The sequence below is a fragment of the Notolepis coatsorum genome, assembly GCF_963971535.1.
Source record: "Notolepis coatsorum genome assembly, chromosome: 2".
NCBI classification, from domain to species: domain Eukaryota; kingdom Metazoa; phylum Chordata; class Actinopteri; order Aulopiformes; family Paralepididae; genus Notolepis; species Notolepis coatsorum.
The window spans coordinates 132616100-132737995 of record NC_140166.1 but is presented as its reverse complement, the minus strand read 5'-3'; the positions used below and the strand labels follow the sequence as shown (position 1 = coordinate 132737995).

At 43.7% G+C, this 121896-nt stretch overlaps 1 protein-coding gene across 1 annotated transcript; it reads right to left on the bottom strand.

Annotated features, from left to right (window-relative positions):
- Window positions 1-8034: 8034 nt before the first annotated feature.
- Window positions 8035-88918, bottom strand: cyb5r4 (cytochrome b5 reductase 4). Its single transcript, XM_084308805.1, has 16 exons — window positions 88646-88918; window positions 85268-85421; window positions 81028-81128; window positions 79310-79394; window positions 78117-78155; window positions 77014-77242; window positions 76861-76918; window positions 73997-74090; window positions 63789-63821; window positions 63551-63673; window positions 58820-58960; window positions 42816-42962; window positions 17701-17851; window positions 14472-14558; window positions 13205-13366; window positions 8035-8095 (listed from the first exon to the last, which is right to left on the bottom strand). Exons 1-16 carry the CDS (start codon window positions 88727-88729, stop codon window positions 8041-8043), a joined length of 1743 nt encoding a protein of 580 aa, XP_084164931.1. The 5' UTR covers window positions 88730-88918; the 3' UTR covers window positions 8035-8040.
- Between the last annotated feature and the right edge of the window lie 32978 nt (window positions 88919-121896).

Here is a 121896-nt window from a genome sequence, read left to right as displayed (position 1 = left end):
TATGCTCAACATTTACTTGGTATAATTTCCAAAGAACTCTTACTGTGGAGCTTCCCTAGGAAGTAGTAGGAAGACATGCATAGAGAGAGAGAGAGAGCGAGAGAGAGATATAGAGAGAGGGGGCGAGAGAGATAGAGATAGAGGGGGCGAGAGAGAGGGGGGGAGAGAGATAGTGAGAGACAGAGAGATAGAGGGACGCGTCTATATTAATCCCAGCCGAAGAGTGCAAGAGCGCTTCCGCATTTTGCCCTGATTGGCCCCGGTAACGCCCTCCAAATGCGCATTTTCTTTTTCCCCGCTCAGACGCCGAAATGGAATACATGTATATTATCGCGACGCGGACGAGATTCACTCGCAACACCATAACGTTATTTCCCTGTACATTGCAACGTTAACACAACGCAGCTGTCAACTGTACTTTACATATTATCCAAACGAGGTCCACATAACGGCATAACACGCCATAACGTTATTTCCCTGTACATTGTAACGTTAACACAACGCAGCTGTCAACTGTACTTTACATATTATCCAAACGAGGACCACATAACGCCATAACGTTATTTCGCTGTACATTGTAACATTACATATTATCCAAACGAGGACCACATAACGCCATAACGTTATTTCGCTGTACACCTGTTCCACTCGACGGGGTCGGTACCGACCCCTTTTGACCTTATTAAATTATAGTCATATTTTTATGAAGATGCAAAATAATTTGTGATTTTAAAATCAACCGTTTTCAAGTATTATTATCACTACTATGTCACAAATACATGTAGAATGTAAAACGTTAGGTTGGCAATAGTTTAGCAATAGGTTAAAAGTGTACTTATATCATTTTAAGTTTTCTATTTGCAATCGCAAATTTGACCCGGAACCGGAAATGGAAATGTTGAACCATGGGAATTGAAGCTTCTCTACACTTCCGCCGATCTACACTTCCTGGCAAGTTCTATGGGGGTTCAAAGTTCAGTGTTCTGAATGAATTATGTCAATAATTGTTATGATTCGCGATAATAAGCTACAAAAGGTAAAGTTTTTGACAAATATTGAAACGCAGTCAGTTTCCCCACACTATTGTTACCATGTAGAAATAATTAGATCTGAAATTAGTTTCAAAATGGTTACACTGTGGGCGAAATAAAATAGTACAGTCGATTACAGTAAATATCAGTATCTGTTATTATGCACGCCTGGTGATACTATATCCAAATTGAACTCGGCCATTTGAAAGATACTATATGTATTTGTATATATATATAAATGTGCGAATTGGCTATAATAAGGTAATGTATAAGCATAATTCTATATTCTATAATAATATTTCAAATTGCATTGGTCCGGATGGGAGAATTCAGTACTGTATATACAGAACCTTCAGTTTGATCATCTTCCCTTTATTAATTTCCTTAGATCTTTTGTACACATGATCTCAAGAGGGTACTGAATAAACAGTTTTTTAAGTTTGATCATTATTATCATGGTTTTATTCACTGTCAAAGATGAAAAGAAAAATCATAATTCATATTTCCTTTGTTTCATCACAATTTAAGCAAGCCTAGTAATAGACACAATATTTCTGACACTGAGAATACATTCATTGAGGTCCATAGATGTTCATAGATACCAAGAATATGCAAATAGCCCTTGTAGAAGTGGAGCAATATTCCATTTACCTAGGTATACATTTTATGCAGATTTTCACCTGGGGTGGAACACAACACAGCTGTCAACTGTACTTTCATAACGCCATAACGTTATTTCGCTGTACATTAACACAACGCAGCTGTCAACTGTACTTTGTAACGTTATGTTATTTCGGGCATTCATAACGTTATTTCGCGCGACTGTACATTGTAGCCCAGCTGTCAACTGTACATTGTAACGTGCAACTGTACTTAGTTTATTAACAGATTGGAGAATGGGTACAGTACAGTACAGCTCAAAACATACAATTACCAAAGTAAACAAACCCTGGTCACACAATACAGCAATTACAATTAAAACTCATAGTTACATGTTGTCTAGTCAATGTAGTCCTTGTATCAAGAAGTCAATCAACCAGTCTCCTTACCAGGGTTTGTTTACTTTGGTAATTGTATGTTTTGAGCTGTACTGTACTGTACCCATTCTGCAATCTGTTAATAAACTAAGTACAGTTGCACATTACAATGTACAGTTGACAGCTGGGCTACAATGTACAGTTGCGCGAAATAACGTTATGAATGCCCGAAATAACATAACGTTACAAAGTACAGTTGACAGCTGCGTTGTGTTAATGTACAGCGAAATAACGTTATGGCGTTATGATCGCCTGCTGCGTCCATCGCGTATATATACCGTATTAGCGCTTTAATATGGCTTCTGTGATTAATGTGATTGACCAGCGTTAATGTGATTGACCAGCGTTGCTAATATGAACCAAAGGCTTTAATATGGCGCATTCTGGCAACTGTGATTAACCGTGTTGAATGGGGGTCTGAACCAAGCGAGGACCTCATGCGCATGCGCGGCGAGCACCTGGGCGAAGGAAAAGGAAATGCGCATTGCTTACCGGCGAATGGGAAAGAATGCGGAAGCGCTCTTGCACTCTTCGGCTGGGATTAATATAGACGCTAGAGGGACAGAGATGGAGGGAGAGATAGGAGATAGAGAAAGATGGAGAGAGAAAGGGAGATAGGGTGAGAGAGGGATGGAGATAGAGAGGGAGATGTAAAGAGAGGGAGGGAGAGATAGATGGAGAGAGATAGGATAGAGAAAGAGGGAGAAAGGATGAGAGAGAGGGAGAAATGGAGATAGAGAGGGAGATGTAAAGAGGGGGAGGGAGAGGGTGAGAGATGGAGATAGAGAGGGAAATGTAAAGAGAGGGAGGGAGAGAGAAACCTGAAGGGGCGAGAGATAGTGAGACAGGGAGATAGATAGAAAGAGAGGGAGAGATAGATGGAGAGATAGAGAAAGGGAGAGGGTGAGAGAGAGGGATGGAGATAGATAGATAGAGAAAGAGGGAGGGAGAGAAACGATGAGGGAGAGAGATGGAGATAGAGAGGGAGATGTAAAGAGAGGAAGGGAGAGATGGAGATAGAGAGGGAGATGTAAAGAGAGGAAGGGAGAGGGGGAGAGATGGAGATAGAGGGGGAAATGTAAAGAGAGAGAGAGAGAGAAAAACCTGGAGGGGCTTGTAGATTTGTTTGACTAAAACATCTAAATAAAAGGTCATTCTGGCCTGTTTACTTCCACATGAAGCAACAATATCTCAGCTTAAAAAAATACTAGAAATGCCAGCAGCCATTTTCATTTGGACACAATGACCTTCACTGTCAAACTGACCACTGTGTCCACTTGTAACTATCTTAGCTGATCTGGTTTTTTATAGTTTATTTTTATTTATTGTGCCTATATGTATGAAATTGGCATCAACCAAATAACCCCCACATGGACTTAAAGGGACCCTTCACCAATTTGTTTTGCTGATTTGTTGAAAAACTGTTTTGCACACATCAATTTCCTTGTTCCTCCAGTTCGCTCTGAACTAGGAAAAACTGCTTTTTCCTTTGATGCTTCCAACACCTGGAATTCCCTCCGACTGACTCTGAAGGTTCTTCCTTCTCTTGCTGCTTTTAAAAGTATGATCTCCGACCACCGTGTGTCGACTTGTAACTGTCTTAGCTGACTGTTTATTCTTATTTATCGTGCCTATATGTATGAAACTGCTGATAAACTGTGTCTTGTTTTATAAGCTCACCGTCACTGTAAATTAAGGTAGCCTCAGTGTCTCACGAGTTGAAATAAAGGTTTGAAATAAAATGAAATGCACAGTTTTAATCTGCTTTCAAAAGGACAGGTGATATGCATGTACAGGGATACATAATCAGGAGACATAAATAATCATCTCATCACATTCTCACAGGGTTATGAGCAAGAAGAAAAACAATAAAACAAACAAATCAAAACAACTTCATCTGGGAGGGTGTTCCATAGAGCAGCATATTACAAAAGATAGCAAGGCCTTATCAATTAATATATGTGAATATATATATATATATAATATATACACATATATATATATACATATCAATGAATTCCATGTGCAAGAAGGTGTGCTCCTAAAATTAGGACCATCAAGAACAACGATTGATTGGAGAAATTACATTTGGGAACAGTCTTGCTCCAAAACACTCCCCAGGTCCAGCATTATCAAGACCAAAACATACAGGATACATATTCCCCCATTCCACACACAAGCACGCACGCACACACACACGTACACATACGCACACTTTTAACCTGAAGAAGCATCACATAACATATTCAACTATTGCATCATATGGGTGATTGTCTCACAAAAAACGGAAATAAGTTCCGTTCCTTCCAATTGATAAAGGGAACAGAGACCTTCATGAATTGAGTTCTTCAGAAAGACTGATTCGGCGGAAGAGTGGGTGGTGTTGACATTGTAACAATGATGTCTGTAATATAGCGGTCGGAAGGAGCCGTTCCTGCCCTCAGATGGCAGAGACGGTAATAACAGTTCTTCTCATTATGGCAGAATAAATGGAACGGCGGTTAGGGAGGGACACCGGCCGACTAAAAAAGCTCTTTGGAGCCACTCTGCCTTGTTGGTTATTAAAAATAAAATAAAATTGAACATGACGATTCATCTGCTCACTGCGGGGGATGAGGAACATGTTGAATTCAACTGGAGTTCTCTTACGACGGCATGAACTGGTACAGAGTATCTGCGGGCTATTAGAAAGTATTACATTGATAATTCTCAATTTAAGAGCTTAAAAGATATTAAGAAGTCTTCCATTTCATTTGCACAGATATGACTGTTTTCGACCCGGCTGTCGAGAGATGAGATAATATTAAATATATGAAATGTTTTGTATTCAAGTCTACTGGGAGCTTGGTGCGTCCGGTGAGAGGTTGTATGTAACGAGCGAGGATTTAAATCGGTAAGCGAGTGCAGCCGCCAGTTCAGTGTCGCTATGTTTATTTATTTTTTTGGCTAGTATGGTCGTGAAATCGGTATTAAATGTCACTCTAAGTGACTGTATTCGTTAAAGAACCCAGAACGCCTATCGTAAAGAGTAGGGGGTTCCAAATCAGGTCTCCGACATCAAGGCTGACTGATATCAATACCCGTCTCCTGAGCCGTTCAGCCATTGTGTAGTGTGATGTGTGCCGGGTGCCAGTGTATGGCAGCCATTGAACCTGCGTAGCCCATGGTTGGGTGCTACCAGTGGTGGTGAAGGAGGCAATTTCCCTAACCCTACATTGTAAAGTGCTTTGAGTCTGAGAAAAGCGCTATATAAATGTAATGAATTATTATTATTATTATTAAGTGGTGTTAAAAAACGTCAGACTCATACGCTCCTCACGTCAGACTCATACGCTCCTCACATCAGAGTCATACGCTCCTCACGTCAGACTCATACGCTCCTCACGTCAGACTCATACGCTCCTCACGTCAGACTCATACGCTCCTCACGTCAGACTCATACGCTCCTCACGTCAGACTCATACGCTCCTCACGTCAGACTCATACGCTCCTCACGTCAGAGTCATACGCTCCTCACGTCAGACTCATACGCTCCTCACGTCAGACTCATACGCTCCTCACGTCAGACTCATACGCTCCTCACGTCAGACTCATACGCTCCTCACGTCAGAGTCATACGCTCGCATGTCTCCAACGTGTCAGACAATCTTGAGAATCTTGAGAATCTGGAGTGTCCAGTCAGAGAAAAAAGTTTTAATAAATAGTGGGTTTGTCAGCTCTCTCTCGCTCTCCTCTTGGCCTGGGATGACAGACGCACGACGTGTGAATGCAATGCTCAGGCCACGGCATCCAAGCTGTAAGGAGGGATCTCAGAGACAATTTTTTTTTATAAAATAATAATAATTACTTCTTAAAAAAAATAATAAAAAGATACTACTCATACCCTGTAGAGGCTGCATGAAATATGGACACAGAGTGAGGTACAGTACAGTATAGCGCACGTAACACAGAGACGACTACCGCCGTTTCCACCGCCAGTGCCCAGGGGAGGTCCGCTAGGCTAGAGCACCCCGATCTCACTTAAAATATGTACATAAAGTACTTATCAACCACAGGTACATAATGTACGTTATGATATAGCCATACATAATATATTTACTTAATATATTATTAACCCTAACCTTAACCACACTGTTACCTTTAACTAACCATAACCATAACCCTAACCACACTGTTACCTTAAACTAACCTGAACCCAAACCATAACTTTCTAATGTTAAAACAAACCATCATCATAGTATTGCTGTGTTTCCATCAGGGTGGGTGTCTTGGTCTAGTGGTGAGAGCTGTGTTAGTATCAGGGTGGGTGTCTTGGTCTAGTGGTGAGAGCTGTGTTAGTATCAGGGTGGGTGTCTTGGTCTAGTGGTGAGAGCTGTGTTAGTAACAGGGTGGGTGTCTTGGTCTAGTGGTGAGAGCTGTGTTAGTATCAGGGTGGGTGTCTTGGTCTAGTGGTGAGAGCTGTGTTAGTAACAGGGTGGGTGTCTTGGTCTAGTGGTGAGAGCTGTGTTAGTATCAGGATGGGTGTCTTGGTCTAGTGGTGAGAGCTGTGTTAGTATCAGGGTGGGTGTCTTGGTCTAGTGGTGAGAGCTGTGTTAGTATCAGGGTGGGTGTCTTGGTCTAGTGGTGAGAGCTGTGTTAGTATCAGGGTGGGTGTCTTGGTCTAGTGGTGAGAGCACCTGCCCTCCACCACAAGCATGGTTAATTCGACTCCTGTTTTGTGCAGTTTTTTGGGGACTTTCCTAAATACTGATATGAAACGTAAATAAAAAATATATTACACATGGCTATAACATAACGTACATCATGTCTCAGGCTACTGGCAGCTACTGGAAGCTACTGGCAGCTACTGGCAGCTACTGGAAGCTACTGGCAGCTACTGCAGGCTACTTGCAGGCTACTGGCAGCTAATGGCAGCTACTGCAAGCTAGTGGCAGCTACTGGCAGCTACTGGAAGCTACTGGAAGCTACTGGCAGCTACTGTCAGCTACTGGAAGCTACTGGCAGCTACTGGAAGCTACTGGCAGCTACTGCAGGCTACTTGCAGGCTACTGGCAGCTAATGGCAGCTACTGCAAGCTAGTGGCAGCTACTGGCAGCTACTGGAAGCTACTGGAAGCTACTGGCAGCTACTGTCAGCTACTGGAAGCTACTGGCAGCTACTGGCAGCTACTGGCAGCTACTGGCAGCTACTGGAAGCTACTGGAAGCTAATGGTAGCTACTGGCAGGCTACTGGCCTTCCATTGTGCGTGATTAGGCAGCTCCAGCAGGAGTCATATCTGTGTTTAGAAGCAGGGGAGGACATTGGAAGTCCATGCTTCAGTGGACCATGGACTCCTTCGAAAACAGAAAAACAACCCGGCTACTGTTGTCTGGCGTCGTTCAACCTCAGGTTTTGTAACACAGACGCGTGCCTCCCGCGGGGTGGAGACGGGGAGCGCCTGACGTCGTCGGGACGTGGAGCCTTCGAGCATGGCTTTTTGAACGTGTCCAGTGTCCTCAGAAAGTCACCGTCAAAACCAGCCACACCGTCACAAAGTCAGTCTCTCATCGTAGTCTCGCTCCTGCGCGTGTCTCGTGAGGACGTCAGAGTATTGCATTTCCTGTCTCCGACGTGTAGTTGTTTTTGTTGACAAATATAGACCAACCTTTTACAGGATCATATGAATGCAAAATCTGGTTTAGGGTGTATTCCCTTTTTTCATTTTCTTTTTTTTTATTCTAGCCCCTGTTGCCGGGGTTGTGTTCTTCCAGAAGATCAGACTGTGCCGTCATCATCATCATCAGTTCACTGTGCATAGAAAAACAATGAGCCTTTCATCCCCGACATGCTCTCTCTCTCTCTCTCTCTCTCTCCATCTCTCCATCTCTCTCTATCTCTCTCTCTCTCTCTCTCTCTCTCTCTCCATCTCTCCATCTCTCTCTCTCTCAGGCTGAGGTTGTGTCTGAGCTGGTGACTCGATGTTGTTCCTTGTTCAGCCCTGGAACGTGTGCGTCTCCTCTTCAGTGAACCCCTGCTGTCTCACCAACCTGGGGAGGCAGAGTGAAGGATGAGATGAACAGGACGTTCCCCGTCTGTGTCCTGGGAAAATCCTTTTACTGGAAAACACATTACATTCATCTAGAACAGGGGTGGCCAACCCGCGGCTCTTTGCCCGTCAATGTGCGGCTCTTCCATCCATAATTTTTTTTTTTTTTTTTTTTTTTATGTCACTCATTCCATAAGGACGTAGAATAAACATTTCCAATTTTTTTTTTAAATGGTCCATTTGCATGTTCTTGGTATCTGAATCTAGGGACATATATGGATCAGTGTCAGAAATAGTGTGTCTGTTACTAGGCTTGAGTAAATTGTAATGAACCAAAGGAGAATATCAATTCAATTTAAAAAAGATTTTATCTTTGACTGTGAATAACACCATGCTAAAATTGACCAGACCTGACAAATCTAAGCAAATTAATAAAGGGAAGATGATTAAACAGAAGGTTTTGTAGATACAGTACTGAATTCTGCCATCTTTTTTATAATGTACATTTCTCCACCATTTTTCATCATTATTGCAACACCGTTTTTTGCAGGACGTTCACAGAAAGGTAGAGAAACTAACTGCGTTCTGTTTTATGGCAATAATGTTCAGGTTTGTGGGAGATGTGGGAGATAATCCCAAAAAATAAGAGAAATAAAAAAGTAAATCCAGAAGTCAGATGATTGACAGGGGCTGGTGTGAGCTGGGTAGGGTAGTTTTTCGAAATTTGAAAGAGTCTCTTCCTTCAAAAGACTACACTCACTTTTGGATGTGCCACTTCCTCCTGTCAATATGCGCCGGTTTCCGACTCAATGCCCTGAGATTTCTATAATCTTATATTTCACTAATAACAGTTAAAATAATTGGTAAACAAACGTAATGCTGAAAATATACACTTTTACTGTATATCTCGGGCTTAAGAGGTTAACCCTGTGATGCCCAAATTAAAAAGACATTAGCAACTTCAGAGGCCAGAGGGTGGGACATATAAACACATTTACTATCAAATAGCATTGTGAGGCTGAACAACAGGACCAATTGACTATACATGTGCTTAAAGGGGAACTATTTTATAAATGGCCTTTTTCAGTGTTTACCATTGTTTCTTAGCTATGTGGACTTATATTAATATGATCTATGTCTCTAATTCTCATATTGGCGCATTCTTCCAATTCTCCTCTCACAATATTCACCCTCACTGAACTGAGTCATCTGAAAATATGCATATCTGTGATGTCAGAGATTTCTCAGCTGCATAATAATGTGGCAGTTGATGTGGCAGTTGGCACCAGGCCACACAGTGGTTGGAGCCCAGCTTCAAAACGGTTTAAGATCTTGAGGTAGAAAAATGTAGTTTTTGAGTACTTGATTAGAAATACAAAACAATGCATTTCTTTTTTTGAAAAAAACCTAGGTGTTCCATAGACTCACAGGAATTGTGTAAAAGTGCCCAAATAGTGAAAGAAATAGTAAAATAGTTCCCCTTTAACATTTTTTAAATAAACATTCTTTTTTTAAATGGCTAAAAATGATTTTGTAATTTTGCAACTGTGGGTCTCACAGGGTACTTTTAACCCTGTGAGGCCCAAATAAAAAAGACATTAGCAACTTCAGAGGGTGAGACCTATAAACACATGAAGGGTGCCGTGACTGAAAAAAAAGATTGAGAAACGCTGGTATATGGTGTGGCTCTTTGTGGTACCACAGTAATTTTTTTGGCTCTTAGTCTCTGACTGGTTGGCCACCCCTGATCTAGAACCAGGTCATGTCACAATTACATGGGTGCCAAATATGAAAATGAAGCCAAGGCTTGTACCTCAGACCTTTATACCTGTATCACTGTACACATGAATACTACAACTCTGTACATACATCTGATTGGCACTATTACTCATTTATATATTCTATACCCAGTTTAATCACCTGTACATTGTATATTACTATTGCACTTTACTGCTACATTTGATTGGATGCCAAACTTTGTTGTTGTTGTCCTGTGCTGTATGATGACAATACATTTTAATTTAATCTAATCAAATTTACAAAAGTATCTCAGAATAAGAGTTCAGATCTGAGAACAGGATACATGTGGGACGACAATGGCTCAGGAGGTAGAGCGCTTATCGGAATCTGAAGATTCCAGGTTAAATTACTGCTCCTCCCGGGCAGCGTGTCGAAGTGTACTTAACACACTTAATCCCTAACTGCTCTCGATGAGCAGGTTGGCATCTTGCATGGTCGCCGTCGGTGTGTAAATGTGTGAGTGAATGGAACAAAATTGTAAAGCGCTTTGGATAAAAGCTGTTATATAAATGCACCATCTACCATTTATTTACCATTTAAAGATCATATCTTATTCTTAGAAGCATAAAGACTGTCAGCAACAACCGCAAAAAAATATTCTAGATACATTGACAAGATTGACCTTGGACACTGTACATTGGATTATCGACGAAACCTTACTTGGTCCCAAGAAGAGGGTCTCGTGTATTATTGGGTTAGGACATTTACTGTACATTGGAGGGGGTTGGGTTAGGACATTTACAGGGGCCAGTTTCGAATTGCAGTCTACCGTAGATGCTCTTTGAGAGTGGTTTTGAAAGTGGGTAGTGATTTACATTCCTTTACAGCTGTGGGTATGGCATTCCACATTGATGTGGCATAATTGCGAAACGTGTTTAGTCCCTTGTTTGAGCCGAATCTGGGTTCAACATGATTTGTGGAACTCCCTCTGGTGTTGTGGTGGTGGTATTCACTGACCTTTGGGAAGTATTTTGACATGTATATGGGTACCTTAGTCGTGTAGTGTATCTTGTAGACCAGGCCCATTGCAAGTTGCTGTACTCTGTCATCTACTCTAAGCCATCCTAGGTTGTCAAAGTGGGCAGGGGTGAGGTGGGTTCTAGGAGTAAGGTCAAGCAGTAGGCTTTTTTGTTTTTAGCGGTTTGAGGTGCTTTGGTACCATGAGGTGCAAGCATAGTCGTAGTACCCTTGAATGAGTGCTCCTGCCAGAGTCTTCAGGGTATTCTTGTTTACCAGAGAGGAGATCTGGTACAAGAATCTAGTTCGTTGGTTGACTTTTTCTTATTACATTGGATGCCATTTTGTCACAGGAAAGATTTACCTCTAGGACGGAACCTAGGTATGTAATTTCATCTTTCCTTGTGACAATATTGTCACCCACTGTAACTGAGAAGTCGTCGGTCTTGCTGAGTTTGTTATTTGAACCGAAGAGAATGGACTCTGTTTTACCCAGGTGTAATGATAGTTTGTTATCAGCGAGCCAGGTGCAGATTCTGCCGAGTTCTGAGCTGAGGGTTTTTTCAACCTGTAACTTGTTCTTGTCAGAGACCAGCAGGGCTGAGTCGTCCGCGAACAGGAACAAGTTGCAGTCACAAGCTGACGACATGTCATTTGCATAAATTAGGAACAGTAGCGGTCCTAGTATGCTTCCTTGTGGAACACCACAGCTCACTGGGAGGGGGGGGGGGATAGGGTACCGTTTACCTCCACCATCTGTTCTCTCCCCTCCAGGTAGGATTGCATCCAGCTCACTGATAGACTATCAAAACCAATTGCTTTTAGCTTGTCAATCAGAATGGCGTGATTGACAGTGTCGAAGGCCTTTTGTAGGTCCAGCATGACCATGCCGCAGTATTTGCCCGGGTCCACATCTTGTTTGATGTGGTCGTTCAAATAGAGAAGGCATGTGTCAGTGGAGTGAAATGTTCTGAAGCCAGATTGGAATTCGTAGATTAGATTTTTTTCCGCGAGGTACTTTTCGACCTGTTCATATACTATTTTTTCCATGACTTTCGAGATGGAGGTAAGAATAGAAACAGGGCGGTAGTTGCCTGGGTCTAATTTGCTGCCCTTTTTGCGCAGGGGGGTTACTCGCGCAATTTTGAAGTCTTTGGGTACGTGTCCCTGTTTTATGGAGAGGTTTATTATGTGTGTGATGACGGCGGCTGCTGAGTCTCTGAGGAATTTGGAGGGGATGTTGTCATGGCCAGTGGCCTTGTTAGGTTGGAGGGCGCTCAGTTTTTTGAGTACCTCAGCTGTTGTTACCATTTCTAGTTTGAAATAGTCTTTGCGGACCCCTAGGTTATTGTAGTAGGCTATGATATGTTCTACCCCAAATGCCCTGAGTGGGAGGGTAGTTTATTAACCAGTGTTGTGGCTATGTTTGTGAAGAAAACGTTTAAGTAATTGGCCACATCCAGCTTGTCTGTGATGAGCGTGTTGTCCGTCTTTATGTTTATGTTTGAAAATCTGGTTTTATGTTTTTTACTGCAGCCTAGTTGATTATTGAGTAATTTCCAAAGTTCACAGGGTTTATTTTAGTTTTCCTCAGTTTTGTCATTGATGAAATTCTTTTTTGCAGTTTTGATCATGGAGTTTACGTCATTTCTTAGTCTGTTTCTTTGCAGTTTGAGTTCAGTCACGTGGGCTTGGAGTTCACTGCTCGAGCTTTTGGTAAGCTTTGACTGACTTTTACAAAACTCAGAGCATTTTTTGTCTCTGGTTTTCATAGTGGTCAATATTTCGGAGTGCATCCACGGCTCAGCGTGATTTTTTACTCTGGTGGTTCTTAGGGGGGCCATGTCGTTTAGTATTGTTGAGAATTTGGTTTTGAAACCAAGCCATGTTTCTTCAACTAGTGTACCATTGAGCTCATCTGACCAGTCCAGGCTCTCCAGTTCTAGGTTAAAGGCCTCGCTAGAGTAGGTTTTGAGGTCTCTAGATGTGACTGTTTTGTGACAGCCAGCCTTTTGTTTTAGCTTTTTGCGGGTACAGAATATCATATAATGATCGCTTAACCCGCATGCTATAACCCCTTTATTGGAGATCTTGGACTTGTCGGAGGTCAGAATGAGGTCAATGGTAGTCTGAGTTGATTCACATACACGTGTGGGTTGGGTGATTAGCTGGCTGAGGCCGTGCAGATCACAAAACCTAATGAATGACTTGAAGACGGGTGCATCTTTTCGTAATGTATTGTAGATTGTAATGTATTGTCATTATACAGCACAAGTACAGTACAACACCGTACAACACCATGTACTACACAATGTCATGTGTAGTATTGCAGTAATGTGAAACTGGAACGCACCCCTCCAGTAGCTCTGTGAAGCCGGTGGGGCCACACATGCAGACGTAACACTTGGACCCATCTGGCCTGTAGAGGACGTCCTTCAGCATGGACTGCTGCACCCGCCCCTTCCTGCCAGTCCACCTATCAGACGGCTCGGAGAGGACGTGCTCCACCTGGAACCTGCAACAGTTCAGCTCAGTTCAGGCTTCACTATAGTCTGCAGGGCAATGGGGTCTACCTCAAACCCTGCCCTCTTTTCTTGATCCTCCAATCACAACTGTCGCTTCCCTCGGACAAACTTTATTGACCCTGTGATTGGAGGATTAATTAAAAGAGGGCAGGGCTTGAGATAGGTCAATTGTTTTGCAGCAAATGAAAGCAAAACACGCAGTGAAACACCGCAAACACGGCAGTTTGTATAACCATGAAAATTATGGTCTATCTGTTTCACAGCTTGAAGAAATTAGGGCCTTTTTCTGGTTTTGAAAAACTATTTGTTGCGTATTCAATTCAATTCAAACCTTTATTATGCACACGTGCATGTGTGTGTTGCGTATGGGTGTGTGTTGTGTATGCACGCGTGTGTTCTGTATGCATGTGTGTGTGTTACGTATGCATGTGTGTGTGAGTCTTGCGTGTGTGTTGTGTATGCGTGTGTGATGTGTGTGTGGTGTATGCGTGTATGCGTGTGTGTGGTGTATGCGTGTGTGTGGTGTATGCGTGTGTGTGGTGTATGCGTGTGTGTGGTGTATGCGTGTGTGTTTCTTAGTTCACACTATATTGTGATATATATTGAGATATGACAGTTTGATATTGAAGATTGTGTCCATCATGTCACACAGCGACATGTAGATAATGATGCATCGTGAGTCAGACCTGAGATCAGCCGTGTGAGAAAGACACACAGAGAGAAACAGATGTGTTCGGAGTCAGGAGACACACACACACACACACACACACACACACACACACACACACACACACACACACACACACACACACACACACACACACACACACACACACACACACACACACACACACACACACACACACACACACACACACACACACACACACACACACACACACACACACACACACACACACACACACACACACACACACACACACACACACACACACACACACACACACACACACACACACACACACACACACACACACACACACACACACACACACACACACACACACACACACACACACACACACACACACACACACACACACACACACACACACACACACACACACACACAACCTGTCGTCCTTGGCAGCCAGCTCCTCCAGCTCAGAGCGCCACAGAATGTCTTCCTCTCGTCGGTTAAAGAAGAGAAGCTTGGTCTTTCTGAGGAAGCAGGGAGGAGGTTAGAGGTCACAGGTTATAGGTTATAGGTAAATGGTAAGTGTTCTGTTAGTAGTTGAATATAAAGTTGTGATTTATCTAGATACTATTAGAGTCTATCTGCTGATATCCACTTCACTCAGTGAAAGCGCGTCCTGTCGCTAGCTACTAGTCACATTGATTTTATTGACGGAAGTTACAACAGGGCTTTTGAGGTGATGCGTGAAATCACTGCGCCCATGCAGCAGTGGTTCGGCAAAAGATTGTTCTGAGTATGTTAGGGTGACCATATTTTGATTTCCAAAAAAGAGGACATGCTGGCCCAAGCCTCGAGATACTTAATGATACTTTGCACAATCGAAGCGGGCATGGCCACCTTCATTTCACTATATGTCTTGTGTATGTATGTGAATAAACCTCTTGAATCTTGAATCTCTACTCAAAGTTTACTCAAAGATGCCTTATTGTTTTAACCTCTTAATTAACATGCACCCAGAAAAGCGGCAATTTCTTTACTTGAACTTGAGGACTGCATACTTTTTTTGCAAAGCTTATCTTTATACGTTATGCTTATAGCACATGCATAAGCCTGGTCTCTTTTGAAAGATAACCTTCTGAAGTTACTAATGCAAAAAAGGAAAATCACGTTTAGTGCTCATGAAATAGAGTAGCATAGGTCTGAACTTGAGCTGAACTTGAAGTTGTGTACTCACATTTTTCTGTAGTGGTTGCAATATCCCAAACTTAACCACATAACATGCGCCCAGAAAAGCGGCCATTCTTTTACTTGAACTTGAGGACTGCATACTTTTTTTGCAAAGCTTATCTTTATACTTTATGCTTATAGCACATGCATAAGCCTGGTCTCTTTCAAAAGATAACATTCTTAAGTTTCTTACACAATAAAGACAAATCACTTTTAGTGCTAATGAGTAACTGTTAAGAGCTACAGGTGTCTATCTATCTCAACACCGATTTGAGATAAAACCCTGTGGCCGCTCGATATCCCTCAGCGAGGTGCTAAACTCGCCAAGTTCTCGAGTCAATTCCTAATCACGCTTATTTCATAGTCACTGGTTCGTTTTATCCATTTCATATGAAATATAAACGTATAACAGTTGTTAACCTCTTCATTGTTTGTAATAAACAGAATGTCTGCTTGGGAAAACTCCTTTCATTGAATAGTCCTATTCACAGCAATACTATTTAATAGGTAGTACTATTAATAATAGTGTAATATTAGCGTATAATATTAATAATCATTTCCATTAGACCAGGTCGAAAACACGCTCAACGCGGTCCAAGAGTTGAATAAAAGTATTTAACAATTAAATTATGGCGGCACACAATGTGATATTTCCCCTGCGCTGCCCCGGGACGTGCACAATTGCCCTTTGGCCAATTATATTACGACCCGTCGTCTTACATTTACATTTACATCTAGTCATTTAGCTGACGCTTTTATCCAAAGCGACTTACAAGTTCTGTACGACAAGTCATCAGGAAGGGCACAACTCTATCAGCTGAGTAACTAACAATGTTCATCAAAGTGTTGAGTGCTACAGTGTAGCACTCAATATATATGAGGCAATATCATATGAGGCACCTTGTATTATTATTGTAATTCAAAAGTGATATATAGGGTTGTTCATTGTACAATACAATTGATACAGTTGATGTTTCTTGTTGATTATTATTCTCTATGTTTTTTTAATAAAATTGTGTGATATTCTATTCCAGTTGTGTTTTTTTTCATTTTTTTAGTGATACACACAATGACCGGTCTGAGAATACTTCTGTGTGTGTGTAACCAAATGCATACCTACATGTATGACCTATATCTATCTACTACTTTTGGATATGAGCATTTTTTCAATAAGTATGGATGCCTGAACACAGAATGACACCACGGCAAGCCTATAGAAAATTATTCTATTTAATAATAATAATTATTATTATTATAAATGTCTCTCTCTCTGTCTATATCTCTGTATCTCTCTCTCTTTCTTTCTCTCTCTCTCTCTATATATATTATATTACTATACTATTATATCTAATGTGTTCAGGTAAACCTCGATCTTAGAACTCTCTGAGGTCTAAGGTAACTAGCTCCACCTCCTCAAATTATTCTATTTAATAATAATAATTATTATAAATCTCTCTCTCTCTCTCTCTCTCTCTCTCTCTCTCTCTCTCTCTCTCTCTCTCTCTCTCTCTCTCTCTAATCAAAGTGTGTGTCAATGTAGGCCTTCCTGGGCCCACATTGGAATAACAAAAGGAACAAAAGGCCTTTGTCCCAGGTGTGAATTAGTCTAGTGACATTGACATTGAAATCACATTGCATTCTGGGAAGGAGTGTAGTTCTCTTTTCATTTAGTTCAATTCACTGAATTCTTTTCAGACCTCCTGCTGCAAATTGGTATGGATTGTACCAGAATGTTTCATAGGACATTGATTAAAAATCGGCTAAAATTTTACAATTGATGGCTTATTTGGAAGGTATGAACATGTAGTTTTATATTATGTAACCCAAAAAAAGGGAAAATTCTGAGAAGGTGGAGCTAGTTACTTTATACCTCAGAGGGTTATTAAGCCTAAGCTTGAAACAGTCCACCTGGGTATAATGTATTTGTTATTGCTGTGTAATTGTCAGAGAATGTGCTGTGAGTGAGTAAGTGCTTTTCACCCTTTTTTCAGAACTTCTTCAGCTTTCAATGTCTGTTATTGTTTGAACTTCGGAAACAAAATCGGAATGGGATTTTTACAGGTTTTTTGTGAAGTAGACACTGCAATTGCCCATCAATTTAGCTTATCACATGTAAATGTTGAACATGGAACTATTATGCAACTGCAATACAATTTTTGAACCCTGGCCTTTTAGATTATGCTTTTTAGGAGGATTTTTTACCTTAGTGGTTGACCTTGAAGCAGGTAGAATTCTACTTGTGTTTACTTCCTCAATAACTCCCACAGTTCTTGGATTAATAAGCCATATATGTGAAGAAAGCTCAGCTCCTTGGCTTTCAGACGGCGCTGAGCTTTTTTCGATAGCGCAGATACTCAAAGAGTTGCGGTACAGAGAAGCAGAAGTGGTATTTGGGCCCTGGGAGGGGCCCCTAGTGCAAATGATTTAATACCCTCCCACCTGATCGTGTCCAGGTCCTGCAGGGCCAATCGGATGAGACGAGCCATAGGCGTGAACCCGGTGCCGGCCGCTAATAGGTAGAGGTGCGTGACCTCACGGAGGGGGCGGAGACTGAAGGGACCCTCTGGACCGCTGACGGACAGGTGGTCACCTGGGAAACCAAGAGAGGATGAGTAAAAAGACCAAAAGGAGGAGGGAGGGAGAGAGAGAGAGAGAGAGAGAGAGAGAGAGAGAGAGAGAGAGAGAGAGAGAGAGAGAGAGAGAGAGAGAGTTTAAGTTTGTTTATTTTTTTACCCAGGGACAGTGCACATTAATGAACATCTTCAGTTTCCACATCAATGTAAATGTGCCAGATGTGAGCTAATTAGCTAGTTTCCATCTGTAGTCCTGCCTACCATGCATGTCTTTATGGTGTGGGAGGCAACTGGAGTACCTGGAGGAAACCCACACGAACACAGGGAGGACATGCAAACTCCACACAGAAAGGCCCCCTGCTGGGGTTTGAACCTTCTTGCTTTGTTAAGGAAACTTTAACAAACTCCCTAGAGCACTCATGTAGATGTGTCTCCATGTGCTAACACCATGCTGCCACTATTGTTCTGTTGTCCGCCAGTTGTTGTTCAGTTCAGTTGTTGCTCTGTATGTATGTCCTGCCTTTTTAATAATGTTCCTTTGTGTTTTATTTTTATTTATTTTATTTTATCCCCCATCCCCTTTCCCCTAGGGGGCTTTTTACCCCCAAATAGGCCGTTATTGAAAATAAGAACTTGTTCTTAATTAACCTGCCTATTCAAATAAAGGTTTGATGATTACTGTGAGGCAGCAGTGCTAACCACCGTGCCCGAGAGAGAGAGAGAGAGAGAGAGAGAGAGAGAGAGAGAAAGAGAGAGAGAGAGAGAGAGACAGAGGAGAGGGAAGAAAGGAGAGAGAGAGAGAGAGAGAGAGAGAGAGAGAGAGAGAGAGAGAGAGGAGAGGGAAGAAAGGAGAGAGAGAGAGAGAGAGAAAGAGAGAGAGAGAGAGAGAGAGACAGAGGAGAGGGAAGAAAGGAGAGAGATAGAGAGAGGAGAGGGAAGAAAGGAGAGAGAGAGAGAGAGAGAGAGAGAGAGAGAGAGAGAGAGAGAGAGAGAGAGAGAGAGAGAGAGAGAAAGAGAGAGAGGAAGAGAGGAGAGAGAGAGAGAGAGAGAGAGAGAGAGAGAGAGAGAGAGATACAATTATGGGTAGAATAAACGAAAGCAGACTCTATTGAGGTCAGTATGTGCTGGGCACAAACCTACCAGGCAGTGACTCCGAGAAATGAGTGTTCCGATGTATAATCCAACATCGTAACAAGTAGGGATGAGCACAAGTAATGTTTTCCCAGATCGAGCAATTGCATGAATTACTCAAGTAGTGCTCAAGTAATTGTTTAGGGAAAATCTATTTTCTAGAGCGCATCTTAACTCATTCGGCGCCAGCTATTAGTTAGAGCCTGCTGTAGCTAGGCCCAGCTTTAAACCATAGGACTGAGTCACCGTGTTTGTAGAGCTATAACTATATTCTATATTATAGCTATTCCACTATAGACGTTGCCATTTCTTACCTGTACACGCTATTATCCCAAAATCAAATCTATATCATAGGTATTATGTTCCATCATGAATGCATGAAAGGGGGGTGGGCGGGTCGTTTCTGATTATTTGATTGTCAGTAACGGCATTCGTATTGAACACTAAAAAACGCTTATCAGCCCGATCGTTATAAAAGCATTGCAGGATCAAGCTAAAATTTACGTCAGATCGTTCTTACCTGTGATCGGGAGTATTCCAAAAATAATATTCCAATTGTTTGATCGCCATCTGGTACATCCAATGTCCATTTGGCCCATGGCATAATTCACCACAACATTATGGATCGGAGATATTTGACACGCTTCAATGGAACCGGCAGAACGGCTGCCCTCGCCCCGAAGGAAACATGAAACCGGAGACGTTTGGCCATTACACAGGCATCTCAATATGTGGAGTGAAACTGTGGAACAGTCTGAATGTGGTGCTAAAACAATGTCCAAATATGAGACAATTCAAACTGATTTATAAGGAAATTATGTTCACGAGGTACAGGGATAAGGAAGGGACTTGATATTCACGGGTGTTTACATTGCGGCCGGTATTGCAATCTGGCGGCCTCAGACTCATTCCCTATGGTGACACAGAGGTCCATGGATGAATAATGAATAAAATATCAAATAAAGGAATAAACGTCCAAAACCCGAGATATCTCAGGTCTTGGCGCCGAATGTGTTCAAGTGCATGGCAGTAGCAAAAAACTATACACGCACTACCGATTTTATTATGTATCGCTCTGCGGACATGACAGCAATATACCCGCAATATATAATGCGTATTGTCAGTCGGTTACCATTTGTAATACTAATTAAATTTTTACTTCTACTAAGTCTCCAGCGTGTCTCATGAAACGGCATGTCCATATCGATAGATATTATCGTTTAGATGACTCTAAGGTAACAAACTTTTTGCAGTAGCGTTAAGTTTACAGCTCCACAGCTTCCAACTTCCTGCAACAACTCATGCCTGGCGTGGCACGAACAAGCACTTTTGGGGGACGTATTTGGTGGTAATATATAAATAAAGTAATAGTAAGGGGCGGCTACGTGGTGTAGTGGGCAAGGCGCTCGCCACGAATGACGGAGATGCTGGGCTTGCCTGTTCGAGCCCAGCGCTCCACATTGCTTTCAGTTTAGCTGGTCGTTCATACTAATACACATTGGCCGTATTAGGGGGTGGGAAACTGATGGGTGGGGATCGGGCGTTGTGGACAGCGACTCCTACAGGTCGGTTGGTGCGCCTGCGCAGTAGAATCAGGAAGTGTCGGGGGCAGCGTGAGCCTCCCACGCGTTACTCCTCGCCACTGAGAGATCGAGCTGCGCAGGTGAAAAGATGCAACTGCTGTCACCTCAAGTACCGGAGGGGACTTGTGCTATGTATGACTTAGTCCACATTGCAGCCGGCTTGTGGGAGGCAAGAAACAGCGTTCGTGACAGGGGAGGGTTGAATTGGATGATACGAAATTGGGATGGGAGAAAAATATAGAAAATGGGAGAAAAAGTGGATAAAAAAAAAAATAAAAAAAAAATAAAAGTAATAGTAACAGTACTTGAGTAATCCGAGTCACAGCCCTCCCCATTAACAAGGTTATTTTTATCATTAACTTCCCTTCATTTGCTGCTCAAGGTAATTGCCGTTCGTGGCCAAACAGACGCACTGACAGACACACACACAGACACAGACACACACACACACACCTCTTATCGCTAGGCAACTCTCTGACACACTTGGACGTGGATGTACACAATCTGCAATTGTCGACAGAACTGCAACAGAACATCCCTGGTTTACAGACGGTAACCGTATAACAGTGTGGACATTTTCCTCTGGGGCCTTTGTTCCCCCCCCCCCTCCCCCTTCCTTCCTGTTCACCTGTTCTCCCCACATCCCCCCCTTCCTTCCTGTTCATCTGTTCTCTCCTCCTCACAGGTCCCCCCCTTTCTTCCTGTTCATCTGTTCTCCCCTCCCCACAAGTCCCGCCCCCCCTCCTTCCTGTTCACCTGTTCTCCCCTCCCCACAAGTCCTGCCCCCCCTCCTTCCTGTTCACCTGTTCTCCCCTCCCCACAAGTCCTGCCCCCCCTCCTTCCTGTTCACCTGTTCTCCCCTCCCCACAAGTCCTGCCCCCCCTCCTTCCTGTTCACCTGTTCTCCCCTCCCCACAAGTCCTGCCCCCCCTCCTTCCTGTTCACCTGTTCTCCCCTCCCCACAAGTCCTGCCCCCCCTCCTTCCTGTTCACCTGTTCTCCCCTCCCCACAAGTCCTGCCCCCCCTCCTTCCTGTTCACCTGTTCTCCCCTCCCCACAAGTCCTGCCCCCCCTCCTTCCTGTTCACCTGTTCTCCCCTCCCCACAAGTCCTGCCCCCCCTCCTTCCTGTTCACCTGTTCTCCCCTCCCCACAAGTCCTGCCCCCCCCTCCTTCCTGTTCATCTGTTCTCCCCTCCCCACAAGTCCCGCCCCCCCTCCTTCCTGTTCACCTGTTCTCCCCTCCCCACAAGTCCTGCCCCCCCTCCTTCCTGTTCACCTGTTCTCCCCTCCCCACAAGTCCTGCCCCCCCTCCTTCCTGTTCACCTGTTCTCCCCTCCCCACAAGTAGTCTAGTCTACTAAACTCCTGAACCTGAATTTGTAATTGATCGACAATGTTTTAACAATACATTTCAGCATCAACCATGAAGATTTGACCACGCGCATAATTAACCTCTCCGGTTCCAACACAAGAGTCATTGCTTGTCTGGTCATCTGAAGGTTCCCGGTTTTCGAAAAGATTTTTTTTTTATTGAAATAAACACTCCATTTGAACACCATGTAGCTTGTTGATGTTATGATCTTATTGTCTTACTGTGTTGTTGTTGTATCGTTTTGTTACTGTGTCCTTTGCTTTTAAATATCTTTTTTAAATATTTTTTTAAGTACTCTGATCTATTTAAATTTGTATTTCTGTATTGTATGTTTTCTTCTCTGTTTTGGTACTCTTGTTTTTTTAATCTATTTTTAGTGCTGCTTATAGTTTTTAATATGCTCCCTCTGTACAGCACTTTGTGCCCCTGTGGCTGTTAAAGCGCTTTATAAATAAAGTTGGATTGGATTGGAATGAACACATTTTTGCTAACGATGACAACCAAAATGCGGCAGGTGTTTCAAACGCGAGGAAGGATGTTTGTGAAGGACCTTGGCTTTGACGTCTTCACAGCATCTCGCGCCACTCAACAAAACTGCTAACATTATCGATAGCCAATGAAAATCTGTTATGCAAGAATAGCAGGTATGATAGATGTTGCTTTCGCGTTTCGCTTAGACCAGGTGAAAAAATTATCAAAACATACATAAAGCTCAATATTGATCCTGCCGCCCCCCCCCCCATTGTTTTAAAAAAAGAAAATATATATATAAATAATTTTTTAAATATATTTATTTATCATGATTTTAGGTCCTAAAAACCGGAATTCCGGTTAAATCCAGAATCCAAATCACATCCCTGTATATGAATGCACCATTTACCAATTACACTACGGATAGCAATAGTGCATTTCCTGCTGACCCCCGGGTAGGTCCAGACACACACCGCTCCGTGACAAGAGAGCATGGATAGATGGGAGCTAATAGGGGGAATCATTGGCATACTCCTTTACACTCATACCAGTCATATTCTCTGTTATATATACTGTATATACGCATATTGTTTATACCGTCCATAGTGTTAATTCTGTTCATACCGCTATAGTGTCTTCAGTATTCATATATTTATTTATATTAGAGGTGGGCATAGATTAATTTTTTTAATCTAGATTAATCTATCTGCAATCCTGGATTTAATCTAGATTAATCTAGATTAAAATGACAAAAAAAATAAATAAAAATAACCTGCCGAAGGCATTCAAAATATGTGTGTTCTACCCAAATAATGACCAGAAGTAAGTCCTTACTTTTTCTTTCCTCCTTATGTTTCTCAGGCCAGGTGGCCCATTACACCATGAGCCCATCTCCCGTTTCCAAAATGCATTACAGACTGTTTGAAAAAGCTGTTTTGCTATGATAATTGGTAATGAAATATCAAATAATGTTCAATAAGATGTACTTGTGTTTAATAAGTTGTTTTATTCAGAAGTTAACACAAATAAATAATATTACCAGTACAGTACAGTATCTAGCACTCTCAGGAGCAAAACAGAAAGAATCATTTCAAACTTGAACTATGTGACATGGCTTGAATCAACTGCTCCAGTGGAGTTGCTCAGTGGCCAATGGTGTCAACTGTGGTTGTACTGGGCAGCTCCCAGGTGTGAATGGAACTGTGTGAATGTGAAGCAGGGCGTTCCTGAAAAAGAGCATCTGTGCTCAGCGAACCTACCCTGGGTAAATAAAGGTAAAAAAAAAAAAATGTAAAAAAAAAAAAAAAATTTAGATTAATGCGTTAATTATATTATCGCGCGATACTAGTATAGCGTTAACGCAGCACGTTAACGCCGTTAACGGCCCAGCTCTAATTTATATACAGTCAGTCTCTCTCCTGCTATAATACTACACTGTTAATATGTCCACACAGCTCATAGTTTTCATATTGTTTATACTGCACCACTCACTTTACTGCTGTTGCTACCTGTGGTGCCGCCACTGCTGCTACTGTTGTTGCTGCTTACTTACGTACTATCTTGTATTTTGTACTTTTTATATTGTATCTTATAGTATATTATCAGACTGTGAAGCTCTGTATCCCCTCCCTGTACCCCCCCCCCATGCTGCTTTGACACCTGAATTTCCCCAAGGGGATTAATAAAGGATCATCTTATCATATATCTGAATAGAACTGGCGGTGTCTCTTAGAAAGAGAATAAGATACGCAGACCACCAGAGGACGAGGTGCCTTCAGGAACTGGGTCCCGGGGAGAAGCTGGAGGGAAAGGTCCGTTTCTGACTCTTTAAATATAAACGAATTACAGCATCAGTCATGTTAAGGGTTTGAACAATCTGCTCCCTGTAATTGATTTGATGAACGAGGTAGGAGAGAAGAAGGCAGAGAACCAGATCTGAGTCACACTACATGAGCAAAAATAATCAGATTTGGGACACCTTTGCCTGCAGTGTGAACGTAAGAGAGAGAGAGAGAGAGAGAGAGAGAGAGAGAGAGAGAGAGAGAAAGAGAAAGAGAAAGAGAAAGAGAAAGAGAAAGAGAAAGAGAAAGAGAGAGAGAGAGAGAGAGAGAGAGAGAGAGAGAGAGAGAGAGACTGGACCTAGAGAGGTGAAGTGAGAGAGGGAGAAGACGACCAAGAGACAGGATGAGTGGAATAATAATAATAAATCGAATTTATATAGCGCCTTTCAAGAAACCCAAGGTGGCTACAATGCTGCTGCTTCTGCACGACTATAGGATTGATACGTACAGTATGGACTCTGCAGTTCAGCACTAGTCAGATCTACTGTGCTAGAAAATCATGTGTCGAGTTGTTCGGGGGAGGGGGGTTCAATTCTAGGCAGGCACGATGAAGGTGTTAGTTTGACAATAACCCATGCATTTTAAAGACAGAAAAGCACATAAAAGCATGCAGAAATAATCTGCCCTTTATCTGGTATGTTTATTATTATTATTCATAATAATAATAATAGTATTATTATCATCATCATTGCGCAGGGGACTGGGGTCAGAGTGAATGTGGTGTTGAAGCAACATAGAGCCTACAGCTAATAGATACAGTGTTAACGTGTTTAATAAAGCCTACAGCTAATAGATAGTGTTAACGTGTTTAATAGAGCATACAGCTAATAGATAGTGTTAATGTGTTTAATAAAGCCTACAGCTAATAGATACAGTGTTAACGTGTTTAATAGAGCATACAGCTAATAGATACAGTGTTAACGTGTTTAATAAAGCATACAGCTAATGGATACAGTGTTAACGTGTTTAATAGAGCATACAGCTAATAGATAGTGTTAACGTGTTTAATAGAGCATACAGCTAATAGATACAGTGTTAACGTGTTTAATAAAGCATACAGCTAATGGATAGTGTTAACGTGTTTAATAGAGCATACAGCTAATAGATACAGTGTTAACGTGTTTAATAGAGCATACAGCTAATAGATACAGTGTTAACGTGTTTAATAGAGCATACAGCTAATAGATACAGTGTTAACGTGTTTAATAGAGCATACAGCTAATGGATACAGTGTTAATGTGTTCATTAATAGAGCATACAGCTAATTGATACAGTATTAACAACTTGTTCATTCATAGAGCATACAGCTAATGGATACAGTGTTAATGTGTTCATTAATAGAGCATACAGCTAATGGATACAGTATTAACAACTTGTTCATTCTTACAGTAGGTACCCTAGATGGAAAAAGAAAGGCATCCACACGTTGGGGGATATCTTCGATAACTCTGGTCTCCGTTCTTTCCAAGATCTATCCAACGGATATGATCTCCCCGGAACCTCCTTTTTCTTTTATTTACAAATAAGAGCAGCTCTGAGGGCTCATGGCGTTCCATGGGATGTTCCACTAGAGCGTCACTGTTTTCACAAATTATTTTATGACAAAGAGACATCGAGAGGCTTCGTTTCTGACTTTCATCGCCATTTACTTACGTCCTCGTATAAGGACCTTCCCCTGGATACGATTTGAGAAAGGATGTCCCGGAGTTGGATGTAGATTTTGATTGGGATGCAGTCTGGGAAAATGTCCGGCTGTCCTCACGCAACCCAGATCACCAACAGATTCATCAAAATGTTGTTCATAGGACTTATTTGACCCCTAGACGATTGAATCTAATGGGTCTCAGACCTGACTCTCGATGTACCTTATGTCCAAACGGTGCCACCGGAACATTTATGCATATGTACTGGGAATGTCCTCCTTTTTGGGGAAATGTTACCTCCCAGCTATCAGATATTTTCTTTCTAACCATACCTGTTCTGTCTTCTGTATTATTATAATTTTTTTTTATCCACTTTTTCTCCTTATTTTTCTATTTTTCTCCCATCCCAATTTCGCCTCGCCAATTTACCCCTCCCCTGTATCGAACGTTGCTAGACTATGCCTCCCACTGGTCGGCTGCAGTGAGGACCAAGCCTTGCATCACGTGTCCCCTCCGGTACACGAGGAGGCAGCTGTCGCATCTTTTCACCTGTACAGCACGATCTCTCAGTGGCGAGGAGTAATGCGTGGGAGGCTCACGCTGCCCCCGATACTTCCTGATTCTGCTGTACAAGCGCATCAACCAACCGGTAGGAGTCGCTGTCCACAACGTCCAATCCCCACCCACCGGCTTTCCCACCCCTAACACTGCCAATTGTGTTAGTATGAACGACCAGCCAAGCCGGTAGCAACACCGAGAGCTGGGCTCGAACCCAGCATCTTCTGTGTTAGTGGCGAGCGCCTTGCCCACTGCGCCACTTAGCCGCCCCCTTCTGTATTTTTATTGAATGATGTTTCTCAATTACTGACCTCTATACATGTGAAGAGACTCATTCTAGCCGGCCTCACAGCCGACAAAAAATATATTGCTTCACGATGGATACACCCAGACAAGATATCCACTGCACAGGTTTTAGGGGTTAACGAGTCGAATATTGCAATCTGGTTGGCAGCAGTTGCAAAGCTAAAAGAGCGCATATAACTTTCGACTGCTGGATAATATATTATATATTATGTATTTAACTCACGTTGAGGTCCTGGGGTGAGTGGGGGGGGGGGGGGGGGGGGGGGGGGGGGCTGAGCGAGCGAGTGCCCATGTCCACTTGTTTTTTCTTTTTGTCTTTTCTTGTATATTTAATTATGTATATTTTTTGGGCCCCTTTAGCTATGGGTCTGGTGGTCGTGGACTCGGACTGGGGGGGGCCGTGGTTCGGGGTCTCTGCGGGTCGAGGCATTAAAGAGGCGTGATGCTTTGGCTCGCGGGGGCGCCGGACTCCGGGTCCTCCAGGGTTGGGGTTCGCGGCTGCCGGGTCTGGAGATGGAGGGGGCTCAATATAGTAAATGTTCCTATTCCTTTACTGGTATAATTTGTGGCAACTTATTTTATTTTATACTTTGTTTTTATTATTATTCTTGTTATTTTAATTTGTTGTCGTTGTTGTTGTTGTTGTTATTGTTGCTGCTGTTGTTGTCATGTGAAGTCCTTTCTATTATTGTTGTTTATTATTGTTATTACTGTATTGTGTGTGTGTTGTTTTGTTATGAAAAAAAGAAAAAGCAACAAAAAGATTTGCTAAAAAAAAAGAAAAAAAACGTGTTCATTCATAGAGCATACAGCTAATGGATACAGTGTTAACAACTTCATAACAACATTCATAGCGCATTGTCAATCGATTGATAGGACGTGTAGCGCAGGTCAATTGTGTATGAATGCATGTTGTCTATTTTATGATTATTGTCTATTTTATACACATTTTATGTCTGCACTTTATGAATTAATTTTATTTTGTAATTGTATGCCTATGTCTATTGTATGTCTACATTACTGCTGTGAATAACTTTGGGCTGCAATTCTTGTATGCTATAGAAATAAAGTGTATTATTATTATTATTATCATCATTATTGACATCTTTATTTAGTATTTCTCCCTGTGTTGTTTGGTACATTGGAAATGTTAACACTTTGACTGCCGGGACACGTCTTTTCACGTCTTTGCTGGCCATGCTAAAGTTGCCGGGGGACGCTGTACAGCGTCCTTATATCAATATTTCAAAAATCTGCGATCGGATTCATATTCCCCCTCCGCTGGCCTGAGATCCACCAGCAGGACCCACTGAGCTCTCTGGCGGTTCAGGAGCGCCATCTGGTGGCCGATCGGCGCAACCGCTTAACAGGAAGCGCAGTAGAGGTTTTGCTGGTCGGCCGTATTACTTCCGGGCACTCGGTATAGGTTCCGGCACTCTAGCTCGTCACACTACATAGCGATCGATTGGCAATAACTCGATAAACAACATGATTTGGACGTATATACCATTATACAAGCTGGAGATGGACCGGGTAAAAATATATCCCATAATGATAAAATTTCTACTCGACGATGATCGCCCAACGGCGCGCGGAGACTGGGGTGAGTTTCAGCGTGTAACGTTACCATCTTCGATACTAACTGCTTTTATCAACATTTGACCCACATTAGATGATTGGTATAACGCTGCCCACGGAATTATAAACGCCCCCTCGCCCATCCGGTCAACATCAGATGACGTGTAGTAACTTCTAGAAGTACGTCTAGTTGGAATTTTTTATATCGCGCTGATTGCCATCAAACTGTATTTCATCATCAATATAATGCATTTGGGGCTATATATCACGTTCTGGAGAAAGCTGCAGAAAGAGATGAAAACATACTTATACATTAGACCATACTTTACTATGAATATGTGAATGAAAAAGTTTAATGTTGCTACACAATGAACAATACATATAGGACTTTGAATGGGCCCTAATAATGGCAATGTAGCAATAGAATTTAAAAAGTTATAGCCATGCAAAGAAGGGGACTTTCTCCATAGACAAATAGCGCTGGCAATCTATGGTATATCATTAATTTAACCCAAGGCAACCAAAGTGTTAAGATAGATTGTATTGATAGGGCAGACAGACCTTCCTCTGCACCTTTGTTTACACTGTTTATTTTTATATTCAGAGTTAATTATATGTTTCAATCACCTAGCTCACTGTGGTAGTTTAACCAGAGACAGTCTATATAATGAGACAGATCACTGTGGTAGTTTAACCAGAGACAGTCTATATAATGAGACAGATCACTGTGGTAGTTTAACCAGAGACAGTCTATATAATGACAGATCACTGTGGTAGTTTAACTAGAGACAGTCTATATAATGAGACAGATCACTGTGGTAGTTTAACCAGAGACAGTCTATATAATGAGACAGATCACTGTGGTAGTTTAACCAGAGACAGTCTATATAATGACAGATCACTGTGGTAGTTTAACTAGAGACAGTCTATATAATGAGACAGATCACTGTGGTAGTTTAACCAGAGACAGTCTATATAATGAGACAGATCACTGTGGTAGTTTAACCAGAGACAGCGTATATAATGAGCAAACAGATCACTGTGGTAGTTTAACCAGAGACAGTCTATATAATGAGCAAACAGATCACTGTGGTAGTTTAACCAGAGACAACGTATATAATGAGCAAACAGATCACTGTGGTAGTTTAACCAGAGACAGTCTATATAATGAGCAAACAGATCACTGTGGTAGTTTAACCAGAGACAGTCTATATAATGAGCAAACGGATCACTGTGGTAGTTTAACCAGAGACAGTCTATATAATGAGACGGATCACTGTGGTAGTTTAACCAGAGACAGTCTATATAATGAGCAAAAAGATCACTGTGGTAGTTTAACCAGAGACAGTCTATATAATGAGACAGATCACTGTGGTAGTTTAACCAGAGACAGTCTATATAATGAGACAGATCACTGTGGTAGTTTAACTAGAACCAGCCTATATAATGAGACAGATCACTGTGGTAGTTTAACCAGAGACAGTCTATATAATGAGCAAACAGATCACTGTGGTAGTTTAACCAGAGACAGTCTATATAATGAGCAAACAGATCACTGTGGTAGTTTAACCAGAGACAGTCTATATAATGAGACAGATCACTGTGGTAGTTTAACCAGAGACAGTCTATATAATGAGACAGATCACAGTGGTAGTTTAACCAGAGACAGTCTATATAATGAGACAGATCACTGTGGTAGTTTAACCAGAGACAGTCTATATAATGAGCAAACAGATCACAGTGGTAGTTTAACCAGAGACAGTCTATATAATGAGACAGATCACTGTGGTAGTTTAACCAGAGACCGTCTATTTAATGAGACGGATCACTGTGGTAGGTTTGAATGGGGAAATCCGTTCAACACTAAAGATGGCAACGACAAAACTACTTTTGCAATAATTAAATTAGTAATAAACATAAAACATAAAGTTTGGTAGATTATTTCTCTGTTGTAACAATGCTTCTTGGCAATACATTTTATACCGTTGGAAAGCCTGTTTATTTACCTTTTTAAACGGTGCCCCATCTGTAAGGAACATGCATCTGTGGGCTGAGCAGCACAGCAGAGTATGTGGGTTGCGCCCAAATAAAATGTGACAAATCTTATTCAGCTTATTCTGCAGTTGCTATTGACTCTCGTTTGGTGTTGTTTGGTGGATTGGATGATTGAAGTCTACCAGTAACAAGGAAGAAACAAGACATATTGGCAATTTTACAATTTATTAATTTAACAAACAGCCAGGAGCCTCAGTAGCGCGTGGAAGAACCACGCACAGCCACAACAGCCTGGCACCTCCACATGCTGGACACCAGCCTGGCACCTCTTCATGCTGGACACCAGCGTGGTCACACACTGCTGTGTGATGGCATTCCACTCCTCAACCAGGATTTGTCGCAACTCTCAAGTCAGCCAACGTGGTTGTGTTGGTCACCCTAGCTGCACGAATAGCACGCCTAAGCTGATCCCACAAGTGTTCAATTGGGTTGAGGTCAGGACTGTTGGCAGGCCACTCCATTCTCTCTACTCCCAAATTCTGGAGGTAGACTCTGATAAACCCCACTCTGTGGGGGCGAGCGTTGTCATCTTGGAGGATGGAGTTCGGTCCCAGACTGGAGAAATGGGATTGCCACTGATGTGGAAAAGTGTGCATAGCTCCGCGTAGGAAGGTCCGATCGAGGTCCATATCTGAAGAGGTGCCAGACTGTTGTGGCTGTGTATGGTTCTTCCACACGCTACTTGTAAAATTGCCAATATGGCTTGTTTCTTCCTCGTTACTGATAGACTTCAATCATCCAATCCACCAAACAAGAGTCAATAGCAATAGCAACTGCAATAGCAATAGAATAAGCTGTTTGAATAAGATTGTTCATGGGCGTAACCCACATACTCAGCTGTGCTGCCCATCCCACAAATGCATGTTCCTTACAAATGTGGCACCGTTTAAAAAAGGTAAATAAACAAGCTTTCCAACGGTATAAAATGTATTGCCAAGAAGCATTGTGACAACAGAGAAATAATCTACCAAACACAAATGTCCAAACTTTATGTTTTATGTTTATGATAATTTACTGCATCTCGAGGTGAGGTGTGTGTTTGAAATTAATAATGATCACTGCAGTGAGTGGTTGCCGTGGTAACTAAGGAGTCTGGCAGAAGCTGCTGGGTGGCTTGAAGTGAAATATGAAAGTTGTGTTGAATGTCTCCTGCAGCAAACTCCTACATAGGAGTATGGAGTGAGTATGTCACAGCCAACAGGTTTGACAGTGGAATGTCATCCAGCGTAGGAGTGTGCTGCAGCGGTGGAGAATGACTGAGCTCGTGCGAAAGCTCTAAATAGTTCTTTTGTACTTCTGTTAACATTTCATATCTTGCACAAATGTCAGACTATATCTGTTGAAACTGTCAAACTAATCAGTGAAGAATACTTCAGTCTGAGAATGCAACATATAGCCTGTGTACTGTATGTGTGTGTGTGTGTCTAGTATGACCAAATCGTGGTCATCATGTCCACTGTCTGTCAAGAATAAGATGTTTTAATTGACTGCGTGTGTCGACTTGTAACTGTATCAATGTGAATGTACTCCCCTTTCAAAGACAAAGAGATAGAGAGGATTTGAATATTCATGGCCGTCGTTACTTATGTCATCTAACTAGTGCGCAATGAATGAACTTATCTTATACCACTGTTCGACAAAACAATCCTAATTCCTCAGCCTACTTTATTCAAAAGGACGCTTTTACATATTACATGTATGTATATATAATATGTATAATCTTATCTCCTGTGCTGGCAAAAGCTCTACCATAGCGTGGAGTAGAGAGATAACACATAATACATAATGGAGATATACTAAAAAGCTATGGTATAGTCTACATCCTCCCCAGACAGACAGTGGGGCAGCATGTGGTATAGTCTACACCCTCCCCAGACTGACAGTAGGGCAGCATGTGATAGTCTACACCAGGGGTGGCCAACCTTTTTTGAACCAAGATCTACTTTTTTATTTACCACCTAGCCCGAGAGCTACCAGCCAAAATTGTATATTGTAAGCCGTCATTTGAGGCTTTATAAAAGCAGCATAATGAACACAAATCTGTCAGTGCCGAGTCCGACCTCATCTTAAATAACAAACAGCATTGCTTGTTGTAGTTAACAAGGAGAGAAAGAGTTGATTTAGCAATTTTTTTTTTTTTTTTTTTAATAATCAAATTTTATTAATCAAGATCTACTTGAAATCAGCCCGCGATCTACCTGTCGATCGCGATCGACTGGTTGGGCACCACTGGTCTACACCCTCCCCAGACTGACAGTAGGGCAGCATGTGGTACTTAACAGGGCTGTACGCTGCGATGATCTCATCGCAAATTGCCCCTTTAATTGGCCGTTGCGATTGGTAAATAATATTTGGGGGCGGGCTTGCGAGTAGGGATTTCAAGCCTTGCATTCGCATTTCACTCCTAAATAATCCAATGCGTGTGATGACGCTGAGCACTCAGGTATGATCAGCGGGGAAAATCAACTGAGCACTCACTCTGATAGACTGGCTGACTTAGCTATGAAGAAAAGTAAAGTTAGTAGTAGGGATGGGAATCGATGGTTCCTAACTGGGTTTTGGCCATATGCTCCCGAAATTCTCCCGCTGTTTGGCTGCTTCTATGTGCAGTGAAAACTACTCGAAATGATGTCATTGATTTAGTTCAGGGTTAGCCGCGGAGCTAACGCTAGCTAACGTGAGCTAATCAAGCTCACAGAGAGAGATAAACAGCTGACAGCAGGTAGTACAGGTACAAATACAATAAAACAAGGGGTGGGGGCTGTTGTGTAAACCTTGTGTCGCGTCAATCTGGTCCACACGTTACTCGTTCATATCTCAGCCTGTGCTGAGATATGCCCATTCCGCGGTCTGTTAATAAAGTTTTCAATCAGACAGATGTATGGAAAGGCTTTTATTATAACATTCGTTGAGGTAAAATCATTATGCCTCATTTAGTCATCCTGCAGAGCACTGGTCTCCTACTCGACGGCCGCGGGGAGCTAACGTTAGTAGCTTTGTTGATGTTCAGCACACGGGGCATTCAGGAAGTCAAAAACGAATGCGCTTGCCGATTGGTGCTAAGAACAGCAGGGCGGGTGCAAGCATTGTGACGTAATTGGCAGACTCTACTGTCAATCAAAATTATTCTGTTTTCCGTCAGAATGAATGAATGAGAACTTTATTAACAGATTGCATAATGGGTACAATACAGTACAGGAGGATGAAGACCAGAGAAAGACTTTCGGCTTTTTTACATAAGGGTCCTCCATTTTCAATTCATCAAAACATTTAGAGACATACAAATATACAGTAGTTTCATAAAAATGCTAAAATGCTATTTATTTATTTATTGATTGATTGATTTAAAACTTTATTAACATATTGCAGAATGGGTACAGTACAGCTCAATACACACAATTGTTAAGGGGATGCAGACCAGAGAAAGACTTTTGTCTTGTTTACATCAGGGTCCCCCATTTTCAATTCATCATATTTCATATCTAAATCATATGATATCTCATTGCTAAATATATGCAATATATAATCTAATACTCCAATAATCTAAATCTAATATATAATATAAAAATGCTAAATGCATGGGTATTTTATTTTGTCTTTAATGTTGGCTTGCAAACTCATACTGTCTTGGTAAGCCTCATAATGAATTGTTTGGGGTAAAAAAGAAAAACATTGTGATGATGTGTATCGTGTATCGCCGAAAGGTCCGAAAATATCGTGATATCATATTTAGGCCATATCGCCCAGCCCTAGTTGGTTCATTATAAAAGATACAAACCTGACAACAAAAGCACTTAAATGTTAAATAAAAGGACCACAGTAATGAGGCAGGAGGAACATATTTTTTTGCACTATAATGGTAAAATTGTTATTTAAAAATTTGCCCCTAAAACATATTTTTTGCCCCTAAATTTCTAATTTAGGGGCAAGTGTGCCCCTAGTGAAAAAGCTTAGCGTACAGCCCTGTACTAGGTAGTCTACACCCTCCCCAGACCGACAGTAGGGCAGCATGTGGTAGTCTACACCCTCCCCAGACCGACAGTAGGGCAGCATGTGGTAGTCTACACCCTCCCCAGACTGACAGTAGGGCAGCATGTGGTAGTCTACACCCTCCCCAGACCGACAGTAGGGCAGCATGTGGTACTAGGTAGTCTACACCCTCCCCAGACCGACAGTAGGGCAGCATGTGGTAGTCTACACCCTCCCCAGACCGACAGTAGGGCAGCATGTGGTAGTCTACACCCTCCCCAGACTGACAGTAGGGCAGCATGTGGTATAGTCTACACCCTCCTCAGACTGACAGTAGGGCAGCATGTGATAGTCTACACCCTCCCCAGACTGACAGTAGGGCAGCATGTGGTAGTCTACACCCTCCCCAGACTGACAGTAGGGCAGCATGTGGTAGTCTACATCCTCCCCAGACAGACAGTGGGGCAGCATGTGATAGTCTACACCCTCCCGAGACTGACAGTAGGGCAGCATGTGATAGTCTACACCTCCCCAGACTGACAGTAGGGCAGCATGTGGTAGTCTACACCCTCCCCAGACTGACAGTAGGGCAGCATGTGGTACTAGGTAGTCTACACCCTCCCCAGACCGACAGTAGGGCAGCATGTGGTAGTCTACACCCTCCCCAGACCGACAGTAGGGCAGCATGTGGTAGTCTACACCCTCCCCAGACCGACAGTAGGGCAGCATGTGGTAGTCTACACCCTCCCCAGACCGACAGTAGGGCAGCATGTGGTAGTCTACACCCTCCCCAGACCGACAGTAGGGCAGCATGTGGTAGTCTACACCCTCCCCAGACCGACAGTAGGGCATCATGTGGTAGTCTACACCCTCCCCAGACTGACAGTAGGGCAGCATGTGGTATAGTCTACATCCTCCTCAGACCGACAGTAGGGCAGCATGTGGTAGTCTACATCCTCCTCAGACCGACAGTAGGGCAGCATGTGGTAGTCTACACCTCCCCAGACTGACAGTAGGGCAGAATGTGGTACTAGGTAGTCTACACCCTCCCCAGACCGACAGTAGGGCAGCATGTGGTAGTCTACACCCTCCCCAGACTCACAGTAGGGCAGCATGTGGTATAGTCTACACCCTACCCAGACCGACAGTAGGGCAGCATGTGGTATAGTCTACACCCTCCTCAGACCGACAGTAGGGCAGCATGTGGTAGTCTACACCCTCCTCAGACCGACAGTAGGGCAGCATGTGGTATAGTCTACACCCTACCCAGACCGACAGTAGGGCAGCATGTGGTATAGTCTACACCAGGGGTCAGCAACCTTTTTGACATGGAGTGCCTGTTTGAAATATAGTTGTAACTAGTGTGCCTCAACAATATTCCATGCATCGTAAATATTTTTTCTCATAATCAGGTATTTTTAATGATACTTTTTACATTATTACATCATTATCGTTATTATTAACAATATTATTATGATGGTTGTATCAACCCTAAATCTGAGTTGGGGGGGGGGGGGGGGGGGGGGGAATGCAATGCAGACAAACAGCTGCATACAGTGCGACCATTTCACTCACATTTGCCCATTCATTTTTGGACACATCACACACCATCGGTGTGTGTACTGTACGTGGGCTGTCATAGCTCCACCTACAGGCCTAATGGAGAACACCAGGAGAACACCAGGATGTGAATGGAGGGTGAATGTGAGGTATATCGTGTAAATAAGTTTTGATTGATCGCAAGACTACACTGTAAAAAATATATAATAATAAGTTACCAGAACTTAAAAATATTTAGTTCAGTTACTGTGCATTAAGGTTTTCAGTTTTCAATCCATAATAATCCAGAAAAATAAGTACACAACCACATTATTTCAACCTAATAAAACTATGTTTATTGTCATTGTTTTAACACAAGTTGACTTGGTAATACTCACATTTTGAGTAAAGAATATGGCTTTTAACATGTGCAATGTTCAATGAAATAGAAAAATAAATAATAAAATTAGTTGATTAATCCCACTGGTCACAATGGTGACCGTAATAATGTTTTTGTTATAAGGCTCTGCAAATGTTACTGAATGATGTAGCAATGTATTTCCAGCTAAATTGAAATAATAAACAAATAAAGGGTCTCAATTAAATATGTGGTAGTAACAAGAACCTGTGGGAGGATTTCAACAAGATAAATGCGACAACAGTGCAAAATATTTCACTATAATATTTCAAAGCAAAAAAAAAAAAAAAAAAAAAAAAAGTATATATATATATATATATATATATATATATATTTTTTTTTTTTTTTTTTTTACTGCTGCCCCCTGTGCCTATGCAAATGCCCCCGCGTGCCTATGCAGGCACGCGTGCCTAAGGTTGCCTACCCCTGGTCTACACCCTCCTCAGACCGACAGTAGGGCAGCATGTGGTAGTCTACACCCTCCTCAGACCGACAGTAGGGCAGCATGTGGTATAGTCTACACCCTCCTCAGACTGACAGTAGGGCAGCATGTGGTATAGTCTACACCCTCCTCAGACAGACAGTAGGGCAGCATGTGGTAGTCTACACCCTCCTCAGACCGACAGTAGGGCAGCATGTGGTAGTCTACACCCTCCCCAGACTGACAGTAGGGCAGCATGTGGTATAGTCTACACCCTCCTCAGACTGACAGTAGGGCAGCATGTGATAGTCTACACCCTCCCCAGACTGACAGTAGGGCAGCATGTGGTAGTCTACACCCTCCCCAGACTGACAGTAGGGCAGCATGTGGTAGTCTACATCCTCCCCAGACAGACAGTGGGGCAGCATGTGATAGTCTACACCCTCCCCAGACTGACAGTAGGGCAGCATGTGATAGTCTACACTTCCCCAGACTGACAGTAGGGCAGCATGTGGTAGTCTACACCCTCCCCAGACTGACAGTAGGGCAGCATGTGGTACTAGGTAGTCTACACCCTCCCCAGACCGACAGTAGGGCAGCATGTGGTAGTCTACACCCTCCCCAGACCGACAGTAGGGCAGCATGTGGTAGTCTACACCCTCCCCAGACCGACAGTAGGGCAGCATGTGGTAGTCTACACCCTCCCCAGACAGACAGTAGGGCAGCATGTGGTAGTCTACACCCTCCCCAGACCGACAGTAGGGCATCATGTGGTAGTCTACACCCTCCCCAGACTGACAGTAGGGCAGCATGTGATAGTCTACACCTCCCCAGACTGACAGTAGGGCAGCATGTGGTAGTCTACACCCTCCCCAGACTGACGGTAGGGCAGCATGTGGTACTAGGTAGTCTACACCCTCCCCAGACCGACAGTAGGGCAGCATGTGGTAGTCTACACCCTCCCCAGACCAACAGTAGGGCAGCATGTGGTAGTCTACACCCTCCCCAGACTGACAGTAGGGCAGCATGTGGTAGTCTACACCCTCCCCAGACCGACAGTAGGGCAGCATGTGGTAGTCTACACCCTCCCCAGACCGACAGTAGGGCAGCATGTGGTAGTCTACACCCTCCCCAGACTGACAGTAGGGCAGCATGTGGTATAGTCTACACCCTACCCAGACCGACAGTAGGGCAGCATGTGGTATAGTCTACACCCTACCCAGACCGACAGTAGGGCAGCATGTGGTATAGTCTACACCCTACCCAGACCGACAGTAGGGCAGCATGTAGTAGTCTACACCCTACCCAGACCGACAGTAGGGCAGCATGTGGTATAGTCTACACCAGGGGTCGGCAATTAGGTTTGCCCACGGGCCAAATTTTCCCCAAGCCATTGTGTGGCGGGCCAATGATAATGAAAAATGTTTAACTGGCAAAATAAACGACATATACATGTTTGCACTGTCTTTTTTCTATTATAAAGTGCCTCTCACACAGTGCATAACACATGAACAGATCAGTCATTTAATTTTAATGCAGGTGCTCGCATTATAAATCGAATGTATTATTATTAGTATAACACATGAACAGATCAGTAGGGTGCATTTGATTTGAAGCACCACGACGGGTGTATTATACATCGAATGTATTATTATTAGGGCTGCAACGATTAGTCGACATAATCGACGATGTCGATTATAAAAAATCGTCGACGAGAAATTGTTGCGTCGATTAGTCATAAAAAAAAAAAAAAAAAAAAAAAAAATTATTTAATTTTTTTTTTTTTTTTTTTTTTTTTGTGCACTACCTATCTTTGTGAGAGTGGCTTCTCAGGGTTCCAGACAACATCATAACATGATGATCCCATAGCAAATTTTGGACATTGAAAACATTGTTCCCCTGCAGGAGATGATGATCAGACTAGACACACAATACATTACACACGCACTCCTCTCACTCACACACAGCGATCAGAGTAAGACACACACATACACACTCCTCTCACTCACACACAGCGATCAGAGTAAGACACACACACATACACACTCCTCTCACTCACACACAGCGATCAGAGTAATACACACACACATTCACACTCCTCTCTCTCACACACAGCGATCAGAGTAAGACACACACACATTCACACTCCTCTCACTCACACACAGCGATCAGAGTAAGACACACACACATTCACACTCCTCTCTCTCACACACAGCGATCAGAGTAAGACACACACACATTCACACTCCTCTCACTCACACACAGCGATCAGAGTAAGACACACACACATACACAAATTACACAGTACACACCTCTCACTCACACAGCGATCAGAGTAAGACACACACACAAATTACACAGTACACACACTCCTCTCACTCACACAGCGATCAGAGTAAGACACACACACATTACACACACACGGACTCCTCTCACACACAGCAAACAAAAGTTATTTAAAGTACACTTCCACTTTAATTTGTATTATTTAATTTATTTATCTTGTTATGAGTGATTGCTGTATTGTTCTTCAAATACATTTTCATTTAAAGTGGCTTAAAGATCCAAATTAAAATGTTTCATGAGTCATTATTTTAATTTGCTATGGGATCATCATGTTATGATGTTGTTGTTTGGTCCTGACAAGAGTCTCAACGTCTGGGGTGATGGTAGACAAGCAACTCTGAGGTCATGCTCAATGTCCAATCTGTTCCTCTGCTCTGTCTTCAGCTGGACCAGAGCTGAGAAGCCACTTTCACAAAGATAGGTAATTAAAAAAATAAAAATAAAAAAAAATCCTTTTTTTTGTTGTTGTTGTTGACATTGGTTTTCGATTAGTCGACTAATCGAAAAAATAATCGGCAGATTAGTCGACTACCAAATTAGTCATTAGTTGCAGCCCTAATTATTATTATTATTATTATTATTATTATTATTATTATTATTATTATTATGACACATGAACAAATCAGTAGGGTGCATTTGATTTGAAGCACCACAGCGGGTGTATTATACATCGAATGTACAACTCACCATAATGCAGGCAGACCTGGGCTTATTATTGTTTCTGCTTAGGTCCTCCAAAATCCATGCTAATGTTTGAAATATGTCAAATGTCCACTCGCGTTGAATGCCCACCCATGTCCACCCAACTTGAACACAGTTGCTTGCTTCATTGAACCCATTCTGCAATCGGTTAATAAAGTTTTCAATCAATCAATCAATCAATCAGCCTTGTGTTGCCATGTGAACACGCGAGAGACACCGGTTGCGATAAACCCGTATTTTAAATATGACTCCTCGTTTTGTTTGTGTCTTGGAAGTCGTAGTTTCCTCTTCTGGCTCCTGAGTTGGTATTTCCTCTTTGCAAGAAGCTACCTAAAGATGTTTGTTTTGTTTAGTTTTGACTAAATTTAACTAACGTGGTTTAGTTGAATTAAATTAGCTGACGCACGCCCTGGGGGATCACTGCACCGGAAAAGAGAAACTATACGAATTTCCCATTGGTTCTCCGAGTCCACGTGATCATTTCTAGCATTTCAATTGGCTATAGTGACAATTGCTCACAATGTTTCCTTCCACCTATGTATGCGAGTCGTCCTTTTCATCAATGAATGCGATAAAGACATCTCAGAGGAACCGACTGACTCATAAAAGCCTTGAGAACTGCCTGCGGATTAAAGTGACGTCCATATCACCAGATATCCAGCGAATAGTGACCGACGGGAGATGCCACTTTTCACACTAAACTAAAGTGAATACTAAGCCTGCTATTGCCAAATTGTTTAAAGTTTAATTGCATTGTTTTTGCAATGTTTTTAATTGCATTACTGTTTAATGCCAAATTGTATTTTTCATTTAATTCAAATACCTATAGCGCTGTCATTTCAGGAGCTTCTTCAAGCACTCTTTTTGTTTAAAGTTAATTGCATTGTTTTTGCATTGTTTTTAATTGCATTACTGTTCACATGCATGTGTGGTGCCGTCAGTCATGAGTAAAGATAAAGCTTGAATGATTTACTGAACTGGTGTTTTTATTTCATGGACTCGCGTTTCCCATTTCAGCACCAGCGCTGTCCACCTCACTTTGAGCAAGCATTGCACTCACCTGTTATTCACTCTCAACATGGATAAAACATAAAGTATGCATATAATAAAAAGAAATATATATATATATATATATATATATATATATATATATATATATATATATATAAAATATAATATTAATATAATATAAATATAATAATAATACATTTTTTTTTAAAATAAAATAAATATCATATTCTCAAAATAAACTGACGGGCCAGAAATTATTGCTGGCGGGCCAAATTCGGCCCGCGGGCCGCCTATTGCCGATCCCTGGTCTACACCCTCCTCAGACTGACAGTAGGGCAGCATGTGGTACTAGGTAGTCTACACCCTCCCCAGACTGACAGTAGGGCAGCATGTGGTAGTCTACATCCTCCTCAGACCGACAGTAGGGCAGCATGTGGTATAGTCTACACCCTCCTCAGACAGACAGTAGGGCAGCATGTGGTATAGTCTACACCCTCCTCAGACAGACAGTAGGGCAGCATGTGGTAGTCTACATCCTCCTCAGACCGACAGTAGGGCAGCATGTGGTAGTCTACACCCTCCTCAGACAGACAGTAGGGCAGCATGTGGTATAGTCTACATCCTCCTCAGACCGACATTAGGGCAGCATGTGGTAGTCTACATCCTCCTCAGACCGACAGTAGGGCAGCATGTGGTAGTCTACACCTCCCAAGACTGACAGTAGGGCAGAATGTGGTACTAGGTAGTCTACACCCTCCCCAGACCGACAGTAGGGCAGCATGTGGTAGTCTACACCCTCCCCAGACTCACAGTAGGGCAGCATGTGGTATAGTCTACACCCTACCCAGACCGACAGTAGGGCAGCATGTGGTATAGTCTACACCCTCCTCAGACCGACAGTAGGGCAGCATGTGGTAGTCTACACCCTCCTCAGACCGACAGTAGGGCAGCATGTGGTATAGTCTACACCCTCCTCAGACTGACAGTAGGGCAGCATGTGGTACTAGGTAGTCTACACCCTCCCCAGACTGACAGTAGGGCAGCATGTGGTAGTCTACATCCTCCTCAGACCGACAGTAGGGCAGCATGTGGTATAGTCTACACCCTCCTCAGACAGACAGTAGGGCAGCATGTGGTATAGTCTACACCCTCCTCAGACAGACAGTAGGGCAGCATGTGGTAGTCTACATCCTCCTCAGACCGACAGTAGGGCAGCATGTGGTAGTCTACACCCTCCTCAGACAGACAGTAGGGCAGCATGTGGTATAGTCTACATCCTCCTCAGACCGACATTAGGGCAGCATGTGGTAGTCTACATCCTCCTCAGACCGACAGTAGGGCAGCATGTGGTAGTCTACACCTCCCCAGACTGACAGTAGGGCAGAATGTGGTACTAGGTAGTCTACACCCTCCCCAGACCGACAGTAGGGCAGCATGTGGTAGTCTACACCCTCCCCAGACTCACAGTAGGGCAGCATGTGGTATAGTCTACACCCTACCCAGACCGACAGTAGGGCAGCATGTGGTATAGTCTACACCCTCCTCAGACCGACAGTAGGGCAGCATGTGGTAGTCTACACCCTCCTCAGACCGACAGTAGGGCAGCATGTGGTATAGTCTACACCCTCCTCAGACTGACAGTAGGGCAGCATGTGGTATAGTCTACACCCTACCCAGACCGACAGTAGGGCAGCATGTGGTATAGTCTACACCCTCCTCAGACAGACAGTAGGGCAGCATGTGGTATAGTCTACACCCTCCTCAGACAGACAGTAGGGCAGCATGTGGTAGTCTACATCCTCCTCAGACAGACAGTAGGGCAGCATGTGGTATAGTCTACACCCTCCTCAGACAGACAGTAGGGCAGCATGTGGTATAGTCTACACCCTCCGCAGACCAACAGTGGGGCCAAAAAAAAGAAAAATGCTTTACCTCTGATTTCCTTCCCCCTAGTTTGTCCCCCTCTTCTGCATTGGGTTCCTTGAAAGGCACTACAGTATATAAATTGAAGACATTATTATTATTATTATTAAAACGTACCGATGCAGAGGCTGTGGAGATGCGGGGTGAAGACACCGTCGGGGTAGACCTTGACCATGAGGAAGAGGTCCGAGCCCGGCGTGGCGTCCTGGGAGGCGGCTGCCAGCGCCTGCTCCACCGGCGTGTACGGCTTCACCACCTCGCCGTCTGAGGACGGAGCACAGCTGTGAGTAATAATACAACTTTATTTATCACCTTTCATACACAAACTGCAGCTCAAAGTGCTTCACAACAGAAAAAAATACAGGCATAAAATGAGCACATAAAAAGTGCAGACATAAAAAAAAATCACAGTTTTTCACATTAGGATCTAACATCCCAACAGGCCACCTTGTTTATGGTTTGATTCAGTTTTAAATAGACAATAATAAAAAGAGTAAGATAAAATAGACAGAGTAAAATAGTGCAATAGTGCAGTGCAATACAATTGTAGAATAGAATAGATATAGATATAATAGATATATAAATATATATATATATTTTACAGTGCAATAAAATAGTTCTGGATTACTGTTCAACAGTTCAAAGTCATCTTTACCTTCTCTGTTTGGTATCCACAGTTTAAAACTTGACAGTCTTCCCTCCTGTTTTATACCCACTTTGACCCTTTGAACCTCCCACCCAGGGCAAACCTCCCTCTCAGGGCGCAGTTCCCTCTCTCATGATAGAGACTCTATTCCAGGGGTGGCCAACCAGTCAGAGACTAAGAGCCACAAAAAAATTACTGTGGTACCACAAAGAGCCACACCATATACCAGCGTTTCTCAACCTTTTTTCAGTCACGGCACCCTTCATGTGTTTATAGGTCTCACCCTCTGGCCTCTGAAGTTGCTAATGTCTTTTTGGGCCTCACAGGGTTAAAAGTACCCTGTGAGACCCACGGTTGCAAAATTACAAAATCACTTTTAGCCATTTAAAAAAACAATGTTTATTTAAAAAATGTTAAAGGGGAACTATTTTACTATTTCTTTCACTATTTGGGCACTTTTACACAATTCCTGTGAGTCTATGGAACACCTAGGTTTTTTTCAAAAAAAATGCATTGTTTTGTATTTCTAATCAAGTACTAAAAACCGCATTTTTCTACCTCAAGATCTTAAGCCGTTTTGAGGCTGGGCTCCAACCACTGTGTGGCCTGGTGCCAACTGCCACATCAACTGCCACATTATTATGCAGCTGAGAAATCTCTGACATCACAGATATGCACATTTTCAGATGACTCAGTTCAGTGAGGGTGAATATTGTGAGAGGAGAATTGGAAGAATTCGCCAATATGAGAATTAGAGACATATATCCTATTAATATAAGTCCACATAGCTAAGAAACAATGGTAAACACTGAAAAAAGCCATTTATAAGATAGTTCCCCTTTAAGCACATGTATAGTCAATTGGTCCTGTTGTTCAGCCTCACAATGCTATTTGATAGTAAATGTGTTTATATGTCCCACCCTCTGGCCTCTGAAGTTGCTAATTTCTTTTTAATTTGGGCCTCACAGGGTTAACCTCTTAAGCCCGAGATATACAGTAAAAGTGTATATTTTCAGCATTATGTTTGTTTACCAATTATTTTAACTGTTATTAGTGAAATATAAGATTATAGAAATCTCAGGGCATTGAGTCGGAAACCGGCGCATATTGACAGGAGGAAGTGGCACAGCCAAAAGTGAGTGTAGTCTTTTGAAGGAAGAGACTCAGGGCTTTCAAATTTCAAAAAACTACCCTACCCAGCTCACACCAGCCCCTGTCAATCATCTGACTTCTGGATTTACTTTTTAATTTCTCTTATTCTTTGGGATTATCTCCCACAAACCTGAACGTTATTGCCATAAAACAGAATGCAGTTAGTTTCTCTACCTTTCTGTGAACGTCTTGCAAAAAACGGTGTTGCAATATGATGAAAAATGGTGGAGAAATTTACATTATAAAAAAGATGGCAGAATTCAGTACTGTATCTACAAAACCTTCTGTTTAATCATCTTCCCTTTATTCATTTGCTTAGATTTTTCAGGTCTGGTCAATTTTAGCATGGTGTTATTTACAGTCAAAGATAATTTTTTTTTTAAATAGAATTGATATTCTCCTTTGGTTCATTACAATTTACTCAAGCCTAGTAACAGACACACTATTTCTGACACTGATCCATATATGTCCCTAGATTCAGATACCAAGAACATGCAAATGGGCCATTTAAAAAAAAATTGTAAATGTTTATTCTACGTCCTTATGGAATGAGTGACATAAAAAAAAAAAAAAAAAAAAAAAAAAAAAAAAAAAGTAAAAAAAAAGTAAAAAAAAAAAAAAAAAAAAAAAAAAAAAAGTATGGATGGAAGAGCCGCACATTGACGGGCAAAGAGCCACATGCGGCTCGCGAGCCGCGGGTTGGCCACCCCTGCTCTATTCTTTCAACTTTAAAGGGGACCTGCAGATGAGGGTCTGTATACCCTATCAGTTATATTATACGTTACAATAAATATGGGCAATAAAACATCTGTAAGGTTTATTTAAAAAAAAAAAAATCATTGTTTTATATTTCTAATGGAGTACTCATCATTTTCCAGCCTCAAGATTTCAGCCTGTTATTGGCTGGGCTCCGCCCATAAGCACTTTCAGTGACAGTCATCCACACAGTCTGCGAGTGGCAGACAGAGAGAGAGAGAGAAAGAGAAAGAGAGAGAGAGAGAGAGCACTGTGTAAACACAGCTGCGTGCGAGACACGCAGGTCCCCTTCTCTTTCTCTCTCTCCCTCTCCCGTTTGAGGAAGTCTTCCACTGTGCCGCGCGCTACAGCTATAGACGGGGCGTTAGTTAGTCTCCCGAATCGAGAGAGAGAGATAGAGAGGGGGAGAGAGAGAGACAGACCGAGAGACGACAGCGCGACGCGCGTGTGTGTATGTGTGCTCTGTCGCGAGGGTCTATCTGATTCTCCCTCTCTCTCTCGCTCGCTCTCTGTCAAACCCCGTTTGGTGCGCTACAACCACAGAGCCAATCGGATCACTATCCGCTCCATCCTCGCCACGTGACGTCACCATGCGAGTCAAATCAGAATGACCTAATTTTTTTTGACCAGGTGACCTGAATGACGGCAATCCGCCAATATGGTATTTAGAGACACAAACACATTGATACTAACTCCTATTACTATAATACAATGCTAGACACTGAAAAAAGATATTTATAATGCATGTCACCTTTAAGGGAAGGAGGTTCTTAACACATTGACTGCCGTTCACGTAGATCTACGTTTCTGTCGCCCGACGGTTGAGTGCCGGAAACGTAGATCTACGTTTCTGTCACGGTATTTCTTTTATTATCTATTGCCATTCATAATTCAGCGGGGCACCTTGTGCATACTGTTCAGAGTGTGTTAGAAACGGGTTGGTTTCTTTTCTCTACCGAGCTGCGGCATGGGGGCGAGTCCTAAACACTCCGGCAAAACACACACTTGTAGGGATGCTTTGGACTACTGACCCCGTCCGCCCGTTGAAGTGCAATGCCCAGCAACGTCGGAGGCACGATCGCTGTGGATAACTGGAATGGCAATGAGATTATTAGATAATAAATTTTTTTCATTACTTCAGAGACCGGGTAAGGACACCATATATGAAAGCTTGCGTTGATCTGATAAGGGGGGGGGGGGGGGGGGGGGGGGGGGCGCCGGTCTAAATCACATTGCATGCGTGCACGACAAAGGATAATAGTGATGATCTAGCGTTGATTTCAGGAAGATCCGATAATCAGGCGAAAAATGACAACATGTTTATTGAATTACACAAAACCGCTGTTTTCGTGTCTTTTCCCTGGAATTGCTCAGAAGCGGCCGGACTATGTTCATATTCAAAACGGTATAAAAACAGAAATGTACGAGGGGCGGCTACGTGGCGCAGTGGGCAAGGCGCTCGCAACGAATGCTGGAGACTAGGCTCGAACAGGATGCCTCCTGTTCGAGCCCCGCTCTCCACATTGCTTTCAGTTTAGCTGGTCGTCCACAGTAATACACATTGGCCGTATTACGGGGAGGGAAACTGAAGGGTGGGGATCGGGCGTTGTGGACAGCGACTCATACAGGTCGGTTGGTGCGCCTGCGCAGTAGAATCAAGAAGCGACGGGGGCGGGGCCCCTCCAAAGCCCAGACCCCCGACGCTGAAAGATCGAGCCGCGCAGGTGAAAAGATGCGACGGCTGTTACCTCGAGTATCGGAGGGGACTCGTGCTATGTATGACTTAGTCCACATTGCAGCCGGCTTGTGGGAGGCAAGAAACATTGTTCGAAGACAGGGGAGGGTTGAATTGGACGATATGAAAATTGGGATGGGAGAAAAATAGAAAAAATGGGAGAAAAAGTGGATAAAAAAAAAGAAACGGAAATGTACGGATGAAAAAATAATCTGTTTTTTGCACGTTGACCAGAAGCAGCTCAATGAGACTCGACGGCGTTATTAGACCCATAGCTATACTATAAAATATAGGTTTAGGTCTACAAAGTACAACTACATTCACATGGGGTTAATGGACGGCACGGAAGTGGTCACTTCCCAGAAGGGGCGTGGCACTCATTGTGTTAAGGAAGGTGCTATCCGACCGGGACCCGTCTTCACCCATCTGTTTCCGGATGCTCCTGAACTATTCCAAAGGTAAAAAAAAAAAAGAAACGTCCCATCGATTCCTTAAATTGAAAGAGTTTACTTACTCATAGTATATTTTCAGATTCAGAAGTGTTTTATTGCCCATATTTATTGTAACGTATAATATAACTGATAGGGTATACAGACCCTCATCTGCACCTTTGATTACACTGTTTACTTTCTCATATTCTTATATTCAGAGTTAGTTATTGTTTATTTTAATTTAAATTTGAAATCTTTATTTCGAAGATGTAAATACAAACAAAATAAAACAACAAGGTGACAACATAACTCAATTTACATGTTCGAAAAGAAGTAGGAAGAAGTATACACTTATTTAATCCTACCCCTTTTCCACTACTCAAAATTAATGTAATTTCTTACAAATTTAAAACCTTACAAAACAAATATATATATACAAATATATGCAAAAAATCCCTTCCTCATCCCTGTACCTCGTGAACATTTCTTTATAACTCAGTTTGAATTGTCTTATGTTTGGACATTGCTTTAGCACAATATTCAGACTGTTCCACAGTTTCACTCCACATATGGAAATGCAATGTCTTCTCCTGGTAGTACGTACACTAAGAACTTTTAAATTGAGTTCTCCCCTCAGATTATAACCCCCCTCTCTTTCAAAGAACAGTTTTTGAATGTTTCCTGGAAGTACATTACCTTTTGCTTTATACATTATTGTGCTGTTTTAAATTCCACAAGATCAGTTATATAGTCGTACTGGCGAATCGCGTCCTGCTCTTCGCCATCGAGATGTACCTCATCTCCAGTACCTACTGTACTTCATTAACGAAAAAACAAATGCACCCAGCATCTGACCAGGCCCTGCCCCAATGCCGTACTATAAGGCAGCAGGCGTGGTCACCACTCGCCCTTCCTCTATTTCGTTTCCATCATGGCGGATGCTTGCACCCTGTGAACTAGCGTTATGAAAAGTATAGAGAAATTGCGCAATGTTGAGTATTCGCCGGAGATTTGCCAACCCCTGGAATCTTCTCGGCATGTTCCAACGGCACGTCGGGTCTGTCCTGGTGTTTCCTCGTCTTGTGGCAGCAGATCGAGGGACGGTTTGCAAGGTTTGGCTATCGAGCTGACTCGCACATATACTCATACACCCTGAGCAATACATATAGGACATTGAATGGGCCCTAGTAGTGGCGGTTTAGCAATGGAATTTGAGAAGTTGTGGCCCTGCAAAGAAGGGGAACTTCTACATAGACAAATAGAGCTGGCAACCTATGGTATATCATGAATTTAGCCTTAGGCAATCAAAGTGTTAATTTGGTTGTGTTGATGTTAAATCTTTTTTTTTTTTTTTGCAAAATGGGTATATTCTGTTTGGTTTTACACAATATGTCTATCGGTGTGTTGTGTGTGTGTAGGGGCAGGTATATATAAGATTTTTTCTTCTTCCTGTTCCTTTCGGCCATGGTATTTTTGGTGAATTATATGAATATGTACTGTTGGACTGTGGTAATTCCATGTACGAATAAATAAATGATGATGATGATTAACGCTGGTGTTAGTAATGCTGCTTGTTGTTATGTTAGACAACGAGTTGTGTGTCGGCGCCAGGGGCGGGATCAGGGTTTCCGTTAGAAAAAATTGTTGCCGGTCTCCGTGACCTGCAAGATTTCAATCTACCGGACAAATGAGATTAATTCCGGTCATAGTTTATTGAGCTTTAAAACAATTGATAGGCAGGCTATATAAAGAATGTCATCCTCAAGGCATGTAGATTTATAATATTATTACTTAAAACGAGGCTACTTTTGCATATACAGTCATTAATATATTCCAAATAAAATAAGTCCCTCGATACTCCGTGCTGCTGCTGACTTGAAATAAAATAGACCGCGTATGTGGGCAGTCGGTCCGACACTAAACAGCAGTCTGTTATAATCACATTTTTATGAGCTAACGAATTCCGTTATATTGGACATTTGTATTAATTATATCAAGCGAAGAACTGAGAAATTTTGCAGAGAGAGACGGCAACATTATCGTGGGTTTGCGTGATGTATATCTCCACCTCCCAACGACTTGGTGCTGGTCATAATGTCCGGTGAAAACAACTCCCTCCAAGCACAACTTGACCACCCGAACCGTACCAAAACAGGCCAAAATTAAATAGCCCATGCGACGAACGATTCATTACATTCGTTTCATCGTTGCTCCACCAAGCAGCCGGTCCAACAATGAAAGCTGTTATCAGCGCGAGCCGGCCGCAGTTAGTTTGCAAGAAGCATCCAGCTGCAGACCCGCAGAGCAGCTTTCCAGGTCTGGGGACCGCACTGTGCCAGCAAAGCTGGTGGGTTCTGTGGGTCTGCAGCTGCATGCCTTCCGCAAATCCAGCAGCAAGCTCTCGCTGAGCGAAGCAACGACAACAAACGCTGTTTCGTTCATCGCATAGGCCACCCAACTCCAGCCCATCCAAATACAATTCAAATAATCAAACTGTGCCCAGAGGGAACTATTTTCACCGGACACTATGACCGGAGAGATTAAATATGTCGGACTTCAACAGATTTTGCCGGTCAAATACCGGTAATTACCGGCTAACGGAAACGCTGGGCGGGATGTCTGGGTGAACGTCCCTCTGAGTTGGACGTTTTCCAGGTGATCTTGGAGCGTGCTGCTAACACTAATGCTATAATGCTGGGTCACTGTTTTAATGTTCCCCGCCGTGGGATGTCACCGCTTTTCCCTCCTCTTAACCGGTTCATTGATGAAGGTCAGTCAGTAGCTAATGTGGGGGGGTTTTGCTGAGACTTATTTACCCTTTTTACGGGTGAATGGGTTGACAACAGGGCGCAGGGCGGGTGTGCCGTGGCTAGAGAGCCAGGTAGCATCGATCTTGTGCCCCGGCGGGGTTGAACGGTGTCGCACCCGGAAGCCGACGCTTGAGAGCAGGTCGGCCCGGCAGGTGGCAGTATGGACTGATGAGAGTTATACTGCCACAGGATGGAATTTAGCTGCGGCCAGTGTTGTGGCTCAGCTGACTGTTTTTCTGTCCACATTAGCGTCGGGTAGTGGGGCTACAGGACCAGCCGACGCTGAAAACATTTTGTATGTTTTTGGTGTTATAGAGATCTTGAATCAGTCGCAAGCTATAACTGCGGGGAGGATTAGGATGCTATCAACACTTGTTAATAGGCATTTCTGATTGGAGCAGTCTCCTCTTGGGGAGGAAGAAAGGTTTCTTCTCCTCACGGCTCCTCTTTCTGCGGAAGGACTCTTTGGTCGTTCTGCGGAGACGCAGGCGGTTGTTGACTTAGGTCCCACACCGCCTCACGCTATGCAGCCGGAGGTTGGAGCATGGCCTTGTCAGCTACTATGGCGAGGCCATGTTTCGCCCGCCAGTGGTACCCTGGGCGTTGGGTCAACAGGTGTCTACAAGGCCGACAGCCATGGCGGCCGAGGGATCGGCCATGTTGGATGAGCTCGGCTTGGAATATACAAGCCGTCGCCGTCCTGCCGCGAGCAGCCCGCTCCCCGATCACTCCCTCCCCCAACACCAGCGGAAAAGGGGCTCTGATCGGTTTCCTTTGGCTGCGGGCCGCGAGCCTTCGTTGAAGCGCATGCAGCCCCACGTTTTGCTTCTCATGGGGACAGGGGCTGACACCCAGTTGATGGCTGAGCGTGGGTCGGTCCGTGAGAATGTTGTGCTGTCACGTGGCTCCCTCGCCACGCGTTGTGCGATTGGTGAGCCTGGTGTTACGGCTGCCACTGTCGACGGTGGTCAGCAGGGGGACTCGAGGCCTCTTCGAAAGAATGCTCAGCGCGGGTTACCCCAACTTCGCCTTCGCCAGGCGGGGTATCATGTTGATGCCTCCCACTCCCGTGAGATCGGCAGTGGTCTGAAAAGAAGAGGCGTGCGTGATTTGGGTGGTAGTAATATCACTGCAGGGCTACGGTGTGTAGGAACCCATGGGGTCCTCACGCCTTGCATGTCCGGCTGCAGAACAACTCCTCAGCATGTTCTGGAGTGGTGTTCAGTGGGGGAGCTTGTGTCACCTAGTTTGATGTCAGCTTCCCCCGTATCAAACCGGCCCTTTCTGTCGGGGTCCCCCCTTGGATGCGATTGCCTCGTGGGTTGTATCAGGGACCGGTGTCCCGATTCCACGGAACTCCCTGCCCACACGGTTGGGTTCAGAGGCTACGCACAGCGGGAGGGACCGGGCCGCCTATCTACAGTTCCTTGCGGCCCAGCGCCAGTTGGCGGCGGGTGCGCTCTGGGCTTATTATCACATATGGCTACAACAGTGCCATATGTCGAGATGGATGGAGAGAACGTTGAGGCGGGGGCTTGTCTTGCAGTTCGCACAACCCCACCCTCCGTTTTCAGGTTTGGTGCAGACCCTATTGTCAGGGTCAGCAGCAGTGACAGCTCTGGCCGACGAGATCCAATCACTGTTGGCGAAGCAGGCCGTAGTCGTGGTCCCGAGAGAGGACGCGATGTCAGGCGTCTACTCCCGTTATTTTCTGGTGCCCAAAAAAACGGGAGGTGTCAGACCTATACTGGTTCTGTCCGCATTCAATCGTCTGATTGTGGCGAGACCATTCAGAATGTTGACCGTCAAACACCTGCTACTCGCTGTCAGGGTGGGAGACTGGTTCACCTCCATAGACCTGAAGGATGCGTATTTTCACATCCCGATTTTCCCTCCTCACAGGAAGTTCCTACGGTTCCTTTTTCAGGGCGTAGCGTACGAATACCAGAGGTTGCCGTTCGGCTACTCTCTGGCCCCCCGCACATTCACCAAGTGCGTAGAGGCCGCGCTGGAGCCTCTACGTCGTCAGGGGATACGAATTATTTTCTATCTCAACGACATGCTGCTCCTCAGCCGGTCGGAGGAGGTCGCCAGGTCTCATACCAGGCTGGTGGTGGAATTCCTCACCAGGCTGGGTTTTGCTGTGAACTGGAAGAAGAGTACGCCTCTTCCCAGTCAACAGGTGGAGTACTTGGGCTTGGTTCTAAGTTCAAGGCCCATGAGGGCAACCCTCTCTGAGCAACGGAGAGTGTCTATCCTCAATGTGCTCGGGGGTTTCCGTCCTGGAGGGACGGTCACGGCGCTGCAGGTGATACGCCTGCTCGGTATGATGGCATCTGCTCACGCTGTGGTCCCTCTTGGCCTCCTCTTCATGAGGAGGATACAGAGGTGGTTTTCCAGTATGAAAATAGACCCGGTGAGGGGCAAGTGGAAACGGTTGACGGTTCCCTTGTCGATACGGGGGGATCTCGCCCACTGGAGGAGGACTGGTATCCTCACCAACGGGGTCCCCATGGACAGCAGGCGTTCACACGTCACGGTCTTCACCGACGCCTCCCTCACGGGATGGGGGGGGACGTGTCGGACCAACGCAGTAGGGGGCAGCTGGACGATCCATGCTGCCCGGTCGCGTGTATCACTTCCGCAACGGATTTAGTCGGATTTCGGTTTCCGGGTTCGCCTGATTGGCCGCGACGGCCACGTGACACGCCGTGGCACGCCCCCGCGGCAGCGGCAGACTCGGCAGGCTTGCCGCTGCGCCCTGCTGTGGCGAGACGCTGGAGTTCACTTCCCCTTTCACATCGCGCCACGCTTATGCTGTCTAGCACAGTCTCTAACAGTAACAGTAAGAAGCATTTTGGATAAAAGTATTCTGTACTTCTGTATGACAACAATGTATGCCTTTCAAATGTTAAATGATAAATGATTAAATGATACACACTGAAATCTACGCTCTCTCATCCTGCTTTCCACAACGCGACAATATTATTAAACAGCAGCTCTGTCATTGAAGTGGGAAAAGTGAGCCGTATTGTATATTAGTACATTGCATAGTATATTGTATATTGTATGGTAACTCAGTTACTTCTATTCTGCATCGAACATTGTACATATGTCTATACTGAACAGCACAGAGCTGCTGTTTAATAATATTGTCGCGTTGTGGAAAGCCTGCCGAGTCTGCCGCTGCCGCTGGGGCGTGCCGCGGCGTGTCACGTGGCCGTCGCGGCCAATCAGGCGAACTCGGAAACCGAAATCCGACTAAATCCGTTGCGGAAGTGATACACGCTGCCCGGTCTGCCCTGCACATCAATGTGTTGGAATTGAAGGCGGTCCTCCTGGTCCTTAGACGGCTCGCCCACTTGGTGGTAGGCGAGCACGTTTTGGTCAGGACGGACAGTATGACAGCAGCGGCGTATATCAACAGACAGGGTGGAGTACGCTCCACCCGTCTGCACCGGGCGGCGGTCGAGCTCTGGCTATGGGCGTCTCACAATCTGCGCAGTCCGAGGGCGCTCTACATCCCTGGCAAGGCGGTCCTCATCACGACGAGTGGGAACTGCGCCAAGACGTAGTCAGGCAGATCTGGGATCGCTTCGGGGAAGCTTCAGTGGATCTGTTTGCAAGCAGACGATCTCACCAGTGCCCCTTGTGGTTCTCGGTCAGTCGGGAGGACGACCCTCCCTTGGGGGTGGATGCCTTCTCAGTGTATCCATGGCCGCCCGGGCTTCTGTACGCCTTCCCCCCCTCACACCTGATAGGTCAGTTGTTGGAGCGGGTACGGTGGGAGCAAAGGACCTTGATCCTGGTTGCGCCGGACCGGGGCACAGCTGTGTGGTTCCCGGTCCTGATCCAGCTATTGGTAGCCCCGCCGTGGCCTGTTCCTTGGTCATCGCGGGCCCTCTCTCAAGAGGCCGGGTCGCTGTGGCAGCCCCCTGTGCTGGGCCAGCCTCTGATGGTTTGGCTGGTGAGAGGGTGAGTCTGGAGAGGATGGACCCTTCTGTGGTTGACACCATCCGGAATGCGCGTGCTCCCTCCACTACCGCGCTTTACGCGGGTAGGTGGCGTATGTTCCAAGAGTGGTGTAAGGTGGGGGGCTGGGACCCGGTGTCCTGCCCCCTGGATGCTGTCCTTGCTTTCCTTCAGTCTCTCCTTGATAGACTGTCGGCTTCGACGGTGAGGGTATATGCTGCGGCTATATCCTCTTATCATGAGGGGTTTGAGGGCGTTGTGTTGTTCAGCCACCCTCTTGTGAAGCGTTTCCTGCTTGGCGCTTGGCGCCTTAAGCCAGTGACACGCTCTCGAGTTGGGATCTTCAATTGGTCCTCGGTCGGTTGTCCAAGGCCCCGTTTGAGCCTCTTGAGCAAGCGCCTTTGGAACAGCTGTCGTTCAAGACTGCGTTCTTGCTGGCCGTCACCTCCGCTAAGCGCGTGGGTGAGCTCTGTGCTCTCTCGGTGCGGCCTGAGTGTCTGTCTATTCGTTTCGATAGCGGTGCCACTCTGAGGCCTAATCCAGCCTTCGTGCCAAAAAATATCCGGAGTTCTTTCCGCTCCAGGGATATTATGGTTCAGGCGTTTCATCCGCCTCCTCACCAGGGCTCGAGACTAACGATGTCCCGTCGTCGATCAAATATTGATTTGGGACGAACAGAAATCTTTTTTGGGACGCAAACGGGACGGAGAGGATTTGATTTTTTTCACAGGAAATGTCAATTAGCCGACTGTCAGTGCGCGCATATATATATGAATTATTCTACGTTAATAAAACATACCTGGTGATCAACTACAGTTTGCTGTGAACATTATGATATGTGTGTAGTGTTCTGATAACGACGGCTGGGCAGCGGGAGCTGGATGCTGGATTTTGCGAGAAGCATGCAGCTGCAGAGCCGCAGAGCTGGACAGCTGTGCCTGCACAGTGCAATACTCCAATTCAGCCATTGGCAATTCAGCCGTTGGGTGGGAGGCGCTGTTGAGCGGGCCTGTGACTGGACCTAAAAGCGCCCCTGCTCTGCGGCTCTGCAGTTGCATACTATTGAAATTCGTTGGGACTTATTTTATTTTATTTTAGCAGCAGTTATCAATATCGACCAGGAGGACAGCGCGATCTAAGGGACATGTTTCATTACTAGTCATTACTTTAGTTATCAAAGGTGGAATCTCTGGACGCAATAACATTATATAGTTTAAAGCTAAACTACGTTTTTCTTTCTTGTTAGAAGAGGGATAACTTATTCAGTTAGATTTGATTTGATCTTTATTTATCTCTAACATTTTCAACCATAAACACACACATTTGTAATAACAAAAAAAACTAAAACGAAATAAAATACAAATACATTTAAATATATTTTCCTATGGAAGGAATAATCAACATGGCTCCAATTGGTTGACTATAACAGCACCGTGACCAAATATCCCTATACTAGCACCTTGTTAAACACTTTTTTTTTTAATATATATATATATTTATTTTTAATCATAATTATTCTTGTGAAATCTTTCCACCTGGGAGCCTTTTGACTAAATCAATTTATTCTCCCCTTCTCTGAATGGTGTTTCTTATGGCAATAACAACTATAGACGACAAAACCAAAGTAAAGAAACGACATTTGATTTTTGGGACGGTTACATTCACTTTGGGACGGTTAAAATTGTATTTCGGGACGGTTCTGGGACGGTGGTGAAAAAAGTTAGTCTGGAGCCCTGCTCCTCACGCTAGTGAGTTAGAGGCGAGCCTTCACCTGTCATGTCCGGTCCGGGCTTTGGGGATTTACCTCAGCCGTACTCAGGGCCTCAGGGCTACCGATCAGCTTTTTATCTGTTACGGTGGCTCTCGTGCTGGTAAGGCACTGTCGAAACAGCGCCTGTCCCATTGGTTGTGTGAGGGCATTGCCCTTTGCTACACGTTGGCTGGTCTGGCCCCTCCTGGGGGTGTCAGGGCGCACTCCACTCGTGGGGTGGCGGCCTCTGCCGCCCTGTTAGGAGGGGCCTCGGTGGAGGACATCTGTGCTGCGGCTTCATGGTCCTCACCGGGTCCCTTCGTAAGGTTTTACCTCATGGACATGACCGGGGGTTCTGTCTCCCAGGCGGTTCTGAGGTCTGGAACCTCTCCTGCTTCCCGTCTTTCGGTGGGGTAGCAGGGGTGTGTGGGTGTGGACCACGAGGTGTTGTGTCACACGTGGTCCCGCCTGTGCTGTGCGTTTGGCGGTTTCTAGTTCCCTCTTTTTCGCACTTGGGTGGAGTTGACTGCCGCCCCCTCTTCACTAGGAAGGAGGGGTGACGGGACTCCCCTCCCCCCTGATGTGGGCTTTCGGGTCCTCAGGGGGTGCATTTGTCGGTCCTCGCGTCTGCTCTGTCCCCATATCTCGATGGCGAAGAGCAGGACGCGATTCGCCAGTACGACTATATAACGATATATGTATGTATATAACCTAGTTATATGAGTACTGGCTGAGAGTCCTGCTCTTAGCGCGCCCTGAGGTCCCTTGGGAAACTTTTCTGATGGAAACTTTTTCCGAGGAAGGGAGAGTGGTGACCACACCTGCTGCCTTATAGTACGGCATTGGGGCGGGGCCTGGTCAGATGCTGGGTGCATTTGTTTTTTCGTTAATGAAGTACAGTAGGTACTGGAGATGAGGTACATCTCGATGGCGAAGAGCAGGACGCTCAGCCAGTACTCATATAACTAGGTTATATACATAACCTATCGTTAACTTTAATGTTTTTGACTTTAAAATGTGTATGTTTGTGTGATCACGATATCCTGCATTGTGAACTATCCTTATGGCTCTTTTTGGAGTATAAAAAGTGGTTGTAGTGTAGAATTATAAGTGTTTCCCCAGACTTCAGCGCAGTCATTTAAATATGATAAAACTAGTGAACAGTAGAGAATGTAGAGTGATATTTTTTTATCCAGAATGTGCTTTACTTTACTCAAGACTGAAATGCTTTTTGACAGTTTAGTTTGGACATGTTTTATGTGATTTTAGCCGATTTTATGGTCTATTATTACACCTAGACATTTATTTTCATAAACTCTTTCAATAATCACATCATTTATTTTAACTTGTACTTGAGTATTTAATCTACAGTTTCCAAATAACATAATTTTTGTTTTGCTCAAATTTAATGATAATTTGTTTCTATCAAACCAACTTTTTAATTTCTTCATTTCAGATGTGATGACCTCTAAAAGCTGCTGAATATTCTCACCAGAACAAAATATATTAGTGTCATCCGCAAATAAAATACATTTAAATATATTAGATACTTTACATACGTCGTTGATGTACAAGATGAAACATTTTGGACCCAACACTGACCCCTGGGGGACGCCACCCAATCCAATACTACCCCCCTGATCCCATATCGTTTCAATTTCCTGATTAATATATCATGATTGATAGTATCGATATAACATTTATACTGTTATATATTTTATTTATAATTGTATTGCCTATATTTATGTCTTTCTACTATTGCACTGCCCATACCTACCTCCCCTCCCCCATGCTGCTAAGACGCCCGCATTTCCCCAAGGGGATCAATAAAGGAATATCTCATCTTATCTCATCTTGTAATATATAGACACGCTCAGGTGCTCACCTTGCACGAGGGCTTTGAGGTAGACAGACACATAGACATATATAAAGGCTAGATGACTCAGCCGCGCTGCTGGCAAATGGAGACAGACGTTGCCACATGGCAGCCATCTTGCCACAGGCAGCACGCCCACTCATAACATGAATGTCTATGGTGCATGTACTATTGAAATAACCATAGCTTGCTAAATCTTCAACCGATTTTCAAACGGTTTGGTTTGTTATAAACGTCAGAGATGTAGTTATCATACTGCATACTTATAATGGACTTTCATATGAAAATAATTTCAACATGTCCAAGCATCATAGCCATGCTAATAACGTTTGTAATAAACCAAACCGTTTGTAAATCGGTTGAAAATTGAGCAAGCTATGGTTATTTCAATAATACATGCACCATAGACATTCATGTTATGAGTGGGCGTGCTGCCTGTGACAAGATGGCCGCCGGTGAACTACGCTGGAGACTCCACCTTGCACCATCTAGCTATATATATATCTATGGACAGACAGCTCACGCGCTCACCTTGCACGAGGGCTTTGAGGTAGATGTGCTCACCTTGCACGAGGGCTTTGAGGTAGACGTGCTCACCTTGCACGAGGGCTTTGAGGTAGACACGCTCACCTTGCACGAGGGCTTTGAGGTAGACATGCTCACCTTGCACGAGGGCTTTGAGGTAGACGTGCTCACCTTGCACGAGGGCTTTGAGGTAGACATGCTCACCTTGCACGAGGGCTTTGAGGTAGACATGCTCACCTTGCACGAGGGCTTTGAGGTAGAGGTGCTCACCTTGCACGAGGGCTTTGAGGTAGACGTGCTCACCTTGCACGAGGGCTTTGAGGTAGACATGCTCACCTTGCACGAGGGCTTTGAGGTAGACGTGCTCACCTTGCACGAGGGCTTTGAGGTAGACGTGCTCACCTTGCACGAGGGCTTTGAGGTAGACGTGCTCACCTTGCACGAGGGCTTTGAGGTAGACGCGCTCACCTTGCACGAGGGCTTTGAGGTACACATGCTTGCCGACGGGCACGTGCATCACCGTCCCACGCGGCAGCTGCAGTCGGAACACGTGGGTGTTGTGGTTGACCTCCGTCTTGGAGACCAACGTGCACTCCCGATAAAAGACAGCTGCGAAACAAAAGGAGAATGAGTCAGAAGTGCATTCTAAAGACATTGTGTTCACATTACGGTGACTAAACAAAATGTGTCACACATTCACATAATGGTCCACAATTAACACTTAAAAGGTACAGTCTGTAATCTTCCAGGAAATTGCCGCCCCCGGAACACATTGAGCGCTTTTCTCCAGCGGTGTTGCAGAGTGCTTTTTCCTTTGGTTTTGTTACGTGTCTTGCAAAGAGACTAGTCTAAAAAAAAAAAAAAAAAAAAAAAAAAAAAAAAACACTTTACATAATATGTCACCTTTAATTAACACATTAACTGCCACGCTTATATCCATCAATGTTTGATCACTGCCACCAGTCTAAGTCTATGGAGATGTTTACCTTCTTTGCAGGGCTATAACTTTTTAAATTGTATATTGACATTACTATGGCCCATTCAACATCGATTATCTATCGTTCAGGATGTGGGAACGTTTAACTTTTTCATTCACACATTCATACAAAAATACTGTCTAGAGTATAAATATGTTTTTATCGTTTTCTGCAGTAATTCCTAGAATGTGAGATATAGGCATAAATGCATATATTAGATTATCAAATGCCGTTTGATACCGATCCACGCTATATAAAAAATTTCAACTGTACATGGTCCTAAACATTATGACTGATCATGCGCGGGTGAACGGAGGGGGGGGGGGGTTTATAATTCCGTGATCGTCGTTAAATGATTTATGTAGTATGGGTGATATATAGATCAGAGCAGTTTGCATCGATAATAATAAACAAAAACGCTGAAAGTCACGGCAGCCTCCACTTACCGTTGAGCGATGATACTGGAGCAAACAGATCCCAGGTATTTGATGGGGATCGAGGCGATCCATTTCCGGTTTGTATAATACTAATACACGCCAAAATCGTGTCGATTATTGAGTTATGGCAGCGATCCATATCCACGGTGTGTGGCTAGAGTCCTGGGATGATATGCGAGTGGCCGGATGGATTTAGGAGACGCACCGAAATCCAACCGGCATATCCGGTTTGGCAACTCGCCGATCATCCATCAGGTGGCAGTATTGAAGCGTTGCAGAGTTGTGCTGAGTCCCACAGCATCAGACAAGGCTCCGTGAGTGAAATATGAATACCATGGCGAAAATATGAAATATGATCAAAATAACGTTGTACGCTGTGATCTGGCAGAATTCCCATGAACTTGAAACCCGTTGTAATAACGTTTGTGGCGCAGAAAGTGTTAAAGGAGAGGACATTTAAGTTCATTATTTCCTTCCCTGTCTGGCTGCCCCACACCCAAGAGTATAACATAACCATGACCCTAATCTTAACCACACTGTTATATTATCATACTGGCCAATCGTGTCTCGCTCTTCGCCATTATGAGATATCTCTTATCTCCTAGCACATAATGTGCTCACGAAACAACAAATGCACTCACATGCACGTGACCAGGCCACGCCCCTGCGTCCCACTATATGACGCCGGACATGGTCACACTCACCCTTCCTCTTTTTGTTTCCAACACGGGAGTAGCAGTGCACTCTGTGAACTAGCTGTTATGAAACGCAGAGAGAATTTACACAATGTTGGGTATTCGCCAGAAGTTCACCAGCCCCTGGAATCTTCTCGGCACATCCTAAACAGTGCAACGGGCCTGTCCTGGGTTTTCCTCGTCTCGTGACAGCGGACTGAGGGACATCACGCAACGGTTAGCAGTCGAGCTAAGTCGTGCACAGGTAGGGCCTGCGCTATCAGGCATTGATACTAGCATGAGTAATACTGCTCGTTGTCCCGTGAGACAGCCGAGTTATGTATTGGCGCGAGGGGCAGGATATTTGGGAAAACATGGTCGTCATGACTCTGTTTTGGGTGTTTTCCCAGCTATCCTAGAGCGCACAGCTAATGCTAATGCTACAATGCTGGGACGCCGTTCCTTTGTTCCCCGCCGAGGGCTGTCTTTACTAAAAGGTCTTCCCTCCTCTTAACCATTCATGCTGACGGTCAATCGGTGTCTAATGTTGGGGGTTTAACGGGGGCTTGTTTACCATTTACATGGGTGGATGGGCTGAGGCTCAGGGCTGGTGTGCTTTTTGTGAATCTATGAATTGAAAATGGGGGTCCTTGGTATTTTTCTCTGGTCTGCATCCCCTTGACAATTGTGTGTATGGGCTAGCCCATTCTGCAATATGTTAATAGAGTTTTCGTTCATTTATTCATTTACCCCTTCATGGGTACACACCACAGTGGAGGTTGTTGCATGCCTACTAGTGAGGCAGTGCTTCACTAGTAGTAGACTTTGGTCTGCAGCCACCACTGGTGTTCTGTGCTTAGTGAAGCAGGTGGCATCAGTCCTTTGCCTCTGACATGGTGGAACGGTGTCCCACCCGGCCGACGCCATGAGGCGAGTCGGCCCGGCAGGTGGCTGGTGGTCTGATAAAGCCTATACCGCCGCGGTATAGAATTAGCAGCGACTGGCAACATTGTTCAAATTGCTGTTTTTTCTGTCAAAAATGATGTCGGGTGGTGGGACCTTAGGGCCAGCCGACATCAAAACATCGCGCAAGGTTTTGATGTTACTCAGCTTTTGACCTAGCCGCAAGCTATAACCGCAGGGAGGGCTAGGATGCTGTCAACGCTTGTTCACAGACATCTTTGGTTGGAACAGTCTCCCCTTGAGGAGGAGAGAAGGTAGAGCCATATGGAATCCGCGATCACGGAATCGCGGACGGAATCGCGGAATTGAGCAATAAAAATGGAATCCACTAAAAAAAAAAAAAAAAAAAAGATTAATTAATTTTTTTTTTTTTACTTTTTTTTTTTTTTTTTTACTGTTGTGGGACTTGTACAGCACTTTGTTCAACTTTGTCAGTGCTGTAAAGTTGAAACCTTTTTAAATCTTAGACAAACAAAACACTTTGCTTTCATGAAATATTGTAAGCCGTCATTTGAGGCTTTATAAAAGCAGCACAATGAACACAAATCTGTCAGTGCAGAGTCCGACCTCATCTTAAATAACAAACAGCATTGCTTGTTGTAGTTAACAAAGAGAGGCAGAGTTGATTTAGCAAAAATATATATAATTATTTTTTTTTTTTTTAATAATCGAATTTTATTTTCATATTCGAATCCCATGCCCATCGAACAAAGCTTCGAAGCTTCGAAGTATTTAAGACAGCCCTATTAAATGGACTGTTATATCTTATTAAATTGTGGACATTTATTCATTCCCACTTATTAGACACTATTTCTGATGGTAAAATGAGCGTACAAAGCAAAATACAGAATTCTGAAATATTAAAACGGAAAAAACGGAATTTGGAAAAAAATAAAATGGAATTTGGAAAAAAATAAAACGGATTTCATATGGCTCTAAGAGAAGGTTTTCCCTCCTCGGGGCTCCCCTCTCCGCAGAGGGACTTTTGGTCTTTCCGCGGGAGCGCGGGCGGTATTTGACCTAGGCCCCACACCGCCTCACACCGCGCAGCCAGAGGTGAGGGCGCGGCCTCGCCAGCGGCTGTGGCGAGGCCCCCGACCAGCGGCCATGTTTTCCCCGCCTGAGGTACCCTGGGCACAAAGTCAACAGGTGATCACAAGGCCGAGGGATCGGCTACATTAGATGAGCACGCCCTAAAAAAACGTTGCCGTCTAGCTGTGTCTAGCACGGTCACCCCCCCCCCCCCCCCCCAACACTAGCTAGTATTTTAAAGGAGCTGTAAGCGGTATTTTCTTTGTTGAAATAAGTGGTCTACATGTTAGAATAATAGCTCTATATTCCGACAGCCGTCACTGATATAGAGTGTTTGGTCAGTAACATGGGTCTCTCAGTCCCTCCACTCTGCAGTAAACAGACAATACATGTTCTGGTATCCCTTCCCACTTTATCCAATCAGGAGAGAGAACTCCACACTGCAAACATTTCCTGACAAAAATAAGAAATAAAAACTAGTTTTAAGCAAATAATGTGCTTGGAACAAATCAAATAATCTGCCAGCAAATCTGGCTTGGCAAGATTTCTTGAAATAAGTACAAATATCTAGGGTTCTCTCTCCTGCATGCTAGGTTTCCTGCCATTGACCTTGACCATGGCACTGGCATTACAACTTGGAGCTGGTCCCCGGGCACTGCACTGTGTGTGGCTGAACCACTGTAATAGTTAGGATGGGTCAAATGCAGAGGACGAATTTCCCCATAAGGGGATTAATAAAGGTCCAACTTTTGTTACTAATTCATGTCTAAAATGTATAAAAAAAATCATGTAAGTCTTGGTACCGCCCCTGATCACCAGGTGGGGCTGATAGCTCATTTATTCATTTAATTTCCTGTATAAAAAAAGATGCAATTTTCTGTTGTGTTCATACTTGAAAAAGACCGGAAGGGTCGAAACTTTGTATCTGCTATTTTTTGTCACAATTAAAACACCTTGGAGCATCAAAAGTGAGTTGCGAGCCCGGCCTTGTTTCATGTACTACTGTTTTTACAGTTTGGCTCAGCACCAAGGAACGGAGGATGTGCGTTATTTATTTTTTCTGAATGTTCAACTTTGTGAACACAAGTGATCGATTCGTGTGACCTTTGAACTCACCTCGATCGTTTTTCCGCAGGAGGGTGTTGTGGAACTCCAGGAGTTCTCCGAGCTGCGTCCATTTTCCTTTAGCCTGTTTGCGTATACTGAGCTGGATCTTCCCCACCGCGGATGCCGTCAGGACTGTCAGGAAGCAGACAGCGTAAGGAGAGTGGGGGGGGGGTGGGGAACAAGACTGAACAAAGACTCACTTTAAAAAAAATCTAAATTCCAAGATGTCCGTAACGTTCTCTCTTACCAGCAACGCTTCCCTCCACTTCTTCGGCCAGACCTGATGAGAAAAGGGATCATTTACATTTAGTCATTTAGCTGAACACTTTTATCCAAAGCGACTTACAAGTTCTGTACAACAAGTCAGCAGGAAGGAAGGGTACAACTCTGGCAGCTAAGGGTCAGTAAGATTGTTCGTCAAATAGTGTTGAACGTGAGCGTTACACTCTGAGTGTAAGTATAGACATGACATACTAGTATAGACATTAGTATGATAGGTAGTAGTATAAGTATAGTAGCATAGTAGTAAGGTACATAATAGTAAAAGACAGTAAGAAATTAATTTTAATTTTTTTATAAGATGTTTCACCAGATTCAAACTATATAGTACAGGGGTGGCCAACCAGTCAGAGACTAAGAGCCACAAAAATTACTGTGGTACCACAAAGAGCCACACCATATACCAGCGTTTCTCAACCTTTTTTTTTCAGTCACGGCACCCTTTATGTGTTTATAGGTCTCACCCTCTGAAGTTGCTAATGTATTTTTTTATTTGGGCCTCAAAGGGTTAAAAGTACCCTGTGAGACCCACGGTTGCAAAATTACAAAATCACTTTTAGCCATTTAAAAAAAAAAGTCTGTAAATGTTTATTTAAAAAATGTTAAGCACATGTATAGTCAATTGGTCCTGTTGTTCAGCCTCACAATGCTATTTGATAGTAAATGTGTTTATATGTCCCACCCTCTGGCCTCTGAAGTTGCTAATGTCTTTTTAATTTGGGCCTCACAGGGTTAACCTCTTAAGCCCGAGATATACAGTAAAAGTGTATATTTTCAGCGTTACGTGTGTTTACCAATGATTTTAATTGTTATTAGTGAAATATAAGATTATAGAAATCTCAGGGCATTGAGTCGGAAACCGGCGCATATTGACAGGAGGAAGTGGAGCAGCCAAAAGTGAGTGTAGTCTTTTGAAGGAAGAGACTCATGGCTTTCAAATTTAGAAAAACTACCCTACCCAGCTCACGCCAGCCCCTGTCAATCATCTGACTTCTGGATTAACTTTTTTATTTCTCTTATTTTTTGGGATCATCTCCCACAAACCTGAACGTTATTGCCATAAAACAGAACACAGTTCGTTTCTCTACCTTTCTGTGAATGTCTAGCAAAAAACGGTGTTGCACTATGATGAAAAATGGTGGAGAAATTTACATTATAAAAAAGATGGCAGAATTCAGTACTGTATCTACAAAACCTTCTGTTCCCTTTATTAATTTGCTTAGATTTTTCAGGTCTGGTAAATTTTAGCATGGTGTTATTCACAGTCAAAGATAAAAAAAAATTTTAACTAGAATTGATATTCTCCTTTGGTTCATTACAATTTACTCAAGCCTAGTAACAGACACACTATTTATGACACTGGGAATACATGATGATGACACCTGAGATCCATAGATGTCCCTAGATTCAGATAACAAGAACATGCAAATGGACAATTTTTTAAGAAATCTGTAAATGTTTATTCTACGTCCTTATGGAATGAATGAGTGACATAAAAAAAAATAATAATAATTATAATATTTTTATTTTATTTTATTTTTATTTTATGGATGGAAGAGCCACACATTGACGGGCAAAGAGCCACATGCGGCTCGCCAGCCGCGGGTTGGCCACCCCTGATATAGTAATATACTATATTGTTAAAGTATACAGATTTATCCTCACATGTTACAACGTTTACAATATAATCAAACTGGAGGTGGTGGCCCGAGAGGAGGACAAGGAAAAAGCTGGATGCTATACTAGAAAACCCCTCTATGAGGAGCCAAGATGAGAAGCACATTTAGCCACAGACTTATCCCCCCACAACACACCACACACCGCCTTGGCCAGTCCTTCGTGCCAGTAGCCATCAGGCTCCACAACTGTGGGCACGGACTGCTCCAATAGCTGGAGAACTAATGGCTGATGAACTGGAGAACTGTTAGGACTGTCTGACTCTTAATAATAAACACTGTTAGGACTATCTGACTCTTAATAATAAACACTGTTAGGACTATCTGATTCTTAATAATAAACACTGTTAGGACTGTCTGACTCTTAATAATAAACACTGTTAGGACTGTCTGACTCTTAATAATAAACACTGTTAGGACTATCTGATTCTTAATAATAAACACTGTTAGGACTATCTGACTCTTAATAATAAACACTGTTAGGACTATCTGACTCTTAATAATAAACACTGTTAGGACTATCTGACTCTTAATAATAAACACTGTTAGGACTATCTGACTCTTAATAATAAACACTGTTAGGACTGTCTGACTCTTAATTCTTAATAATAAACACTGTTAGGACTGTCTGATTCTTAATAATAAACACTGTTAGGACTGTCTGATTCTTAATAATAAACACTGTTAGGACTGTCTGATTCTTAATAATAAACACTGTTAGGACTATCTGACTCTTAATAATAAACACTGTTAGGACTGTCTGATTCTTAATAATAAACACTGTTAGGACATGACTCTTAATAATAAACACTGTTAGGACTATCTGACTCTTAATAATAAACACTGTTAGGACTATCTGATTCTTAATAATAAACACTGTTAGGACTATCAGACTCTTAATAATAAACACTGTCATGACTGTCTGACTCTTAATAATAAACACTGTTAGGACTATCTGACTCTTAATAATAAAGACTGTTAGCCGACTCTTAATAATAAACACTGTTAGGACTATCTGACTCTTAATAATAAACACTGTTAGGACTGTCTGACTCTTAATAATAAACACTGTTAGGACTATCTGACTCTTAATAATATACACGGTTAGGATTGTCTGACTCGTAATAATAAACAGTTAGGACTCTCTGACTTAATAATAAACACTGCACAGACTGGTGCAGAGTATTACTACGGTTTGGACCATGTATACCATCATCACTATTACTACTGTCTGATTGAATCCTGCCACCCACTAGTGTTCACTACTACTACTGTTATTACTATTGTCATTATTACTTTGCACTTTGTTCTAAGTTATATTATTACTGCTATCAGTACCTATCCTACCTGTACCCCCCCCCCCCCCCCCCCATGCTGCTATGACATTTGATCTCCCCAAGGGGCTTAATAAAGGACCGCTTGACTTGACGTAATCGTGACAGCAGTAGATCATACACTTGAGAAAATAACTCAAGCACTCAATGTAATATTATTATTATATTATATAATATTAAGGCAAATGGTTTATCAAAACTGATGCTCCTCTTAGCTGTGAACAAGAAGACTGTTTCCGCTCGGTGGCTGTCGGACCTTAACACATTGGGTGCCATGCCCTTTTTTTTTTTTGCCCCATCTATTCACTGCCACGCTTTAAAAGATAGGAGTCCGTCACCTTGTTTGTAGAGCTATAACTATATTCTATATTATAGCTATGGATACAATACTATGGTCATTTGACAGTGACTTTCTTCCGGTCAAGATGCGAAAAAGAGATAATTTTCCCATGCATACATTCACGCGTTATACCGTGGTGAATATAAGTATGTTTTTAGATCGGTCTAGGGTAATTCCCGAAATGCTGAGGAATAGCCTTACTGTATGCATGTATTATACTATAACCGTTGCCGTTTCTTGCCTGGACCCGCTATTATTCTCAAATCAAATCTATATCATAGGTATTATGTTTCATCATTAATGCATGAAAGGGGGGGGGGGGGTCGTTTTTTGATGCTTCGATCGTCACCAACGGCATACGTTGTGGACTAACGTTACAGACACACGTTCGGATCGAGGTGAATACATGCTTGGATCAATGCAAGATTGATATTATAGCCCTTACCTTGACTAGGATGTACCCCAAAAAGAATATTCCAATTATCTGATCGCGATTCCAATTAATGATGTCCATCGTAAAGCCAACATAATCCACGACACATCATGCATCGGGAGCATTTGATTCTCCTCAATCCGACCGTTATAACCGCTCCCCTTTGAAGGATGTCTATGTTTTTCAATGTGTATATAATGTAAAATATTGGTGGGTGACAGCATCTACTCAGACTGATCTATAGATCTTAAAAGTAGGGCAGTCAGTTCTGTGTATCCACGGTAGCAAGCAGAGCCCAGTGCTCCGAGGTCGTTCGGCAGCTTGTACCATAAACAACTAGACTGAGCAGGCAGGGTTTTGTTCAGAGAGAGCTATGGGCCGTTGCTATAGTGATTTGGGTCAAAGAAGACAGCGTGTCACAATCACATAGTAACAAGACGAAGGGGCGGGTTAGCCGTTGCTAAAGACTATAGTTTATAGCTGTGAGTTTCTTGCAGTGTAGGTTAGATTCAGATACGAGGCACAGACGAGAAGAAGCTTGATCAGAGACTTTGAAACGATTCCCCCCCCCCACCTTGCTATGAGAGTGTATAAGATAAGATAAGATAAAATAAAATGGTAAATTTATATAACAGCTTTTATCCAAAGCGCTTTACAACTGACGTGGCACGACAACAGGGAAGGCTTTTTGGATAACAGCTAGGCCGCAACGACCACCGAGCGGGGTGAAAGGAGAGATCATTAGAATAATGAATTTTGTTTCTTCCAAAGACTTTTCAAGGACAATACAGAGCTGGTTTCCATCTGATTACGAGGCTTTGTTTATGGAATAAACAACGTTTTCCAAGAAAGGTATCACGTTGCCAGTGTCGAATTCTTATGATTACGGATTGCATATAAGGGGGATAACATTCGATGTACAGCCAGTATGAGAAGGTCGACTTCGGAGAGAGAGATAAACACAACGCAGAAACTACACAAACACAGATGAAGAGGTGATACTGGCTGATTATGGTCGAAATCTAACACCTTGCACAAAAAAGAAAAAACGACCCGGAGACATTAGATCGACGCACAGGCCAAGAATCAAGGTTTCAAAGGGTGCTCGATACCGCCATCTAGCTGGATGCGGCCGGTATTTCACTTTGGCGACCTCAGACCCATTCCCTATGGTAACACCAGGCTCCCTGGATGGATAATGAATACAAAAAAAAAAAAAAACGGCCCAGCAGTTGGGGCCCAGAAACGTGTTAACACGTGATTGGCACCCAAAGTGTTAATAAGCTAGTTCCTCAATACCAGACTCAATAACAAGGTCTCGTCCCCCCAAAGGCTTTCACAGCACTCCTTTATATCATATTACGTTTGCAGGCAAGGGGAGCGACTGGCCTGCGTTTGTGTGTGCGTGCGTGCGTGTGTGTGTGTTGGAGCCTGTGACGGTGTAAAGACCACAATAAGCTCAACAGCATCCTTTTATTAACTGCCGCTCCACAGTGAGCTTCCCATGTCCATGTTTTCCCAGAGATCAGTGAAGTAGTGTTAGGGCTGAGATCTCAATGCTTCAAAGCCTCCAAACTTCAGTCCATGATAATTGATGCCAAAATCATGATTCGAAGGCTAGTTCGATTTTTTTTGTCGAAGTAGCATGCTTAGTGCTATATGGTAGGTTACTACCATTTACATAGATAACTACTGTTAATATGTATATATATTAGAGCTGGGCCGTTAACGGCGTTAACGTGCTGCGTTAACGCTATACTAGTATCGCGCGATAATATAATTAACGCATTAATCTAAAAGAAAGAAAAAGAAAAAAAATTACATTTTTTTTAGCTTTATTTACCCAGGGTAGGTTCGCTGAGCACACATCTATGCTCTTTTTCAGGAACGCCCTGCTTCACATTCACACAGTTCCATTCACACCTGGGAGCTGCTCAGTACAACCACAGTTGACACCATTGGCCACTGAGCAACTCCACTGGAGCAGTTGAGTCAAGCCATGTCACATAGTTCAAGTTTGAAATGATTCTTTCTGTTTTGCTCCTGAGAGTGTGCTAGATACTGTACTGTACTGGTAATATTATTTATTTGTGTTAACTTCTGAATAAAACAACTTATTAAACACAAGTACATTTTATTGAACATTATTTTGATATTTCATTACCAATTATCATAGCAAAACAGCTTTTTCAAACAGTCTGTAATGCATTTTGGAAACGGGAGATGGGCTCATGGTGTAATGGGCCACCTGGCCTGAGAAACATAAGGAGGAAAGAAAAAGTAAGGACTTACTTCTGGTCATTATTTGGGTAGAACACACATATTTTGAATGCCTTCGGCAGGTTTTTCTTTTTGTTTTTTGAGCCATTTTAATCTAGATTAATCTAGATTAAATCCAGGATTGCAGATAGATTAATCTAGATTAAAAAAATTAATCTATGCCCACCTCTAATATATATATATATATATATATATATACAGTATAATAAGTAGTATGCCTAGTGCTATATGGTAGGTTACTACCATTTACATAGATAACTACTGTTAATATGTATATATACTAGGGATGTTCAATATTGACTTTTTTACAGATATACCGATATTGTCCAACTCTTAATTTCCGATACCGATATCAACCGATATCAACCAATATATGCAGGGTTAATTTCAGGTAATTAACATTACTTATTACATGGCGTTTTCACATTCGCCGAAATGCTTGCTTGTGATTGGTCAATAGCCCCCGACAGCGGTGAATTATTTTTCGATAACCACCGGTGATTATTGTTTTTCGCAGCTGGAGTAATCAAGCCCCACTGACACACACTGTTTCAGTGCAGCCAATCAGACACACCTGCCGGGCTGCCCGTGATAATAATAATCACTTTATTTGGGCTGACAGAGCCACAGAACAACTACGATTTGTCAAATGAATTAGGTATATTGTTAGTAAGTTAGCCATGTAATAAGCGGGATAATGTATAGCTATACTCGGTCATCATCGCAAAATAATTGACCTTCACTGACGTTTAAAACACCTCGCCGAGGCGGCTCGGTATTTTAAACTCCGTGTCGGTCAATTATTTTGCGACAATGACCTACATTACTTACATATCTCTTGTCGTGGAATTAACACAACATTATGCATACTTTTGACAATAAATAAAATCAGAATTTGTTCTTACTTGCTTGCCTGGGTAAATAAAGGTTAAATAAATGTAGATTTTTTTTTGTAACCGATACCGATAATTTCCGGTATCACATTTTAATGCCAATATCGGTAGGCCGATAATATCGGACATCCCTAATATATACAGTAAAATAAGTAGTATGCCTAGTGCTATATGGTAGGTTACTACCATTTACATAGATAACTACTGTTAATATGTATATTATATATATATATATATATATATATATACACACACACACGCATACTATATATTTGTATAAGTAGTATGCCATATGGGTATGGTTGCTACCATTTAAATAAATAACTTACCGTACTTTTCGGACTATAAGCCGCGGCTTTTCCCCCCATTTTTCGACCCTGCGGCTTATATAACGGTGCGGCTTATATGTGACTTGACGTGACCAAACCCGAAAATGTAAAAATCTAAATATAGCTTTTTTGACTGCATTGAAATGTTATTTATCTGTTCCCTTATTTGCTAAACTTAATACAACTTGTAAATGAGTTAATTCTTGTTATTTGTGTCAGTATTGCTATTTTCGATTGTGTCAGTATTTGCTATTTTCGATTTACATGCTACCCCTCGGCGATATCATACGCAAATTTGGCATAAACTTTCACTTTTACGCTGATGACACCCAATTATATATACCTATTAAGCCAAATGATTCCTCCCAACTACAAAACCTTGAGGCCTGCTTGCTTGCCGTCAAAAAATGAATGTCGCAAAACTTTCTACTCCTTAATGCAGATAAAACTGAGATGTTAATTGTTGGCCCCCCAAACCACAGAGGCCTGTTTCAGGACATCTCCCTCAACTTTGATACCTGTCATGTATCCCAGAGCTCCACCATAAAAAACCTCGGAGTCATTTTTGATTCCTCCCTCTCATTTAATGCACATATAAAAAATGTCATCAAAATTGCATTCTTCCATCTTCGTAATATCGCAAAAATACGCCCCATTTTAACTCTGGCTGATGCTGAAACCCTGATTCATGCTTTTGTCTCATCACGTCTGGACTACTGTAATGCACTTTTTTCAGGCCTACCTAATTCAAGCATCAAAAATCTTCAACTCGTGCAAAATGCGGCTGCACGAGTTACTAACTAGAACTAGAAAATTTGATCACATCACACCAGTTTTGTCCGCCCTACACTGGCTTCCTATCCAAGCCCGTTCTGACTTTAAAGTGCTACTCCTCACCTACAAAATTTTAAATGGGCTTGCACCGCTCTATCTATCCGATCTCATCTCCCGATACTCGCCCGCTCGTGCTCTGCGCTCACAAAATGCGGGGCTTCTATCGACCCCTAGGGTTAAAAAGAAATCCGCCGGCCACAGAGCCTTTGTCTACCGCGCTCCCTACCTGTGGAACAAATTACCTGCCGTCATCAGGGGCGCCTGCTCTGTCGAAGCTTTTAAATCCCTGCTTAAGACTCATCTTTTCTCTCTCTCCTTCAACCTACCCTGATCTCACCTGGTCGGGGACTGACCTTTAGATTAATCTGTGTAGTTTAGTTATGGTACAGGGTACTACATGGTACCACTGGGTAGTTTAGTTAGGGTACAGGGTACTACATGGTACTACATGGTACTACATGGTACTACATGGCACTACAGGGTTCTACATGGCTCTACGTGGCACTACAGGGTACCACAGGGCACTACAGGGTACTACATGACACTACAGGGTACTACAGGGTACTACATGGCACTACATGGCACTACAGGGTACTATAGGGTACTACATGGCACTACGGGGTACTACATGGTACTACATGGCACTACAGGGTACTACATGTCTGCTCCTTTGCAGCACCACAAACATGGGAACTCTCTAACTCTTCCCCCCCCCCCCCTCCCCCCCCCCCCCCTTCTCTCTGAGTGCCCGTCTCCTGGCGCTGACTAAGGTGATGGATGCCTCGGGGTCTTGGCCAAGATTGTAGTGACTGCTCTACATGCACCTCCGAGGCCTTGGATCAGTTATTCACCGCCGTCTGTCCGTGGTCCTGTCAACTGATTAACAGTATTAACAGACTGTTAACAGATTAACAGTCAAATGCGGTTTCATTGCTGGGTTAAGTACTTCCATTTCTATTCACACGCCTACTTCATATATCTACTCCATTCACATATATGCCTACCACTTGTATCTATTGCTATGTCCGCCTACTACAATCTCATGAGCTGTCTAACGCCTGTCCCGTCTCCCTGTCTCCCTATGACTTGCTGTCCTGGAGTGTTGACCGGAGTGTTGGACGTCCCGTGACGAAGGCCGGGAGATTGCGACCCCCTCTGCGTGCCCCCCTGTCTCCGGAGGTCTCGTAGTGGTGACCGGAGTGCCGGATGTCCCGCGATGATGTCGGGGAGTTCGTGACCCTCTCTGCGCCGCCCCTATCTCCCTGTCTCCGGCTGTCCCTGAGCAACGACCGGAGTGTTAAATGTCCCTTGACTAAGACGGGGAGGACGTGACCCTCTTTGCGCCGCCCCTGTGCCTCAAATAGATTGCTATCAGCTCTATCTTTAATCTTTCAAAATGTTCAGTTGCTATCGCTATTAGCTCTATCTTTAATTTTTCAAAATGTACAGTTGCTATTGCATGCACTCATCTGTGTTCCACTACACACATGAGTGCATGCTTACCAACTGTCCGTCTGCAACACTACTATCACCAACATCTAAGAAGGGAGATCCCCCCTTGAATGGCCCTTCTAAGGTTTCTCTCCTCCACACTGCCTGTGGAGCTTTTTTCCCTATTGTTAGGTTTTAGTGAGTTTTTCCTTACCTTCGCGTGGGGTATGTCTGGGAGTGCTTGCATTCTTTCATTTATTTGCATCCATCTAAAAATGTTTGCACCTTATGGTGTTCTTGTTCTGTTCTTGACTTATTGTTATGTTTTCTTCTTGACTTGTTTAAAGAAGATCTGTACGGCCCATGGGGACATTAACGTGTGTTGTCGGGCCCTATAAATAAATTTGATTTGATTTGATTTGATTTATTGTGTCCCAATGCTAATTACATATGGTAATTAAACATTAAAACACCTGCGGCTTATAGTCCAGTGCGGCTTATATATGTACACATCATTAAATTTAGCTGCTGCGGCTTATAGTCAGGTGCGGCTTATAGTGCGAAAAGTACTGTACTGTTAATATGTGTGTGTATGTATCTATATATATAATGATATTTCTACTCACGTAAATGGAGCATGTAGGACATTTTCCCCAGTAGCACTTCCAGTCGCAGAACACCCCCGACCAAGTCAACAGTGGTGCAGCCCGAGCAGGGGATCTGGGGGTTGTGAGAGGGAGATCAACGAGGAGGGAGAACACACTGCAGAGGACGGAGGGGGGATCTGAGGGTTGTGAGAGGGAGATCAACGAGGAGGGAGAACACACTGCAGAGGACGGAGGGGGGATCTGAGGGTTGTGAGAGGGAGATCAACGAGGAGGGAGAACACACTGCAGAGGACGGAGGGAGACTGGAGCACACTGACTAGTTCAGCTTCTAATGAGACTAACGTTCCACTACTGTGTCTTCGTCAGACGAGACAAAGACACGCGGAGATCAACCTGGACCAGGTGTACAGTTGTCATTGGTAGGTAGAACAGGGTAACAAATGTATTGGAAAATGAATCCAAGGGTGGGAGTTGCCTTAAGTCAGTGTACAAGTGCCACACCCCTAATGCCATGTCAGAATCAAAGCAACATAGACCACACCCCCTAACACCATGTCAGAATCAAAGCAACATAGACCACACCCCCTAACGCCATGTCAGAATCAAAACATAGACCACACCCCCTAACGCCATGTCAGAATCAAAACATAGACCACACCCCCTAACGCCATGTCAGAATCAAAACAACATAGACCACACCCCCTAACGCCATGTCAGAATAAAAACAACATAGACCACACCCCCTAACGCCATGTCAGAATGAAAACATAGACCACACCCCCTAACGCCATGTCAGAATCAAAACATAGACCACACCCCCTAACGCCATGTCAGAATCAAAACAACATAGACCACACCCCCTAACGCCATGTCAGAATCAAAACAACATAGACCACACCCCCTAACGCCATGTCAGAATCAAAACAACATAGACCACACCCCCTAACGCCATGTCAGAATTAAAACATAGACCACACCCCCTAACGCCATGTCAGAATCAAAACAACATAGACCACACCCCCTAACGCCATGTCAGAATCAAAACATAGACCACACCCCCTAACGCCATGTCAGAATCAAAACAACATAGACCACACCCCCTAACGCCATGTCAGAATAAAAACAACATAGACCACACACCCTAACGCCATGTCAGAATGAAAACATAGACCACACCCCCTAACGCCATGTCAGAATCAAAACATAGACCACACCCCCTAACGCCATTTCAGAATCAAAACAACATAGACCACACCCCCTAACGCCATGTCAGAATCAAAACAACATAGACCACACCCCCTAACGCCATGTCAGAATCAAAACAACATAGACCACACCCCCTAACGCCATGTCAGAATCAAAACATAGACCACACCCCCTAACGCCATGTCAGAATCAAAACAACATAGACCACACCCCCTAACGCCATGTCAGAATCAAAACAACATAGACCACACCCCCTAACACCATGTCAGAATCAAAACAACATAGACCACACCCCCTAACACCATGTCAGAATCAAAGCAACATAGACCACACCCCCTAACGCCATGTCAGAATCAAAACATAGACCACACCCCCTAACGCCATGTCAGAATCAAAACATAGACCACACCCCCTAACGCCATGTCAGAATCAAAACAACATAGACCACACCCCCTAACGCCATGTCAGAATAAAAACAACATAGACCACACCCCCTAACGCCATGTCAGAATGAAAACATAGACCACACCCCCTAACGCCATGTCAGAATCAAAACATAGACCACACCCCCTAACGCCATGTCAGAATCAAAACAACATAGACCACACCCCCTAACGCCATGTCAGAATCAAAACAACATAGACCACACCCCCTAACGCCATGTCAGAATCAAAACAACATAGACCACACCCCCTAACGCCATGTCAGAATTAAAACATAGACCACACCCCCTAACGCCATGTCAGAATCAAAACAACATAGACCACACCCCCTAACGCCATGTCAGAATCAAAACATAGACCACACCCCCTAACGCCATGTCAGAATCAAAACAACATAGACCACACCCCCTAACGCCATGTCAGAATAAAAACAACATAGACCACACCCCCTAACGCCATGTCAGAATGAAAACATAGACCACACCCCCTAACGCCATGTCAGAATCAAAACATAGACCACACCCCCTAACGCCATTTCAGAATCAAAACAACATAGACCACACCCCCTAACGCCATGTCAGAATCAAAACAACATAGACCACACCCCCTAACGCCATGTCAGAATCAAAACAACATAGACCACACCCCCTAACGCCATGTCAGAATCAAAACATAGACCACACCCCCTAACGCCATGTCAGAATCAAAACAACATAGACCACACCCCCTAACGCCATGTCAGAATCAAAACAACATAGACCACACCCCCTAACACCATGTCAGAATCAAAACAACATAGACCACACCCCCTAACACCATGTCAGAATCAAAACAACATAGACCACACCCCCTAACGCCATGTCAGAATCAAAACAACATAGACCACACCCCCTAACGCCATGTCAGAATCAAAACAACATAGACCACACACCCTAACGCCATGTCAGAATCAAAACAACATAGACCACACCCCCTAACGGCAGGTTACAATCATGTTTTCTAGTGTCAGAATGAACCAGTCCATCTCTCAACGTTTAACGGTGTGTATTTTCATCCTGCGACTTTGCCGTACGGACGTCACACATTTCATATTGTATATTTCAGCAGGAAAATAGTTCCCAAATCCTACTAAAGTGAAACAGGTGATTTAATCTGGATTAGGAGGGCAGGCGTTGATCTGGGTGGGCCTGGGTTGGTGCATTAGTGTAGTGACGGTGAAGAAGCAGCGGTTACCTTCCTCTTGGTGTAAACGACCAGGTTGACGGTCACGTCGGTCTGGAACCAGTCGAACCTGAAAGAACCGAACAGCGTGAAGGGAAGGCAGCGGTACCGCCGGTGTGATTATCTGCACTGGTCTCAAACATGCGGTTTGTCCGAGTGTAATACCTGGGCCGGCCGTCTTTGGGTGGAGGAGGAGCAGCGGGGGTTGCTGAGGGCTGCAGGAACGATGGGGGTGGAGGAGGGGCCAGGCCGGGGGGTGCAGGAGGGGCCAGGCCGGGGGGTGCAGGAGGGACCAGGCCCGTGGGTGGAGGAGGGGCCAGGCCGGTGGGTGGAGGAGGGGCCAGGCCGGTGGGTGGAGGAGGAGCCAGCCCAGTGGGTGGAGGAAGAGAGAGACCTAAGAGGAGAGATGGATGTGACTGGGAATAATACTCACACAGCTTGCTATGAGTGTATAAGATAAGATAAGATAAAATAAAATGGTAAATGGTCAATATATATAACAGCTTTTATCCAAAGCGCTTTACAATTTGTTCCTCACATTTGACCCGTTCACTCACACATTCACACACCGACGGCAGAGGCGATGCATGCGAGGTGCCGACCTGCTCATCGGGAGCAGTTAGGGGGTTAAGTGTCTTGCTCAAGGACACTTCGACATGATGCCCGGGAATCGAACCGGGAACCTCCGGATTACCAGACGACTGCTCTACCTCCCGAGCCATTGCTCGGAATTCTCTGTCTTCCAATGTGGCTGCCTGTAACCACCGGTGCCCACTTTCAAAAGAAAACGCCTAGTTTCTGTGCAGTGGTAAGAGTGGGTGAAACACTGGGAGAGCTATTACTGTTCTACTGTGACTGAGTTTACTACTTGCTGTGGGGCACTCTGTGTGAAAAGTGCTATATAGATAGTTCATATGTATTATTATTACATTCAATTAAATGTATGCATTGAAATGCCTGTAAAGTCTCGACGACATTGAAAATCAGGGTGACCTCAATTGTCCTTTCGAGAACAAATAAAGGTTTGAATTGAATTGAACAAGATGCAGTGATAAGACACCAAATTATTATGTTTTTGTTGATATATTTCTCATATCAATAAGATAAGATAGGATATTCCTTTATTGATCCCCTTGGGGAAATGCAGGCGTCATAGCAACATGGGGGGGGGGGGGGGGGGTACAGGTATGGGCAGGGTAATACTAGAAAGACATAAATATAAGCAAAGAAATTTGAGCTGATTATAAAATTATGAGAAAAGAAAATACCATTGAGCCTAGTGCTGTTGTCCTTCTTCAGATGCAGAGCTGTGAAAACAAAGGCACACATTCAGCTAAGTGTTCCCTGGAAAAGAGGAAGGGAAGTGTTCAATTGAAATATTGAGTATGGGTGCTGTGTGCGTGTGTGTGTGTGTGTGGGGGGTGGTTGTTTGGTTAGGATAACCGCTGGGTAGAGCAGCGGACTAAGCGCTCGCCTACCACCGCAGAGACACTGGGTTCGAATCCAGCTGTCAGCGGTACCTCCGGCTTGGTCAGTCGTCCCTACTAACACAATTGGCAGTGTTAGCGGGTGGGAAGCCGGTGGGGTATGTATCCTGGTCGTTGTAAACAGCGACTCCTACAGGTCGGTCGGGGCGCCTGCTCAGCAGGGAAGGGATCTAGGGGCGGTAGTGTGATCCTCCCACGCGTTACACTCCCCCGGTGAGAGTCCTCGCTGTCAGGTGAAAAGAAGCGGCTGGCTGACTCCACATGTATCGGAGGAGACATGTGATAGTCTTCAACCCTCCCTAGGCCGGCAAGTGGGGGGGGGGGGAAGCGTGCAACGACCAGGAAGGGAATTGGCATAACGACTAAATTGGGATGGGAGATAAATACGGAAAAAAGGGGGAGAAAAAATAGATAAAAAAAAAAAAAAAAAAAAATGTATTGCACATTTCTTTGCCTCCTGGATGGTGGGCACAGCCCCCCTTTGGACCACCCCCTAGCTGAGACGCAGCTCAATCCTGGCGAAAGACCTGGACCAAATCTTGTTTTTATAAAGAAAATGATTTCTTTCAATCTTCTGGAAGTGGCCACTTTGTGGAGACCGCAGACTGTTTTAAGGCAGTATTTTTGGACTCGCCATCTTCTAACGTCACACTCTGTAACATCATACTCCTTGGCTGCGTGACAGTTGTTTGATGGGCTTAGCGCCATGGTAAGACAGAATGACGTCAATGACCCATTGCCTAAATCTTAGAGTGAAGGACGCAGCCCCACATGCACAGAGCTCGTACTCGTTTGGTGTGATCTGTTTTTTTTTTGTGAATGTATAATGATATTTAAAAGTGTAGAGCCCCAAAAATAAGACGACGCCCCTTATTCAGAAATTTTTATAGGAAGAATATTCTGCACAAAATAGTATTTGGTCAGTTGTGTGTCAGTGTGTGTGTGTGTGTGTGTGTGTGTGTGTGTGTGTGTACCTCTGACAGCTGTAATGGTCCTAACTGCCATTCTACCCACCAAGCACTCCTTCAACATGGACTCATAGTTCACCCAGCGATGCACCTGAGCAGAAACATTACATAATTACAGTATATCACACACACACACACACACACACACACACACACACACACACACACACACACACACACACACACACACACACACACACACACACACACACACACACACACACACACACACACACACACACACACACACACACACACACACACACACACACACACACACACACACACACACACACACACACGGCTTTCCTGCAGTTTGTCCCTCCGGTAATATCAGCACACATCCATTATTTCTTAATTATACATCTAATGATACCAGGAAGACTGTCCTGAGAATATCAAAACCTTTTGTCTGTTGCCATGATGACATGATTGGATTATATAACATATGAAACCTATACAATGAAAGGAGAGTCAAAGCAGGACAACTGCTTCAGATCAACGAGTGAGTGAGTGAGAGAGAGAGAGAGAGAGAGGGAGATTGAGAGACTGAGAGTAAGAGATAGAGTGAGAGATAGAGAGAGGGAGAAAGAGAGAGAGAGAGCGAGAGAAAGAGAGAGAGCGAGAGATAGAGAGAGAGAGAGAGAGAGAGAGAGAGAGAGAGATAGATAGATAGATAGATAGATAGATAGATAGATAGATAGATAGATAGATAGATAGATAGATAGATAGATAGATAGATAGATAGATAGATAGATAGATAGATAGATAGATAGATAGATAGATAGATAGATAGATAGATAGATAGATAGATGGACAGCGAGAGATAGTGATATAGAGATATAGGGAGATAGAGACAGAGAGAGGTGACACCAGTGCTATGTAGAAGAAAATGAGGAGAAAAGGGAGTGTTCTATTCTATTATTGTTATTGTTATTATTATTTTCCTTAGAGCTACCAATTTGTTAGCACAACCAGGAGATAATTTGTGGTAGGTTTCTTCTATCTAATTCTATGGTTCATTACATTTCTTTTGCATTTTTAAAAAAAGGTAAACAAAGCAAGTTATCTGAAATCGAATAAAGTAAGGTACGCTGAGGGAAATGGTCAGGGGTAATAATGTAAAATATATATAGTCAAATAGTTATTTTTATTATAATTTGTGTATATACAGTAGTACTTGATCACATCATGCACAATTGTACAGCCATGGCCTATTTTATTTTATAATTCTATTCTATTTTATTTCTATTTTAATTTAGTTTATATTCCATTTTTATATTAATCTACCTTTTATTTTATTCTACCGTAATTGTCTGTCCGTTAATGTCGCACCAAACGACCAAATCAAATTCATTGCATGTATAAAACTACTTGACAATAAAGACCTTTCTGATTCTGAAATACTAGGTAGGTAGGTAGGTAGGTAGGTAGGTAGGTAGGTAGGTAGGTAGGTAGGTAGGTAGGTAGGTAGGTAGGTAGGTAGGTAGGTAGGTAGGTAGGTAGGTAGGTAGGTAGGTAGGTATCCTTGTGATAATTTCTGATTGTGAACCCAGTATTGTGAATTAAGTCCTGTTCAGTTGCATAACAGCAACAGACAGCAGCCAACCAGTCCTGCCAGGGTGAGCTGAGCTGAGCTGAGATCAGATGAACTGAGATCAGATGAGAGATCAGATGAGATGAACTGAGATCAAATGAGATCAGATCAGATGAGATGAGCCTACCTGGTCAAACAGGTCCGTACCGTCTATCCCAGCTGCTTTCATCAGTTCCTCCTCTCCCCCAGGGTGGTAGTCCATATAGGGGCTAACATTGTAAACCATACCTGAGAATATGAAGAACAGGACGAGTAAAACCAAAGCCAAACATCATGATTAAATACCAAACCGGCAGCAAGAACACAATAAGTTCACACCCTTTTTGGTTCCTGACCCCTAAGAACAGAGGGGGGGGGGGTCGCCCTGCTTGGCTACAATGGTAACCATTTCATTGAATCAAAAAACACACAATGCAGACTTAACCAGACTAGGATGTCAGGGCCCCCTGCTGGCAGAACGTGATACCAGCAGAGACTAAAACCATGAATATAACAGTCAAAACAATGTATTCCAAATACTTGATGATGTGAGAGAAGGAAGGGCAAGAGCAAAGCCCATGTCTTCGACTCATGTAGAGTCGTACAGAACGCAGCGGCCCGCCTGAGCTCCAATCTACCAAAGTCAGCCCACGTTACCCCATCTTTCAAGGTCCAGCGAGGGGAATGGCTCCCTCCTACCTCCACTCTAATGGTCTCTAACTACACGCCCTCAAGACCCCTCCGCTCTAATGGTCTCTAACATGTTGTCTTAGAGCGCCACGTAGTTTGACGGCTGTTTGGCGTGGAAATGGGCAAAGACACAGCTCGTCACGGATTGGGAATGCAGCTTGGTTTCGTAAGCACGCGTCCCTCCCACGCAGACCCTCGCCGCTGAGAGATCGTGCTGTGCAGGTGAAAAGATGCGACGGCTGCCTCCTCGTGTACCGGAGGGGACACGTGATGCAAGGCTTCGTCCACATTGCAGCCGGCTTGTGGGAGGCATGGCCTAACAACGTTCGAGACAGGGGAGGGTAGAATTGGACGATACGAAATTGGGGAAGGGAGAATAAATAGAGAAATGGGGAGAAAAAGTAGATCAAATTTTTTTTCTTTTCATATTTCTACAGGGGACATTGAAATGAGGTACAGTGTCCACGGCAACAATAACCTCCTCAACATTACCCAACAAGATGACATGCACTGTATAATTAATAAACGAAGGTGGACCTGGATTGGCCATGTCCTCAGAATGAGGACATCAACGCGATCCCAAGAGTCACATTACACTGGACCCCAGAAGGCGAATAAAAGAAAGGGAGGCCTAAAACGACATGGCGTAGGACTATAGAGAAGGAGCTCCAGCAACACCACCAGAGCTGGGGGACCATAGAGAAGATGGCCAAAGACAGATGCAAGTGGAGAAACTTTGTTGCTGCCCTATGTGCCAGCCGGCGTAATGGGGATAAGTAAGTAAGTGTCCACGGGTCGATTTAGAGCATTGGTGACTACGATGTTCATTAAATGCATTTTCTTGTATATCCTACCACAGATATACCACAGAGACTTGACTTACTTGACTTAAGCCTTTGCACTCCCTGCGGAGCATAGGCCACTGACAATTTCTTTCCATGTTGCGCGGTTTTTGGCCTCCCGAACGATGTTGTGCCATCCCAGTCCAGCCTCTTTCATTTCCCCTTCCCAAGAACGGCGCCAGGTGTTTCGAGGCCTGCCGCGTTTCCTCTTTCCAGGTGGGTTCCATCGTAGGGCTTGCCGGGTGATGTTTGTGTCTTCCTTTCTCAGGGTATGGCCTATCCACATCCACTTTCTCTTCTTTATTTCTTCTGGCGGGGGTAGTTGTTTTGTGCGCTCCCACAGGTCCAGATTTGTAATGACATTTGGCCATCTCACTCTTAGAATGCGGCGGAGGCAGGAATTTATGAAGGACTGTACTTTCTGATTCAGCCCTACAGTTGTCTTCCAGGTCTCGGCGCCATACAGGAGGACTGATTTAACATTGGAGTTAAAGATCCTCAGCTTTGTGTTGGTTTTTATTTCGCGAGACCTCCATACTCGACCAAGTAGGTTGTATGCCGTTCTTGCTTTTCCGATTCGCACTCTGATGTCTTCTTCTGTGCCACCCGCTGTATCTACTATGCTCCCAAGGTAGGTAAAGGAGTTAGTTTCTTCGATGGCCTCTCCCTCTAGTTCAATGTTTTGCTGGCACTTTGTGTTGATCTTCATAATCTTGGTTTTTACCCTATTGATCTTCATTCCTAGAGTTGAGGCTGTTTCCTTTAGTTTGTTGGTCTTTTGTTGCATTTGCTGGTGACTGTGTGATAAGAGAGCTAGGTCATCTGCAAAATCGAGGTCTTCAAGCTGGTGCATCAGTGTCCACTGGATGCCGTTTCTGGCTCCTTCTGTTGTCTTCTTCATGGTCCAATCAATGGCCAGCAGGAACAAGAAGGGTGACAGCAGGCAGCCTTGTCTCACTCCGGTCTTTATCTCGAACGGGTTTGAGGGCTCCCCTCTGTGCAGTACCCTACTTGTCATTTCGTCATATGATCCTCTGATGATGTTGATGTACTTCGGTGGGATTCCATAGTGCTCCATCAGGTGCCACAGACTGTTCCTATCTAGACTGTCAAAGGCCTGTTCGAAATCGATGAAGTTGATGTATAAGGAGCTGTTCCATTCCAGGGACTGTTCGATGATGATCCTCAGTGTGGCGATCTGGTCTATGCATGACCTTTCTTTCCGGAATCCTGCTTGATGGTCTCTGAGGAGCATGTCAACGGCAGTCTTCATCCTATCTAGAATTATCCGGTTGAAGACTTTGCTGGCAGTTGAAAGTAGCGTGATCCCCCGGTAGTTCTTGCATAGTGCAAGGTCCCCTTTCTTTGGTATCTTCACTATGTAGCCTTCTTTCCAATCTTTGGGTATCCTTTCTTCTTGCCAAATTTTCCTCATGAGGGGATGGAGTGCTTTGATGCTTGTAATGATGTCGGTCTTGAATGCTTCACTCGGAATGGTGTCTGGTCCTGCTGCTTTCCCATCTCTCAATTGTGATATTGCTTTCCTAGTTTCTTCTTTCGTTGGGGGGATCATTTTCAGTGGGAGTGTGTCTGTTGCTGCTTGTATATCTGCTGGGATGCTTGCTGGTGCTCTGTTGAGCAGCTCTGTGAAATGTTCTACCCATCTCCTTGTTTGTTCTTCCTTTGTGGATAGTGTGTTTCCTGCCTTGTCTTTTATGGGCTTCTCTGATTTCATCCTTCTCCCCGAGAGCTTCCTGGTGATGTTGTATACCTCTCTCATGTTTCTCTGTCCCGCTGCTTCTTCTGCTTGTGTAGCAAGCTCTTCATAGTAGCATCTCTTGTCCGCCCTGACCTTTTTCTTTATTTCTTTATGTATCCTGTTGTATTCCTTTGTGTGCTTCTCCTTGGCTGCTCTCGTCCTGGCATTGTTGAGGTGGTCCTTTGCCTTTTTCCTCTCCTCCATGCTGTCCAATGTTCTTTGGGTGATCCACATTTTGTTTTCTTTCTTTCTTCTTCAGACCACAGGGAGAAGTGCAACAATTAAGTCCAATATTGTGCTATCACTGTTCCCACCCTTAACTTGTGCCATTTTAAATAGTTTTTTTTTCATCTGTGGGCCATGTCTAATATGGGGGGACTGTGTAGTTAAAGTATAGGCCATTGATTGAGTTGTTTCATTTAATTTCTATAAACTTTATTTATTAATCTTTGGTTTACAGTGGAACACTTTCATTTGTTTGCTGTGGGTTTTGTTTGCTGTGCCCCTTCCACCTAGGCCCTTTTACCCCTAACCACTTTGTGTTACATGTCATGGGGTGGATTCTGAAGAATTTATGTGTGAATTATATTATTATTGTTGGGTTGCTGTGTTTAGTTTCAGTTGGAGTCCTCTTACACGGCTGGTAACCAAGTGGAAAGCCAGATCTTAGATCGGGGTAACCTGTGAACAGGGGGCTGGGGGCAGGCCTACAAGTGGGTATCAAACAGGAAGGAAAACTGTCAGGTTTTAAACGGTGGATATCAAACGGGGAAGGTAAAGACGGTTTTAAACTGTTGAACAGTAATTCAGAAAATTTTTATTGCACCGCAGTATTTGCACTACTGTCTATTCTACTCTTTTTATTATTGCCATAGAATCAAACCATAAACAAGGTGACTTATTGGGATGTTAGATCCTATTGTGGAAAAACTGTGATTTTATATGTTTGCACTTTATGTGCTCGTTTTATGCCCGTCTTTTTCTGTTGTGAAGCACTTTGAGCTGCAATCTTTGTATGAAAGGTGCTATACAAATAAAGTTTATTATTATTGACTTGACTTATTATTATTGACTTGACCTGCCGGCTGCCGTGTCACCTCGTATGCAGGTCCAGCAGTCGTCTCGCGTGTTGTGCTTCCTCAGGTCCTCCTCGGTCACCTCAGTCAGGCGGCCTCTCAGGCCCGTGAGGTCTCGTCCGCTCTTGGCGAAGCGGATCCAGTCCATCAGACTGTGACCCGGCTTCAAGGCCACCTGAACACATCATGACACGTGACTTAATGATGCAGGCATCACGTTATAATCACAGACATCATGTTTATACTTAGTGATGCACGATATATCGGCCGCCGATATGGCCGTTTTTTTACACATCGGTATCGGTCCGATATCAAGATAGGGCCGATATTAAAAAAAAAATATATATATATATTTTCTTTTTCTTTTTACATGTTTTGGCCTTAAATAGTTTCAAAGTATCAGTCATTTCTGAAAATAAGTTACAAAAGTAAAAAAAAAGTATGCGTTTTGGAAAATAGCTCTTTATTTGATTATCATAAAAAAGTGTTTTCTATACAGAGATATCGACATCGGTAAATATCGGTATCGGCCAGAACAGCAATATTAATATCGGTTATCGGTATCGGCCACAATTTTCACATCGGTGCATCACTATTTATACTAATAACATACTATCACGGCCACAGGCTCGATTAATGTAGGGGAGCGACAGCGGCCCGGGAGGTAGAGTGGTCGTTTGAAGATTCCTGGTTCGATTCCCGCTCCTCCCGGGCAGCGTGTCAAAGTCTCCTTGAGCAAGACACTTAACCCCTAATTGCTCCCGATGAGCAGGTTGGCACCTCGCACGGTTGCCTCCGCCGTCGGTGTGTGAATGTGTGAGTGAACGGGTGAATGTGAAGCACAAGTTGTAAATCGCTTTGGATAAAAGTGCTATATTATGAATGCAGTCCATTTGACCATTTAAATTGGCTGGATTGAGGAAGTGTTGCTTCCCCAAAGCTTGCAGTGACACCATTACCCCTGCAGTGCTGTATGGCTCTCTCTGTATACAATGGTTCAGCTGTTTATGGCATTATCTCTTTAAATTAGTAATAATCATTATCCCAAATGACCAACAGTGGTCATTGTTGACATACTGTAGTCGTGCATCTTTAGAGCGGTCACTCCATTGCCCTCATCAGCGTCAGTATCAGTGTTCCAGCTGAGATGGTTGAGAAATGCTGTTGTATCATCGCCACAAATGTTTCACACTTTGGACAGGAAATTACAGCAGAAGCACGAATCCTTCCAGTAGGCGTGGAACTTTGATGATGAATATCATAATAAGTATTACTATTACTAGTAGTATTAGCGATAGCGAGCTAAAACACATTGATTGATTGACATTTTTATTAACAGATTGCAGAATGGGTACAGTACAGTACAGCTCAATACACACAATTGTTAAGGGGATGCAGACCAGAGAAAGACTTTCGTCTTGTTTACATCAGGGTCCCCCATTTTCAATGAATGAATGAAAACTTTATTTAACAGATTGCAGAATGGGTACAATACAGTACGGCTCAATACATACAATTGTTAAGGGGATGCAGACCTGAGAAAGACGTTTGTCTTGTTTCCATCAGGGTCCCCCATTTTCAATTCATATAGACATTTATGACATACACAACATACATGACATTTATGGCATAGGGACATATAGGTATTTAGTACTGATACATTTGTGACATAGGCGGTATTCAAATATACAGTACTGTTACCCCTAGATCCTGACAGAGTATATACATATGATGGGGAGGGGACTGTACATTAGGAGGGGGTGGGTGGGTGGGAGGGAAATATACATACGGCGGGGAGGGAATATATACATGCGGTGGGGAGGAGACTGTCTATTAGGAGGTGGTGGGGGTTTTGGGCATTTACGGTGGCCAGTTTCGAATTGCAGCCTCCCGTAGGTGCTCTTTAAGGGCGGTTTTGAATGTGGGCAGGGATTCACATTCCTTTACAGCTTTGGGTAGGGCGTTCCACATTGTTGTGGCATAATTGCGAAACGTGTTTAGTCCCTTGTTTGAGCCTAATCTGGGTTTAACATGATTTGTTGAGCTTCCTCTGGTGTCGTGGTTGTGGTATTCACTGACCTTTGGGAAGTATTTTGACATGTACATGGGCACCCCGGTCGTATAGTGTATCTTGTAGACCAGGCCCATTGCAAGTTGCTGTACTCTGTCGTCTACTCTAAGCCATCCTAGGTTGGCAAAGTGGGCAGGGGTGAGGTGGGTTCTGGGGTTCAGGTCAAGTAGTAGTCTGACCAGTTTGTTTTGTGATGTTTGTAATTTTGTTTTAAGCGCCTTTGAGGTGCTTTGGTACCATGAGGTGCACGCATAGTCATAGTACCCTTGAATGAGTGCTCCTGCCAGAGTCTTCAGGGTATTCTTGTTTACCAGAGAGGAGATCCGGTACAAGAATCTAGTTCGTTGGTTGACTTTTTTTATTACATTGGATGCCATTTTGTCACAGGAAAGATTTGCCTCTAGGATGGAACCCAGGTAGGTAATTTCGTCTTTCCTTGTGACAATATTGTCACCCACTGTAACTGAGAAGCCGTCGGTCTTGCTGAGTTTGTTATTTGAACCGAAGAGAATGGACTCTGTTTTGCCCATGTGTAATGATAGTTTGTTATCAGCGAGCCATATGCAGATTTTGCCTAGTTCCGTGCTGAGGGTTTTTTCAACCTGCAATTTGTTCTTGTCAGAGACCAGCAGGGCTGAGTCGTCCGCAAACAGGAACAAGTTGCAGTCACAGGCTGACGACATGTCATTTGCATAAATTAGGAAGAGTAGCGGTCCTAGTATGCTTCCTTGTGGAACACCACAGCTCACTGTGAGGGGGGGGATAGAGTACCGTTTACCTCTACCATCTGTTCTCTCCCCTCCAGGTAGGATTGCATCCAGCTCACTGATAGGCTATCAAAACCAATTGCTTTTAGCTTGTCCATTAGAATGGAGTGATTGACAGTGTCGAAGGCCTTTTGTAGGTCCAGCATGACCATGCCGCAGTATTTGCCAGCGTCCACCTCTTGTTTGATGTGGTCGTTCAAATAGAGGAGGCATGTGTCAGTGGAGTGGGACGTTCTGAAGCCAGATTGGAATTCGTAGATTAGGTTTTTTTCCGCCAGGTACTTTTCATCAATTCATCATAACATACATATGACAGATACATGACATACATACAGATAGACAGTACTGCTACATCTAGACATTTATGTTATGACATACCAGATTTACAAATACAGTACTGTTTATGATACAAAAATAGTCTAAAAAAGAGAGTATATACATTTTAGGGGGAAGAAACTGTATTTATAGCGAGCTAAAACACATAGGCTGGTATTCCTAGGAGCAAGTCTTTTTACGCCCTGGCTCGCCCTGCTCAGGTGATTTCATTTGACGGGTTATTACCTTGTTCCTCCCGGACTGACCGGCCGGGGCGACCCGCTGCTGCGAGCCGGCTGCAGGGAAGGCTTGGGCCGGGACGTTCAGCATCTCCAGTCTTCGGAAGCAGCCCCAGTTTCGGACAAATCCTATTTTGACCAATGTGTCCAGTTAAAAAGGAACAGCTATTTCAGCTAGCTAGCTAACAGCAATAATAAACGGTTTATCATCGGGTACCGTTACGCGTATATAGAAATAACACACTATATATGATACAGAATCTAAGAAGTAGCTACTCGACAGTTGGTTTGTAAGTTGTTAGCTAACGTGCCCGGTGGAGTTTCGTCGCTGAATAAACTACAACCAATGTCGCATAGTATGACGATGAGGTCAACAACAAGCGTCATCAAGAGGCGACCAAGTGACAGACGCCTCCCCGGTGTACAGTTTGCAGCAGTGGCTTCGCAAAATCGTTGACAACAGGTAAAAACACAAGCAGTTTATCCAACTTCCTATTTGTGAGAAAAAGGTTAACACACCTTTTTAAGCGTTCAGTGTGTAAATCTTCACCATTAAAATGTATTGTGAAGAGTACTGTAGCTAAGTATGATCACATTGATATAAATTACATGAAAAAAGCCATTGTATGAATAATTTACCATGGTACTGACATGGTCAAAGTTAGGCTATGTGTTAAATCATACCATGGTATAATCCAATTTAAACCATGATACCGTTTGTAATATATTTCTATATTATAATATTATTTCATAATGTTTTGGTCACTACCATCAAAAAGTTACCAGAAAATTGTGGAAAAACCATGATAGGCCTACTTCTTTTGGGAAATACCATGATGTGGTATTTATCTTTTCTAAGCCTTAATGGCTCACCTGAAATTACATTGTTGAAAAAATTGGTTACACATGAAAAATGTTTCCTTTCTTCAGATTCATCTTCATCTTCTTCCTCAGAGCTGTCGTCCTCTTCATCTGACATGGTGAACGCATGAGTGATGTGCTGTAAACAAAGAAAAGGCAGAACAGAGTTAGAAACCCAGGTTTAGTGAGAAGAAAGTCACTATGTAATCTAACTGTCAAAACTCACATTTTGCCTCACTGCTTTTGAGGGACTGTTGAGAATTTAACGTTGAACTTTCAACCACAAACATGGCAGCAGAGGGATTTTCTTTTGAAGCCTAATCCACTTAAATAAATCAGACCTGGAGGATCCTGTAGACTTAGTGGATGAGTCATGTCTTCTCCGACTTCAAAATAAAAGTCCAACGTAGCACTCAAACCCAGGCCAAGCACAGTACATACGACCTAAATGGAAAACAGGATGGATGGATGGATGGATGGATGGATGGGTGGATGGATGGATGGATGGATGGATGGATGGATGGATGGATGGATGGATGGATTGCACAATGTTTTTTGTATTGGATTCTATTATATGTTGTACCACTGTATTGCACATCGTTGCGGGCAAGACCACCCGCATTTCATTGTATACTCGTATGCCGTGACAAATAAAACTCTTGACTTGACTTGACTTGATCCCCTTGGGGAAATTCATGTATCCAATAGCTCTCATCAGTTGACAGACGTTCTAAATGGACACAATAAGGGCGCGTTCACACCTACCCTTTTTGGTCCACTTTAAGTGGACCATGGTCCACTTAAATGAATAGTCCGTTTCGTTTGTAGAGGTGTGAACACAAACCAAACTATTTTGAGGACCAAACAACCGAACCATGGTCCTCTTGAAAAGTTGGGACTTGGTCCGTTTCAATCGAACTATAGTACCTAATCCAGGAAGCAAAGTAGCCTACAGTGCATTGCAGTGTGGCTCTGAAGTCAGACTCGCGCCTCTCGCGTAATGAGTCTCTCCTCTCTAGACTCATGAGCCGCTGCCCTCGTCTGAGGTGTTAAACAGTCTGATTTGTAGATACAGTAATTAATGATAATCGACTTTAATTATAAATTCATATTTGACCTTGAACTTGACCTTGACCTTATTATGGCCAAATCATACATCTATGGATAGGGAAATCTGAATCTGGATTTAGTAATTTCTTGCGGTTTTTACTATAATTAGCATTTTCCGATAAATTTGTATTTCCGATAAAACATCGGTAAAAATGAAAATATACACTTTGACTACTGTTTTTGATAGGGTTATGGTCTTTACTCTTGGCTACAAATTTTTTTTTAAACATTGACCTCTTAACATCCAAGGGCCCACATGTGGACGATTCTTTGCCGACCTCTAGTGGCTCGGGTGTGCATTTCTTTTAATACAATATATAGATAGAATTAAAGCCCTATTTGTTGCTTGTCGATTGCCCTTTCAGGTGACAAAGTCCGTTCAGCGGTTCTCGAGTTACATGCCGATATGTGAGGCGTGCCCCAAAGTACGCAAAAGTACACATTACCACCCCCGACTCCCGGGGCTCTAGCTCCGTCAATCATTTGGCGATCTCGAAGATCTTTGCACAGGGTTGTAGCCAATGAGTGTGGCTTTCCAATGATACCCCATGATATGATAATTGGGGATCTAATACGGTCTCTATTGATCGATTTATAGGGGGACCTTAAGGCTTAAGCACCCCCCACAGCCCAAATGGAATGATACAAAAATATATATATATATTTATTTTTTCGCATTCTTTTTTAGCATTTTTTTGCATTTCTTGCATTTTGCCGATAGTCGACTACCAGTCGATTATCGGCACATTTTGGCCAATCAAAGTCGACTACAAATACTTAGTCGGGGACAGACCTAGTATGCATACAGTGATTTCTTAATTAAAGAGGGATTAAGGCAACTAAATATTGTTTCTTGCTAAAAATGGGTTTTATTAAATTTTATTTAATGTTTTTATTGTTTAATTATTTTACTGACAAGACTGGTCAGGCAAATAATATGGTCACGTGCAAACAGAGAAACAACACAGAAGCATGGAGAGAGATGCTGAATGACCAGCTGTTCCGCAGCAGTGTAGACCAGTGGTTCCCAAGCTTTTTCATGCCAAGGCCCCCGGGATATATACATAACTGGCCAAGGACCCCCATCTGACAAGCTACTGTATATGATGATGAAATGTGATTTATTCCAGAATTACATAACTGAGTGTCTATACTGTAGGTGGAGAGATAAGTGAGGCGGGAGCAGAATAGTCACTCCTATACACTACTAACGTCTAGTGAAGAATATATTCGTGAAATTAGACTTTTAGATTAGATTAGATTCAAATGTATTGTCATTATACAGCAGTACAACGGAAAAAAACGAAAAAAGTTTGGCATCCAATTGAGTGCAATAGTAATATACCAATGTGAAATTCTAATTCAAAGTTAACCGTTCGTCTCATTGATCCCAGACACAACACGGTAGCAAGTCAGAATTCAGTGCTGATGAGCTTGAGGAAAGTAAGCTGTAAACTATAGGGTCTCATTCCCGAAAATTTTCCAAAGAGTTATTTTGGAAGACTTATCTTGGAACGACTGAGACAGAATCAATGACAAGTTCACTCTGAGTCCCCAACGTAAACGGTTGCACAAATGATATGATCTGATATCTGCTTGGAGAATGGCATTCTGTCTTAAACTCAAAAGCGCGTTCCCGTTCAGGTCATTTGCATACAAAACAACGCCTCCAGAGCTCCTTATAAGGCAAAGTAATGATGCAGCTGTGTGGAAATGGATGCGGAAGCGCTTTGCGAGTCTTGCGACCCATCGAAATGAGATTAGATGAATGTATCGTGGTACACCTGCCGCACCGCGCGCACACACACACACATACACACACACACACACACACACACACACACACACACATACACACACACACACACGCACACGCGCGTGCGCGCAGTATACTGTAGCCTACGGTAATGAATGAACGCAGTATAGGCTTATTATGCCATTAATGCCTACGGCGTAATGAATGAACGCAGTATAGGCTTATTATTCCATTAATGACTTGTTGCATTAGGATTTAGTAGATACTATATACTCTGCCCTACGTACAGTATAGGTACAGTCTGTACTTATACTGTACATAGGGCAGAGGCAGAGCATATATACTAGTATCTACTAAATCCTAATGAAACAAGTAACTAGAATATATTATACAACGGCATGCAAATTTCTCGATTCTGATTGTCTGAAACAGTCAATTTACACATATGTATTCTTCACAATTCCACGCTCCTGGTCCCAGGACCCGCCCACAACCGAATTACAATCACTCCGCCTGCGGATTTTTAGGAAAAAACAAGATGGCGGACAATAATCTTTAACAAATGGTTATGTTGATAGCGTCATAACGACTAAATATAAACCGATTCTGTCACGGCGAATGTCTTAGTTCTTTAAACAATGTTGGATGATGTAATTGATGGGTCATGAGTCATTGTGGAACAAAATAAAAATCGCGCGGATTGATTGATTGATTAATTTGCATATTTAAAAAAAAAATCTTTTTCTTTCTATAGAAGCAACTGGGAAGTGCGCTGTTTTAAGTGAGGGTGGACTGAATGGATATGTTGATAGCGTCATAACGACTAAATATAAACCGATTCTGTCACGGCGAATGTCTTAGTTGCTTAAACAATGTTGGATGATGTAATTGATGGGTCATGAGTCATTGTGGAACAAAATAAAAATCGTGCGGATTGATTGATTGATTAATTTGCATTTTATTTTATTTTTGTACCTACTTTCAAGCAGCTGGGAGGTGCGCTGTTTTAAGTGAGCATGGCCTATTGAATTGATTGATTGATTGATTGATTGATTGCTAATTTTATTACTGTCCGCCTGGTTTCCAACTGGTTAAGTTTAGGCCCTCTTTCGAAGTTGGTTAAGGTTAGAGTTTGTCTTTAGAGCAGGGCAATAGACCACCAGCCCTGGTTCCAAACTCTAACCTTAACCAACTTCAAAAGAGGGTCTAACCAACTTGTAGTCATGGTTTGTGAAAAATAAACCATGCCTAGGGGGGTCTAACGACCACCCCTAGGCATGGTTTGTTTTTCACAAACCACTCCTGCGCGTGATGTAATGCTTAAATATCCACTGCACAAATTTTAGGTGTTAATGAAGCCAGCATAGCAGTCTGGGTAGCTGTGGTGGAGAAGATAAAGGAACGCATATACATTTGAAATGTTCTGATGTTAAATGAAGTAGTGGATGTATAGTCCAAGTGGGGGTCCTGAGGGGGGGGGGGGGGGGGGGGGGGAAGAGCGAGCAAGAGCCCATGTATTGTATTTATTCTTTTTATGTCTTTTAATCTACATTCATTCTGATTTAATTACTGGACTGTCATTATTGTTATTATTATTTCTGTTATTGTCCTGTGATTTATCATTGATTATTACTGTTACTGTATTGTTTGTCTTGTTTCATGTTAAAAAAGGGAAAATAAAAAACATTTGTTCAAAAAAAACAGTTGAACAGTAATCCAGAACTATTTTATTGCACTGTAAAATATATATATATATATTTTTTTTTATCTATTCTATTCTACAATTTGCACTATTGCACTGCTGCACTATTTTACTCTGTCTATTTTATCTTACTCTTTTTATTATTGTCTATTTAAAACTTAATCAAACCATAAACAAGGTGGCCTGTTGGGATGTTAGATCCTAATATGAAAAACTGTGATTTTATATGTCTGCACTTTATGTGCTCATTTTATGCCTGTCTTTTTTCTGTTGTGAAGCACTTTGAACTGCAGTTTTTGTATGAAAGGTGCTATACAAATACAGTTTATTATTATTATTATTATTATTATTATTATTATTATTATTATTATTATTATTATTATTATTATTATTATTATTATTATTATTATTATTATTATTATTATAATGGTGATGGTGAATCGGCAGAAATTAACTACCAAATGTTTCAGTGATGGTAAAACATTATGAAGAAAGAACGGCACAGTGATGTTTGTATCACAAAAAGGATGACTTGGAACCCTGATGTTTCATTTCAAACCTTTTTTACAATCATTTACAGCGACGATGATCTTACAAACCGAGATACGGGTTATCAGCTATTTCATACATATAGGCATAATAAATACGAATAAACAATAAAAGATATGCTAAGTGCAGTTACAAGTCGACACGGTGGTCGGAGATCATACTTTTAAATGCGGCAAGAGAAGGAAGAACCTTCAGCTTCAGAGTCAGTCGGAGGACATTCCAGGTGTTGGAAGCATCAATGGAAAAAGTAGTTTTTCCTAGTTCAGAGCAAACTGGAGGAACCCTAAGAACCAGACAGTCTTTTGAACGTGTAATAGGTTCCATGATTCCATTCCAACAGTGTTGTGATTTAAGACGGAGGTTTACCAATACAGGCTTTAAAAATAAAAATAAATACCAATAGTTACGCCTTTCAACCAGAGAAGGCCATCCAACCTTTTCATAAAGGACACAGTGGTGCAGTGGTGGACTCAGGCTGTTTGAAGGGCAGGGGCAGTGAGGCAGTGGTCATGGGATGGGGTTGCACGCCGCTCCACCAGGTCTTTGAGCAGGAGCACGCACACCAGGGGCGTCCATTTGGTATGGCAAGGTATGGCACTCGCCATACCTTGGCTTTTTTTTTTTTTTTTTTTTTTTTTACAATTTTTTTATGTTGATTTAGAATTCGAATGTCAACATTATGAACGAAGCTTCGAACTATTCGGTACAGCCCTAGCATGTTTTGATATTGTCAATTATCTCACTTTTACTAGGTGACTTTTACTGTGACTAACTGAAATATGCCCAAAAAAAAGGAAAATGGACATAGGGAAGTTTTCTTATCAAAGGGCAGCAGAGACAAGTGATACAGGGACACAGGTAAGGTCTGGCTTAGTGATTATAATAGTGCAGTTCAGCATTCAGTAACCCATACTTTTTGTGAATGTGTTTTTGATACTACATTCTGTTGAACACACACCTCAAAACCGTACCTAAGGAAAATTGGCTCAATTGCAAGAAAAGTAATAGACAGTTATGATATTACATTCTGCATAATTCGTATGCAGAATATTGTGGTTCCCTGCTTTAGTCTGTTGACACATTTCTATACTGAAAATGCTTGTGTAGTCCTGTGTCATACTTAAATGTCATATAACTGAATTGTATAGAAACAACTCACCAAAAGTGACTATTGCACAACTTATTTGACAAAAAAAATCCATCACTGACGCACATGCACAGATGAGCACGCGCGTGCACACAAGAATGCGTTCCACTCGACTCTGCGCCAAGTACCCACCTGGCTACTTTACATTACAATAGCTCAGGTCGTCAGGTGTGTTCAAATACGACAGTTGGACCATTCACACAAAACCTGTGACTGAAATGTGTTACATTCCATTCCTAGAGGCAATTAGGCATCGTCTTTATTCGCGAGGGAACATTTATGCGCATGCACGAGAGCATGTGACGTCATTAAAACATAGTGCAACCAGCGATAAAATCACCACTGCACCACTGGGCTGGGGCGAAAAAGAAAAAATGGCTACTATGGGACCCCATCAGCGAGCAAAAAGCTATGATGCGTCATGTGTGGTGCAATAGTACTCATCCTTGATTAAGATTAACATTAGATTAACATGTAGTCTAGGCAATCCAGATTAAAAGTATAACCACACCTTTATGATAAAAACATACAGGGAACAATACACATTTAAAATGTTTATTTCACAAACACTTCCAAAGAAAATATGTCCATGCTGTATGTTAAGCTATGAAATACACTTGATTCATGAAAATGATATGAAAAGATATGATTTTAAGACCCAACATTAGATTACTGTAACTGAAAAGTGTTCTCATTTCAAAATAACTGCTTGTGTCCATTAAAGGCACATATTGGTTTAAGCCGGTGTGTTTAGTTCAGCACAGCTTTAGGACCTGGGGACTATACTACGTTATTACGTGGTTTTTTAACGTTCTCCAAAATGCTTGATTGTGATCGGTCAATAGCGCTCGGTTGCCCCTAACAGCGGTCAATTATTTCTCGATAATTCACCACTGCTACGGGCAACGCGCAATAATGACCGCTGTTAGGGGCAACAGAGCGCTATTAACCAATCACAATCAAGCATTTTGATCGCAGTCACGAAAGCTATAAGCTTTACCATTATGCACAGCTGCACTACATCAGGTGCAATCAAGTCCACACACCTGCCGGCGATGACAGAATAGCAACAGAACAACTGCGTCTGCATTTGATCTTGTCTTGTCGATGGTGTAAAATGAATTACATGTATTGTTAGTAAGTTAGCCCTGTAATAAGCGGGATAATGTATAGCTATACTCGGTCATTGTTGCAAAATAATTGACCTTCACTGTGTTTAGAACGCCGTGTCTGTCAATTATTTTGCGACAATGACCTCGTAGCTATACATTATCCCTTACTTAATGAAAGAGAACTAGCTAGCTCAGTTGACAAACATTCAAATAGACATAAATGGACACACAATAAAAGAGTCAAATGAGTAAAACACTGGTGGACAAACAATAAAATCACTACTTAAGTTAAAAAGTTAAAAAAGGCAGCAGTAAAATAGATCAATAAATTAAGGTAAATGAGCTACTGCACATTGTCCAATGGGAGGGGGGACTCATGAGCGGCTGCCCTCGCCTGAGATGTTAAAGCAGTCATTATTTTACATGTATAAATTACATCCACACTGTAAATGAGAGCTATTTTATTGCACTGCACTATTGCACTGTTTTATTCTGTCTATTTTATGCAAATGTTATGTCTATTTGTATTATTATTGCACTGTAAATGAGAACTATTTCATTGCACTGCTTTATGTATTGCTTTTATTCTGTAAATTGTATTTAAAACATTTGCTTATGTCTTCATTTCTGCTGTGAAGCACCTCAGGCTGCAATTCTTGTATGAAAGGTGCTATACAAATAAAGTGTATTATTATTATTATTATTATTATTATTATTATTATTATTATTATTATTATTATTATTATTATTATTATTATTATTATTATTATTATTATTATTATTATTATTATTATTATTGTTGTTGTTGTTGTTGTTGTTGTTGTTGTTGTTGTTGTTGTATGGAGCAGTCCCAGAAGTTCCATCCAGGAGACATCCCACATTCAAGTCTACCTTCGATGTGTTGCCTTTAGGAGAGAGTGGTGCATTTTCACAGATGTTAACTAAACCCCGTCCTGAGCCACTGGAATAACATGTGAATACTTTAAAATGGGTGGCATTCCTATTTAAACAGTCACAGTACTCCTTGTTTGATGACGTGCACCACCGGAAGCATCTCCGTGCATCACTTCATGCAGCGCCATGTGCTGTTCTACGCAGGTGCCAGCAGATGGCAGCAAATACTCACAATAGTGATTCAGTGGGGTTGAGTTGGAATACAACTTCTTTCTCTGATGTTGTTTGCTGTGGTTGTGTATCTTTACAGATAGACATTTTGGTAGATGTATTTTTTTTAATTTATAATAATACAATTAAAATAAAAAGGATCACATTATCAGTTGTTTTGATGACCCATGTCTATAAAACCTTTCACTCACATAGGTCCATTATTAATTGTGTTTTTGTTGTTGTGATAAGATAAGATATTCCTTTATTGATCCCCTTGGGGAAATCCAGGCACCATAGCAGCATGGGGGAGGGGTACAGGTATGGGCAGGGTAATAGTAGAAGACATAAATACAGGCAATACAATTATAGTACAGTAGAAAAGTAAAAATAGGCAGTGTAAACAATATAATTAACTCTGAATATACGCATCTGAGCAAGTAGGCAGTGTGATCAAAGCCAGGTGCAGATGAGGGTCTGTATGCCCTATCAGTTATATTATACATTACAACAATGCCCCTTGACCTGGCTATACACAGATGTGCCTTGGCCAAAAAAAGAATGCTGCTTGTTCCATGATGGTTAAACTGTCACCTTCAGAGTCATCATCATAGAGGGAGACAGAGAAAAGCTGATTCCTATGGCTGTAGTGTGGCAAAATTATCCTTTATCTCTTCTCAGCTGTGATGTTGATCTCTCTCTAATCTCTCTATCTCTCTGCCCTCCCCTCTTTCCCACCAATATCTCTCTGGCCCCCTGCAGATCCCGGTGTACCAGTGCTGGGCAGATAATTACAATTTCAAAACCATTTGCCAGATCATTACCGGCTAATCCCCTGTTTGGTCTGATGAGGCACGCGTCTCATTTGCCACGGCGCTGGACAGCTCAGGGGTCTCTCTCACAGACACCGGCCACGCACTGTCTGTCCTGCCCTGCCGAGAGAGACCACCAGAGGGGGAACGAGAGGTCTGCAGGAAAAAGGGTGGTCGCAGAGCTATATCCTAGACACAGTATTGACTGTGAATCTGGTCGGGGTTTTCGGGGGAGTAATAGAAGATTTCAAGAATCAAGAGAGAATCCTAAATCAAATCAAATCAAATCAGATTTATTTGTAAGGCCCGACAACACACGCACGTTAATGTCCCCGTGGGCCGGACACGTCTTCTTTAAACAAGTCAAGAAGAAACACCACAATAAATAATCAAGAACAAAACAAAAAACACCATGAAATCCAAAATAAAATGTAAAATAAATAAATGCAACACTCCCAGACATACCCCTGTACCCCGAAGGTAAGGAAAAACTCACAAAAAACATAGCAATAGGAAAAAAGCACCACAGGCACTCATTCAGGGGTACTACGACTATGCTTGCACCTCATGGTACCAAAGCACCTCAAAGGCGCTAAAAACAAAATTACAAACATCTCAAAACAAACTGGTCAGACTACTGCTTGACCTTACTCCTAGAACCCACCTCACCCCTGCCCACTTTGACAACCTAGGATGGCTTAGAGTAGATGACAGAGTACAGCAACTTGCAATGGGCCTGGTCTACAAGATACACTACACGACCAAGGTACCCATGTACATGGCAAAATACTTCCCAAAGGTCAGTGAATACCACGATCACAACACCAGAGGGAGCTCCACAAATCATGTTAAACCCAGATTCGGCTCAAATAAGGGACTAAACACGTTTCGCAATTATGCCACATCAATGTGGAACGCCCTACCCAAAGCTGTAAAGGAATGTGGATCACTACCCACTTTCAAAACCTCTCTCAAGAGACACCTACGGGAGACTGCAATTCAACACTGGCCCCTGTAAATATCCTAACCCAACCCCCCCCCCCCTCAATGTACAGTGTTACTTGTTTATACAGTGTGCCCCCCGGCCCCCCCCCAACCACCTCCAATGTAAATTACCCAGTATGGTTGTCAATATCCCAATGTACCCAACCCCCCCCACCCAACCTCCTCCAATGTACAGTTTTCTACGTCAAATGTATATACTCCCTTTTCTTGACTCCTTCTGTATCACAAACAGTACTGTATTTGCAAATCTGGTATGTCATAAATGTATAGATGTAGCAGTACTGACTATCTGTATGTCATGTATGTCATATATGTCTATATGAATTGAAAATGGGGGACCCTGATGGAAACAAGACAAACGTCTTTCTCAGGTCTGCATCCCCTTAACAATTGTATGTATTGAGCCGTACTGTATTGTACCCATTCTGCAATCTGTTAAATAAAGTTTTCATTCATTCATTCAGGCAATGTGGAGGGGAGAAACCTTAGAAGGGCCGTTCAAGGGGGGATCTTCCTTCTTAGATGTCGGTGATAGTAGTGTTGCTATGGATGATCATAAATGTCTTAGACGGGGGCGGCTAAGTGGCGCAGTGGGCAAGGCGCTCGCCACCAGTGCAGGAGATGCTGGGTTCGAGCCCAGCTCTCGGCATTGCTACCAGCTTGGCAGGTCGTTCATACTAACCAGGCATGCGTTGCTCTTGGGACGGGGTTGCACTCCGTGCAGGGTAAGATTTGAGCCAAAGCGCGTGCACGCACACAGGAATGCGCTGCACTCGCCAACTTGCTATAAGTACCCACCTGGGCTACTTTGCATATCAATAGCGCCGGTCGTCAGGTGTGTTAAATACGTTCTCAGATACATTCACACCTAACTTGTTGTGAATGATATGTGTTACATTCCATTCGTAGAGGCAATTAGGCACTGTCTGTAGTCTGTGCTCAAGCGAGGGGACATTTATGCGCATGCGCGGGAGCGCGCGCACGCGCCGGGAGCGCGCATGCGCGTGGCGCCATTAGGAGCGTGCAACCCCGGTTGATATCAGGAACGCACGCCTGATACTAACACAATTGGCAGTGTTAGGGGTGGGAAAGCTGGTGGGTGGGTCCTGGTCGTTGTAAACAGCGACTCCTACAGTTTGGTCGGGGCGCCTGCTCAGCGAGGAAAGGATCTAAGGGGGGTAGTGTTACACCCTCTCAGTGAGAGTCCGTGCTGCCAGGTGAAAAGAAGCGGTTGATTGGCTACACATGTGTCGGAGGAAGCATGTGATAGCCTCCACTCTCACAGACCGACCGTAGGGGGTAGGTGCGCAGCGACCAGGAAGGGGAGTGGGAATTGGCATAACGACTAACATTGGGATGGGAGAAAAACAGAGGAAAAAGGAGGGGGGAAAAGATAAAATAAATAAATAAAAAAAAGTCTTAGGACATAGACAGGTACATTTCCTTAGTGTTGGAGAACTAATGACAAACAATGCCACTGACCCTTAGCTGCCAGAAATTTAACGCTTACAAATTCACAATTTGTAAGTCGCTGTGGATAAAAGCGTCAGGTAAATGGCTTTAATGTAACTGTAGTCAAATGGTGTTCACCTAAATTAGTGTGCAGAGCTTTAAGATAAGACAAGATATCCCTTTATTTAAATGTAGGTGTCATAGCAGCACGGAGGAGGGGGGATGGGAGGTACAGGTATGGGCAGGGTAGAAGAAATACATAAATATAGGCAATGAAATGAAATGAAATATGAATATACAAATATGAGAAGACTAAACAGTGTAAACAATACAACAAACTCTGAATAGAAAAATATGAGAAAAATAAACAGTATACACAAGGTGCAAGTGAGAGCTGTTTGTTACCCATAACTGGCATTATATACGTTAGCAGGAGAGGGGCTTGCCTTGGAGAATAGATTCACCTTTATATTCTTCAATTCAAGTTATTTCAGGAAATGTAACTCAGACAGCATCATATCTTAATCATTTTAAATGAACCAAGGTGTAACTTGTCCTACTAACTTCACAGGCTCTTCTTAATTTCCATGAAAACCGGCCCACAGATGACTGAGACATCGTCTGGTTCTTATAGAAAAACCGTACATTAGAACAAACGAATGTGTGATGCCCACTAGAAGTGGTATCACGTTAATATCTTTAGATTATGTGTCAAAACAGTGTGAACATATTGGTACAGGATTACCTCCATCAGAAACAAGGTAGAACAGTCAGTTATATGTAATGGGAGACATTAACATAATTTGGTCAATAGGTGTAATAGGCAGTATAGGACTAGTGTTTAGTGGCTTCGCCTTCCAGGGAACCGTACCTTGTGTTTAGGGACGCACGAGGCGACCTCAGTCTCACAACCGGGAGGACCCAGAATCAGTAACATCGTGTCTGCACCTTCCTTTGTCAAATGACTAACTACAACCTGTTTCATAGGTGGGTAATATACTACAAAACACACATAAAGGTTAAAAGTAAAAAAAAAAGGTAAAAAAATAATAATTTTTTATTTGTATTTTTTAATTATCATGTAATCTTTCGCAGGCCGGTCAGAATCATCCTGCGGGCCGTATCCAGCCCGCGGGCCGTACAATGCCCAGGTCTGATCTAGGACTTGATATCGAAGTAACCCTCCCGAAAGGAGAGGTTACAGAAAGAACCGAAAAGGGATACTTCAACTTAGTACTTTATGTCTGTATGTCTAGCTAGCGCGCATTTAATAATAAACCGGTCATTGTTATAATTCTGTCTCTGGTCCACTGTTCTTCAATTGTGCATATTACTCCTCTCCTCATTCGTACCTAGAACTGTGCCCGTGGGCGTGGCGAACAGCTGTTACAAGTAGGTGACAGAAGTGCTACATAGGGATGGCGAGAGTTTAGCCTGCCTGGTGGTGCCGGTGTTGTTGTGGCTTTGTGCAGGATGTGCCAGTCGTACTTCTGGGCTTTTCTTGCCAGGGTGAGGGTAGCCACATCACGTCGGAGACTGGCTGGGGCGATTCCAGCCAGGACTGGCAGGTATAGGACACAGGGGTGGGTTTCAGGCAACCAGTTACTGTCCGAAGGGCGCTGTTGATGACCTTGTTGACGTGGGCACTTCTGCTACAGACAGGGGCGCAGTATTCTACTACGGGCAGGACCAGGGCTTGCGTGGATATGCGCAGGGTCTGGGGGGAAGCTCCCCAAGTAGAACCCGCTAGGCGGCGGATGAGCGAGACCCTTGCTGTTGTTTTGGCCTTCACTTCATAGGTGTTGCGAGAGTGTCCGGTCCAAGCATACGCTGAGGTACTTGGGGGCTTGCTAGAACTCCAGGTGGTCAGTTCAGCTAATGTTAGCTAGCTAGCCCAGCTAATCTTCTTGCTACAAAGGCTTATTGCTGCCACGCAAAATGAAAAAAATATGTCGTGGCCTCAAAATAGTATTTTGTTACCTCAAAATGTATTTAGTTACCTCAAATTAATAAATTTGGGGCCTCAAAATTATATTTTGTGGCTTCAAAATAGAAAAATATTTTGTGGCCTCAAAATAGTTACCTCAAGTATTTTTTGTTCACTCAAACAAATCAATTTGAGGCCTCAAAATAATATTTTGTGGCCTCAAAATAGTATTTTGTTCCCTCATGATTTGAACAAACCTTCACTCACTGGAAATTTCTTTTTCCCATAGATGGATATACGCAAATGTGAGCCTCTCTCTCTCTCTCTCTCTCTCTCTCTCTCTCTCTCTCTCTCTCTCTCTCTCTCTCTCGAACGCAGTGAGCACTCCGTAATATGATCATGATCATTATGATCAACTGGACAAAAAAAAAAAATAGGTTTACTACTTACATACTGTAGTTGTCTCCTTTGTTCATTTATGTTACCTAAATAAGTGAATTGTATAGTAACAACTCACCAAAATGTAATATTGCACAACTGATTTGACAAAAGAAAATCCACCAAGGGGGGGGGGGGGGGGGACACCAAATGCTAGTGAATTTTGTCTGTCTAGAAAGTCATAGTTCTACAAGCCTTTTTTAGCAGATAGCCAATAATCTTTTCTATTCTAAAGAAAATGTAATACTATTTAAAACATTGGCTGCCATTACATTTGGTGGTGACCTTTTGAATTCATTGGCCATTGTGACCAATTGACAAAATTATCTTTTAAATGACTGAAATGAAATTACTTTATAAGATAAACAAGATTTATTTTAAAGCATAGTATTTATTTTGTCAACAGCCCCAATAGCTGGCTATAACTATAAAACAAAAAGGGTTTGGTAAATGAAGACAAACTAACAATTAAGTGTGGTCAAAATACTGTATGGTACCGCTCTACCTGAGGCCTACCTGAGCTCAGAATACCTGCCATGTTATAGGAGTGGTTAGGGAGAACATGGGACAAAAGTGGAGTAGACCAGGGCCCTCATTCATCAATGTGTGCGTAGAACATGTTCTATTTCCACACGTAAGCACAGAATGTAGAACCAGTGTACGCACAGGGAAGTCGGGATTCATCACACGTGCGTACGCAGGCTCTACGCACACCTGTCATGATGAATATGACTTTGATCCTACGTTTTAAGTATTTGCATACCAGAAACGCCCCGATTAACCATATACGGTAATGGAATACACCCATGAAATGTGGAAAAATGGACTAAGCCGAGGGAAGCGTGTCATGAGACAGGCTGACAGACGTGTACACTTACGGTGATGTCGGATATGATATCTATTAACCATTGCTGCCTGGGCAGCGCAAACACTAATAAATACCGCGCTGGAATATGACTGCCTTTTCCCGTGTTGTTTGATTAATACCCAGGGATTAAAGTTCTCCTCAATTTTATTCCAAATCGCGATGGATCTCCCGTCAATTTTCTACCTGCTGCATATGATTTCTAGAGGCATACTACAATCTATTTTGATGTCAGTATTGGGTAGCCTATATAAACAATAATACGAGAGCATATACAAGAACAATGAATCTCACTGCATGTATGATGTAGCCTGCCTTTCAATACATGAACTTGAATTCCATCATGTTTGTGTGCGGGACTCACAAGGCTGTTGTCACAATGGGTGGTACCGCCCGGTACAGTAATTATTATATATGTGACCCCGTACAATGGTAGCATATTAATCACACTGGATACGCTGTTGACAGGGACTGCAGACGATGGCTGCAGCTATCTTTATTGCCATAACAACGAACCCGGAAGCGGGCTGAGCTGTCACCTTAAGAAGTGCTCGCCCTCCCCCTAGAGGGCAGGAATAGGAATGGTGAGGTCGTAACACACCAACAGCCACATACATCACACTCCTCCCCACTTAATCGTATCGCTGTCCCCACTTCCAAACCCAGTACCTAATATAGTGATAAAGTGCCCCTGAATGACCCCTTCTAATATAACACCACAAAACAATAGTGCAATAACCCCCATAGTCCAACTGAGACTGTCAGAACGTCCCGCTCAATATGTGAGACGATCAGGAGGCTTAGTTACCCTCACCGGGTACCTCCTACTAGTCTCTGTAGATGTTCTGGTTGGCTCTAAGTCAGCTGCCTCAGTGTGCGTGACTGAGGGACCGGTTAGGGAGGACTCCTGTCCGCCCGCTGGGGAACCGGTCACTGGATCTGGCATAATGGCTGTCGTAGTTTGTGCCAATGGGGCTGGTGGTATAGGCTCCCCTGAAGTGAGTAGCATCGGGTCACAGGCCCGCATCTGTTCTGTGTGGCGTTTCCAATGCCCCGAGCCTACCCCGACTGTGTAGGACACTGGCCCCTCCTGGGAGACCACCACCCCTGGCATCCACTTATCCTCCCCTTGTCTATAATCACGGACCAGCACCGGGTCTCCCGATGCAAAGTCCTTGTCTCTGGCGAACTGGGCTCTGCGATCCTGCTGCACTGTCTGAGCTTGATCCACCACCGCTGCCACACTGGGTTTGAGAAGGTCAAGGCGGGAGCGGAGTCGGCGGCGAAGGAAAAGCACCGCCGGAGACTCATTAGTCGTGGCGTGGGGAGCATTTCTGTAGCTGAGCAGAAACGAATCCAGTCTGTGCTGCACTGTCGTCGCTCCTCGGGACACTTTCAATGAGCGTTTTAGTGTCTGTACAAAGCGCTCCGCTTGACCGTTCGTGGCCGGGTGAAAAGGAGCAGAGCGCATGTGCTTCACACCATTTCCCTTGAGGAAAGACGCAAACTCATATGAAGTAAACTGCGGCCCATTGTCGCTCACCAGAACTTCTGGCAATCCATGGCGACTAAACAACCCCCGCAGTACTTGAATAGTCTTAGCGGTTGTGGTGGAGCCCATCAGCTTCACTTCTGGCCACTTGGAGTGAGCATCCACCACCACCATAAACATATGACCCTCGAAGGGCCCTGCAAAGTCCACATGTATCCTCTGCCACGGAGTGCCTGGCCACGGCCAGGAGTGAAGTGGGGAGAGACCGGGAGATTTCTGGTTGCGCTGACACGACTGACACACTCTGGCCTGTTGTTCTATTTGAGCGTCAATCCCCGGCCACCAGATGTAACTACGAGCCACACCTTTCATTTTAACTACTCCCGGGTGGCCTGCATGCAGCTCCTGTAGTAATTGGGGTCTCAATTTTGGAGGCACAATCACCCGATTTCCCCACAACAAACACCCCTGTACCACTGAGAGTTCATCTTTTCTTGTGTAATAGGGAGTCAGTGCACTGTCCTGCCCTTGCGCCACAGGGAAGTGTCCTGACAAACACATGTCCATCACCTGAGCGAGTACTGGATCATACCTCGTTTCCTTACGAATGTCAGTGCTGCATACTGGCAGCGATTCAAGGTGATGTATCAGTACCGTATCCACTGAACCTGGTTTGTCCTTATGCTCAACCGGCAGTGGCAGGCGTGAGAGGCCGTCCGCATTGCCATGGTCCGCCGCCCCCCTGTACTGAATCGTGTAGTTGTGAGCAGCTAATATTAGGGCCCATCGCTGCAGTCTAGCAGCCGCCATCGACGGAATAGCTTTACTGGGGCTCAATATTGTAGTCAGGGGCCTGTGGTCTGTGAGTAGGGTAAAATGGCGCCCGTACAGATAGGCGTGGAACTTGCGCACGCCAAATATGATCCCCAGGGCCTCCCTCTCAATCTGAGCATAATTTTGCTCCGCTTTACTCAATGTCCTGGAGGCAAACGCTATGGGCCTCTCTTGACCTCCCGGCATCACATGCGAAATCACCGCGCCCACGCCATAGGGCAAGGCGTCACACGCCAGTATGATTGGCAGTTGGGGATTGTAATGTGTCAACACCCTCTCCGAGAGCAGTTGATCCTTAGCTGAGCAGAAAGCCTTCCCACACTCCTGTGACCATTTCCATGGTGTCCCCTTATGTAGTAACGCGTGAAGGGGGCTGAGTGTCGTTGCCATGTCCTGAACAAACCGACCATAATAATTAATTAATCCCAGGAAGGAGCGCAGCTGGCCCACATTTGTCGGGGCTGGGGCCTCAGCAATCGCCCTGAGCTTTTCTGGGGATTTATGAAGGCCCGTGGCGTCAATATAATGTCCCAGGTATTCCAGTGAGTCCTTGAAAAACTCACATTTCCCTCGCTGCGCCCTGAGACCAAACTTCTCCAATCGACCCAGCACCCCCTCCAGATTCTTCAGGTGCTCTGCATCATTACACCCAGTTACCAATATGTCATCCAAAAAGCAGTGCACATTGGGAAGCCCCTGGAGGACTTGATCCATAATACGCTGAAAGATAGAGGGCGCTGACGTTATGCCGAAAGGCAGTCGGTTATAGCAGAACATCCCCTTGTGCGTTGTGATGGTGAGATATTTGCGTGAACTCTCCTGCACCGGCACCTGCAAGTATGCGTGAGCCAGATCCAGCTTGCTGAACCGCTGCCCCCCCGCTAGCGAAGCAAACATATCCTCTATCCGGGGTATTGGATAATGTTCAGCACAGAGGGCCGGGTTCACCGTCACTTTGAAATCCCCGCAGATGCGCACACTGTCATTCTTCTTAATGATAGGTACAATGGGGGTCGCCCATTCACTGAACTGCACAGGCGAAATTACATTTAGCCGTTGCAGGCGCTCTAGCTCAGCGTCCACCTTTGGCCTAAGTGCATAGGGAACCACCCGGGCCTGACAGAACTTCGGCTGATGTTCGGGCTTGAGTGTCAGAGCTACTTCAAAGCCCTTCAATGTCCCCAGTTCATCCTTAAATACATTGGCATGCCCCTTTAACACTGCTTCCAGCGTGTTCCCCTGCATGCGTTGTCCAGATCTAACTGTTTTTATGGCTCTCCAGTCCAGTCTCACTCTTCTCAGCCACTCACGGCCGAACAAGGGGGGTGCATCGCCTTTCACCACATATAGTGGGAGCCGTGCTTGGTCTCTGTTCATTTGAACCTTCACCTTTACCACCCCCACTGGTGCGATCACTTCACCTGTATATGTTTTCAGCAGAATGTGGGTGTGGCGCAGGCGAATATGACTGAACTTTTCACTATACAATTTCTCTGATATCAGTGAAACGGCTGCCCCCGTGTCAAGCTCCATGTCAATCATTTGCCCCTCCACTTTTGGCCTAACCCAAATCACTGATGAGGCTGAACCGCCCTGCTGAGACACATCACCTGCTGCATCCACCCTGTGCAGGGCTAATTCCCCGTCTGAATCAGACCCTGTATCACTCTGCATCCCCCTGGTGTTCATCTTATTTATCCGCCTTTTTGACCTTTCTCCCCCTCTGTCTCTTTGCTCCCATCTTGTGTTAATTGCTGCTTTATTTTCCTGCTTGCTCTCTCTGCATGTACGTGCAATATGGCCTTTCTTACCGCAACGGTGACAGGTCTGGTCCTTGAAGAAACAGCCACTCTCCACATGATTTGTCCTCCCACACCGGGTGCATTTTCTTCCAGGTGTAGATGAGAGAGACATCGCATTCACTTTCACAGAGCTGCTGAGCTGTTGTGCCTCCCTCGCCACCGTTTCCATAGCAACGGCTATTTCCACCGCTCTGTGATAGGTGAGAGCATTCTCGGTCAATAATCTCTTCTGTATGGACTCGCTGAGGAGACCACACACGAACCGGTCCCGTAACGCGTCTGATAGGTACGTGCCAAACTCGCAGTGCTCCGACAGCTTCTTCACATCCGCAATATACTGGGCTATTGTCTCCCCCTCCGATTGATGTCGTTTATGGAAACGGAATCTTTCCGCAATCACAATGGGCTTGGGAGAAAAATGGCTTTGCAATGCTTGTACAGTCTGAGTATAAGTTATGTCCCCCGGTTTATCCGGAGCAATCAAACTGCGCAGTAACCCGTATGTTGTTGCCCCTATTAGACTCAAAAACACTGGAAGCCTCTTCTCATCGGAAATGTCATTTGCAGCCACAAAATGTTCAAACCGTTCCACATAAGTTGGCCACTGCTCCGTCGATTCATCAAAAGCCACGATATGCCCGATGATACCAGCCATCCCTCTGTGTGATTGTCCCGCGGCAGATCCGCCGACGTTAGCCCCTTCGCTAACCGGCGTCAGTGTAGATTCCTCTTCCACTCGTTCCGTCATCAAACAAACGTTAGCGTGGATTCTTTTCAACCAGTGCCGTCACTGGATGAACCGTACTCGTCGCCATTTATTATATATGTGACCCCGTACAATGGTAGCATATTAATCACACTGGATACGCTGTTGACAGGGACTGCAGACGATGGCTGCAGCTATCTTTATTGCCATAACAACGAACCCGGAAGCGGGCTGAGCTGTCACCTTAAGAAGTGCTCGCCCTCCCCCTAGAGGGCAGGAATAGGAATGGTGAGGTCGTAACACACCAACAGCCACATACATCACAGTAATAATAACAGTCCACACAATATCACGATCCATGCCATAGCCTATGTTCTATTAGGACATGATCTGTGACGACAAATGTTCTAGAATGTTTGATTAAGATATCATACTCTGACAGCATGCCTATGATCAACAAAAACGCGAACTTGAATCCCATCATATACATAGTCTGTCCACTATCTGGTGTCATTGCAATGCGTTTTCTATTCTTTCTTATACAGTAAAAAGGGGGAAGAACACTATATTCATATGACTTGTATTCTGCTTACAGCTTCGAAATTCCACTTGTTTCGTTTAACGTAAAGCCTTTTAAATATAATCAAAACGTTCCCGTGTTTCTGCGGTCTGCGCAAAATAATAACGAGTTGAGCTTCATGATTTATGATGAATTGAAAATGGGGGACCCTGATGTAAACAAGACGAAAGTCTTTCTCTGGTCTGCATCCCCAATTAACAATTGTATGTACTGAGCTGTACTGTACTGTACCCATTCTGCAATCTGTTAATAAACTTTTCAATCAATCAATCAATCAAGCTACGCGGAGCGCAGTCAGTCAGTAGCCTACACCCCGTATATTCCGATAACGCTATATAAACCATGCTGCATTCATTCTGAGAGAAAGATCTATTATTCCAAATGCTATTTATAGGGTTTTGACCATAATTACACTACTGTTGCTATTTTACAATGAACTATAATGAACTACGGTTCGTACAGAACATGCCAGTGTTATTATGCACAGAAGCTCATTTCCTTGTTGTAATAATATATTCTACCACTGGGCGCCAGGTACGCATGGTCTGACCTGTGCGTAGACGTAAGCACGGAGTCAAGTTCAAATCGAAATTGATGAATCCCACTCTTTGCTTAGAAATGATCGTACGCACAGGGTAAGCACAGATCTGTGCGTAGAACACGTTGATGAATGAGGGCCCTGGTCTCCATATTGGATTTCATTATGACATTATATAATAATAAACACATTTAATAAACCCAAAGCACAAAGAAGATAATAAACTACATATCTAATGAGGCAATAAAGATACAAGTTTCACCCTATTCTGGTGTAAATAATTTGGCTCCTACACAGGGACGCGGGAAGTCCGCGGGAATTGGGGGTGCTGAGATATCGATCGTTTTTGATTAATCTTTTTTTTTTTTTATATAATTTTTTATCTTTTTTTATAAAATATATATATTATATAATTATACTTGTAGTTGTATTGTCTGCGAGACATCGCCACCACGCAACACGTCAAAATGCTCGCTATCTGCAAACAGCTCCACTGTCTGTCACGTCATAACCAACACTCTCGTTCACTAGAGGATACCGCTGCCCAACTCCGCGCTCTGAGCGTGCGAGACAAACAATGTAACCGTTCTGATGATGCACACATCACAGCCCAGCTTACCCCACCTGGCTGTTGCGCCCTCCCTCTGCAATTCGTTCCCCGCATACATGATCGCCGACATGCAAAAGGTCTTCGACCACCCTCCCGGGGGCTCGGATAGTTCTGCTGGCTTGTTCATATATTCCTTTACTGCGAATTCAGCGTCCCAAAACGATCCCAGGGCGCAGCCGCTGTGTCTATTTTTTTTACCAACGGATTTCCAGTTCCGCGTTGACGCTTCCAGGCCGCGTCTATTCGAATCCCAACCGGTTCATGCGTCGGCTACACGCTGTTAATAACACTGCATTATCGAGACAGCGCCCCTATGACGATCTGAATGAATTCCAAGAGTAGGGTAAATCTGTAGTGCCGTTCCGCTCTGTGACATGAGTAGCCTCGGTTACAAATTTGGAATAAAATCCAAAACAACCTTGCAGTTGCAGTTACACTCCCCGCCAGCAGGGGGTGCTGCAGCCCCTGCCGCACCCATAGTTCCCGCGTCCCTGCTCCTACACAGTGCATGCTAATCAATGTCAAAGTGAGACATACAAAAAGTAAATACTACTGAAACCCAACAGTTTGAGAGAGAACCTAGAGTCAGCATTAGCTCAACCATGGCCTCCAGCCTCTCACTGGCTCTCCTCCTCCTGAACCCTGACCTCTGACCCCGGCTCAGGCACTAATAGCTCACCGTTTGGACACATTAGTCTTGGCCGGAACTTCTGTAGTGAATCCGTTGGGTCTGTGAGCGCCGGCCGCGTCCAACTCAGATCCATGTCCACAACAGGTCAGTCACCTATAAATTACCCTGGGGGCTGTGACCTTCAACCCTCTACCTCCCCTCTAATGACTCAGCCCAGAGATGACTTGATCAGCAACCTTTCACGATACAGCACGCTGTAACAGTCACAAATGTGTCTATTGTATTTTTGTGTTATTGTTTCGTTGCAGTGCCATGTTTAGTCACTAGCAAGTGCTGCTCCATTGTTTGTACCTGATGTAGCAACAGGTTTAACTTCACATGCAGAGACCACCATGAAGATGACCTGGAACCAACTGGAGAGAACAGCTCAAGACAGAGATGCCTGGAGATCGCTTGTTCGACGGCCTATGCCCCAGAAGGGGTAGTAGGCATAAGTAAGTAAGTAAGTGACTCACTTCCTTTCCACCTGCCGTCCAACAGCAGCAGCAGTTAACTTGTCTAGTTCTCTAGTAACGATATGGCTTGTGTCTGTAAAACTATTAGTTGATACCGGTATATGTACATTGAATGAATGGCGTATGACCAGGTGTCATATTATGGTCATAGCCCTAGCTTTATGTTAGTGAGGGTGGAGTAAATCCCAAAAGCGACAACGTCTGATTAGTTACATGCTAAGCTATCCTGGTGAGGTTTGATTGATTGATTGATTGATTGATTAAAAACTTTATAATTTTTTGTATCTACTTTTTCTCCCATTTTCTATTTTTCTCCCATCCCAATTTCATATATTGTCCAATTCTACCCTCCCCTGTCTCGAACGCTGTTAGGCCATGCCTCCCACAAGCCGGCTGCAATGTGGACGAAGCCTTGCATCACGTGTCCCCTCCGGTACTCGAGGAGGCAGATTGCAGAATGGGTACAGTACAGTACAACATACAATTGTTAAGGGGATGCAGACTAGAGAAAGACTTTCGTCTTGTTTACATGGGGGGTTGGGTGGCTGGGGGACACTGTACAACTGTACAAGCAAAACTGTACATTGGAATATTGACAAAACCATATTTGGTAATTTACTGTACATTGGAGGGGGTTGGGTTAGGACATTTACAGGGGCCAGTTTCGAATTGCAGTCTCCCGTGGGTGTTCTTTGAGAGTGATTTTGAAAGTGGGTAGTGATTCACATTCCTTTACAGCTTTGGGTAGGGCGTTCCACATTGATGTGGCATAATTGCGAAACGTGTTTAGTCCCTTGTTTGAGCCGAATCTGGGTTTAACATGATTTGTGGAGCTCCCTCTGGTGTTGTGGTCGTGGTATTCACTGACCTTTGGGAAGTATTTTGACATGTACATGGGTACCTTGGTCGTGTAGTGTATCTTGTAGACCAGGCCCATTGCAAGTTGCTGTACTCTGTCGTCTACTCTAAGCCATCCTAGTTTGTCAAAGTGGGCAGGGTGTGAGGTGGGTTCTAGGAGTAAGGTCAAGCAGTAGTCTGACCAGTTTGTTTTTGAGATGTTTGTAATTTTGTTTTTAGCGCCTTTGAGGTGCTTTGGTACCATGAGGTGCAAGCATAGTCGTAGTACCCTTGAATGAGTGCTCCTGCCAGAGTCTTCAGGGTATTCTTGTTTACCAGAAAGGAGATCCGGTACAAGAATCGAGTTCGTTGGTAGACTTTTTTTTTATTACATTGGATGCCATTTTGTCACAGGAAAGATTTGCCTCTAGGATGGTGTAGTAAATTCCCACAGAACCCTACAATAATCTGAGGTTATTGTAGTACAGTACAAATGAGATTGCTTATCTGGAAGGAGGAGAAAGGGATCATATTGATAGAATTGTTGATCTCTTCATCTGACAGATGAAGAATTAAACGTGTAGCCAGATAAAACCATGAACTATAGTCCAATTCAACATTTATTTGATCAGAGCCAGAGGCCAAGGTGAATAAGACAAAAGATTATCAGAAAACATTAACAGTCAGTCTCTCGGTGGTGGAGAGGTGGAGCCGCAGACCCCTGGGGTGGGTTTGGTCTGGGCTCCCGAACTACCATTTTGTGTCCTCTTATATACTATAATTTCTAGCCAATAATAGAATACAGTTGGTCCGTGGGCGATCTCCTGTGGGGGCTGGCAGCCCCCACCTCTGGGTTTCTCTGTGGGTTCCTGTTGGGTCTTGTCTCACGGGTGGGGGCTGGCATGATGTCATCTGGTGGGGTGGTGTGAATACTCTTTGACCCTTTGGGCCATATTACCATACAGTACTAACCATGATTACATAGTGGGGGTGGAGAATGGCTCTCTGTCACCCCTGTTCCATCCATATTTAGCACTGAAAACCCACTCTGCTAGTTGACAGAGTAGCTGTGATGACTTCTTTAACAAGAGTGTAATCACCCGTCAAACCTTATTTCTAATATTATGGTTTACTCTTTTGATACTAAACAGTTGATTAATAGATCCATGACTCTTCAGCATGTAATCAGCATCTACATACAGTCAGTTTGAGTGAGGGCTTTGTGACCTGTAACTATTCCCCTACATACCATTTGGGTAAGCAGCCTTCTCATGAGAGGGGGTTGGTGTGGAATGTCTGTTTCTCCTACATTATGACTCTCTAATTATTCACACATATTATTTATGAAATTCAACGTCAATATTTACCACAATGGAACCTAGGTACTGTATGTAATTTCATCTTTCCATGTGACAATATTGTAACCCGTCCCACTGTAACTGAGAAGCCGTCGGTCTTGCTGAGTTTGTTATTAACCGAAGAGAATGGACTCTGTTTTGCCCATGTGTAATGATAGTTTGTTATCAGCGAGCCATAGGCAGATTTTGCCTAGTTTCAAGCTGAGGGTTTTTTCAACCTGTAACTTGTTCTTGTCAGAGACCAGCAGGGCTGAGTCGTCCGCGAACAGGAACAAGTTGCAGTCACAAGCTGACGACATGTCAGGTTACTTTCATGAGGACAAGTTGACGTCAGACAGCCTGACGCGTTACAACGCGCATAACCCGCCGGTCCCCTACTACTGTAATATGCAACGCTAGGCTAGCTACAGCCAGTCAAAAGAATGTATGTTGAGATGAACTTAAGATCCACTGGTCGAAATGTATAATACATTTTCCCTCACCCAAGCGCATTCTATAGTACCTAAACATTCGATTCACTTACCCCAGGATTATCGAAATGGTCCAACTTGTCAAAACTCCAATGGAGAGAGACTCTGTCTGCCTTCTGGACGCCTACTCTGATTCAAATAAAAGTTCACTCAAAGTCGCGTTCCATTACAACACGTCACGTCCAGAGACGAGACAGACTCTCCAATTGGACCGTTTTAGCAACTTTCGGTGTGAGTGCTTGTGACGAATAAGTGGTTCCAAATTGAATGTTTTTAGGCATGTCGGGACTAAGAAACATTTTATATTCTCTACCGTCACCCCAAGGGGAACATGCCAACTTTTTGGGAAATTAGCTTATTTGCCATCTAACCTGGAGTTAGACAAGCAGATACATAACCTTTTATTGTCTGTGCATGCATTAGGCTTAGGGAACAGCTGCACCGTTACCCTAGCTTAGCATCATTCACTGGAAGTAGGTGTGCCAGTGTAGCCTAGTTCCGAAATACACTCCAAAACTTTCCTGTAAACATGTTGTGACCTGTGTATTTACCACATGGAGAAACAAATGAAGAATTAGACATTTTCGTTTTTCAAAAAGCAACAGGGCTATTGAGGTGAGGAAATCACTGCGCCCAGGCAGCAGTGGTTCGGCAAAAAAAATTCAGAGTATATATCTGCTTAGAAAACAAAAATGTCTAATTATTAATTTTTATTTCTCCATGTGGTAAATACACAGGTTTACAGGAACGTTTTGGAGTTGTATTTGGAGTGTATTTTGTGACTGTTGGGAACTAGGCTACAGTGGCACACCTACTTCCAGTGAATGACGCTAAGCTAGGTGATGGAGCGGCTGTTCCCTAAGCCTAATGCATGTGTAGACACCTGAATATGTCTAACAATAATTCAATGTGTCTAACTCTAATTCCTTGTACTCTACTGTGTTCATGATAATGTTGTGTAACTCGCTGACCCGTCTTGATTCTCCATATCCTAATATTGACATTTAGTAGGGGGACATGGCAGCGACGTTGGGCTGGCAAAGGACAGGTGAGGAAGAGACTGGCATGAAGGAGGAGCTAGATACACGGGATGCTCTCTTCTTCCATTTTCCAGTGAAGCAAGCGGACGTGTGGACTAAGAGCTCCTGATAATAAAGACACGTGAACTACGACTCCTGCCACGGGGTGGGATAGTAACGTCGTATGCGAAAGTTTCGCTTCCCAGTATAGTGCTTTGGGTAAGTTTGAACCAAGAAGAAGACGTTCGACTGCCGGACTGTGCTGTGGATATTCCACGCACTGCGTTTAGGAATGTATAGGCGAAAGACTAGGGGGCACTGACCAAAGCTTAGCTTCAAGTATACGCCTGTTAGCCCAGTTAGCTCACGTGTCGCTCCACCGTCTCCCAGCCCCGCAGGGGACACCGCAGCAGACGTCGCTGGACCGCATTCTCCTAGCCGACCGCCAGTCCAGCTATTCGCCTGCCTAACGTCAGCCCAGCCAGCCCCCTTGCTATCACAGGTGACAACCACGGGACCGTTCGACGGCCACCTCGCGTCACAGACATTTGTTGCGGGAGCAGGCCAGCACTCGGTTGGTACACTCACCAGGTACTGTTAGCGCTCCAAGCGCTCTGGAACATTATCGGCGAACATTCTCCTTTTCGAGAGCATGCCCTCTAAGGGCGAAGAGAATAAATACTTTGAGCTGGCACGTGCACCAGTGACTAGGGGCGCCCCAACGTTTGTTGTTTTAGGTAATGCCGGCTTAGATAGGCTTTTTGTTTCAACTGTGGGCCCACTTAATTTTCTGGTTACATGTGTTGTGTGGTCGAGTTGTGTAAACAGCACTTATGTACCTTGATGATTGTTCCAATTCCATAGCTCACGGAGCTTGCTGCCTACCTCCCTCCGTACTGTTCAATGAAAAGAGTATTAACCCATACGGGGACTTGTTGATTAATGTGAATCGCAAAATCCAAGTGTCATGCATAGTGCATTGTGATAAACCTGCATGTCATATTTCCAGTAAAGGGAGAGGCGGACAATTGGAATCACTGTGTGCGTGTGGATTACTGAGCATTACTGTCTAACCCCTTTTCGGTGAATATTAACGGTGCATTATTGTTTAACCCCTTTTATCCACGGCCTATGTTTAATTGGGGCAGGTGTTCTGTACAGGTCTCCACCAGTCAACAAGGAAAGGTACTGCTTTGGGGAGAAATTATATCATTTACCATTCCTGCCACCGGGGGTGAGAGGGTGTGGGACGTATTAGGGGAAGTGTGGGTGTTTGGGGAATTACTACAGTCGCCCTGGAGGGCAAGAAGGACCAGCGTATAACCCCTAGGTTAGAAAATCCTAGGCCCCATCCGCTCCCTCTGCTAAATCCCAATTCTAATACCCCTACACTACAGTTCATATCCACTCTCATAAAGTAGGGATACCTAATCCACCCTTCTACACATGCACAGAGAAGAAAAGGGTATGTATCCACTTGTCTAACTCCAGGGTAAATAAGCTAATTTCCCAAAAAGTTCATTTCGATATACATTCATTTGACTGGCTGTGATGGACGGCTAGCGTAGCGTTACATTATTACAGAAGGGGACCAGCAAAGTGCACAACCTGACCTTTAGATAATATGTTCTTTGGCTTCACTTTCCTTGTTGTACTCTTAAGAATGGAGGTGTGTAGCCGTTGGCGAGTTCATACCCCCTACGGGTGATTTCATTCACAGCGTTTTTGCCGTCGCGGCACGTACTACATTTTAGAAGTGAAACGGAATGTTACGTGCAGGTTTCGGTCGGGGGTTCATCCGTCAAACGGGAATCTCCGAGGCCAGGAATGTGTCTGGCCCTGTGGTCTCCCGGGAGACCCGGTGATGTCACCGCTGCCTAATTTCTGTAGCGAATCCTCGTCCATCATGTGAAGTTGAGAGGGGGGAGAGGAGGAATGCCTGTCTGAGAGGACACGGGGGGGTTTATATGTGAGCAGGAGCCCCTTGGAGAGAGACTCAGCGGGACTAAACCAACTGAGGGCCCGTTATGACTCTGTGCGGGGAGGAGGAGGATGTGGGAGGGCCCGGGTCGCAGCCTGTCAGTCAAGACCGGGCTCCTGTTTTTAAACATGTCCACGGGGTGTGAAGTTTAACTGCAGAGGGCCTGGGGTGGTAGTAAAAAGAGTCCATAAGTGAAAGTGTGTGTGTGTGTGCACAGGTGTAGATTTCTTTTGTGGGAGGGGGGGTTGCAGGTGACATGTCCCCCTCAAATTGGCTTCCTATACAGAAACGGAACCATCTTTCCTTTGATTAGTAGGAAGAGAGTTGTCGAAGCAGTTTTCTTATCAGTCCTGGGCTATGGTGATTCAATTACAGTCAGGTACAGTCGACGTGACTGTAAATGAGGGAAACCTCAGTTGCCTTTCCAGTTTAAATAAAGGTTTGAAATGGCGGCTAGGTGGCGCAGTGGGCAAGGGATCGAGCCCAGCTCTCGGCGTTGCTACCAGCTTGGCTGGTCATTCATACTAATACAATTGGCAGTATTAGGGGGTGGGAAGCTGGTGGGTGGGGATCGGATGTTGTGGACAGCGACTCCTACAGGTCGGTTGGTGCGCCTGCGCAGTAGAATCAGGAAGCGACGAGGGCGGCGTGTCCCTCCCACGCAGACCCTCGCCGCTGAGAGATCGTGCTGTGCAGGTGAAAAGATGCGACGGCTGCCTCCTCGAGTACCGGAGGGGACACGTGATGCAAGGCTTCGTCCACATTGCAGCCGGCTTGTGGGAGGCATGGCCTAACAACTTTCGAGACAGGGGAGGGTAGAATTGGACAATATACGAAATTGGGGACGGGAGAAAAATAGAAAAATGGGGGAAAAAAGTAGATCAAAAAATAAATAAAGGTTTGAAATTAAATATTGAGAAGAGATAAATTTGTCCCCCTCCAAAAATATAGCTAATATGACAGACAACCCCCTCCCCAAAACAGGTAAAAAGAAATAAGGGAGTCAAAACATTTATATATCCTTCTTACCTGTAACTATAACTGTACGATTGAGAGCATTCTCACCACCTGTATCTCAGTCTGGTATGGCAACTGCACCGTTAAGGACCGGAAATCACTGCAGAGGGTAGTGAAAATAGCCCAACGCATCATTAAGACCCCACTCCCCCCATCTCATCAATCTATGAGAAGCGGTGCTCACGGAGAGCACGGAACATCATCAAAGACGCTTCTCACCCCAACCATGGACTGTTCACCCGCCTGCGGGGCACTCGCTCTGGGGCACGCTACCGCAGCCTCCCAGGCAGAACCAACAGGACCAATAGTTTAGATTAGTTTAGACCAATAGACTCAGCTGTCAGACTTCTGAATCAAAACTCTACATATCCCAGCGCACTGCACCTCACTGTATACCTGTGTATATACAGCCATAGCTTATGTAGACTTTATTTGAATGATTATCTTTTATTATATTTTGTATTCTCACCATTTCACATTGTGCTAACCATTGCACTTTACTGTACAGTTTTATTTATATGTGTTTCATATTGCAACTGACTGTTGATTGTCACATCCTGGTTAGACGTACACCATCTCGTTGCACTGTCTTGTACTGTGTAATGACAATAAAGTGAATCTAATCTAATCTATGCATAGAATAGTTAATAAATTATATATAGAATAAACATTTGAAAGCAATACAGAATGCCCTGAGAGCCTTACTGCATTATATTCCATTATGTTTGTGTCAGCGAGTACCTGAATGTTGTCTTTTCCTCAGGGGTTCCCAAACTTTTTCAGCTCGAGACCCAAACGAGAAATTTGGTGTTTCCCCGGGGACCCAAACTTACAAAAATACACCATGAATTGCCATAGCATACATTTATAAACTACTGATAAAGAACACAACAAACCATTAATTTCAAATGTATATGAAATGAATTTATTTAATTATAAAAGTACATCACAGCAATAATCAGAGTGTAATGTTAAGTTGCTCACCACCTCATAACATATGTACATACAATTTTGTAACACTTTTAAATGAACAAACATGTTCTACTCTCCTTTCTATTTATCACCCCTTTTTCAACTCTCCATTTCTTACCCCCTCTCTCCGTCCCTCAACCTTAAACCCCAACATTGAGCAACATTGATTAATTTGTACTGACTTATTTAAAAATTCTACTCACCTGACATCATGCTAGAAGGGGTATAATATTTCATCTATGGCACAATGAAATCTAATGAGAGGTATGTGGCTGGTTGAAGTTTTCTATTCTGGGCTTGGTTTTTGAAAGTGCTATTCTGAGGTCATGCTGAGCATTTAGTCTGTTTCTGTATTTGTTTTTCAGGTATGCTAGAGTAGAAAACCCAGATTCACATAAGTATGTGGTGCCAAACTGAATCAACACATCTACAGGTTTTTTATTTATATAAAAAAGAATTTGTATTATTAAAATATTTTTTAAATTTTTATTTTTTTGTATTTAATTTTTTTATTATTTTTTAAACAAACATATAAACAAACATGGCAACACACGATAAGATATACAAGCATTAATTAACAGTGCATATCCAATGAAATCACCATTTAGTTAAATGTCTTATACAGGATATACCCCTAATACCTGCTATCTAGTACCCTACACACATATGCTCTAGCTCGTACCCCCCCCCCCCCCCTCCCGGACCCCCCATTGGATAATCCATCCATTATAACTTGTTCCTAACCAGACACTACCTTTTTTTAATTCTTTTATTGGCGACCCAATAAAAACGGGTCCGTGACCCATTTTGGGTCGCGACCCTAAGTTTGGGAAACGCTGCTTTTGTGTGCGCGCGAGTGCATGTGTGTGATCATGTCTCGTCTCAATTACTGCAATGCACTGCTAGCTGGTTTACCGACTACCGCCACCAAGCCACTTCCAACTCATACAGAATGCAGCGGCCCACATTACCCCACTTCATAGAGAGCTGCACTGGCTTTATCGCCGCACGGATCCGCTTCAAGGTCCTTGACCCGGCATACCGTGCAGCAAGGGGAATGGCTCCCTCCTACCTCCAGTCTAATGGTCTCTAACTACACCCCCTCAAGACCCCTCCGCTCTGCTGGTCAGGAAGGCCAGTAGCGTGGTTGGGGTGGAGCTGGACTCCCTAGCGAGGGTGGCGGAGAGGAGGAGCCTTGTTAAGCTCCAGGGCATCAGGGAAAACCCCTCCCACCCACTATACACAGACTTGGCTGACAGGAGGAGCATGTTCAGTGCTAGGCTCACACTACCTAAATGCAGCACTGAACGGCACAGGAAGTCCTTCATTCCAACAGCCATCAGACTATACAATGCATCACTGTGCCTCACTGCATCACTGAGCACAGAGCGGCAGTTACCATCTTCCTGGACTCTTACTTTTGAAACAGCACTGTGCAATATTACACCTACTGTAGACCTATTTTTACTGTATTTATTTACTGTATATTTTATTCCATTTTTATTCTATTTTATTCTACTCTTATCTTAGGCAATTTGATTTGTTTTGTTATTCTTATTCGTGACCGTTCTGTCTAAATGTTTAATGTTTAGCGATTTGAAGTGTCAAATTTCCCTCGGGATAATAAAAGTATTTCTATTCTATTCTATTCTATCCTATTCTATTCTATTCTCTGCATCTTCTGGCCGCCTCAGACCCACTCCAAACGTCCCACCACAGTCAGGACAGCCGGAATTCGCCCAATTTACCACAGTCGACAAAAGAACACACTTATAATAATAATAACTGGACTTTTTGAAGAAGTCTTTATTTATCATGCAGTAACACACACATGCGATGGGCAGCACAAACAGGAACACACACATGCAATGTTTTTGGGTCGCAGATGAAATTGAGTCTCTGCGCTTGACCCATCCCGTCGTCCTTTCCCCCCCAAGGGCAGCCGGGAGCAATCCAAGTGCTCCTGTCCGTCTTCGTCAGGGATGCGACAGCGTTAGCAATCTGTTGTGCATGTTTTTCCATTGGGTTTATCTTATCGGGAGGGGAAACCCTTGCG

Coding starts and splice junctions, on each gene's coding strand:
- cyb5r4 (XM_084308805.1), bottom strand. CDS start 88,729: ATGCTGAACGTCCCGGCCCAAGCCTTCCCTGCAGCCGGCTCGCAGCAG. Junction 76,919..77,013: donor CCCAAAGACGGCCGGCCCAG/GTATTACACTCG, acceptor CGGTTCTTTCAG/GTTCGACTGGTTCCAGACCG. Junction 14,559..17,700: donor CAGGACCTGGACACGATCAG/GTGGGAGGGTAT, acceptor CTGCTTCCTCAG/AAAGACCAAGCTTCTCTTCT.